This window comes from Dendrobates tinctorius, unplaced genomic scaffold (genome assembly GCF_039654945.1).
Source record: "Dendrobates tinctorius isolate UK_male_01 unplaced genomic scaffold, ASM3965494v1 ptg000157l, whole genome shotgun sequence".
Classification (NCBI taxonomy): domain Eukaryota; kingdom Metazoa; phylum Chordata; class Amphibia; order Anura; family Dendrobatidae; genus Dendrobates; species Dendrobates tinctorius.
In genome coordinates, this window is record NW_027361824.1 from 1,776,890 (window position 1) to 1,911,778 (window position 134,889).

General features: G+C 47.3%; 2 protein-coding genes and 2 long non-coding RNA genes across 5 annotated transcripts; 2 read left to right on the forward strand and 2 right to left on the reverse strand.

Moving 5' to 3' along the window:
* Positions 1–12,231: 12,231 nt before the first annotated feature.
* LOC141051425 (uncharacterized) lies at positions 12,232–107,501 on the reverse strand. The gene is made up of 22 exons (XM_073548360.1): positions 107,486–107,501; positions 94,328–94,475; positions 94,063–94,230; positions 93,858–93,981; positions 93,644–93,741; positions 92,613–92,673; positions 91,102–91,975; positions 50,791–50,941; positions 50,516–50,683; positions 50,312–50,432; positions 50,098–50,195; positions 49,583–49,643; positions 46,829–48,280; positions 46,203–46,253; positions 45,707–45,990; positions 45,162–45,467; positions 20,732–20,827; positions 20,461–20,628; positions 20,254–20,377; positions 19,466–19,563; positions 19,034–19,088; positions 12,232–13,890 (listed from the first exon to the last, which is right to left on the reverse strand). The coding sequence occupies exons 2-22, from the start codon at positions 94,403–94,405 to the stop codon at positions 12,776–12,778; spliced, it is 5,751 nt and encodes a 1,916-aa protein (XP_073404461.1). The 5' UTR covers positions 94,406–94,475; positions 107,486–107,501; the 3' UTR covers positions 12,232–12,775.
* LOC141051391 (E3 ubiquitin/ISG15 ligase TRIM25-like) lies at positions 70,849–72,420 on the forward strand. Its single transcript, XM_073548341.1, has one exon. The coding sequence runs from the start codon at positions 70,849–70,851 to the stop codon at positions 72,418–72,420; it is 1,572 nt and encodes a 523-aa protein (XP_073404442.1).
* Positions 79,590–84,952, forward strand: LOC141051400 (uncharacterized). Of its 2 annotated transcripts, XR_012220639.1 has the most exons (3): positions 79,590–79,919; positions 83,376–83,532; positions 84,398–84,952. It is a non-coding gene; the product is annotated as an uncharacterized lncRNA (long non-coding RNA). The 2 variants fall into 2 exon arrangements; XR_012220640.1 differs by lacking the exon at positions 84,398–84,952 and having other exon boundaries at positions 83,376–83,882.
* A 7,535-nt stretch (positions 107,502–115,036) lies between the features above and the next one.
* On the reverse strand, positions 115,037–126,447 carry LOC141051399 (uncharacterized). Its single transcript, XR_012220638.1, has 2 exons — positions 126,193–126,447; positions 115,037–115,400 (listed from the first exon to the last, which is right to left on the reverse strand). It is a non-coding gene; the product is annotated as an uncharacterized lncRNA (long non-coding RNA).
* Between the last annotated feature and the right edge of the window lie 8,442 nt (positions 126,448–134,889).

A 134,889-nucleotide genomic window follows, 5' to 3' on the forward strand; every position in this document is an offset into this window, starting at 1 on the left:
CACACCTTTCCTGGCCACCCTTGTCTCTATAGTTGTTCCTGGTATTCCTCCCTGCTTCCTCATGTCAGCCCCCGTGTTGTCCTGCTCTCCTGGTTCTCTCTCCTCCAGCATACCGCCACCCTTTCCTCCTCCTGAGTTTCCCCACGTCTGCATTCCTCCTGTTCCCTTAGCTATTTCTGCTTTCCCTACTAGCATCCGCTGCCTGGCTGCCCCCCCGTTTCCTATAACCCTGCTCGAGTACTCCTATCTCCGACCTGTGACCTAGCCGTCTTCTGGTTCCTTGTCCTTGAGCTGTCCCTCCTGGTACCAGCTGTCGCGTTTCTGTCCTCTGCAGCTTTGCCCCTAACGATCCCTTTATAGGGGTCGGACATCACCTGGCGCTCTCAACCCAGGGGCTCCAGATCCGCGACCCAGAGGGTCCGCTCTCGGACGTAGCTCTTCCTCGGAACGTCACAGTATCCTCAGGCCATGGACCCCGCCGTTGCCGCGGCCGCCACGCAGAAGGAACTGCTGTTCCTGCGTGAAAATCAGACCCGGATAATGTCCTTCATGAAGTCCATGGACACCCGGTTATCCGCACTGCAGACCTCCGACCCAGGGCACTCTCCCCTCCTAGTAAGTCTTCAGCAGGAGCTCGCGTAGCAGCGAGATGCCGAGTCTCACATTATGGGTTACATGGCGTCCGTTGACGATCGACTGCTTGCCTTGCAGTCAGCTGCAGCCGCCTCTACCCCCACCCCAGGTCTCGTCTCCGCCACCTCACCTGGGAAAGCCTCCCCGGTATGGCGGAGGTCCTAAGCTATGCCGGGGTTTCCTAAACCAGTGCAGACTGCACTTTGAGCTTTCGCCCCAACAATATCCAACAGATCGCGCCAAAGTGGCGTTCATAGTATCCCATCTTGAGGGAGAAGCCCTGGCCTGGGTGAATCCTTGATGGGAGAGGGATGATCCAGTCGTGTCTAGTATCCAGACCTTTCTGGAGACCTTCCGTAGAGTGTTCGATGAACCCGGACACTTAGCGTCTACTACAGAGGCCCTCTTTAACCTCCGCCAGGGTTCCCTTACTGTGGGACAGTACGCCATCCGCTTTCGGACATTGTCGTCGGAACTTGGATGGAATAATGAGGCATTTGTAGGGGCCTTCTGGAGAGGCCTCTCGGGTAAAATTAAGGACGAGCTTGCCGGACGAGATACCCCGACCTCTCTGGAGGATCTCATATCCCTGGCCACTCGCATAGACCTGCGGTTTTTGAAGCGCGCTCGGGAGTCGGTTAGGGAGCGTAGACCCTTCAGGCTGTATCAAGCGCCCATTCCGCGCTCCTCGGCTTCCGCTACTAGCGTCGCTCCTGAGCCCATGCAGGTAGATCAGATCAGGTTGACCGAGCAGCGACGCAGGGAGAGGATGACAAACGGGCTCTGCCTGTACTGCGGTGGAGCCAATCACTTTGTATGCACCTGTCCTGAGAGACCGGGAAACGCCTCCACCTAGGTCTAGTAAGAGAGGCCTCCCTAGGTGATCGTAATTCCTCTCGGCCCCTTACCATTTCAGCTTTAATTATTACAGGTCGGGAGCGCAGATCTGTGGAGGCGTATGTGGACTCGGGTGCGGCTGGGAATTTCATCCGGCAAGAAGAGGTGGATAAACTCCGAATTCCGGTGGTCATCTTAGCACGCGGGTCTTTTATCACCTCCGTTGATGGAGAGCCTCTTCCCGAGCTCGTCACCATGGTTACGGCAGAAGTTGACCTACAAATTGGAGCGCTTCATCGTGAAAAAATAGCCTTCTACGTCCTGCCTAAATTGTCCCACGCGGTCCTCCTAGGATTACCCTGGCTTAGGCTGCACGAGCCAGTTGTCGACTGGCGCTCGAGGGAGATCCTACGCTGGGGCCATTCCTGCCACGCACGTTGTCTGCAGTCCATCCTCCATCCCCGTTCCCTGCCTATGCCGGTCAATCTTCCGGGCCTTTCCGCACCGTACTACGCCGACGTCTTTAGCAAGAAAGCGGATTCTCTGCCTCCACATCGGGCCTACGACTGTCCTGTCGACTTAATTCCCGGAGCCACCCCTCCCAGAGGGAGAACGTACCCCTTGTCCACATCAGAGACCGTGGCCATGACTGAATACATACAGGAGAACTTGTCCAAGGGTTTCATTCGGAAATCCTCGTCCCCAGCAGGCGCCGGCTTTTTCTTCGTTCGGAAAAAAGACGGATCACTTCGACCATGTATCGACTACCGGGGCCTGAACAATATCACGGTTAAGAATCGATACCCGCTCCCGCTTATTCCGGAACTCTTCGATCGGCTGAGAGGGGCTCGGATCTTCAAGAAGCTGGACCTACGGGGAGCCTACAATTTGATCCAGATCTGCGCAGGGGACGAGTGGAAGACGGCCTTCAACACCCGTGACGGTCATTATGAGTATTTAGTCATGCCGTTTGGTCTCTGCAATGCTCCAGCTGTATTCCAGGAATTTGTGAACGAGGTGTTTCGGGATCTTCTGTACTCGTGCGTAGTAGTGTACTTAGATGATATTCTCATCTTTTCGCCTGACCTATCCTCTCATTGGAGAAGCGTACGCATGGTCCTGCATCGCCTTCGGGAGAATCGCCTCTACGCCAAGATTGAGAAGTGTCTTTTTGAGCAGACCTCGCTACCCTTCTTGGGTTATATAATCACAGATTCCGGCCTGAAGATGGATCCCGAGAAACTCTCTGCAGTACTCAAGTGGCCCCGTCCTGTTGGTATAAAAGCCATCCAGTGTTTTCTCGGATTCGCGAACTACTACCGACAGTTTGTGCCGCATTTTTCCACGGTGACCAAGCCCATCACGGCCCTGACCCGTAAAGGAACTAAGCCTAACAGCTGGTCCCCCGAGGCTGAGGACACCTTTTTGGCACTGAAGCACGCCTTTGCATCTGCACCAGTCCTACATCGGCCGGTTCTCAGTAGGCCTTTTGTTCTAGAAGTAGACGCCTCTTCCACCGAAGCTGGGGCAGTTCTTTCCCAGCAGGTCCCCTCTGGACAACTGGTTCCCTGCGGGTTCTTTTCCAAGTCCTTTTTTTGCCTGCAGAGTGCAATTACTCCATCGGAGACCGAGAGCTGCTGGCCATTAAGATGGCTCTAGAGGAATGGCGGTACTTGCTCGAAGGGGCTGTGCATCCCTTTACTATCTTCACGGATCACAAGAATCTGGCCTATCTGCAGTCCGCTCAGAGACTCAATTCCAGACAGGCCAGGTGGGCCTTGTATTTTTCTCGGTTTGATTTCAAGATTCACTTCCAGCCCGGTGATAAGAACATCAAAGCGGATGCATTCTCCAGGTCTTTACAGTCGCCTGAGGACGAGGCTCCATCATATATTATTGAACCCACCAAAGTGATCTCCGTGGCTCCTGTAAACTTTTCTACTCCCCCACCAGGCAAGACATTCGTTCCTCAAGACAAACGTCCAGAGGTGTTGCACTGGGGGCACTCCTCCAAGGTTGCTGGGCACGTTGGGACCAAGAAGACCCTCTCGCTTCTCTCCCGTTATTACTGGTGGGCCACTCTTCACCAAGACGTGGTGGATTTTGTCGCTTCTTGCACAACCTGTGCTCAAAACAAAATCCCAAGGACCCTGCCCTCCGGCCTTCTCCATCCGTTACCTGTTCCGGAGGTTCCGTGGCAGCAAATTGCGATGGATTTCGTAACCGACTTGCCCCGCTCAGCTGGTTGCACCACCATCCTAGTCGTAGCGGATCGCTTCTCTAAGATGGCTCATTTTATCCCCTTGCCCGGACTGCCGTCAGCCCCGAAGTTGGCCGAGATCTTCATTCACCAGATCTTCAAGCTACATGGTCTCCCGCTGTGTATTGTGTCTGATCGAGGGGTCCAATTTACTTCTCGCTTTTGGAGGGCCCTCTGTCGGCTTATGGGTACATCTCTCGACTTCTCCTCCGCGTATCATCCACAGACTAACGGACAAGTGGAGCGGATTAATCAGGGCCTGACAACCTACCTGCGTCACTTTTCCAACGCCCATCAGGATAATTGGGTCTCGCTTCTACCCTGGGCAGAGTTCGCCCATAATAACCATCCCAACGAATCAACCACCAAATCGCTGTTCTTTGTGGTCTTTGGTCAGAATCCAGGTGTTCCGCTACCCTTTACTGCATCATCAGGAGTTCCCGTAGCAGATGCTCTCGCCGTAGAATTTTTGGAAATTTGGAAGGAAACCAGACAGGTGCTCGAGAATGCCAGTGCCCGAATCAAGAAGCATGCGGACAAGAGACGGAGGGACCTTCCTCCATATCATCCCGGCAACAAGGTCTGGCTCTCGACCAAGCGCATCCGCTTGAAAGTTCCGTCCTATAAGTTGAGTCCTCGTTTCATCGGTCCCTTCGAAGTACTGAGACGCGTCAACAAGGTGGCTTATAAACTGAGATTGCCGGCTTCACTTCGGGTCCCTAACGCCTTCCATGTCTCGCTCCTGAAACCTGTAGTTCTGAATCGGTTCCAACCTGTCCCTCCTTTACCTATTGGGTCGGGAGACATCTTTGAAATAAAGGATATTTTGGCCATGAAAAGAGTCAGGGGGAGGACTCTCTTTCTTATTGATTGGAAGGGATTTGGTCCCGAAGAGAGGTCCTGGGAGCCTCGAGAGAATATTAAAGCCCCCCTAATGTTGAAAAGATTTTTGGCCAACCTCAGAAAGGGGGGATGTAAGGAGGGGGGTTCTGTAACATCGGCGGCTGTGCCCTGGGCCGCATCTTCTGCAGCGGCTCCTCCGCCGCAGCACGTACTCTCGTTCTGCCTCCAGCGCTGCGGCGTCCCTGCGCCCCTCCCTTAGGGGGCGGGCCAGCGCTTCCTCTTCTGCTGGCGGTGGGCGGCGCGTGTCCTCCCACTTCCGGACCCTAAGGTATTTCAGGCGTCCTCTCTGTAGAGAGGACGCCTGAGGATTTTGTGCTAAACCCACGCCTTTCCTGGCCGCCCTTGTCTCTATAGTTGTTCCAGGTATTCCTCCCTACTTCTTCCTGTCAGCCCCCGTGTTGTCCTGCTCTCCTGGTTCTCTCTCCTCCAGCATACCGCCACCCTTTCCTCCTCCTGAGTTTCCCCACGTCTGCATTCCTCCTGTTCCCTTGGCTATTCCTGCTTTCCCTACTAGCATCCGCTGCCTGGCTGCCCCCCGTTTCCTATAACCCTGTTCGAGTACTGCTATCTCCGACCTGTGACCTAGCCGTCTTCTGGTTCCTTGTCCTTGAGCCGTCCCTCCTGGTACCGGCTGTCGTGGTTCTGTCCTCTGCGGTTTTGCCCCTAACGATCCCTGTATAGGGGTCGGTCATCACCTGGCGCGCTCAACCCAGGGGCTCCAGATCCGCGACCCAGAGGGTCCACTCTCGGACGTAGCTCTTCCTCGGAACGTCACATTGGTTCCAGCTCATCCTGTCTGAACAGGTTCCTACCGATTCCCATATACCATTCATTCCACTCCGTGTCTCTGTCCTTCCCAAGTCAGTTCCTGCCCCTTCTGATCCAACCGTGCCCGCTTACTCACCAGAGTACCAGCCATACTCAACTGCCTGTCTGCCAGTCGAGCCCGTTCCTGTCCTAGCGTTCCGTCCCCCAGTGGGATCAGCAGCCTCCACCCAGACACCGCCATAGAGTGGCACCTGGCAGCTTCCTGCTACATAAGCCTGACCTTACCATCAGAGGCTCCAGTGAACACCAAGGCAGCTGCTTAGTCACGCCCCTCCCAGGGTAGTCTGGTTTCTGGCACAGTGGGGTCACATCCCCACGCTCGCACCAATCAGTCAGGGTGCGAGCGTTACACTTATGGTAAGGACCAACTACAAATTTGCATTGCCAAAGTAAGTGTAGAGTAGGGAATATTGATATGGACTGTAGGAACAATGGATGGTGCACATCCAGGTTGGCACAGTGCCTTGCAAAAATATTCGGCCCCCTGGAACTTTTCTACCTTTTCCCACATATCATGCATCAGACAAAGATACCAAATGTAAATTTTTGGTGGTGAATCAACAACAAGTGGGACACAATTGTGAAGTTGAACAAAATGTATTAGTTATTTTACATTTTTGTGAAAATTCAAAAACTGAAAAGTGGGGCGTGCAATATTATTCGGCCCCTTTACCTTAATACTTTGCTGCGCCACCTCTTGCTGCGATTACAGCTGCAGTCTCTTGGGGTATGTCTCTCTCAGTTTTGTACATCGAGAGACTGAAATTCTCGCCCATTCTTCCGTGGCAAACAGCTCGAGCTCAGTGAGGTTGGATGGAGTTCGTTTGTGAACAGCAGTTTTCAGCTCTTTCCACAGATTCTCGATTGGATTCAGGTCTGGACTTTGACTTGGCCATACTAAGGGTGTGTGCACACGCTGCGGATTCTGCTGCAGATCCGCAGCGGATTTGGTCCTGCGGATCCGCAGCAGTTTCTGCTGCGGTGTACAGTACCATTATAATCAATGGAAAATGAAATCCGCAGTGCACATGGTGCAGAATTTTCCGCGTGGATTTGCTGCGGTTTCAAATCCGCAGCATGTCAATTCTTTGTGTGGATTCCACTGCGGTTTGGCACCTGCTCCATGGCAGGTGTCAAACCGCAGGGGAAACCCGCAGGCTAAACCGCAGAAAATCTGCAGATAAACCGCAGGTCAAAAGACCTTACACAAATCCGCGCGGAAAATTCCGCAGCACAATCCGCAGCGTGTGCACACACCCTAACACCTGGATACGTTTATTTGTGAACCATTCCATTGTAGATTCGACTATGTTTAGGATCATTGTCTTGTTAGAAGACAAATCTCCGTCCCAGTCTCAGGTCTTTTGCAGACTCCAACAGGTTTTCTTCAAGAATGGTCCTGTATTTGGCTTCATCCATCTTCCCATCAATTTTAACCATCTTCCCTGTCCCTGCTGAAGAAAAGCAGGCCCAAACCATGATGCTGCCACCACGTTTGACAGTGGGGATGGTGTGCTCAGGGTGATGAGCTGTGTTGCCTTTACGCCAAACATATCGTTTGGCATTGTTACCAAAAAGTTCGATTTTGGTTTCTTCTGACCAGAGCACCTTCTTCCATGTTTGGTATGTCTCCCAGGTGGCTTGTTGCAAACTTTAAACAACCATTTTTATAGATATCTTTGAAAAATGGCTTTCTTCTTGCCACTCTTCCATAAAGGCCAGATTTGTGCAATGTACGACTGATTGTTGTCCTATGGACAGACTGTCCCACCTCAGCTGTAGACCTCTGCAGTTCATCCAGAGTGATCATGGGCCTCTTGGCTGCATCTCTGATCAGTCTTCTCCTTGTTTGAGATGAAAGTTTAGAGGGACAGCCCGGTCTTGGTAGATTTGCAGTGGTATGATACTCCTTCCATTTCAAGTTTTGGAAATTATTTTGTATCCAAATCCGGCTTTAAACTTCTCCACAACAGTATCACGGACCTGCCTGTTGTGTTCCTTGGTCTTCATGATGCTCTCTGTGCATCAAACAGAACCCTGAGACTATCACAGAGCAGGTGCATTTATACGGAGACTTGATTACACACAGGTGGGTTATATTTATCATCATTAGTCATTTAGGACAACATTGGATCATTCAGAGATCCACAATGAACTTCTGGAGTGAGTTTGCTGCACTGAAAGTAAAGGGGCTGAATAATATTACACGCCCCACTTTCCAGTTTTTGTATTTCCACAAAAATTTAAAATAACCAATAAATTACCATCAACTTCACAATTGTGTCCCACTTGTTGTTGATTCTTCACCAAAAATTTACCTTTGGTATCTTTATGTTTGAAGCATGAAATGTTGGAAAAGGTTGAAAAGTTCCAGGGGGCCAAATACTTTTGCAAGGCACTGTAGGTATAAAAGTCCATGGCATAACATATTTCTCTTTGTCTCAGCCTATGACACGTCTTCACATACTATGCTGCTATCTCCATCGTGCTCTTGTCTTCCACCTTCAGAATATACAGGGGTTGGACAAAATAATGGAAACACCGAACGTTTTGGCATCATAATCTTCAAACATGTTATAAACATGCAAACCGTGACATGTGGTAATGTTTTGTAGTTGATTATTTGTGTTATGTGATATGTGTATGTAAATTAACCGTTTGTTTTGCAGAACTGTAAGAACATTGATGAGAACCTGATACCAATGGCAGACCTCTCGGATTTTCAAAGAGGCCAAATTGTTGTTGCTGGTATGGCAGGCGCTAGTGTAACAGAAAGTGCCCGAATGCTTGGCGTGTCAAGAGGTGCTGTCTCCAAAGTAATGACTGCGTTTGACAGAGAAGGAAAAACGTCCGCAGCAAAGCACAGGTCCGGCCGAAAGTCGAAGTTGACTCAGAGAGACCGTCGGACTCTAAAGAGAATTGTGAGAGAGGATCGCAAGACCACGGCTCCGAAAATCACTGCTGAGCTCAATGAACACCTACAGAACCCAGTTTCCACGAAAACTGTCCGTCGGGAGCTGCACAAATCTGGATTCCACGGAAGAGCTGCAATTTGAAAACCGATAATGATAATGCACCAATTCATACAGCTAGAATCGTTAAAGCATGGCACGAGGAACATTGTAATGAAGTTGAGCATCTCATCTGGCCCCGACAATCCCCAGACCTCAACATTATTGAGCATTTATGGTCGATTTTAGAGATTCAAGTTAGACGTCGATTTCCGCCGCCATCGTCGCTCAAAGAACTGGAGGGTGTTTTACCTGAAGAATGGGCTACAATTCCTTTGGAAACAATTCACACCTTGTATGAATCCATTCCTCGGAGAACTGAGGCTGTAATTACCGCAAAAGGTGGACCTACACCATATTAAACTAACTTTTGTTGATGTTTCCAGGTGTTTCCATTATTTTGTCCAACCCCTGTATATTTTCTCTTATCTCTCTGTGGAGTTGAAGTCCAGGAAGAGATCAGAGAGTTTCCTGATGAACCTTGAGAAGTGACTTGCAGAATTCCAGTCAGAATAGGTCGGAGAAATGGGCCGACACGTTAATGTGAATGCAATATGTGGAAATTAAGTAGATAGATAGTAATAGTACATGTAAATAACACAGGGGACATAGTGGACATTATTTTGATACAAAAAAGGTAAAAGCCGTCCCACCATGACAAGTTGTACCCAATCAGGATGGTCCCTAACTCTGAGGCCGTGTGTCCACGTTGCGTTTAAGCATTTCCGCCGCTGCGGAAACGCTAATAAAACGCACCCCCATGCAATCCTATTGGATTCCGCAGTTGCTGTGTCCATGCTGCGGATTTTACCGCTGTAGATTTTACCTCTGTGGAATCGCATAGCAGTAAAATCCGCAGCATGTCCATTAATTCTGCGGAATCGAGGTGACTCCAACACCATAGGATTGCATTGAAACGCTCACTTTACGCATGTGGCTATGCCCACCATGCGTAAAGTGAGCGTTTCATGTGCGGATGGTACGCAGGGTCTGGAGGAGAGACTGTCCTCCAGGCCCTGGGTACCATAATCCTGTAAAAAATTGAATTAAAAGAAAAAAATAGGGATATACCTACCCTCTGTTGGCCCCGGAATCCTTCCGGCTCTCAGCGGTGCATACGGCAACTTCCGTTCCCAGGGACGTATTGCGAGAATGACCTCTGATGACATAGCGGTCACGTGAGACCGCTACGTCAATTCCGCAGCATTTCCGCAATGTGGGCACAGAGCCTAATAGTTCACCTCACTACGTGTCAGCAAACCCAAAATAGATGGGGGCAGAACAGGACCCAGACCTGACGGTTTCATGCACTTTTGATTATAATAGTCATCTAAGTCCCCTGTGTTCTGTACGATTACTGTTTTATTAACTTACTGAAGGATTTCCTCACTCGTTTTTATCCTGGGTTTTGTCCGCTAATGGCCACAGTGAGACTGCGCACCTACTCCTTGCGCTTAGGCCAACATGTTTGTCGCTCTCTTTCTTCGATTCCCGCGCCTCTACTTATAGTAATTGTATTTGCATTTCTCGCCAATGATAAGCCCGTCAGGCTGCTGCATCAGGACTTACATCCGAACGCCCACCCCCGCACCAATCAGGATTCGTGCGTATGTGTCGCCAGGGCCATAGACTATCATGGTTCCGACAGAGTGAACGTGCGCTCTGTCAGACATAATTTATGGGCCTATAACTGGAGACGGACACCCAGACATGGTCTACTACATCTGAGTGTCCGTCTCCAATAGGCTCCCCCCCCACTCCCGTGAAAACGATGCACATCAGAGCGCACATTCAATCTGTCAGCACCAATATAATCTAAGGCCCCATAGGCGCTTACGTATGCTTTACGTGGAGGAGCTGAATAGATATGCAATTTATTAATCTCATATATAATAACCCCGTCACGACATGCGCCATACTAGTACCGCGCACGTTGTGTCTCTCCCTTAGCGCCGGAGCCCACATCCTTCCCGGCACATGTCAGCTGTTTTGAACAGCTGGCATGTGCCCGGAACAGCCGCAGGTCGACTCGCAATCCACCCGCGGCTATTACCCCGTTAAATGCCGCTGTCAAATTCTGACAGCGGCATTTAACATGCGATTCCAGCAATGACGCCGGAAATCCGCCCATCAGTGACCCCCATCACATGATCGCAGATCACCGATTGGTTGGCGAGACAACCAGAGGTCTCCTGCAAACCTCTATGGTTGTGAATGCCGGATTGCTATGAGCACCGCCCGGTGGTCGGCGCTCCTAGAATGTGAGTAATTTTGCTACCTATAGGTGATCTGATCACCGCCTGTATGTAGCAGAGGCGATCGGGTTATGGAAAATTCTATCCTCCCATGGAGACTATTGAAGCATGCCAAAAGGAAATAAAGTTTATAAAAATATTTAAAAAAAATGAAAATATATAAAAGTTTTCCTTTCACCCCATTCAAAATAAAAAAAAAAAAAAAAAAAAAAAAAAAATCAAGCATACACATATTTGGTATCGGCGCGTTCAGAATCGCCCGGTCTATCAATATAAAAAAAGAATTAATCCAATCGCTAAACGGCGTAACAAGAAAAAAGTCAAAACGCCAGAAGAACGTTTTTTGGTCGCTGCAATATTGCATTAAAATGCAATAAAGGGCGAAGTTGTGGAGTTGTACTTTTTTTTGCAATTTCACCGCACTTGGAATTTTTTCCCGTTTTTGAGTAAATGATATGGTAAAACCAATGGTGTCGTTCAAAAGTACAACTCGTCTCGCAAAAAACAAGTCCTCACCTGGCCATATTGATTGGAAAAATAAAAAAAAAGTTATGGCTCTGGGAAGAAGGGGAGCAAAAAACAGAAACGCAAAAACAAAAAAGGGCTCCAGCATGAAGAGGTTAATCTCATCTATACAGTGACATGGAAAAGTTTTGGCACCCCTGGACAAAATTACTCTTATTGTGAACAGTGAAGCAAGTTGAAGGTGAAATGATCCAAAAGGCCTAAAGTTACAGAGGACACATTTACTTTATTTTAGGCAAAAAAAAAAAAAAAAATATTGTCTTTTTTACATTGTAAAAATTATAAAACAGAAAATGGGCCTATGCAATAGTTTGGGCACCCTTGGAGATTTGTGTGCTCAGATAAGGTCCGAAACCTTGGTCAACGTTAATTAGCCTGTTAGGGTTACGGCTTGGTCACTATCATCATTAGGAAAGGCCAAGTGATGCAAATTTCCCAGCTTTACAAAAACCCAGCCTCCTCTAACCTTGTGCCTGTACGGGGCACTATGTGGGGGCCATTATACTGTCTGGAGGGCTATGTGGGGATTACAGTTGGGGAATCACTGTGTTGGGGTCACCACCCTTTGCTGGGGAGTGTGGTACAATAGGGTCATCACACCGTGCATGTGGACAGTTGTTCGTGGGACAACCCCTTTAAGTCTATTTCCACATTTCACTCATTTTATGATGAGCAAAAACTCTCTCGATTATAGACTTTTTAATAAATATCAAGAAGAAGGAGATAGATTATACTCCCCGGTTTGCGGTCCGTTCTTGGTCCGATGGGTATCGCAGTCCGACGCCTCTCATCTTCATACGATGCAGTCCTTTTCTTCCCTTCCTGTCGTGGCTCCGGCGCACCCTCTGCCCTGTTGAGGGCAGAGCAGAGTCCTGCAGTGCGCAGGCACCGGACCTCTCCCGACACCTGCGCACTGCAAGACTCTGCTCTGCCCTCAGCAGGGCAGAGGGTGCGCCTGCGCCGGAGCCACGACAGGAAGGGAAGACGAGGACGGCATCGTATGAAGATGGGAGGCGCCACACCGGACCTCGACGCCCATCGGACCGGACCGCCCCCCGGTCAGTATAATCTAACTCTTTTTTCTTATCTTTCAGGTTACATCGGGGGCTTATCTACAGCATTACAGAATGCATTACAGAATGTTGTAGATAAGCCCCTGATGTCAATACCGGCAGCTCATAGGCCAAAAAAATGGGGTGACAGATTCCCTTTAATTCTATTTTTGACACGTCATGCCCTTGTGGGAAAATGCACTAAGACATCTTTCCATGTGAGTCTTACTTTACTTTGATGGTGTCAGAGTCATGGCAAAACAATTGTGTTAAAGTTTTGAAGATTTCTGTTTCTTGTGTCTTCACTATATCGGAGTTGCACTGAATGTACAAAAAAAACAAGAATGTGTCGGACATAAAGCAATATCTTCACTATGAAGTGCTTGCAGTAACATCTGAGCAGTGATGGTTTTCTGACAGTCATCCTGAAACAACAGCTCCTATAACGGAGCCATACATTTGCCAAATTTCCTACAATGTCAACATTAATACATCTTCTCCTTTGTGTGACTTCTGATGTTTAACAAGATATGCTTTACGTTGAAAACATTTCCCACATTCTGAGCATGAAAACGGCTTCTCCCCTGTGTGCGTTCTCAGATGTTGAAGAAGAATGGTTTTATGGGTAAAACATTTCCCACATTCTGAGCACGAATACGGCTTCTCCCCTGTGTGACTTCTTAGATGTTCATTAAAATGGGATTTCTGACTAAAACACTTTTGACATTTAGGACATGAGTATGGCTTCTCCCCTGTGTGAACTCTCTGATGTATCTCAAGAGCTTCCTTACGCATATAGCATTTTCCACATGTCGCACATGAAAACTGTTTCTCCCCAGCGTGGCTTGTCTGATGTCTCTCAAGATGGTCTTTTGCCAAAAAGCATTTCCCACATATAAAGCAAGAAAATGGCTTCTCTCCAGTGTGACTTTTCTGATGTCGTTCAAGGTGACCTTTTGCCAAAAAGCATTTCCCACATTCGGAGCAAGAAAATGGCTTCTCCCCTGTGTGAATTCCTAGATGGTTTATAAGATTTGACTTTTGTACAAATCCTTTTCCACATTCAGGGCATGAATATGGCCTCTCCCCTGTGTGACATCTCTGATGTTTTGCAAGATGTGATTTACTGATGAAACTTTTGTCACATTCTGAACATGAAAACGGCTTCTCCCCTGTATGAATTCTCAAATGTTCTATAATATTTGATCTGTGAGCATAACGCTTCCCACATTTAGTACATGAATACGGCTTCTCCCCTGTGTGAATTCTCTGATGTCCAACAAGATCTGATTTCTGTGTGAAACATTTCCCACACTCTGAACATGAAAATGGCTTTTTCCCTGTGTGAATTCTCCGATGTGCAACGAGACTTGATTTCAGGGTAAAACACCTCCCACATTCTGAACAAGTATACGGCCTTTCATCTTTGTGATGATTTGATTTCTTTTTTCCACATTCAGAAGACGATAACATTTTTTCAAGTCTATGTCCAGTGCTACTTTTTCCAATCTGTGAATGATTATCTGCTACTTCATAATAAGGAGATGAAGTGAGATTTGTGTGGAAATTTCTCATCCAGGCTTCACCTGAAAAAATGCCATAATAATAAATATTTTAAAATTTTTTAAAGAGATTTCTCAGTATACAGTCAGTCTTCATATACACTCTGATAGCTGTTAATAGGTCACAGCCACCATGTAAGTACAAAATTCAAGCTTGTAGGCAAAAGTTAAGCTACAAGTCACTACGTTAATACTACCAAGTCAGCTCTACTTTTTCTGGTGCTCTCTGCACCCTCCATCCTGCTGTCTAAAGGTACCTGTCAACCTACTTGTCTCAGCTACTCCTGGTGCAGTAATCACCACTGTGAAGAAACCAGAGTATATCTTAATTATCTTAATTACCCAGACGACTATGTTTTTGCAAACCAAGAAGAATTGACTTTTTATTTGTATATTGGCTTGTGGATTTCAGTGGTTATGTCTGGTGGGTCAAGAAGACAGACTTGCATAACATTTAACATAGTGTGTAAGTCTGTAATAGTGACTTGTACATAGTATGCGTTTATCTTTGTTTATGGATGTGTGCTGATATGCTAATTGTGTAATTGTGTATTCTGGAACCAGTGTGTTGACTTTGAAAGTAAAGAGGTGTAAAGAATATGAGGGTGGACTGAAAGACACTGATTAATTCTAAATATAGCTTATACATGCCTCGGATATAAAAAGACTCAGAGATCTCATGCTGAAGTAACACAGAGCTACCAGCTGGACATTTTGCACAACACTCAAGGGACGAGAGACAGGACTGCAGCCAATTCATCATGGCACCATCACGAGGGACACAAATCTATGATTCTATAGGAGACAACCTAGGGGTTTTCGGCTCTGGTTGGAAGGACACAAATCTGATCCAGTGACCATCTCTGAACCATGGATATGTTTGGAGAAAACCAGGTTTTGCGACCAGCTGATCACCTTGTTCCATGGAGATGATCGGATAAGCCAAGTGGTGACTTTCGTGTCAACTGGCTTTGGACCTTGTACGAACTCTATGAACTGGTCTCGGTCATCTCTCTATGCCTGTCCTTACCTCCTCACTGCGTGCGTATCTCAGGTGGCGTAGCGACCCTGGGACCTCTGACATAACATCTACCATTATCCTAGTGAGTCGGCGGAAGGGAAGGGTGAGACCCTGTAATGTGCACCATCTTGGGGTAATTGCTGAGATTGTTCTGTTTGCTATTGGGTGTTGTGGTTCAATAAAGCATTGTCACACTGTGTTACCCTAACCCTGTGTGGTCTGTGTAGTGTATTGCCCACCAGGAGATAGAGCGGGTGTTCCGTGGTATGAGCCCTGGTCCATGCAGTCTTGCTAAAGGCCACTGGGCCAGAGAACGAGAGCACCCACTGACCCCCGTTCTCCACAACCATCAACTCTGCTGCATCTGTATTTACCTGCAAGCTTACACGTATCTGCTATTCCAAGGTGCTGTCTGCACCCTCATCTTTCGAGAATCAATTCGCCTTATTGCCTACTCAGCTCTGTTGTTCCTGTGTACTATATATGCAGTCCTGCAGCAAAGTGCCAGATTGTCTTCTCAACTCTGCTGTTCCTCTAAGAATTCTTGCCACATAAATGTTGATGTTCTCCATTAAGCCATTGATCATTGACAATACGGTAAATCCGTTCAGTTGAGAGCAGTCCTTATGCATGTTAGGAGATTGTAAAATGTTGGGATTCTTGTGAGTTTCTATATTAACAATTAAAAATCCCCCATACTGAAGTCCTTTTGTTTTGGCCTCTGTCAATATTTCAATATATCAGTTCCTCTCTAATGTCCTGTAGGGGATTGTATCTCAACTTCCTGTAACAGTCTTCACCTTTCAAAATATATAAGCATATCTCCCTCCATCAGTCAGTGTCCAATATTACCAGCTTCCCCTTGAAGGTCAATGTGCAGAGAACCAGGGAAAGATTTAGTGAGGACTTGTCCTGCTATTGTATTCCACCAGAAAGTCTCTCGAGATCATCTAAGTGCTAATTCGTCACACAAGTAAAATTTACAGCGTCTCGCATTGGAGGCATTTCTACACTTTTCTGCTAAGGTTTGTAAATGGACCCTTTCCTTCCACCTTTCTTAAATAGCTCCACAAGTCAGAGGAATTCTAGGCAGTCATTTTCTTGTATGACCAAATCCCTATAATACTGATTGTGAGGGACAAAGTAAAAGGCTCTCCCCTCCTGAAATGTGCCCCACCCTTGGGATTCCACAGAATCATTGTTTTATTTTAAGTAAAAAGAGCCAGGAAGAAACTCTTTGAAGCTCTTAACACAAGGGTGTGAACTTTTCTGCAGCTGCAGCCAGCTGGCTCACTTTTATCTGACTGAAGTACGTGAAGACCACGTGGTACAACAAGTCACTGCAGGCTCTAAGGTATTGAATCTGGAAAATGACCTATAATAACAGAATGCAATAGCTCTGAGACTAGCCGAGCACATAATCGGAATCGGCATTCCTTTCCCCACGTGCCCATATTATTTAGCTACCTCTAGAACCCTGCATTATGGAGTTATAAAGCATAGCTAACAGGAATTGCATATGGTAGGCACATTTGGTTTCTATGCGCAGATAAAATCCAGCGGAACCCAGTGGCGGCACAACCAACCCATTCAGAGCTTTGGACGCAATGTTATGGGCCATCCATGATTCTGGACAGAAAATCTTATTCTCAGATATGGGAAGAGGGAGGCAGCTCAGCCCAGGGGTGGCAGCAGAGTGTGGAAGGGAACAGCCTAGGAGATATAAGGCAGTCCCTCAGTTTTCTACTGGCAGGAGGACCAGTTATCAGACGCGGTCAAGGGAACTACGTAACTAAGATTTGGACCTGTGATCCATCAGCGCCTCCCTGTGGTCACATGCTACATAACATGGTAATTGGAACCTAACTATACTCTATCCTTGTGTAAGAGGATGGTCAGCTATAATATACTGAGCTGCCATGATGAACCAGGCAGCCATCTTGTGAAAGTTAGGAATCAACAGATTCAACTTTTAGAATAGAGCTAAAAAGATGTACTTTGGAAAAGCAGAGGGAGGATGTAAAATGAGATCATGCCCATTAGCAAACTTAGCAGATGTGCATACAGATAAATTGGATCAGCCTCAGGGCAATGAGGGAATAGAATCAACGAATATATGGTGGTCAATATGTGTATTTATGATAGTGTTAGTAGGAAACAGACTTCTACAATTGTCAAATGTAAGAATTTATGGGTTTAGTCTAAGAGCAGTAATAAGATTAATGACAGTAGTTAGAGAGAATATTGAATTTATGGGTTTTTGATGTGGTTTCGTGAAAAGTTAATTAATGATGTAATATTGTGTTACTTCTTCCTTTGTCCAAAAAGATATGAGGAAACCATATACGCCCTTTGGCTATAATATGTATACAGCTTACTTTGTTCGCATTATGTATAAAAAGTCACCTATGATCTAGCTCGGGGCCATTCCATCGCCATTATGCCACACCAGGGCCTTTTCACCGCCAGATTTCTCAGCGACTCTTCGCCCGTCTGGACCCCTGTTTTGTGTAATAAAAACATAACCTGTCCTCTCCAACCCTCATGTTTCTGGTCCTTCTCCTGTAGCAATATTCTCCAATGTTTATAAGACAAATACCATCTACCCTTCAACATGACGTGAATGTACCACCGTTCTGTAACACATGGTGTCAGCGCCAGGGAATACGATAGAATAGCACTAGATGAAAAAGGAACAAAAATACTAATAAAGAAAGATCAGCAAGATCACATTTTCTGTAAGTCATATAAAACATTACAGAATAATGAGATAAGTATGTGCCCCCTTCAGATCCAGACTAAAGAACCTCCCATTCACCATCCGTAGGCTTTGATATGGCATTGGTGCCCCATGTGCAGGTGTGTAAAACATCTCTCGCTTTTCTGGAAAGACTTCTAAAAGGATTTTGAAGGCGTCTGTTCCTTCATCCTCAACAGCTTTTGTGAGGTGAGACCCTGATGTCGTGGAGAGGCCGGGCTCACAATCTCCATTCTAGTTCATCCCAATGGTGCTGGGTTCTGGACTCTCCAGCCATGTTCTGCCAGCAAATCTCCTCCACCTTTGTCCTTATGCACCGGGCAGTTATGAGGAACAGAAAAGAGTCTTCCCCAAACTGTTCCCACCACAAAGTTGGAAGCTTCAATTGTTCATAGTGTCTTCTGCTGAAGCATTAATATTTCCCGTCACTGGAATTAAGGGGCTGAGGCTGATCCATAAAAAACCATCCCCTAGCCTAGCACTAAGGGGCTGGAACTAAGGGGCTGTGGGTGATCCCTGAAAACGACGACTATAGCCTCACCCCTCCTCCACCAACTGTACAGCGGGCAGTCAGGTAGGTAACAAAAAATGTCTCCTCCAGAGTCCAATGGCGGTGGCGTTACACCACTCCATCTGACATGTGATATTGTGTTTGGTGATGTAAGGAAAGTCTCAGGAGGAAGAAATGTAATAAATGGACTTGTGACATTGGTGGCGCCTATTACAGGACGTCGCTATTGAGCTCTTTACCACCGAGCCATTCTGTCACATTAGTAAAAGCAGATGGCATGACAAGGGGCCAGATGTTATACACCAGGAGAGCAATGGAGGTTATGGCGACAGGCAGGAAGGCATACACGGGGGGGCTGAAAAAATCCCTAAATTCAATTAAGACGTGTGTACTTATCTCTATACAGTCTACATCCCCAGCCTGAAAGATCAGATATTTCTCTGAGCTTTGTAGGAAAAGCATGTGTTAATACTTTGGACTGAGGAAAGATAAATCTCTTTGTACCGTGTTAGCCAGTAGCTAGAAGAATATTCAGAATTGAGAGTCTTCAGTGGTTGATACCTTTTAATGGCTAAGTGAAAGATGGTAACAGATTGCACCCTTTCCAGACTACTCCGGTCAGGCACAGACTGATGAAGAGATCCGAGTAGTCTCGAAAGCTTTGTTACCATCTTTTCACTTAGCCATTAAAAGGTATCAGCCACTGAGGACTCTCAATCCTGAATATTTTTCACCTTTGGACTAGGAATTCATAAAGATCAGCAGGTTTTATTTTCAAGTACATCTCCTCCACTGAACATTATAAAGGATGTTTTAGATAAACTCGGTCTGTAAATTATACAGAAGGAACAAAACAGAGTTTATGAAAGGCTCTTACCATTCACCGACGAGGATAAGGGCTTTTCGGGTCCACTCATCGTACAACGACTTTCCTGCAATGATCCCACATAATTTATGAAAAAAAACTAACAGCAGCTTCTCATTAGTGGACAGTATAACCCACTAGATGTCATGAGCCAACTAAAAGTACAATCTCCTACAGTGACGATCAGACAGTCAACACTCACCCACGGCATTGTGCCGTTATTTCCATCTACACGGCAGGACTGTACATTCATCCTCACTGAATATTATTGGCCAAGTGAGTCGACATTTTTGGAAACTTCGCCTTTTATGAAACCAGAAACCATTTATTGCTGCTATCAGCCCCAGTGAACATGACGCCTACAGTCCTCTGCTGCTGGAGGTTACTAGAAAGCTCCATTACATCAGTCTATGGAGGATCTACATAATTCTCAGCTCCATCTACCTGATGATCCAGGAGGACATTCTGCTTCTCCTCTGGATGATCCTGGGAATACAGAGGACTGGGACTTCTCTCTGGTGGATTTCTCAGGCTGGATCCATCTATAGAAAATATACACAGTGACTGCATACATCGTCTACAGGTGATGATCAGATGATGGGGAGTCCAGGTGACTTAAGCAATGGGTAGAGCTGTGAAGATTCACCATTTAGTAAACTTTAAGCAAAGGAGCAATAACTTGCATTCATTAAAATATAACTTTTTATATACTTTAAAATTCTGAAACATATAAGTATAAAAACCCTATGGACATAAATTTACAAACAAGGAAACCTAGATAACAACAATACCCGAGACAATAAATGTACTAAGCCCCACCAGGCATCACCCAGTCTTATCAAACAGCCATAAGTACAATGCAGTATATCAGACAGTCAATATATCCGGAATAGATACCTTCAAAAGGCAAATCATCATTCAGTATACAGACATTATGTAGGGGCAACATGACATGTGGTACTTGGTAACGATCAGAAGTTCCTATTGGAACGATCTCACCAAGTGTAGTTCAAGCGATCTGGGGCCCCTTCGTCCCAGTGGTATGGAAGGTCTATCTTAGGTAACACTCCTGTCCATGTCCAAGTCCAAACCTCCCGACGCGTTTCCTCTCATTAGATTCTTCAGGGGAGACTGTGAGGGTTTATGCAGATTCACACCATCATGCTCATCCTATCTTTTGCCTGTTAAAAAGACCCGGCCTCTCCTCTATAATCAGTACGGTCTCCTCTTACCCGGAGATGTGAGGGGCTGGTGATCCTCCATCATGACGTCCTTGTACAGATCCTTGTGTCCTTCTAAATACTCCCACTCCTCCATGGAGAAATAGACGGTGACGTCCTGACACCTTATAGGAACCTGACACACACAATGATCCGCCATTAGCAGACCCCTCCCCCGGCGTTATTATATACTGTCCCAGCATTCCCGGCAGCGCTCACCTCTCCGCTCAGCAGCTCAGTGATCCTGTGGGTCAGTTCTAGGATCTTCTGCTCATGTATCAGTGAATGAGGTGGAGGCTCGGTGAGGTCACTCGGGGTCCTGCTCCGTCCTCCGGACACACGGGGGGTCACACACTCCCCAGACGACGTCTTCACTACTGTGTGATCCTGTGTATGGGGAGACGCCGATCACTACATCTATTCTAAGGATCCTTCACCTTTCCTGTCATTTCCCTGCTTTATTCCTAGTGATGTGATGTGAAGCTCTCACCTCTCCAGTGATCCAGTAGATCATCTCCAGGGTGAGATCTAATATCCGAGCAGCCATGTGGCTTCTGTCCTGCTCCATCTTCGGAAGGTCCATCAATGGAAAAGTTCAAAGGAACTGAAGGAATGACAATGAGGACTGAGTGCAAAAAGCCAGAAGGACATCTTAGATGTTATGTAAAGGGCTTCAGAACTTGGGAAAATATTTAGATTTGAGAGACATCAGTGGCTGATAGCCATTAAAAAGGTATCAACCACTGAGGACTCTCAAACCTAAATATTTTTCTATCTACTGGCTAACATGGTACAAAGATATACAGGGTGGGCCATTAAAATGGATACACCTAAATAAAATGGGAATGGTTGGTGATATCAACTTCCTGCTTGTGACACATTAGTATATGGGAGGGGGGAAACTTTTCAAGATGGGTGGTGACCATGGCGGCCATTTTGAAGTCGGCCATTTTGGATCCAACTTTATAAGTGGCCCACCCAGGTGTAACCATATAAATGGCCTACCCTGTATATCTTTGCTTTATCAGAACTTGGGAAAATGCTGCAGAACATTTCTTAATGTTTCTCCTGTCCTCTACCTTTGACACAGTCAAGTACTTTATCCTATTACACACTTCCCATTTCTTATTATCACAGACTCGGATGCCTCCTGGGTCTCCTCAAGAGATAGTAAATGAACATTTTTGTGCCTCCCATTCAAACTCCATCTCCATGTTTTGCCCTCTTTCTTTTGGGACCCCCTTCTCTTTTCCATCTTTACCTTTGTCCTGGGACTTTTGTCCTGAAATTTCTTGGGTTTCATTACCACGTTTTAAGCTGATGACACTGAGAATCATCTCTCCGGCCTGGATATTACCCCTCTACAATCCCATCATTTACCAGGAAGAAAATTAAACCCTTTATTTGTCCATCATCTCACTCAACTCCACCTTCCCATCAGATTTATTGACCATTGTTAGTAGCGCAACACTTCTCAGATTCAAAATTCCACAGTGTTTGTTACAACACACTTACTGACCGGGCATTACTTTATTTTTATTTTTTTGCCTTTCTGCATTTTAACAGTCTTGAAGTTATTTTTTTTACTGATGCGGCTGCATACGGATTATTTTTTTAATTAAAAAAAAAAAATTGATGACTTTTTTACATTATTTAGTAGTTCATACAAATTACTGTGTAATCGACCAAAATGTAGTTTATCAAAGTTTCATCAGTTTTTTTTTAAAGAAAAAAAAACAACTTACGATCGTCTGTAGAAGCTTTATAGATGTCTGTGCAGCTTCTTTTTCGCTTTGAATAATAAAGTCTCATGCATACTACTATGGATAAGACTTCTTCACTCAGGCATCGGCTAGTATGTAAATCAGGTGGCTGATGTCCTGTAAATGGTCTCACCACAAGAGGTTAAAGGGATCCTGTCAGCTGTTTTGGCCGCTGTCTTTCAGGGCTATCTACAGCATTCTAGTTTTATTTTGCAAATTTAACAGATAACGTGTGTTGGGTCATTCTTTTACACTCTCAAAAAAAAAAAAAAGCCCAGGCTAGGAAACTCTTGCTGCCCCTGCAAACTGTACACTCGTGACCTGTGCTGGCCACAGCCAGAGTTGGGGCTGAGGATGAAGTGGTTGCATCACTTCGTGTCTGTGTGGGAAACTGCAACATGACTTCCTCATCATCTTCCTCCTCCTCTGCTGAGCTACTCAGCTGCATACCTCTGGGTTCATACCAAGTGACATCTACAACCTCATCGTCATCCTCTCTGCTGTCATAAGATAAGATAATCCTTTAATCGTCCCACCATGGGGAAATTCAGAGCATTACAGCAGCAAGGCAGGAACAAGTACAGATGCATAAAGGCATTACATTGACAGTAGGTAGGTACATACATATAGGAAAAAAAAAAAAAAAAAGATATAACCGGACTATCACAACTTTGGATCTATCAGTTCTCTGTTTGGGTCGTTCTCCGTTTTGGACAGTGCTGGTTATACAGCCTAACTGCAGCAGGAAGGAAGGACTTTCGATAGCGCTCCCTCTCACATTTAGGATGAAGTAGCCGGTCACTGACAGTACTGCACATCTTTGTCACGGTCTCATGCATGGGATGGGAATCATTCTGCACCATGTACTGTAGCTCACCTTGGCCAGTATCCTCCTGTCGCTTACTTCCTGAACTGGACCAAGGGGGCATCCCAGGACAGAGCTGGCCCTTCTAATCAGTTTGTCCAGCCTATTCCTGTCCCTGGTTGATATGCCACTACCCCAGCACACCACACCAAAGAAGATGACTGATGCCACAACAGAGTTGAAGAAGGATGCAAGGAGTGCCCCCCTAACTCCGAAGGCTCTCAGCCTTCTGAGCAGATAAAGCCTATTGTGGCCCTTCCTGTACACTGCATCCAAGTGATGGGCCCAGTCAAGCTTATTATTGAGGATCACACCAAGGTACTTATAGGTGTCGACTATCTCAATGTCATTTCCCTGAATGTTCACCACTACTGCTGTCATAAGATAAGATAATCCTTTAATCGTCCCATCATGGGGAAATTCAGAGCATTACAGCAGCAAGGCAGGAACAAGTACAGATGCATAAAGGCATTACATTGACAGTAGGTAGGTACATATACGAAAAAAAAAAAAAGATATAACCGGACTATCACAACTTTGGATCTATCAGGGTACTTATAGGTGTCGACTATCTCAATGTCATTTCCCTGAAAGTTCACCACTACTGGTGGATTTTTTCCCTTGCGAAAGTCCACCACCAATTCCTTGGTCTTCCCAGAATTAATCCTAAGGTGGTTCCTCTGACACCACTCCACAAAAGCTTGGTTAGTATCTCTGTACTCTTTTTCATCTCCTCCTGTGATGAGGCCTACTATTGCAGAGTCATCAGAATACCTATGCAAGTAGCAGCTAGATGAGTTGCACTTAAAATCCGCAGTGTACAGTGTGAGGAGAAAAGTGGCAATAACTGTACCTTGAGGTGCCCCTGTATTGCAGATCACCATGTCTAACACACTGTCCCGAACCTTTACAAACTGAGGTCGGTTCGTGAGGTAGTTAAGGATCCAGGTGGAGAGTTGGAGGTCCACGCCAACAAGGCCCAGCTTGTTTCTCAGTAGACCTGGCTGTATGGTATTAAAAGCACTAGAGAAATCGAAGAACATTATTCTCACAGTGTTCCCAGGTTTCTCCAGGTGAGAGAGAGTCCTATCTAGAAGGTGGATAATGGCATCATCCACACCAATGCCTGGCCTGTAGGCATACTCCTCACCCTGAGATTCACCCTTCTTCTCTTCCTGCCCTGACACCACAGTACAGTCTGCATGCACCTCTGGTATCTGAGCGTCATCACGATCACTTCCACCCTTGGTGGTTAACATCTGGTGACGAGGGTCTGGATTCTGCTTGGACCCTACTTTGTCCGGTCCCGAATCCAACATGAAAAAATTTTGGGCATCGGTGCAGATGCGTTCCTCCTCTGGGTTCTGTGATTCTTCGGAGCAGACCTCTGATGCCCATGGAATAGAATGTGTGAGCAGCTCTTCAGAATGGCCCATCTGTGGTTCCCCACAGTCAGTTGGTCGTTTGGAAATTATTGACACGGAGGAAACAAGGGTGATTAGGGTGCCACATCTGAAGATTGTACTGTGTGTGATGTTAAGGTGGAGCAAAAGGAGGAGAGGCAATTTGCAGCGCTTGCCAACCACTGGGGAACATGCTCTTTCTAACTCTCATCTACAAGACCTACCGCTGGCTGTGCGGCTGCCAAAGAAGGGGAGTTGAGTAGGCCGGCCAGTAACAGATGCTGTCAGTGGTCTTTGGATGTGACGAGATGGTGTCTGCTCAGTTGAGATTTCATTCACATTAACACCTAACCCATGTACATGTCGAACACCAAGCCTATTCCTCCTTCCACCACGACCTCGCTTTTTCCCCCACTCATGTTGTGTGTACCCTTCCCCTCTTGTACCCTGCTGTTTCACAACCTTAGGCCACAGCTGTCAGTCACCTGTCACTAAATGAACAATGACTGTTTAATTTCTTAGATAGTGTGGCTGAACAACAACGTTATACCTAACGATTTTTATGTGGAAACGTGGCCATCTGATTTGCCACTGCAACCCAGTTTTAGCTCAAACGATTTGGAGTAGCTACTGGGGCCTCCGGAGACTGCCACACAGTTCTTGCACAATCTACTTCGATGCTGGAAGATCGATTTCACACAGGACGTGTTCACTTTCAGCAGCAACAACACTAGCGCAGGAGCGACCTCTCTGCTCTGTGACACAAGAGGAAATGGAGCCAGCAAAACAAGATGTCCGCTTCTTATATGGCCAGGAAATGGGACTGCAGCAACCAATCACAAAAGGCCTTGTGTCCTGATGTTGTAGATGGTTTCTGTGACCAGACTGGATGCAGGAATCAACATGCATAAAGTTAAGGAAAAAAAAAAAAAAAAAAAAAAAGGGGTGCGCCGCTCTTGTAATCTCTTCAGACGCTCCTGTAACGTCTCCCCAACTCCCTCCCCTCAAACACGTCCGCCTCCGCTCATCATACAGCACCACTATCCAAGCCAAAGTCGTACAAAAGCATAAGTGGAAAGGCGATGATTTATCGAACTGTGACTGACTATTGCCGACTGAGTAAAAATTCTCGTGAAAGAGAACATGAATCCGAATGTGCTGGGTTCATGCCGAGTTTGAGATTGGTGAACATTTTCCGAAGAAGCTCGGATCTCTACTCTTCACACACAGCGGTGGCAGCATCATGAGTGGGGAGGCAAGATAAGAAGATGATGGAGCCAAATACAAGGCATCCTTGGGAGGGGGGGAACCTATTAAGAGGATGCAAAAGGCTTGAGACTAGGAGCTACTATGGATTCAGATTCTAGCAGGACAACAACCCTCAACAGCCTGCCAGAAACACATTGGAGGGTTTAGGTCAAAGCATATTCCTGTGTGTAAGCGGCGCAGTCACCATCCAGACCCAAATCCCAGAGAATCTGTGACAAGACGTGAAAATCACTGATCACAGATGAATCCACCCAATGTCACTGAGCGAGAGCGAGGGGGCAAAGAAGAAGGAGCAAAATGTCACCTGTAGATGTGCAAAGCTGGAGAGACAGACCCCAAAAAGACTGCAGAGAAAGGTGGGAGAGACAGACCCCAAAAAGACTGCAGAGAAAGGTGGGAGAGACAGACCCCAAAAAGACTGCAGAGAAAGGTGGGAGAGACAGACCCCAAAAAGGCTGCAGAGAAAGGTGGGAGAGACAGACCCCAAAAAGGCTGCAGAGAAAGGTGGGAGAGACAGACCCCAAAAAGGCTGCAGAGAAAGGTGGGAGAGACAGACCCCAAAAAGGCTGCAGAGAAAGGTGGGAGAGACAGACCCCAAAAAGGCTGCAGAGAAAGGTGGGAGAGACAGACCCCAAAAAGGCTGCAGAGAAAGGTGGGAGAGACAGACCCCAAAAAGGCTGCAGAGAAAGGTGGGAGAGACAGACCCCAAAAAGGCTGCAGAGAAAGGTGGGAGAGACAGACCCCAAAAAGGCTGCAGAGAAAGGTGGGAGAGACAGACCCCAAAAGACTGCAGAGAAAGGTGGGAGAGACAGACCTCAAAAGACTTGCAGCAGTAAGTGCACTGAAATGTGGTCCTGCAAAGTATTGACTAAGGGGTGTTGATCAAAGAAAGATGAGTGAAAGCAGCACTGCTCACTGATGATGATTAATTTCAGGATAGAAATGGAAGTTGTGCGGCAACGCTGTTATCACTCACCCTGCTTCTATCTCTGCCCTCTGATGACATCCTGTTCCAGGAGGGGGGTAGACAATGCAAAGAAGTGAGTGCAGCCCCGGCCTCCTGGGATTTCCTCTCTGAGGCTCCTCTCAAACAAAACATCACAGGAAGTAAAGTAAAAAAAAACCATAAGGACTAGCTATAAAGGGAGAAATATCTATATCTATATATAGATATATATGGAGAGTGAGTGTGTGTGTGTGTGTGTGTGTCACCAACCAATCACAAAGCTTCTTTCACTTCATCAGAGCTGTTTAAAAGAAGCTGAGCTGTCATTGGTTGCTATGAGCAACAGTTTTCCCACTCCACAACACCTCAGCAGACACTGACTGGGTGGGAGAAATCTAGCATCCCCGGGAACATAAGCTCCCAGCCATTGTCTGCCCCCCAGAAACGAGCAGAGAGCACATGTCAGAAATGAATCACCCCGTCCCGTGCCCATATCCCCATCACACATCCTCCATTCCATAGGCACATCTTCCCTCTTAAAGGGATCATTGGTATGGAAGTCAGGGCAAATCCATCCAGTGCTTTGGTTTTGACCCCATGCCTCTCTTAAAGGGATCCCCAGTATAGAAGTTAGGACCGTTCCACTCAGCGCTCTGGTTCTGACTCCAGGCTGACGGGATGATGTGGGATATTAGGGGTAGTAGTCCGGTGGCTCTAGCTGATGGGATGATGTGGGATATTAGGTGTAGTAGTCCGGTGGCTCTGGCTGACGGGATGATGTAGGATATTAGGGGTAGTAGTCCGGTGTCTCTGGCTGACAGGATGATGTGGGATATTAGTGGTAGTAGTCCGGTGGCTCTGGCTGACAGGATGATGTGGGATATTAGGGGTAGTAGTCCGGTGGCTCTAGCTGATGGGATGATGAGGGATATTAGGGGTAGTAGTCCGGTGGCTCTGGCTGACGGGATGATGTGGGATATTAGGGGTAGTAGTCCGGTGGCTCTGGCTGACGGGATGATGTGGGATATTAGGGGTAGTAGTCCGGTGGCTCTGGCTGACGGGATGATGTGGGATATTAGGGGTAGTAGTCCGGTGGCTCTGGCTGACGGGATGATGTTGGATATTAGGGGTAGTAGTCCGGTGGCTCTGGCTGACGGGATGATGTGGGATATTAGGGGTAGTAGTCCGGTGGCTCTGGCTGACGGGATGATGTGGGATATTAGGGGCAGTAGTCCGGTGGCTCTGGCTGACGGGATGATGTGGGATATTAGGGGCAGTAGTCCGGTGGCTCTGGCTGACGGGATGATGTGGGATATTAGGGGCAGTAGTCCGGTGGCTCTGGCTGACGGGATGATGTGGGATATTAGGGGTAGTAGTCCGGTGGCTCAGGCTGACGGGATGATGTGGGATATTAGGGGTAGTAGTCCGGTGGCTCTGGCTGACGGGATGATGTGGGATATTAGGGGTAGTAGTCCGGTGGCTCTGGCTGACGGGATGATGTGGGATATTAGTGGTAGTAGTCCGGTGGCTCTGGCTGACGGGATGATGTGGGATATTAGGGGTAGTAGTCCGGTGGCTCTGGCTGATGGGATGATGTGGGATATTAGTGGTAGTAGTCCGGTAGCTCTGGCTGACGGGATGATGTGGGATATTAGGGGTAGTAGTCCGGTGGCTCTGGCTGACGGGATGATGTGGGATATTAGGGGTAGTAGTCCGGTGGCTCTGACTGACGGGATGATGTGGGATATTAGGTGTAGTAGTCCGGTGGCTCTGGCTGATGGGATGATGTGGGATATTAGGGGTAGTAGTCCGGTGGCTCTGGCTGATGGGATGATGTGGGATATTAGGGGTAGTAGTCCGGTGGCTCTGGCTGATGGGATGATGTGGGATATTAGGGGTAGTAGTCCGGTGGCTCTGGCTGACGGGATGATGTGGGATATTAGGTGTAGTAGTCCGGTGGCTCTGGCTGACGGGATGATGTGGGATATTAGGGGTAGTAGTCCGGTGGCTCTGACTGACGGGATGATGTGGGATATTAGGGGTAGTAGTCCGGTGGCTCTGGCTGACGGGATGATGTGGGATATTAGGGGTAGTAGTCCGGTGGCTCTGGCTGACGGGATGATGTGGGATATTAGTGGTAGTAGTCCGGTGGCTCTGGCTGACGGGATGATGTGGGATATTAGGGGTAGTAGTCCGGTGGCTCTGGCTGACGGGATGATGTGGGATATTAGGGGTAGTAGTCCGGTGGCTCTGACTGACGGGATGATGTGGGATATTGGGGGTAGTAGTCCGGTGGCTCTGGCTGACGGGATGATGTGGGATATTAGTGGTAGTAGTCCGGTGGCTCTGGCTGACGGGATGATGTGGGATATTGGGGGTAGTAGTCCGGTGGCTCTGGCTGACGGGATGATGAGGGATATTAGGGGTAGTAGTCCGGTGGCTCTGGCTGACGGGATGATGTGGGATATTAGGGGTAGTAGTCCGGTGGCTCTGGCTGACGGGATGATGTGGGATATTAGGGGTAGTAGTCCGGTGGCTCTGGCTGACGGGATGATGAGGGATATTAGGGGTAGTAGTCCGGTGGCTCTGGCTGACGGGATGATGTGGGATATTAGGGGTAGTAGTCCGGTGGCTCTGGCTGACGGGATGATGAGGGATATTAGGGGTAGTAGTCCGGTGGCTCTGGCTGACGTCATAAAGGATTTTAGGTACTGTACCATTCCTTTAAGAAATTAAATAACGTCAGAAATTAATTTTTTACAATATTTCCCTGCAGTTGGGACAGTTATCCTGATCATTAGCCGGTAAGTGCGAGGGGGTCATTGGACACAACCCAAAAAGAGAAGAACTTGTGATGGAGTCAGAGAAATAAGAAGCCACAGATAAAAAAAGCAAAAAGTGTCCAGGAGGGGTGAAAAGAACTAAGAATAACAAACCCATACATCCCCGCTATACTCCGCCCATTACACAGGATCCCCCGGGGATCGGCCGCTTCATCCCATCCTCTCCGGACTGTGAATGGACAGGAGGGCGAGGAAAAAACACAAATATACCGGAGCTGCGGTCATTGCGTCTCCTCCGAGCTCCGGGAGAGGTTTCCTGGTTCTCTGCTCTGCAGCATGTGAGGCAGGAAGTGTAGCAGGAGGGGGCGGGGTTTAGGCTGCAGACTTCCTGTCCCTGCAGTGAGCGCGGCCATCTTGTTGGTGGGAGTCTCCTAGTTACCAGGACTCGCAGTATTAGGGTGTGTGCACAAGTTGCAGATTGTAAGCGTTTTTCGCTGCGAAAACGCTTACACAACGCAACCCATTGAGTTCAATGGCATTCTGCACATGCTGTGCTAGTGCTGCGCATTTTTCTGCGGCGGAATCGCATTGTGGAAAAATCAGAAACATGTTCATTCTTTATGCGGAATCGCTGGACAATCCGCCCACACAGGAAAGCATTGTTCTGCTTAGTTTCCGTATGTGACTCGGCTCGCCATGCACAAAGTAAGCGGAAAATGTGCGGATGGTTCCCACGGTCCGGAGGAGAGGAGACTGTCCCCCAGGCCCTGGGTACGATATCGCTGTAACAAAATAAAAAATGGTGATATCCTCACCTTCCGGCGTCCCCAGGCCTCCGCTCCCGGCGAGTCCCGCTCCCAGCGATGCCTTGTGACAATGACCTGTGGTGACGCAGCGGTCTCGCGTGAGATGCTACATCATCTGGGGTCATTGTCACAAGGTATCGCTGGGAGCGGGACTCGCCGGGAGCGGAGGCCTGGGGACGCTGGAAGGTGAGGATATCACCATTTTTTGTTTTTTTAATTATTTTTAACATTCTATCTTTTACTATTGATGCCGCATAGGCCGCCTCAATAGTAAAAAGTTGGTCACACAAGTCAAACACTATGTGACCAACCCGTCAATCAGTTCTCCAAGCGATGCTACAGATCATTAGGGAAACGCTAGCATTCTGCTAATTACACTTGCAAAACGCTAGTGTTTAACGGGAATTCTGCATGCGTATTTCCCACGGCAGGGAGTTGCGGAAATTTCCATGGCAATTCCAAACGTGTGCACATAGCCGTAGCGTTCTTTTACACTTGCCATGTTTTTGTGGCCCCGATAGATTTCTATGGGGCTGCAAAAACGGGTTGTAGAAATTAGTCGGAGCGCCGTACGCCGTATGGCCGTATTTACAGCCATGAAAAAATATGGAGCCTGCTCAATATTTTTCACAGCTTACAGACATGGCCCCCACTGAAATCAATGGAGCCGCATAAACAATGGAAGCTTGCCCAGTGTGTTGATTTTGCATTACACCATGAAGACCGTATCCATACCTCCCAACTTTGGAAGAAGGGAAAGAGGGACAAAGGTTGCGGCGCGGCAAATTTTAGGCCACGCCCCCCGACTACACCCATTTCACAACTAGTCACACCCATGTCCATGCCCCAACCACACCCAGAGAAAGAAAGAGGGGAGAGAAAGAAAGAAAGGAGAGAGAAAGCGAAAGAAAGAACAGAGAGAGAAAGAGGGCAAAGAAAGAAAGAACAGAGCGAGAAAGAAAGCGGGGAAAGAAAGAGAACAGTGATAAAGAAAGAAACAGTGAAAGAAAGAACAGAGTGAGAAAAAAAGAAAGAGGGGAAAGAAAGAACAAACAGAGGGAGAGAGAAAGAAAGAGTGGAAAGAACAGAGAGAAAGAAAGGGGAAAGAAAGAACAGAGAGAGAAAGAAAGAAAGAAAAACAGAAAGAACAGAGAGATAGAGAGAAAGAAAGAGAAAACAGAGATAGAGAGAAAGAAAGAACAGATAGAGAAAGAAAGAAAGAAAGAAAGGGGAAAGAAATAAAGAACAGAGAGAAAGAAAGAGGGGAAAGAAAGGGGAAAGAAAGAAAGAACAGAGTTAGAGAGAAAGAAAGATGGGAAAGAAACAACAGAGAGAGAGAAAGAAAGAACAGAGAAAGAAAGATTAGAAAGCGAAAGAAAGAAAGAACAGAGTAAAAGAAAGAGCAGAGCGAAAGAAAGGAGAGAGAAAGAAAGAGGGGAAAGAAAGAACAGAGAGAAAGAAAGAGGGGAAAGAACAGAGAGCGAAAGAAAGCAAGAAAGAAAGAGAAAGAAAGAAAGAAAGAACAGAGAGATAGAGAGAAAGAACGAGAGAACAGAGTGATAGAGATAAAGAAAGAAAGAAAGAAAGGGGAAAGAAATAAAGAACAGAGAGAAAGAAAGAGGGGAAAGAAAAAGAAAAGGGAAAGAAAGAGAGGGGAAAGAAAGAACAGAGATAGAGAGAAATAAAGATGGGAAAGAAAGAACAGAGAGAGAAAGAAAGGGGAAAGAAAGAGAACAGAGAGAAAGAAAGAGGGGAAAGAAAGAGAACAGAGATAAAGAAAGATTAGAAAGAGAAAGAAAGAAAGAACAGAGCAGAGAGAAAGAAAGGAGAGAAAGAAAGAAAGAGGGGAAAGAAAGAACAGAGAGAAATAAAAGAAAGGGGAAAGAAATAAAGAACAGAGAGATAAAGAAAGAAAGAGTGGAAAGAAAGAACAGAGAGAAAGAATGAACAGAAAAAAAGAACAGAGAGAAAAAAACAAAGAGGAGCAACAAAGAACAGAGAGGGAGAGAGAAAGAAAGAGGGGAAAGAAATAAAGAACAGAGAGAGAAAGAAAGAAAGAAAGAGGTGAAAGAAAGAACAGTGAGAGAAAGAAAGAAAAAAAAGAAAGGGGAAACAAAGAACAGAGAGAGAAAGAAAGATGGGAAGGAAAGAAAGAGAGAAAGAAAGAACAGAGAGAGAAAGAAAGATTGGGAGAGAAAGAAAGAGGGGAAAGAAAAAAAGAACAGAGCGAAAGAAAGAACAGAGAGAGAGGAAGAGGGGAAAGAAAGAAAGAAGAGAGAGAAAGAAAGATAGGAAAGAAAGAACAGAGAGAGAGAAAAAAAGATTAGAGAGCGAGAGAAAGAAAGAACAGAGAGAAAAAGAAACAAAGAGAGAAAGAAAGATTCTATAAAGATACTATAGCAGTCTGGCTCCCATTGTAATGCCCACCTGAGCCTCCCGATGCAAGACATATCATGATCCGCTCACATGGTCAGCATCCCCGATTCCAAGGCAATCCCGCTGTCTGCGCTGTCGGAGGAGGACACTGTGATGGATCTGAAGCATTCCCTGAAGTGCCTCCATGGTTCTGTCACAACCTCATTTCCGGTCAGCTTCTAGCACGTCACTTCCAGTGGAACGTCACGTGCGAATTTTAAAGTGCTCCTTGGGGCTCCACCGTGTACTCCTGTGTCCGCAGGAAAAGTATGCTCCCGGCCGGGACAGACTATCAAAATCGGGACTGTCCCGCTGGATCTGGGACGGTTGAGAGGTATGAATGCTCGCCACCAAACACCTTGTACACGCATGCTCCGCACACCTCATACACACACGGTTCCGCTTTGTATGCCTCGTACACACACGGCTCTGCTCCGTACACCTCGCACACACACGGCTACACTCAGTACACACATAGCTCCACTCCGTAAATCTCGTACACATGCGGCCACACTCTGTACACTTTGTACACAAATGGCTCCACTCCATAAACCTTGTACACATGCGGCTTTGCTCCATACACCTCGTACACACGTGGCTCCACTCCGTACACCCGTACACACATGGCTCTGCTCCGCTCCGTAAACACAAGGCTCAGCTCCATACACTTTGTACACACAGGGCTCCGTTCCATACACCTTGTACAAGCACACGGCTCAGCTCCATACACCTCGTACACGCACACGGTTCAGCTCCATACACCTCGTACACGCACACGGCTCAGCTCCATACACCTCGTACACGCACACGGCTCCGCTCCATACACCTCGTACACGCACACGGCTCCGCTCCATACACCTCATACACGCACACGGCTCAGCTCCATACACCTCGTACACGCACACGGTTCAGCTCCATACACCTCGTACACGCACACGGCTCAGCTCCATACACCTCGTACACGCACACGGCTCCGCTCCATACACCTCGTACACGCACACGGCTCAGCTCCATACACCTCGTACACGCACACGGCCCCGCTCCATACACCTCATACACGCACACGGTTCAGCTCCATACACCTCATACACGCACACGGTTCAGCTCTATACACCTCGTACACGCACACTGCTCAGCTCCATACACCTCGTACACGCACACTGCTCAGCTCCATACACCTCGTACACGCACACGGCTCCGCTCCATACACCTCGTACACGCACACGGCTCCGCTCCATACACCTCGTACACGCACACTGCTCAGCTCCATACACCTCGTACACGCACACTGCTCAGCTCCATACACCTCGTACACGCACACTGCTCAGCTCCATACACCTCGTACACGCACACTGCTCAGCTCCATACACCTCGTACACGCACACTGCTCAGCTCCATACACCTCGTACACGCACACTGCTCAGCTCCATACACCTCGTACACGCACACTGCTCAGCTCCATACACCTCGTACACGCACACTGCTCAGCTCCATACACCTCGTACACGCACACTGCTCAGCTCCATACACCTCGTACACGCACACTGCTCAGCTCCATACACCTCGTACACGCACACTGCTCAGCTCCATACACCTCGTACACGCACACGGCTCCGCTCCATACACCTCGTACACGCACACTGCTCAGCTCCATACACCTCGTACACGCACACGGTTCAGCTCCATACACCTCGTACACGCACACGGTTCAGCTCCATACACCTCGTACACGCACACGGTTCAGCTCCATACACCTCGTACACGCACACGGTTCAGCTCCATACACCTCGTACACGCACACGGTTCAGCTCCATACACCTCGTACACGCACACGGCTCCGCTCCATACACCTCGTACACGCACACGGCTCCGCTCCATACACCTCGTACACGCACACGGCTCCGCTCCATACACCTCGTACACGCACACGGCTCCGCTCCATACACCTCGTACACGCACACTGCTCAGCTCCATACACCTCGTACACGCACACTGCTCAGCTCCATACACCTCGTACACGCACACTGCTCAGCTCCATACACCTCGTACACGCACACGGTTCAGTTCCATACACCTCGTACACGCACACAGTTCCGCTCCATACACCTCGTACATGCACACGGCTCCGCTCCATACACACGCGGCTTTGCTCCGTACAACTCCTACACACACAGCTCCACTCTGTGCACCTCACACACACGCGGCTCCGCTCCATACACCTCATACACACACACGGCTCCGCTCCATACACCTCATACACACACATGGCTCTGCTCCTTACACCTCATACACACGTGGCTCCGCTCCGTACACATCGTACACACACACGGCTCCACTCCATACACACGTGGCTGTGCACCGTACACCTCGTATACACACGGCTCCGCTCTGTACACCTTGTACACACGGCTCTGCTCCATACACCTCATACACACACGGCTCCGCTCCGTACACCTCGTACACACACGGCTCTGCGCCGTACACCTCATACACAGACGGCTCCGCTCCGTACACCTCGTACACACACGGCTCTGCGCCGTACACCTCGTACACAGACGGCTCCGCTCCGTACACCTCGTACACACACATGGCTCCACTCCGTACACCTCGTACACACACGGCTCCGCTCTGTACACCTTGTACACACACGGCTCTGCTCCATATACCTCATATACACGCGGCTCCGCTCCGTACACCTCGTACACACACATGGCTCCACTCCGTACACCTCGTACACACACGGCTCCGCTCTGTACACCTTGTACACACACGGCTCTGCTCCATATACCTCATACACACGCGGCTCCGCTCCGTACACCTCGTACACACACACGGCTCCGCTCCGTACACCTTGTACACACACACGGCTCCACTCCATACACACGCGGCTCCGCTCCGTACACCTTGTACACATGCAGCTCTGCTCCATACACCTCATACACACGGCTCCGCTCCGTACACCTCGTACACACATGGCTCTGCTACATCCACCCTGTAAACCCCTCCTGAGCCCACACATAAACTTGAACCCTGACTCCTCCCCTCCTCTGACCTCATCACAGGTCCTGTGCCGCATAGAAGCAACTAGCAAGTCATCGCAGGCTGTGGGGCGCACTGCGGGGGGTTCTCTGAGCGTGAGGATGGGGTCAGTGCATGGGGGGGCGTGGCGGCTCAGTGCAGTGCGGGGTGGGAAAGAGTCTCGCTCGGGACAGCGGGACAGGCAGTCAAAAACAGGACAGTCCCGCCATATCCGGGACGCTTGGGAGCTATGCGTATCTGCGGGACGCCGTATTTTTACTAGGACACTCCCATGTGATTCCTGTTTATCACTTCGAAGGCCTGCAGAAATCCGAGATTTTTGCGGCAGACCATGAAAATTACGGCACTATGGCCGGCAAAAAAACCATGCAAAGTGTAAAAGCCTTACACATGGCGGCAGCAGGCGGCTGCTCCTCCTGAGCTCAGGGGCAGAGTAGATGGCGGATTAGTGGCAGGCGCCATCGTACTGACGGCTGGCACAATATACCGCTATCCCAGTGCTATATACACACGTCTCATCAGAGTGGCGGTTACACAGCACATGGTGGCACCCAGCTTTCCAGAGACCCTGAGAGGTAGTAGAGTATGACATGAGGAGTTGCGCAGCTTCTCCCGGACTCTGATCTGGTGCCGGTGTCCGCACCACAGGATGCAATAACACTCTGCTCTGATTATTGGATTTTTCTGCTTTTCCCCCCATATCTGATGCGTTTTTGGTGCAGATGTGAAGCAGCGTTATTAAAGCTTTATAATAGCACAGAAAGCTTTGATTCTGCACTGAAAGATACAGTGTTTTTACTTGGGGTTTTTCCACAGTCCCAATCTCACCCCCCATCCCCAAAAATAGTAACTGTAATAAGGGACATGGCTCCAGTAGAAATGCTGCCGGCCCCGCACATTAAAGGGTCAGGGGCCTGAGAAGATGCATCTGGGGGCACGGCTATATATATATATATATATATATATATATACGGTATATATTGGGGGCCTCATGGTCGGTAAACCACTGGTCATTGGGGCAGAGCTGATCATCATCTGTTTAGTAATCAGGACATATAATAGATGTCCGCCGCTTCTCCTCTCTGGAGGGGATGTATTGGCGACTCGGGCGCACCATAGCCCCCTCATTATGATTTTTAATTACGCGTCATTTTCTCAGGCCCCATCCCCCTATAATGTACGGGGCTACTGTGATTCTACAGGGGCTCGGTCCCCTATATCACTGTATAACTAGATTAAAATACATGTTGGGGGTGATCGACTCCCTTTAAGTCATTCTGGAATACGTAGATATTGAACCATTTGGGACATTTTTGGCGTTGAAAAGACATGTCATAAAGCGGAATGTCTGATAAATGCAGGTCCCAATGCTGAATGGAAAGAATGAAGATCCAGTGGTGGCTGTTATGACTGGGTCACCGAGGAGGATAAAGCAAAACAAGCTAAGTCACAGGAAACCAGAGAGGTTGGTAACTATGCAGATTGCAGATCCCTGATCTTACCACACAACTAGTAGCAGCCGTGGAGCGTACCTACGATGATCCTAGGCGCCTCGTCACGGCCAGAGGACTAAATAAGCCTAAAGCAAGAAAAGGGGAAAACTAACTGCCCCAGAGCAGACCCCAAAGGAATAGACAGCCCCCACACATGTATTGACGGTGAAACAAGATGAAAGCACAAACACAGGCAGGAAAATGGGCTGAGCAAACGATGGGGCCCAAAGTGACTAGAAAGGAAAGGAAAGACACTGTCTGCAACCTGCAAAAAACCCTACAAAAATAATGTCCAACACTTCTGATAGCAAAATTAACCCTGAAGTCACTAGACTTCTCCCACTATATCAGCACTCTGAAATATTCTGAGACAAAGCAAAAAGAGGCCAAACTAGTAAGGGACAAAAAGCAAATTGGCAAATACAGATAAATAAGAGCGGAAATTCAGCACAGTCCCCAGCCGGGTGCTGGCTGACCACACAAGAAACTGAATAGACCAACAAAATCAAGTGTGAACATTAGCAGAAAAACTTAGCTTTAGATGATTGGAACAGAGCGGAAAACCAAGAGCTGACAAGCCAGAAGGAATCACCAGCAACAGAATAGGGCGTCGCTGTCTTAAATCCAATCTGAGACTCCTGAGGTCCAATCGTCATCCTCATTCTCAGGTGGCAGATCTCCACCGATCAAATCAGCCTCACTACCTCCTGTTACCACCAGAGGGAGTCTGGAAGGAGAATTCACAACTGATGAACCAGAGAATGAACTCACAACAGGTGGCCTCTATAGTCCTTTCTATAGGAACTCCAAAAATATCAGAATGACCCTGGTGGGACCTGTATGTCCTGGACACAGAGGATAGATGTCATTAATGTGCCATAAATGTCCCCGATGGGACAAACTACTTACAAGGACAGATTTACACTTGTCAATAGACGACACCGGGGGGGGGGGGGTCACACAGATCCCACCGCTGCCACCAGTTTGGCAGGGGACGCAACTTCACTGCCTCCAATCAGGACAACTGCAAAATTACTGCTCTACTGCTCCCACTACTAGGGAACTCACAGTGAGCGTATGGTATATACACCTCCAATCCCAATACATGGAATATATACACTCACTGGCCACTTTATTAGGTACACCATGCTAGTAACGGGTTGGACCCCCTTTTGCCTTCAGAACTGCCTCAATTCTTCGTGGCAGAGATTCAACAAGGTGCTGGAAGCATTCCTCAGAGATTTTGGACCATATTGACATGATGGCATCACACAGTTGGCGCAGATTTGTCGGCTGCACATCCCTGATGCGAATCTCCCGTTCCACCACATCCCAAAGATGCTCTATTGGATTGAGATCTGGTGACTGAGGAGGCCATTTGAGTACAGTGAACTCATTGTCATGTTCAAGAAACCAATCTGAGATGATTCGAGCTTTATGACATGGCGCATTATCCTGCTGAAAGTAGCCATCAGATGCCTGTTCTTAGCTCAGAGGAGTGGTACCCAGTGTGGTCTTCTGCTGCTGTAGCCCATCTGCCTCAAAGTTCGACGCACTGTGCGTTCAGAGATGCTCTTCTGCCTACCTTGGTTGTAACGGGTGGCAATTTGAGTCACTGTTGCCTTTCTATCAGCTCGAACCAGTATGCCCATTCTCCTCTGACCTCTGGCATCAACAAGGCATTTCCGGCCACAGAACTGCCGCTCACTGGATTTTTTTTCTTTTTCGGACCATTCTCTGTAAACCCTAGAGATGGTTGTGCGTGAAAATCCCAGTAGATCAGCAGTTTCTGAAATACTCAGACCAGCCCTTCTGGCACCAACAATCATGCCACGTTCAAAGGCACTCAAATCACCTTTCTTCCCCATACTGATGCTCGGTTTGAACTGCAGGAGATTGTCTTGACCATGTCTACATGCCTAAATGCACTGAGTTGCCGCCATGTGATTGGCTGATTAGAAATTAAGTCTTAACACACAGTTGGACAGGTGTACCTAATAAAGTGGCCAGTGAGTGTATATATACCCCAGATACGATCACTGCCAGCTCCACAATTACAAAAAAGGAACCACTACTAGCTGTCACCACCAATCATTTATACTGTGGAGCACTATATGGGACCATTATACTGTGGAGCACTATATGGGGCACATTATACTGTGGAGCACTATATGGGGCACATTATACTGTGGAGCAGTGTATGAGGCCATTATACTGTGGAGCATTAATAATAATAACAATAATAATCTTTATTTATATAGCGCCAACATATTCCGCAGCGCTTTACAGTTTAACAGTTTCAAAACACAAGTCATAAGTAACAACGTTAACAATACAATAATTAAAGCACAATAAGACGACCCTGCTGGTGAGAGCTTACAATCTACAATGAGGTGGGGGAGACACAGAGGACAGGGGTGTATTTACAATGATGGTCCAGCCATCCTGAGGGAGTGAGGGATGGATGCAGACAGTGAACGGGCTACACACGCACCCTTACACATAGAATGGCTGATTAGTGAACGTGATAGGCCGCTCTGAACAAATGTGTTTTGAGGGAGCGCCTGAACCTATGCAAACTGTGGATAGTCCCGATTTCTTGGCAGCAGGAGAGACAGTGTCAGAATCCAGGTTTCAGTGAGGGCCAACAGATTAAGAGAGTTGTTTAGAAAGTAGTTGTGCAGGAAAGGAAGCTTGTTACAAACAGACCATGGATTCCAGAGGGAACAATTAAAAGATGGAGATGAGGGAGTGCAAGTAATATTAATAAGATTATTATGGTTTCGATATGAGGTTGGGTAGTGGTTGAGGTTGTGGGAAGGTGGACAAGGGTTGGGGGAGATGTCACCTGAAATCAGTAGGAGTAAGAAGATAAAGAGCAAATAGTAGTTGGAATTGTAAATAGTTTTTTTCTGTGCTGTGTTTGGATTACATGGGCTGAGGTTTCTCAGGAAGGTGAGGAGTGTATGGGAGCTGTACATGGGAGAGAGAAGTATAGAGGGGCTGATGTGTATGAGTCGTGATGGAGGGGGGATGGGGTGGTGAATATGGATAGCAAGGGAGCACAGGAGGATAGAAATAAAGCACATGGTTAAAGGGGAGAGCAAAGTGTGGGTTACCTGATTCCTGCCCTGATTAACTGCCATGGATAACTGCCGTTTTATTGATGCTTTGCTTATGGGATGCTTGCGTGCTGCACCCCACACTGCGTGCTTCCCCTTAGGAGCTACTACATATATAGGCCACACTACAGGGGAGCTGGTTGGGGATAATTTGGCAGCTGGGACCAGCACACCAGGGGGTGGTTAGATGATCAAAGGCACTTGACCAGGCTGCATCAATATGCTATAGCACCTTACACCTGATAAGATCTAGAGAGGCCCCAGTCACGGATCTAAAGCAGTATTACATACAGTGCAACAAATGAGTTATACCAAAGCTTTGGCAGGCACATTATTCTGCCACCGATATACATGGATGAGATGTGTCTGAGGGATGTGATCACGAATCTCTATATAAACAATGGCGGATAGCGTTGCTCGCCAGCCGGTGCTCCCAATCCCTATCAGCGGCGCGTGGTGGTCCGGAAGGATGATGCAGTGATGAATTCAACAGGCTTTATTTTCAGTACCTTGATGAGATGAGATGTCAAGGAAGATGAAGGAGTGGAGATGAGGTAGGAGTGAGGACAGTAGGTAGAGCTGTTATAGAAGCACCAGATTAGAGATGATAGTAGCTCCAGGTTGGAGGTAACAAGAGAATCCTTTCTCCAGCCCTGCAGCGCATGTGTGTTACAAGATGGCCCGGAGTACAAGAACAGGAAACAGAACAAAAAGATAGGAGGAGCTTAAGGCAGAGAGGTATTATGGGAAAGTACCACAACAAAATATTACAGTGTAATACAGCAATGGCCAGTAGATGGCAGCAAACTATAACAAATACAATAGATGATAAATTAAGTATATACCATTACATGAATGTCCATGTATGGCCAAAATAGTAAAGCAGCAGAAGACAGACAGCAAGCAGAAGTATGGCGTTGTACCATTCAGGCTGCTTGCTAACAGTGAATGGAGAGAATACATGCAGGTTGGATCAGTTGATTACAATTTGGATATATTGCAGCAGAAATGACAGCCAGTAGAGGTGGTGAGTTGTACCATTCAGGCTGCTTGCTAGCTTATATGGGGTGCATTATACTGTGATGCACTATATGTGGCGCATTATACTGTGGAGCACTATATGGGGTGCATTATACTGTGATGCACTATATGTGGCGCATTATACTGTGGAGCACTATATGGGGTGCATTATACTGTGGAGCACTATATGGGGCACATTATACTGTGGAGCACTATATGGGGCACATTATACTGTGGAGCACTATATGAGGCGCATTATACTGTGGAGCACTATATGGGGTGCATTATACTGTGGAGCACTATATGGGGCGCATTATACTGTGGAGCACTATATGGGGCACATTATAATGTGGAGCACTATATGGGGTGCATTATACTGTGGAGCACTATATGGGGCGCATTATACTGTGGAGCACTATATGAGGCGCATTATACTGTGGAGCACTATATGGGGCCATTATACTGTGGAGCACTATATGAGGCGCATTATACTGTGGAGCACTATATGAGGCGCATTATACTGTGGAGCACTATATGGGGCCATTATACAGGGTGGGCCATTTATATGGATAGACCTGGGTGGGCCATTTATAAAATAATAATATTGGGGCAGGCAAAAGAAATAAAAATAAAAAAGGGATACATAAACAAGGGTTAAAATAACAATATTGGGGCAGGCAAAAAAATCAATAAATAAATATAGGGGAAAAAATATTTTTAAAAAATATAGGGGCAAATATAAAAAAATATATAGACAAACAATATATATGCCAAAAAATAAAAAAAAAATATGGGACAATATAGTCTTCCTGGATTATGGGATGCTCATGGGATGGCAGGAACACCTCCCACGATGTCACTTCCCATTTGCTATGGTTTTGATTTACAAAACCGCAGCAAATGCGCTTGAAATCCGAAAACATTTTTCATATTTGCGGATTTTAAGCGTTCCAATGCAAGTCTATGGCGGCGGAATCGCCACGATTCCACAAAACTGATGAACATGCTGCATATTTTACCTCAATGCGATTCCACTGTAGAAAAATACGCAGCATGGGCACAGCAATTGCAGAATGTAGTTAAAATGAAAGGGATGCGTTTTGCAAGTGTTTCTGGAGCGGCAAGGCCGCTGCAGAAACGCTTAAGAAATGCAACGTGGGCACACAGCCTTAAGGGGTTTTCCAAACTATCCCTATCCTCCAAACTAAGCTGTAACAGGCCCACCCCCTCCAGAAAGCATAACGTTTCTTCACTAGAAGCCGAAAGCTTAAACTGAACAGATAATAATAATAATCTTTATTTATATAGCGCCAACATATTCCGCAGCGCTTTACAGTTTAACAGTTCCAAACACAAGTCATAAGTAACAACGTTAACAATACAATAATTAAAACACAATCAGCCGCCCCTGCTGGTGAGAGCTTACACTCTACAATGAGGAGGGGGAGACACAGAGTACAGGTGTGTATTTACAATGGTGTATTCACAATGATGGTCCAGCCATCTTGAGGGAGTGAGGGATGGATGGAGATAGTGAATGGGCTACACACTCACACTTACACATAGAATGACTGGGATTAGTGAACGTGATAAGCCGCTCTGAACAAATGTGTTTTGAGGGAGCGCCTGAAACTATGCAAATTGTGGAGAGTCCTAATTTCTTGGGGTAGAGCATTCCAGAGGATTGACGCAGCATGGGAGAAGTCTTGGATCTCCATAGAACCTCCCAAATACCTCCAATATATCCCTTGTCTCCACCACCAGCCTGTCTTCCTCATCGTACAGACTATAGACATAAGACGACTCCCTTTGAGCAGAAGCTATCAACGACGAGAGATGACCCACTTTCTCCCCGTCTTCATAAAATGAAATCTTGTGAAACTCCTGCCTCTTTTTTGCGTTTTTAAATGAATCTTGTCCAGTGTCTCTTGTGCTCCCTTTAGGCGCCCCTGCATCTCTGGGGTGGGCCAACTCACCGCCTCACTCTCTGCACTCCTCAAGTCCTCCAACGCCTGCCGCTCCTCCCGCCTAGATTCGTTCTTACATCTGGAAATGTCCCTAATGAACATGCCTCTAAAAAAGGCCTTCATGGCGTCCCATAGTTCCCTCAGGCTCGCTCCCTTCATTATCCTGGAAAAACAATTCCACCTGCCCCCTAATTTTCTCCACATCGGCAGACTTTATCCAGGCCAGATGCCCTTTCCACTCCCCACTTGGTCCCACTCTTCCCAACCCAATCTGTATTACCACCTCCACCGGTTTATGATCTGACGCCACTCTAGGTAAATTGTCCACCTTCCTAACCCACACATCTAAAAGTCCATCTCCAAACGCCTTATCTATTCTAAACATATTGTTATGCGAAGCCGAAAGGCACAAGAAACATTTCACATTTACATTCCTAACCCTCCACAAATCCACCAATCTAACTTCTTTTATATGTTTTGCAAAGGATTCTTCAACGTCCCCTCCCGTGCCTCTCATGCCGCCCCCATGACTATCCAGCTCCCAGTTCAAAATATTATTCATATCTCCAACTATCAACAATGGTCTCCCCACTCTGTGTCCAGGGCCGGCCCAAGAGATTACGGCGCCCTAGGCGAAACTATTTTGTTGCGCCCCTACTATTCTTGGCAGTAGATGAAAACTTGGGATATAAATTTAGGAGCAAAATAAACCACAACAACAATGATTAATTAACTCTCTCCTAACTCTTGAATCTTCTGAGAAGTTGTATAGGACAAATATATACAAAGTAATCAATAACACAAAACAAAAACGACAATAGGTAATTAAAATTTTTGTTTCCTTGCCTTTTTTTTTTTTTAAAAGGATGACACTAAGTCACCAAGATTAATTTGTTTAGCAACTTCAGATTCTATCGAAATTGTTGCCAACCCAACCAACCTCTCTTGCGTCATATTTGCCCTTAAATATGTACACTTTTCTTTCCATCCCTAAAACTTTTTGCCTTTTGAAAAGATTTTTTATAATTTTTTCTATTTTTTCTCTGGCGCCCCCTTTGCGTCGGCGCCCTAGGCGGCTGCCTAGTTCGCCTATATGTTCGGGCCGGCCCTGTCTGTGTCTCGTGAGTTCCGGAATCTCATGCAATTTCATGTTCATGTATGGTGGCGGGAAATACACTGCAGCCAGACACAACATGTACCCATACACATGACACACTATATACGCATACTGTCCATCTTTATCCACTCGCACTTCCACCTCCTCATACGGCACCGAAGTATGAACCAAGACCGAGAACTCCCCTTACAAAATTAGAGTACGTAGAGTGATGGCCAAAACCCCAATCCTGTCTCTGACCAGGTGTGTTTCCATCAGACACAAAATAGACGGTTTAAACGAAAGAGCGGGTCTCAGTACAGCCGCTCTCTTACTCCTGTCAGCAAGGCCCCGAATGTTCCAGCCAATCACCCTTACTGGTCTAGCCATATCACATTGAAAATATTCATCTCCAGCATTAGTACCCAAAAGAGCTCCAATTCTCGCAATCTACCCTCCCACCCCAATTTAATTATTTGATCCTCTGCAGAACCCACTCCACCTCTCCAGTCCTGGCATCAGCTTTTTTTAATCTCCACCCCCCTTTCCCTCACCTGCCCCCCACCTCCCCGCCAAACAATCCCCCATACCAGCTTATACTACCAACTCCCAACCCTTTTCACCCTTCAAAGATTAGTTTCTCTGTATCTGAGAGTGGGTAAAAGCGCCCAACCCAACAAACCGCTCCCTTATATAGACTATAAAATAACAGTGAATTTGCCCCTCCTCCTCCTCCTCCCCCTTTAGGAAATGATTAAAAAACACAACAATTCTCATTGTAAGCTATAGTAGCACGCCGCAACGTCACAGCTCAACTGGAGACCATCCAGGATGCCAGACCAAAAAGAGTCTTCCTCTTGAAATGACCAGAAACATGAAAACAAAAATCTCATTTCAACCTGCCATCACTCAGCCGGCACCCAAGTCTCTCACCCGTTCGATCCATTCAATGACTTCCTCTGGGGACTGAAAAAAATGAATCTTTTCAAACGCCACCACTCTCAGCTTTGCAGGATATAGTATAGAGTATGCGATGCCGAAACCTCTCAGTCTCTTTTTCACTTCAGCGTCAGCGCCAATTTTTGGTAATAACCATTTCTCTATGAATTCAGTGGGATTTGGGCCTTCAGCTTTTTCTGGGACTCCCACTATCCGAATATTGTTCCGCCGCGAGTGATTCTCCAGATCGTCGTTTTTGACAATAACCTCAGCCAATTGTTTGCCACATTGTTTATGAGCCTTTTGCAATATAATTATTTAATCCCCTGCAGAACCCACTCCACCTCTCCAGTCCTGGCATCAGCTTTTTGCATAGCAGCCCGCATATTTAACATCTCAGCTTGAATGCCATGAACCTGCTGAGTAAGAGTTGTAAGGGTCTCTTTACAAAAATTCACTACAGCAAAGACATCCTTTGTAGTAGGCTCAGTGACAGTAGAGGCAGCCATATCTCCTGAACCATCAGCTCCTCCACTCACACATGGGCTTCCAGACACAGTTCCTTCCGCCACCATGGGCTCTTCCCTGCCCTGCTCCTGATCTTCATCCTCCTCTTCAACCCCTGCCTCCAACTCCCCCTTCTCATCCACTGACCGCTCCTCCACCTCCACTCTAGCAAGCCTGGTAGCCGCCGCCATCCTCCTGGCACATGCCACGTTCTCCCTTGCCGCGTCCTCCAGCGCATCGGCGCCATCTTGGATTTTTCCTCCCTCAGCTCTGCCGGCATCCCGCTTCCTCCTGCGGGACATAATGGCCTCCCACTCTGCAGCGGATGCACCCTCAAGGTCCAGGGTTACTCCACACGCTGGCTCCGGTACTTAACAGGCCCCGCGATGCGGCAATCTCAGCTCTCAAGCCTAGTTACAGGCGGGAAAGCTCCGAGTATGCGTCCGCTCACATCGCAGGTTAGGCCACGCCCCCTAATGATAACTTTATTTATTGCATAAATTCTGTGATAAATTATTCCTGATCTACTCAAGTAAACCTCAGATATTCCCGAAACAGGAATTTTCTGTTCCACTTCAGCTGTAGATGAGGATTTAGGTGAATATCACACACCAGCCATCACTGAGCTCAAGCTAAACATTGCTGAGTTAGCAGTAATAGTTTTCTACATAGTAGTTACATTACACACTAGGAGGCCTCCCGAGGTAACAAGTCCTACATTAATAACATTAAATGTATTCTCTTTTGTGTGACTTCAGATATCAAAGAAACAATTTTCGGATTTAAACGTGCGCTGCTAGACAAAACGACTCCTTTCCAGATTGTGTACTTGTATACTTTTATTTTCCCAACGCGTTTCGAAGTCTCAAACTTCTTCCTCAGGGGATGACTTCGAAACGCGTTGGGAAAATAAAAGTATACAAGTACACAATCTGGAAAGGAGTCGTTTTGTCTAGCAGCGCACGTTTAAATCCGAAAATTGTTTCTTTGATATCTGATGATCTATGGTCACGGCGGGGCCATTTGGATGTGCAGCAGCTTTGACCTCTATTCCTTTATGCCTCTAACTCTCCTGCTATTGGTGAGTATAATAGCTTGAACTGTATCTCTTTTACCTGGGTAAGACCCTATTGCGCTCTTTCTCTTTTAGTTTTAACCACTTTTGTGTGACTTATGATGTTTAACAAGAACGGATTTACGGTTGAAAGATTTCCCACATTCTGAGCATGAAAATGGCTTCTCCCCTGTGTGCGTTCTCTGATGTTCAAGAAGACTGATTTTATGGTTGAAACATTTTCCACATTCTGAGCACAAAAACGGCTTCTCCCCTGTGTGACTTTTTAAATGCTCCATAAGATTTGATCTGTGACTAAAACATTTCTCACATTCAGGGCATGAAAATGGCTTCTCCCCTGTGTGAATTCTTCGATGTCCAACAAGATCTGACTTCTGGGTAAAACATTTCCCACATTCTGAACAAGAAAATGGCTTCTCCCCTGTGTGAGTTTTTAGATGCTCCATAAGATGTGATTTTTGACTAAAACTTTTTTCACATTCTGAACATGAAAATGGCTTCTCTCCTGTGTGACTTCTCTGATGTCTCCCAAGATGACTTTTAACTCTAAAACATTTGCCACATTCTGAACATGAGTATGGTTTCTCCCCTGTGTGGATTCTCTCATGTGTAACAAGACTTGATTTTTGAGTAAAACATTTTCCACATTCATGACATGGAAATGGTTTTTCTCCTGAGTGAGTGCTCAAATATTCAACAAGAACTGATTTAATGGTAAGGCATTTCCCACAATCAAGACGTGGAAATAGCTTCTCCCGTGAGTCAGTTTTCTGATGCCTCTCAAGATGCTCTTTAACTATAAAACATTTCCCACATTCAGAACATGATAACGGCTTCTCCCCTGTGTGAGTTCTTAGATGTTTTATAAGATTTGACTTTTGAATAAAAGATTTCCCACACTCTGGACATGAAAATGGCTTCGTTCTTGTATGAATTAGTTGATGTTTATTTACATCTGATTTATGAATGAAGCATTTTCCACATTCTGAGCACAAAAACGGCTTTTCTCCTGTGTGAGTTCTCAGATGTTCCATAAGATTTGATCTGTTCCTAAAACATTTCCCACATTTTGAACATAAAAATGGCTTCTCCCCTGTGTGAATTTTCTGATGTCCAACAAGATTTGATTTCTGGGTAAAACATTTTTCACATTCTGAACATGAATACGGCTTTTCCCCTGTGTGAGTTTTTATATGTTCCAAAACATGTGATTTTTGACAAAAACATTTATCAGATTCAGAACATGGATATGGTTTCTCTCCTGTGTGACTTCTCTGATGTGCAACAAAAATTGATTTCCTATTAAAACGCTTCCCACATTCAGAACATGAAAATGGCCTTTCATCCTTGTGAATCCTCTTGTGCATGGTAAGATTCGATTTCTTTTTAAAATGTTTTCCACAATCTGAACATGTCAAACCATTATCAAGTTTATGACCAGTGCTACTTTTGCCAGTCTGTAATTGATTGTCATCATCTTCATTATAGGGAGGTAAGAGTAGATGTCCACGGGAGCTACTCATCCAGTCTTCTGTAAAAAAAAACAAAAAAAAAACAATTCTATTAGAATCATAGAATCGTAGAGTTGGAAGGGACCTCCTGGGCCATCTGGTCCAACCCCCTGCTCAAAGCAGGATTCGCTATTACCGTTGGATGATATTTTATAATATTTATGTGAAAAATCTAAACAAGCAAGAAATATATCAAAATATAATGAACAGATCAGAATAGGACATAGTACATTTACATTATATTTACTGCGAGGATACAAGTCATGTTTGATATTGGTGCTGGACAGAGGCGTAGCTAAGGGTTCAGCTCGGAGAAGGGGGGTTGGTGCGAAACATCTGAGGGTTATTTTTGTAATTATGGGTATGTGGCCCTTTTTAATGTACATGATTTTGTTAATAAAAATAATTTTTTTATATAACTTTGTGGATCGCTTCTTCGTGGTGAGCTCATTTTGTGGCCATCATAGTGTGTTTTCTGATTTATTTTGAAGTGCCATTCTTGTATAATTGGACAAAGTGTTGAACTATTGCATCTTATGGAGCAGCATATGGGGCATAATATATGGAGCATCTTATGGGGCCTGTTCTATGGCGCATCTTAGGGGACAGCATATGGGGCATAATCTATGGAGCATCTTATGGGGTATATTCTATTTACCAGTAGCTGCTGCATTTTCCACCCTAGGCTTATACGCGAGTCAATAAGTTTTCCCAGTTTTTTGTGGCAAAATTGGGGGGGTTGGCTTATACTCGAGAATATACGGTATATTATTTTCTGGTTAGCCAATAAAGGCATCACGCCGAGAATACTTTAGTCATCATTGAGCAGAAAAGTATTCACATTGATTTTTCTGGCTAACACGGTACCACAATGTAATTAGTTACTGTAAATCAAGATACAAATATTAACATTCTGCAACTCTTCTACAAGGTCATTAATAAACATAGAAAACTTTGGAGACACAATACAGCCCGTGAATAACCACCTTCTGTTTTCTATTATTCTCACTTTTTTTTTTAACTTAATTCCACATATTTTCCACCAGATCCATCATTCTGAATCCTTTATTGTTGCATAGTATCTAACACCTTTCATAAAGCATATCTACAATACCAACACTGTCCTTATAGCTGTGCTCAAGTCCTCTGGCTGATATTATCCCGCTAATAAGTGGAACCCCCAATACTGACCCCAAGTTACCCCACTGATCACTGTGACCACATCTAAGGGTGTTCAAGTTAATATTCACCCCCATTGTCCATTAAGAAAAATACAGACAACATACCAATGGAACAAAAATCAAGATTTGAAAGATTCTTACCATTCACCAACTCGGATAAGGTGAAGTCAAGCCCCCTTGTTGTGTCACCATGATCTTCCTGCTAAGATCCCACATTACACATAAGAAAAAAAGACAAACAGCAGATTATCGTATATCAGGTGAAGCCGAAAAACCAATATGACATAAAAGAATGACCCCTTCATGTGGTGATCAGACCGGATCAACAATCCACCAAGAGTCTTACACATCAACGTAAATTTTTCTCTAATTTTCCTGGATGAAATGATCTGGAGTATAGAGCTGTGTTCATAGACGGAATTAGAAGCAGCTGACTGGCATAGTGCAGATATTTCCATCTACACGGCAGACTGTACATTTATCCTCACTGAATATCAATGGCCAAGAGGATTTTCAAACTGGTGGAAATGAAGATCAGCATTTATGAAACCAAAACCATCTGTAGCCGGTACCGACCCCAGATGACCTGGCGCCTACACTCTGGAGGTCAGTAGAAAGCTTAATTACATCAGTCTAGAAACCTCAGCTCTGTCTACCTGATGATCCAGGAGGACATTCTGCTTCTCCTCTGGACGATCCTTTGAATACAGAGGACTGGGACTTCTCTCTGGTGGATTTCTCGGGCTGGATCCATCTATAGGAAATATACAGTGACTGAGTACATCGTCTACAGGTGATGATCAGATGATGGGGAGTCCAGGTGACCTCAGACCCGGCCTCTCCTCTATGATCAGTACGGTCTCCTCTTACCTGGAGATGTGAGGGGCCGGTGATCCTCCATGACGTCCTTGTACAGATCCTTGTGTCCTTCTAAATACTCCCACTCCTCCATGGAGAAATAGACGGTGACGTCCTGACACCTTATAGGAACCTGACACACACAATGATCCGCCATTAGCAGACCCCTCCCCCGGCGTTATTATATAATGTCCCAGCATTCCCGGCAGCGCTCACCTCTCCGCTCAGCAGCTCAGTGATCCTGTGGGTCAGTTCTAGGATCTTCTGCTCATGTATCAGTGAATGAGTTGGAGGCTCGGTGAGGTCACTCGGGGTCCTGCTCCGTCCTCCTGACACACGGGGGGTCATACACTCCCCAGACGACGTCTTCACTACTGTGTGATCCTGTGTATGAGGAGACGTCGATCACTACATCTATTCTAAGGATCTTTCACCTTTCCCGTCATTTCCCTGCTTTATTCCTAGAGATCAGAGTGATGTGAAGCTCTCACCTCTCCAGTGATCCAGTAGATCATCTCCAGGGTGAGGTCTAATATCCGAGCAGCCATGTGGCTTCTGTCCTGCTCCATCTTCAGGGGGTCGTTGATGGAAAAGCTCATCTTGTATAAAGAAAACTTTAGCTGCTCTTCACCCTGAAGGGAACTTGAAAAGAAAGAGGATTGAGAATTAATGGAAGAATATCTTTTGGGATCCTTAGACCTTTCCTCTCCATTTCACACAGTTGACCATTCCCGCCAGACACAGCCCTTCATCCATGGATATCACCGGAGTCGGTCGCCTCCTGGATCTCCTCATTCTTTATCAACTGAACAATTTGTGTCTCCAGTTTAGGACAACTCATATGTCTTTAACCCCTTCACAACCTGTGACGTACATTTACGTCAAAGGTCTTGTCAGCATCTTTCTTCGGACATGACAGCTGATTTAATCAGCCATCATGTAACTTAAATAGCCACTGGTGGAGCGGTGCTCTGTCCATGGCTGTAAACCAGTTAAATCCTGCTGTCAATTACTGACAATGGGAATTAACATGAGTCGGCTGGAAGAGCTTCATTCAGGAGATTGTGATTTCTGCTATACATAGCAGTGCTGAGGCCTCGCTGTGTACAGCACAAGCGATTATACGAGCACAGCCCCAAGTCCCCAAGCAGAACTATTATAGACAGGAAAAGGTAAGAAAAAAGTTTTAAAAAATATGAAAAAATAAAACAAAAAAGTTCAATCCACCTCCTTTTTCCTCATTAACCCCTTTCTGACATATGACGTACTATACCGTCCATGTGCCCTGGGCCTTAATGCCCATGGACGGTATAGTATGTCATACTGTGATTATCACAGCTGACACCTGGCACTATGTGCCAGGTGTCTTGGGGGGTCTAGTTTCCAAAATGGGGTCACTTGTGGGGATTTCCACTGTTTAGGCACATCAGGGGCTCTCCAAACGCGACATGACGCCCGCAGACCATTCCATCAAAGTCTGCAACCCAAACGTCACTACTTCCCTTCCGAGCCCCAACATGTGCCCATACAGTGAGCTGATATTAATAGCCTGGGAAGCTCCATGGGTATTACCTCTTCCCAGGCTATAAACATCGGTCCCCAGCAGTCGGCTTTCCCTCTGCTGGTTACGAAAATTGCACTCATACATGTACAGTAAGCTGCATGCACACTGTACGAACTGTATTTGTCACTGACATGTACAGTGGGGCAAAAAAGTATTTAGTCAGTCAGCAATAGTGCAAGTTCCACCACTTAAAAAGATGAGAGGCGTCTGTAATTTACATCATAGGTCGACCTCAACTATGGGAGACAAACTGAGAAAAAAAAATCCAGAAAATCACATTGTCTGTTTTTTTTTCATTTTATTTGCATATTATGGTGGAAAATAAGTATTTGGTCAGAAACAAAATTTCATCTCAATACTTTGTGATATATCCTTTTTTGGCAATGACAGAGGTCAAACGTTTTCTGTAAGTCTTCACAAGGTTGCCACACACTGTTGTTGGTATGTTGGCCCATTCCTCCATGCAGATCTCCTCTAGAGCAGTGATGTTTTTGGCTTTTCGCTTGGCAAAACGGACTTTCAACTCCCTCCAAAGGTTTTCTATAGGGTTGAGATCTGGAGACTGGCTAGGCCACTCCAGGACCTTGAAATGTTTCTTACGAAGCCACTCCTTCGTTGCCCTGGCGGTGTGCTTTGGATCATTGTCATGTTGAAAGACCCAGCCACGTTTCATCATCAATGCCCTTGCTGATGGAAGGAGGTTTGCACTCAAAATCTCACGATACATGGCCCCATTCATTCTTTCATGTACCCGGATCAGTCGTCCTGGCCCCTTTGCAGAGAAACAGCCCCAAAGCATGATGTTTCCACCACCATGCTTTACAGTAGGTATGGTGTTTGATGGATGCAACTCAGTATTCTTTTTCCTCCAAACACGACAAGTTGTGTTTCTACCAAACAGTTCCAGTTTGGTTTCATCAGACCATAGGACATTCTCCCAAAACACCTCTGGATCATCCAAATGCTCTCTAGCAAACTTCAGACGGGCCCGGACATGTACAGGCTTAAGCAGTGGGACACGTCTGGCACTGCAGGATATGAGTCCATGGTGGCGTAGTGTGTTACTTATGGTAGGCCTTGTTACATTGGTCCCAGCTCTCTGCAGTTCATTCACTAGGTCCCCCCGCGTGGTTCTGGGATTTTTGCTCACCGTTCTTGTGATCATTCTGACCCCACGGGGTGGGATTTTGCGTAGAGCACCAGATCGAGGGAGATTATCAGTGGTCTTGTATGTCTTCCATTTTCTAATTATTGCTCCCACAGTTGATTTCTTCACTCCAAGCTGGTTGGCTATTGCAGATTCAGTCTTCCCAGCCTGGTGCAGGGCTACAATTTTGTTTCTGGTGTCCTTTGACAGCTCTTTGGTCTTCACCATAGTGGAGTTTGGAGTCAGACTGTTTGAGGGTGTGCACAGGTGTCTTTTTATACTGATAACAAGTTTAAACAGGTGCCATTACTACAGGTAATGAGTGGAGGAAAGAGGAGACTCTTAAAGAAGAAGTTACAGGTCTGTGAGAGCCAGAAATCTTGATTGCTTGTTTCTGACCAAATACTTATTTTCCACCATAATATGCAAATAAAATGAAAAAAAAACAGACAATGTGATTTTCTGGATTTTTTTTTCTCAGTTTGTCTCCCATAGTTGAGGTCTACCTATGATGTAAATTACAGACGCCTCTCATCTTTTTAAGTGGTGGAACTTGCACTATTGCTGACTGACTAAATACTTTTTTTTGCCCCACTGTATATACCTATTCTACGTGTATTTACTGTATGTAATCCATCTCTTCTATCCTGTTAGCTTCTGCTGTGATTTTACACTACCACGGCAACAAATTCCTGGCTATTCTTCTATGTAATATATACATATACACACTACCGTGTAAAGTTTAGGGTCACTTAGAAATTTCCTTATTTTTGAAAGAGTTGAGAATCTGGAGCATTACATTTGTTGGTTCCATTAAACTCTCAAAATGGCCAGAAAAAAAGAACTTTCATGCGAAACTCGACAGTCTACTCTTGTTCTTAGAAATGAAGGCTATTCCATGTGAGAAATTGCCAAGAAACTGAAGATTTCCTACAACGGTGTGTACTACTCCCTTCAGAGGAGAGCACAAACAGGCTCTAACCAGAGTAGAAAGAGAAGTGGGAGGCCCCGCTGCACAACTGAGCAACAAGACAAGTACATTAGAGTCTGTAGTTTGAGAAATCGACGCCTCACAGGTCCTCAACTGGCAGCTTCATTAAATAGTACACACAAACGCCAGTGTCATAGTCTACAGTGAAGAGGCGACTCCGGGATGCTGGCCTTCAGGGCAGAGTGGCAAAGAAAAAGCCATCTGAGACTGGCTAATAAAAGGAAATGATTAATATGGGCAAAAGAACAGACATTGGACAGAGGAAGATTGGAAAAAAGTGTTATGGACAGACGAATCCAAGTTTGAGGTGTTTGGATCACACAGAAGAACATTTGTGAGACACAGAACAACTGAAAAGATGCTGGAAGAGTGCCTGATGCCATCTGTCAAGCATGGTGGAGGTAATGTGATGGTCTGGGGTTGCTTTGGTGCTGGTAAAGTGGGAGATTTGTACAAGGTAAATGGGATTTTGAATAAGGAAGGCTATCACTCCATTTTTGCATCGCCATGCCATACCCTGTGGACAGCGCTTGATTGGAGCCAATTTCATCCTACAACAGGACAATAACCCAAAAGCACACCTCCAAATTATGCAGGAGCTATTTAGGGAAGAAGCCGGCAGCTGGAATTCTATCTGTAATGGAGTGGCCAGCGCAGTCACCAGATCTCAACCCCATTGAGCTGTAGTGGGAGCAGCTTGACAGTATGGTGCGCAAAAAGTGCCACCAAGCCAAACCGACTTGTGGGAGGGGTTTCTGGAAGCATGGGGTGAAATGTCTCCATATCACCGCAGCAAATTAACTGCTAGAATGCCAAAGGTCTGCAATGCTGGAATTGCTGCAATGGAGCATTCTGTGCCGAAAGCAAAGTCTGAAGGAGAAAATTACTATTTCAAATAATCTTTTTTTCGAACCTTGTCAATGTCTGGACGAGATTTTACATTCATTTGGCAACTCATTGGATTAATAAAAGTATGAGTTCATGGAAAACACAAAATTGTCTGGGTGACCCCAAACTTTGGAACGGTAGTGTATGTGAGCGTGTCACTGACATCTATCTCTTCTATTGTAACCTGTGTGATTTTATGGACCCGCACATGAATTGCTGACTTTTCACATGCGATCGGTGTGTAAAGTTCAGACAGCGCGGGCATGGTGCGAGTGCTGAGTGATTTTTTTCTCCATTGACTTCTATTGCGGGATGGGATCAGATTTCTGATTACAATCACATCATGCTGCGACTTTTTTCCAGTCCGATCGTGATCCAATCCAAGCTGGAAAAATAGACGCAGATGGGCACACAATGATAGAATAACTTTGGTCCGAATTCAATCCAATTTTTTATCGGATTGCGCATTCATCCGATTTCATTGCCCTAACCGTCATACACCGCCCATTACACAGGAGCCCCCGGGGGATCGGCCGCTTCTTCCCGTCCTCTCCGGACTGTGAGCGGACAGGAGGGCGAGGAAAAAACACAAATATACCGGAGCTGCGGTCACTGCGTCTTCTCCGAGCTCCGGGAGAGGTTTTCTGTGATGTTTCCTGGGGTTGTGATGAGATTTGTCGCCTCCATTCTCCTCAGTCCTGGAGCAGCATTTCCTGATCCTTGCAAAGTACAACTCCCATGGAAGAGGCAGGATTAGGCTGCAGATTTCCTGTCCCTGCAGTGAGCGCGGCCATCTTGTTGGTGGGAGTCTCCTAGTTCCCAGGCCTCCTCGCAGTATTACACATGGCGGCAGCAGGCGGCTGCTCCTCCTGAGCTCAGGGGCAGAGTAGATGGGGGATTAGTGGCAGGCGCCATCGTTCTGACGGCTCGCGCAATATACCGCTATCCCAGGAGCGGAGTCACACATTACACTGCTGCTCCCATAGAAGTTGTTATGGTAAATATTTATACTTCGCTTTATTATTTTGGACAATTAAATCTCCCTATATATCTCTGATAATTCTGTATTTTAGTATTAGCTTTATAAGTGTTATTCGTAAAAGCAATAACACAAGGCGTTCTCTCCGATATAGAGATGTCTGTGTGTTAAACATTTCTTGGTCTCTGAAAGTCGAGTAATCTGCATAGAACTGGTTTGAATTTTGTTTTTCCCAAATTAAATAACTTCTGTCTTAGGTAATGTAAGAAGCCATTCCCACGGTCTTACCTCTGTGTCTGAGATCAGACACCGGCTGTGTTATTTTCTTGCCTCCGATGCACCGTATTTATTTTATTTCATTTTAATTTGACCCGACAATGGCAGATCTGGAGATAGTTTATATCTCAGCTGAAATTAGCTCTCATTGGAAGGGGCGACCTCAATGTTACATGGTGCCAAAAACCAGGATGGGTAACTGGGCCTCTCTGGGACCCGACTACACGGACCTTTCCATAAATCACTGAAAATAAAAACCCGCAGTGAGTAGTGCTTGATGTTGCAAAGTGCTTTCTGGTGGTCCAAGACGGGTACGTAGTGGTCCTACAAGACCATTCTTATCAAACCTCTGCCACTGTTTGGATTTTGAGTGTATGATTGAACTTATAGCGTTATAAGATCACTAGATCGAGGAGGGCGGTAATGTCACGATGGCGGCAGGCTTTGCAGCGTTGAGAATCTCTCCCCATGTGCTCATCCACCTAGCCACTCTCTCTTTCCCCATGTGCTGACTTCTCCCGTCTGTGCTCTCTTCTTCGACCTGTCTACCCCATGTTCTCTCCCCCTTGTCTGCTGTCTCTCTCCTCATGTGCTGTGCTCTCCCCTCATGTGCTGTCCCGTTTGAGCTGTCTCCCCCTGTGCTCTCCCCCTTGTCTGCTGTCTCTCTCCTTCCTGTGCTGTGTTCTCCCCTCATGTGCTGTCTCCCCCTGTGCTCTCCCCCTTGTCTGCTGTCTCTCTCCTTCCTGTGCTGTGTTCTCCCCTCATGTGCTGTCTCCCCCTGTGTTCTCCCCCTTGTCTGCTGTCTCTCTCCTTCCTGTGCTGTGTTCTCCCCTCATGTGCTGTCTTCCCCTGTGTTCTCCCCCTTGTCTGCTGTCTCTCTCCTTCCTGTGCTGTGTTCTCCCCTCATGTGCTGTCCCGTTTGAGCTGTCTCCCCCCTGTGCTCTGTCTCTCTCACCCCTGTGTCTGACCGTGTACAGAACATACCACAGCTCCTGGGCAGGGGAGGAAGCAAAATACAATACTGACATTACAGCAGGAGATCACAGAGGATACATTTTGTGAGGTAAAATATTGTTTAAAAACAGTCAGTGAAATATTTTACCTCACAAAATGAATCTCCTGTGACGCCCTGCTGTAATGTCAGTATTGTCTTTTGCTTCCTCCCCTGCCCAGGAGATGTGATATGCTCTGTACACGGTCAGACACAGACAATTTTTAAAATGAACTTTGGGGAAAAACCCCTTTACTGTGAATGGCTTCTTCAGCCTGTAGACACGCCGCGCATCTGCCACCGGGATCAGCTGGATGATTCACTGCGCCTGCACAGAATTCACGCAGGCGCAGTGCGGTGGTACCACGCAAGAGGCTGCATGAGTGTGTGAGTATGAGTGTGACTGTGAGAATGTGAATGTGTGAGTGCGTGTGAGTGGTACATTCGGCGTATAGATTCTGTGTGTGGTGCGACGGTGTTCCGCTGGTGATACCGCGCAATACGTTGGTACCAGCAGCAGTTTCCATAATGAGACACCCATCACTTCGGTGTCCCAATATAGCAGTCAGTGAACTTCCTCCGCTTGGAATTCTGGGATACGGTGACATCTGGACAGAACAGGAAATGAAAACATCACAAGGCAATTATATACATAGATACTAGCTGAAGAACCCGGCGTTGCCCGGGAATAGTATCTATCAGTGTAGAGGGGATAACCTTTATCCAGCAGTGGGTGCACCAAATACCACTCAATTTTCCCACTCACTCCCAGGACAGGAAAACACTCAGGGGGTTCAATACTGGTGTCCTTTCATTCGTAAACTCTAAACTTGTGGGTGTACCCTGAGGTACTCTCACAGAGTTTGTATAGTTTAATTCCGTACCTGGCCCTCTTGCTGGGCAGGTACTGACGGAATTTGAGCCTTCCCTTAATATGAACTAAGGACTCATCCATGCAGATGTCCCTTTGGGACACATACACTTCAGCAAACTTTTTGTTGAAGTGTTCGATGACCGGCCGAACTTTGACCAGACGGTCAAAGTTGGGGTCATCCTGTGTGGCACATTGTGCATTAGTGGTATAATGCAGGAATTTGTGGATGGCCTCAAAATGGTTCTGGGTCATGACCATTCGGAACACTGGAGTGTTATATAAAATATCAACACTCCAATTTTGCCGAAGCTCGGGCTTCTTCAGGATCCCCATGTGAAGGACCAGGCCCCAAAACTGCATCATTTCAACTGCGTCTCCAAGAGACCAGTTAGAAAATGATGAACGGGGGTTTTGTTCCAAAAATTGATGAGCGTACAAATTAGTTTGCTCCACCATGAGGTTAATAAAATCCTCATGGAAAAAGACTTTGAATAAGTCTATTTCTGTGAGGCCGGTGGTGTCAAACTTGATTCATGATTCTACCACAAAATCAGTAATCAGTGGCTCGTAATTTTCGGGGGTGAGGTCCATAATGGGTCTGCAGCGGGGTGCGCTGGTTCATCTTCGGGAATGGTGGGTGCTGCCTCATTTTCTGTCCTGGGACGTCTGCGTGGCTGTTCCGCAGGACCCAAGAAGGAAGATGAGGATGAAGAACTGGAAAAGTATAGAAAAGTGGGATCCTCTTCCTCGCTATCAGTGTCGGAGGGAAGGAAAGAAAATGCCTCCTCCAATGAATAGCGCTGTTGGGACGAACGTGACAGGCGGGACATTTTTTTTGAGTATGATGCTTGGGTGTATTTTATTGATAACTATGTGTATGTGTGTGGGGGGGATAGTGATTGGTGCAAACTATTCTGAAAAGAAAAAGCTAAAAGAAAAAAACCAAGTAGGGAGAAAAAAATGCCTGTGAAAAGAAAAGTCAAAAACAGCAGGCACGTGCTCTGATAAGTGAACTGCATCACTTATCAAAGTTCGGCGGCTGCTGGATGTGCGCAAGGGGGTGGTGAAAATAAAAGTGGTTAAAATAGCAGGCCCTAGCTCTGATAAGTGAACTGTGTCACTTACCAAAGTTTGGCTGCTGCGGGGCGTGCGTACGGAGTCAGAGCGAAGGGGGCTGAAAAAAAATGGAGCACAGCTGCGCAAAGGGGGTTGGAGGGGGGTAAGCGGTAAGCAGAGGGGGAAGGGGGGATGAAGAGAGATCGGGCAGGGATCAGGGATCAACACGTACGTAGTCAGGTGGCGCAAAGGGGGGTGAAAAAATGAAACGGCAGGCACAAGCTCTGATAAGTGAACTGTGTCACTTATCAAAGTTTGGCGGCTGCGGATTGTGTGTATGGAGTTGGCATAAAGGGGGCTGAAAAAAAAGCGAGCATAAATGTTGATCGGTGAACTGCGTCACCAATCGACGCTCGGCGGCTGCTAAATGTGCACATGGAGGCGGCACAAAGGGGGGTGGAGGGGGTAAAAAGAGGGGGAGGGGGAGATTGGGGGGATGAAGAGAGAACGGGCAGGGATCAGGGATCAACACTTATGGTTGTAGTCTCTATACTTTTTTCTTTCTTCTGTCTTCTTTGTTCAGCAGGCCCAGCACAGGAGAAGCTCTGGCAGTGTGACCACTCTGCAGGAATCCTCAGCTAGTGTGGGGACCCCTGCAGTGTGGTCGCACAGGTCAGAGACAGGTGACAGACAGGTCACAGAGTGGTGCTATTGTAGTGATGGACACACTCAAGCAGATATTTTGGGTCAATTGTCAGTATTTCAGGTGTATGAGAAATTATCGTATAATCCTAATCAGAGGTTCTGAGTGGGATTATTGATCAAAAACTGGCTGATCATTTAGTGGTTGAATATCCCATTGTTCCAATCCTGTACACCCTTCCAAAGATTCATAAAGATCTTTATAACCCACCCGGACGCCCGATTGTTTCGGGTAGAGGTTCCTTGTTCCTCAGGGTGGCAATTTTTTTTGATCGGCTGTTATATCAATTTGCGATGGCATCTCCGTCATATACTAAGGATACTTGTGACTTTATTAGATCTTTGGAGGGTGTACTGGTTGGTGAATCAATTTTTTTGGTGTAGTTCGATGTTGGGTCCTTGTACACCTCGATCGAACATAAAAGAGGTCTCTCTGCCGTTGATGTAACACTGGCCGGTTCGGACATTGCGACGGAATGTACACGGTTCGCCTTGGTGCTGTTGGAGTTCATCTTGAGGAGGAATTATTTTCTCTTCGGTGATGCTTACTACCTCCACCGCCGCCGGATAGCAATGGGGTCCAATGTGGCCCCTACGTATGCTAACATCTATATGGCTGTCCTGGAAGGCGAACATGAGTACAAGTCACCTTTTTGGCGCTTTGTGAGGAACTGGCGGTGCTACATAGATGATTTTTTTTGTGTGGGATGGGAGCAAGGAAGATTTGATGGCTTTCCATTAATCGCCGAATGGGGTTTTTCATGAATTTAAGTTTACTATGGATTGCTCACTTGGGAAGATGCAATTTTTGGATACGTTGGTTTATAAGGATAGTGGTAAACTGCAAACAGATTTATTTGTGAAAGTAACGGATAGAAACAATATGCGGCATTTCTCCAGTGAACATCCTAGAAATATGGTTCATTCACTGCCATGGAGTCAATTATTGAGAGTAAGGAGAATTGTCTCCAGTGAAACACATGTGAATCAAAGATTGGATGAAATGTGTGAAAAATTTCTGGCTAGGGGTTATCCTACAGAGAATTTAATTGAATTTTAACAGCGGACTTTAGATACTACAAGAAATGAGCTTTTAGTTTTCAGGATACGGGGTGAGGTTAACAGGAGGATACCTCTTGTAATGACCTATAATAACTTCAGTAGGAGAATTACGGGGATTATTGAGAGACATTGGCCGTTACTGAGTAAAGGTCACACGAATGTTATTATTATTATTATTTATTATTATAGCGCCATATATTCCATGGCGCTTTACATGTGAGGAGGGGTATACATAATACATACAAGTACAGTAATCTTAAACAGTACAAGTCACGACTGGTACAGGAGGAGAGAGGACCCTGCCTGCGAGGGCTCACAATCTACAGCGGGATGGGTGAGGATACAGTAGGCGAGGGTAGAGCTGGTCGTGCAGTGGTTTGGTCGATCGGTGGTTACTGCAGGTTGTAGGCTTGTCGGAAGAGGTAGGTCTTCAGGTTCTTTTTGAAGGTTTCCATGGTAGGTGAGAGTCTGATATGTTGTGGTAGAGAGTTCCAGAGTAGGGGGGATGCGCGGGAGAAATCTTGTATGCGATTGTGGGAAGAGGAGATAAGAGGGGAGTAGAGAAGGAGATCTTGTGAGGATCGGAGGTTTCGTGCAGGTAAGTACCAGGAGACTAGGTCACAGATGTACGGAGGACTTAGGTTGTGGATGGCTTTGTATGTCATGGTTAGGGTTTTGAACTGGAGTCTTTGGGTAATGTGGAGCCAGTGCAGGGATTGACAGAGGGGAGAGGATGGGGAATAGCGGGGGGACAGGTGGATTAGTCGGGCAGCAGAGTTAAGAATAGATTGGAGGGGTGCGAGAGTGTTAGAAGGGAGGCCACAGAGCAGGAGGTTGCAGTAGTCAAGGCGGGAGATGATGGATGTTGAAGAATTCAAGTTACCACCATTATTTTCCTTTAGGAGAGGTCGAAATTTAAAAGATGAGTTAGTTAAATCAGATATTGGAAGTTTAAAGAGAGATATACAATTGACCCCGAGTCGCCCTAGTCTGGGGAATTTCCCCTGTCTCGGGTGTGCCTGTTGTGGTAATGTGCTTAAAGGGAATCATTTTTTTCATCCTCAGTCCGGGAAACGATATACTATTCATAAACATTATACCTCTATGAGTAGTTATGTTGTTTATATTGTTTGCTGTCCATGTGATCTCTGCTATGTGGGGGAGACCACTATGGAAATAAGAGCATGATAAGGACTGGGTTTGATTGATCTCCCTATACCAAAACATTTCAAAGAGAAAGGTCATTTGGTGAATCAATTACTATTCATAGTGATGGATGATGTTCCCATGATGAGACGAGGGGGCGAGTATCTGAATACGGAAGCCCTTGTTTTCCCTCGGATGTCTGAAACAATCATGTGATAAGAAGGAAATATGAATGCTATATCTGCTCTGTTGTCACATGGATATCTTAACCTGTTCATGTTCATTATTTTTTTTTGTAGTGACCTAGTCCAGAGTGTGTCTGTCCCATTAATACTGAATGGTGAGTGGCTTCTGTACACTACTGCTCACTCTCTATCTGGCCCTCTACATTATTTGTGAGCTGTAATTCTCCATTTCTAGTCACCTCTATTTTAGATGCAATGCATTTCTCGTTTGCTGTGTTCTGTCGCCATCTAATGGTGAAAGTGTACAATGACTCAATTATTGTTTTGTAAGGATCTGAGATGTGAATTCGGTCTCCTATTGGCCAGCTCCTAGTCACATGGTCAATAGGAGGAGCTGTTTTCCAGGCAAGTCTGGAATGTTTTTTAGTCTGAGGGATGCCATCAGGGAGAGCAGAACACACGTGGAGATATCCTGCAGGCGTAAAAGTCTGAGTTCCCTCTAACCTGTACAGAAATCATTCTAAAGTCTTTCTAACAAGATTCACCAGTTTCTACATTCACCTATAAGTATTTGTGCACGTGGCGTGACACACTGTGGAGCTAACCCCAAGTACAGGTCTGTAACCTCTAATTGCTGCGTCTACCTCCTTCTGTAAAATACCAAAAGACACTGTCCAGTGCTCTTAAAGCTGCAGACCCCGATCACATCTCAGCATCTAAGTGTGAACTGTAACTGCTGTGTAATACCCATGAGGGACTGCTCCTTATTTGTTCCAAATTATAATTCCCGTTCCTGCTAAAGTAAAAGCAACTGTTGTCCCCGAGACCGGTGTGTGTCATAATTCCTTCGGCTGCGGACACCGTGTGCCAGTGGCGTATCTAGGGGGGGGCAGCCGGGGCAGTTGCCCCGGGCGCAGCCAGCAGGGGGGCGCAGTCGGGCCGCCTAATGCAGCGGTCCGCAGTGTCCTCCCTGGCGGCTGCGTTCTGCCGCCCCCCCGGCCTGGGAGTCGGTGGTTCTCTTTGTCAGCTGTCAAGCTGACAGCCGGCGCAGAGAAGGAGCGCGTGCCGGCTCCCAGGGAGCAACTGTACTGGCGTCTATACAGACGCCAGTACAAATGAAGCTCTGACCGCCGGGCCAGAGCGACGTCAGCAGCGTGATCAGGTCATGTGATCACGCTGCTGACGTCACTCCCCGGCGCCCAAAGCAAACGCCGGTGGTAAGTGTGCTCCTCTGTGGAGCTGAAGAACCACCGAAGATGGGAGATGAGGGGGAGTTAATGAGTGGAGATGGGGGGGATTTTTTAGAGGGGATGGAGGTTAAAGTGTGGGGGTATTTAGGGTGGGGATGGGGGTTAATGAGTGGGGATGCCATGGGGTTAAAGTGTGGGGGGATTTGGAGTGGAGATGGGGGTTATTTAATGTGATGGGAGTTAATGAGTGGGGATTGGGTTAATGTGTGCGGGGGTTAATGGATGGGGGTTAATGTGTGGGGGCGTTAATGAGTGGGGATGGGGGTTAATAAGTGGGGATGGGGGTTAATGAGTGGGGATGGGGGTTAATGTGTGTGGGGGTTAATGAGTGGGGATGCCATGGGGTTAATGTGTGGGGGGATTTGGAGTGGAGATGGGGGTTATTTAATGTGATGGGGGTTAATGAGTGGGGATTGGGTTAATGTGTGCGGGGGTTAATGAATGGGGATGGGGGTTAATGTGTGGGGGCGTTAATGAGTGGGGATGGGGGTTAATGAGTGGGGATGGGGGTTAATGTGTGTGGGGGTTAATGGATGGGGGTTAATGTGTGGGGGTATTTGGAGTGGAGATGGTTATTTAATGTGTGGGGGGATTTGGAGTGGTGATGGGGTTAATGAGTGGGGATGGGGGTTAATGTGTGGGGGCGTTAATGAGTGGGGTTGGGGTTAATGTGTGGGGGTATTTGGAGTGGGGGTTAATGAGTGGGGATTGGGTTAATGCGTGGGGGGATTTGGAGTGGGGATGGGAGGTTATTTAATGTGTTCGGTGATTTGGAGTGGGGATGGGGGGTTATTTAATGTGTGGGGGGGATTGGGGGTGGGGGGATTTAATGTGTGGGGAGATTTGAGGACACAAAATAAAGAGTATGTATGAGGAAACAGTATGGGGGATTGGTGCAGACAGTATGGGGAGCGAATGGGTTAATGTAAGTGGACACAGTATGGGGAGTCAGGGGTATGTGTGAGCAGACAGTATAGAGAGTGAGGGGGTAAATATATGAGGAGACAGTATGGTGAACAGGTGGGATGCTAGAGGGGAATAGTGTGATTCCACAGTATATTGCAGATATTTTTATTTAGGAGCATTATAATGACACTTCTATCTTTAAGGGCACGGTGGAGCACGGTGGCTCCTGAGTCCTGGGTTCGAATCCCACCAAGGACAACATCTGCAAGGAGTTTGTATGTTCTCCCCGTGTTTGCGTGGGTTTCCTCCGGGTACTCCAGTTTCCTCCCACACTCCAAAGACATACTGATAGGGAATATAGATTGTGAGCCCCACCGGGGACAGTGATGAAAATGTGTGCAAATTGTAAAGCGCTGCGGAATATGTTAGCGCTATATAAAAATAAAGATTATTATTATTATTATTATTATTATCGTGTGGAGATTTGCTGCAGGAGACCGGAGAAGATGGAAGTCTGCAGAGACGAGATGTGGATGAGAAAACTCATCATGGGGTCTAGAAGAAAAGGTGACTGACTGCAGAGACGACGTCATCTATAAGGTACCTGGATGTAAATGTTATTTGTGATACTGACTTATTCTCATGTTTTTATTTGTTAGGAACATTAAAGGGGTTGTCCAGGTTTGTGCTGAGTCTACAGACATTCTATGTGACTGCAGACTTCTGAATTCTCACAGTGCTCACTGATCGCTGTCAGGATTCTCTTGTGCCGGTAATTTACATACATACGGTCACATGCTGACTAGACATGTGTGGCTTCACTCAATGAAAATGAACGGAGCGAGGCCGGGCACGTCTAGTCGGAATGTGGCCAGAAGTATATAAATCACATACTTGTGCTGACATGACTGTACATCGGCAAGGGAGAATCCTAAATGTTTGCAGTGCATTCGTTGTGAGAATTCAGAAGCTGCAATGTCAGGATTCAGCTCTGCAGGTTCCAGTGTCATCACACGGACACTTCACTCATATGCGATTTTCATAGTTAAGGTCTTGTGACATCGAGCTTCTCTTCCTGCTTCTCTCAGTTTTTTACTGAACATTGAGAGCATTAGGAAGAGCGGCTCGTGGGTACATGGCTAAGTGTGCAAGTCGCATATGTACTTGGCGGGGGGGGGGGCGCCGAACCGAATTCTTGCCCCGGGCGCCAGAAAGCCTAGATACGCCTCTGCCGTGTGCGGGTCGATAGCAGTGAACCTTCAGCCTGGTCATTACACTACTACACCCAATGTCAGAAAGGGGTTAAAGTATGGAAGCAAAGCAGGCTAAATGTTAAAATTAGGTTATTTCAACTTGTAAATGGTCTCTCCAGAGAGGAAGAGAACTAGAACGCTAGTGCCACATATTGCAAGTAGCAATCCTAAAAGTCAATGTCACATGACTTATTTCAACTTGAATCAAAAATGCCTAAATGCTGCCAACTTTTCCTGCTGGTTGTGCACAGCACTACAATTCCCAGCAAGTCACACAGAATCTGGCTGCAGCACTGGTTACATCCTAACTCTAGTTACAGTGAAGTGATAGTAATGATCATTGATGTCGTATTGCATGTAACGGGTTTAGAGGTGTCCACGACTTTAGCGCTGATAGCCTTAGGCCGCGATCACACACACGAGAAACTTGGACGAGTCTCGCATCTTAATACCCGGCACTGCCGCCGGCACTCAGATCGGAGCATGCGGCTGCATAGAAATACATGCAGCTGAACGCTTCGCTCCCGAGTATCAGTGGCAGCAGGGTTGGACTGGCCCACCAGAGAACTGGAGAATCCTCCGGTGGGCCCTGGCTTCTTCTTTAGGAGAGTTCACAGTGCAAACCTTGCAGCTGCCATGGGACTCTTGGGTGGAGGAGAAAGGTGGGCCCTCAGAATCAAATCCTCTGGTGGGCCCAATGTTCTTCAGTCTGACACTGAGTGGCAGTGCCGGGTATTAAGATGCGAGACTTGTCCGAGTTTCTTGCGTGTGTGATCCCGGCCTTAGGATCAATGTCTGTTCTGTGGTGATGCGGCGATCAGATGTTCTGTTTTGGCGGTGCCCAGAACTGACCAGTTACAGAGCTTCTCTGTCTACTGCATAATGACCGTGGCCAGGAAGAACACATCCGCCTTCTATTCACATCAATAGGAGATAGCCGATATGCAATACCCCATCGTTCACATAGAAAAAAAAAATTAGTGCCAGAATTATGGGGTTTTGGTCACAATGCAACAAAAAAAGTACATTAAGAAGCAATCAAAGCATCATCACTGGAGCCTCTGATGGTGAGGTCAGGCTTGTGCGGCAGGTAGCTGTCGGGTGCCACTCCAGGGTGGTGTCTGGCTGTGGCTGCTGATCCCACTCGGGGACAAGTCACTTGGACAGGTGTGACTAACAGGCAGGCTGAGACACTGGGTAAGCAGGCACGGATGAGACACTGGGCAAGCAGGCACGGCTTGGTACACTGGGCAAGCAGGCACGGCTTGGAGACACAGGGCAAGCAGGCACGGCTTGGAGACACAGGGCAAGCAGGCACGGCTTGGAGACACAGGGCAAGCAGGTGTGGTGTATGAAGGAACAGGTTGGGACCTGTTCACACAGGAGGTGCAGGTATGGATACAGGCAGGAAGGAGTGGAATATGTTGGAACAGGTTAGGAACTGAGCCGCAGGAGTGCGGAGTAGGTGGAGCCGCAGGAGTGCGGAGTAAGCAGAGCCGCAGGAGTGCAGAGTAGGCAGAGCTGCAAGGGAGCCGGGCAGGCAGAGCGGCAAGGGAGCCGAGCAGGCAGAGCGGCAAGGGAGCCAGGCAGGCAGAGTGGCAAGGGAGCCGGGCAGGCAGAGCAGCAAGGGAACTGGGCAGGCAGAGCGGCTAGGGAGCCGAGCAGGCAGAGCGGCTAGGGAGCCGAGCGGCTAGGGAGCCGAGCAGGCAGAGCGGCTAGGGAGCCGAGTAGGCAGAGCTGCTAGGGAGACGAGTAGGCAGAGCTGCTAGGGAGCCGAGTAGGCAGAGCTGCAAGGGTGCAGATGCACAGACAGAGCTGCAAGGGTGCAGGTGTACAGACAAGGAGGACGCAAGGAAAGACACAGCAGGGAAGGAAGCCACAGACAAGGAGAAAGGGAGACTAAGGTAGGACAGAGTACAGACAAGGTACTGGGACCAAGACTCAACGGCCAGGATATTCAGCCTCCTGGAAGGCAGACAAGGTACAAAGCAAAATAAGAAGTATTCCTCCAGAGAAGGAGGAAATACAGAGGACAGGGCTTGGCTTCCTCAGCAGCAAGATACTGAGTATAGACATTGCACAGGCCATGTTTCAGTGGGTGTGGCGGAACTAAATAGTCAAGGGCTCTAGGTGATTGGTCAGGGACAGATTAGACCGGTGCACCCTGACTGCATAAGAACCAGAGAGTTCTGGCGCCGCCCCCCCTATACACACACATAGCCAGAAAACATAAAGAGCAGAGGCACAGAGCACAGGACTGGCAATAGACAGAATTCACAGCATGACCCGGAGCAGTGAGTAAGTTGATATGCGGGGAATTGGAGGCCATGCAGTGACGCCAGCAGGGTTGTTACAATGTTCCATGATTGCCCACTTAAGGGGTTATAGAGGCCGTGTGTGTGAGTTAGTGCTGCTGACTTCTTATACTATTATTTTACATATACCTGGATTTGTAGTGGTGTTCTATCCCATTACCTTACAGTCAATTCCAGTCCAATTCTAGTCTAATTCAAAGTAATGTACTTAGAAACTTGTACTTTGAAAGATGTGTGGATCAGACTAGTCTGGATCAGACTATGGCTATGAATATATCTGGAGCAAGGGGCAAACAGGTGTGAGTACCCTGCACAGATTCTAGACACCCTGTGCCAGATGCAGTAAAGCAACCAAAGAACATAACAGAGCTTCCTCCATGTTTCACAGTAGGGACAGTGTTCTTTTCTTGATATGCTTCATTTTTCCATCTGTGAACATGGAGCTGATGTGCCTTGCCACAAAGTTCCATTTTTGTCTCATCTATCCATAGGACATTCTCCCAGAAGCTTTATGGCTTGTCAACATGTAGTTTGGCCAAATTCCAGTCTGGCTTTTTTAAGATTTTTTTTCAACAATGGTGTCCTCCTTGGTTGTCACCCATGAACTTTGGCTCATAGAATGACGGATGGTGCGATCTGACACGGATGTTCCTTAAGCTTGAAGTTCACCTTTAATCTGTTTAGAAGTTTTTCTGGGCTCTTTTGTTACCATTCGTATTATCCGTCTCTTTGATTTGTCATCAGTTTTCCTCCTGTGGCCACTTCCAGGGAGGTCGGCTACAGTCCCATGGTGCTTACATTTCTGAATAATATGTGCAGCTGTAGTCACAGGAACATCCAGCTGCTTGGAAATTGTCTTATAACTTTTACCTGTAACATGTTTGTCTATAATTTTCTTTCTAATCTCCTGAGACAACTCTTTCCTTCGCTTCCTCTGGTCCATGTTGAGTGTGATACACACCATGTCACCAAACAGCACAGTGAGCATCTGTATCCTGTATATAGGCCACTCGCTGATTGTAGACACCTGTGATGCTAATTGTCACATCACCTGTCTCGTCGCTCCCACCTGGGGGCGGGGCCTCGGGCCCGACGTCACCTCTTCCGGTGCCGCGGCCTCTCCGGGGGTCCCGTCGGGTGCGCATGCGCACTTCTCGTACTTAGTTCCATGTCTGCACAAGGTTCTTTGCGCGTACGCGCGCTCTCCTCTGCTCTTCCTCTGGTCATGTCCTCTCTATGGTATTGGAGGACCTGGGCCGGAAGTCCTAGTGCTCAAGTGCTATATCAGGCTACCTCTTCCTATGGGAGGTGCCTGATTATTGTGGTTCCTGGCTTGGTCTGCCTTATCCTTGCCTGGCTGTGCGCTGTGTTCGGGTCCTCTGCCTTATGCTCTGTCGTGCCTCCTGGCACATGCTACGTTCCTGTCATCTGCTTGGTGCTCTGTTCCTATACTGGTCCTAGTGCTCTGCTCCTGCACTGTGTTCAATCGTGCCTCTGGGCAAATGCTTTGCTCTATGCTCTGTTGTCCCTCCTGGCACACCTCCTGCCTAGCCTTGCGCTCTGGTGCGCTTCTCTGCGCACGCTCTATCTAACTCTGTACTCTGGCGTGCTCCTTAGCATGCGCCCTGCTTTGCTCGCTCCCGGGTGTGCTTGTCTGTGCACGCCATACGTGCTCTCATGGGCCCGCCTTACACTATCCTGTATCTAGCGCACTCCCGTGTACTCGTCCTGTACCCGGCGTGTCCCTGTGTCCACGCTTTGCACGTTCCTGCAGACACACTCACTCGTGTCTCCTGTGAGCCGGCCGCCTGGTGCCAGCAGTCGCGGTGCCTCACCCCCTTGGGTTTGCCCCTGACACTCCCTGTATAGGGGGTGGTCCTCACTAGGTCAGCTCGCCCTGGGAGGGTTGGTGCCACGACCCAGAGGGTCCACTCCAGGAGTCGTCACACTAATTACTGGATACACCGTGATATAACATGTCCCTTTTGCCACATTATTTTCAGGGGGACCATTATTTCTGTCCAGGCCTATTTCATGTGTTATTTTTTTAAAAATTCCGTGGAATCATGGCTGAAAAGCAATGTCTGACTTTCATTTATTAATTTTCATAGATTTTTGATTTATTCTTACTTTTGTCAGATTAAAGTTATTTCTGTGACCATTGTGGGTTTTTCTGACAGTAAACGAGGGGCGCCAACAATTTTGACCACGTGTGTACCTGGATCTGTCCGCAGTAGTTGTCCACCTCAGATTTATATTACTTTCCCACTGTAGAGCAGCAGGAACTACAGGAATTAATGAGAGGCAGAAATCCTCCTGTTATTAACCTGAGATGGCTGCCGGTGCCGGACCTCGGCGCCTCTGCTCATCCTGCAGCTGCCGGACATCCACCACTGCCCGGTCTCTGTGACTGCAGATTGTGATAGCACAGATCATGTGTGCACTCACTACACTACACGGAAAATCACAGGAAATGTAGGAGTACACTCGGGAGGAGCCCAGTCACAACTAAGCCTTGCCAATCATTCCCCACTTGTACAATGGCCCAAGTCTCCTCCTCGCCTCCTCCCAGCCCGAAGCTAAGGCCTGTTTCACACTTCCGTTTTTGTGTCCGCCAAACGGATCCGTTTCCGTTTTTTTGACGGAAACTGATGCAAACGGATCCGTTTTAAAAAACGGATCCGTTTTTTTGACGGATCCGCGGTAACCACTAATGGAAGTCTATGGGACAAAAAAAACGGATCCTGCAAAAAAATGGCGGATCCGTTTTTTTACGGAAACCAACGGATTTTGACGGATTTGAAAAAACGGAAGTGTGAAACAGGCCTAAGCAAACAGCAGGAGGAAAATGAGTTTTGGCAGTGAGCACAACCATGGAGCTGAAGGGGTTAATTATTCCCAGGATCCTCCTTCCTTCTACTGGGAGGAAACTTTCACTTTCAGTTCCCGCTCTTTCCCACTACAATGGCGTCTGCGGAGCTGAGGGACGAGCTGGACTGCTCCATCTGCCTGAGCCTCTATACAGATCCCGTATCCCTGAGATGTGGACACAACTTCTGCCGCTCGTGTATTGTGAGTGTGCTGGATGCCCAGGAGGCGGCTGGAGGGTATTCCTGTCCTGACTGCAGAGCCGAATATCCGGAGCGTCCGGCCCCGGAGAAGAACCGGAAGCTGGAGAACATAGTGGAGCGTTTCTCATCTACTCAGCCTGATATGGAGGAGACCAGGATCTTCTGTACTTACTGTACAAAGTCTCCTGTCCCGGCCGTAAGGACATGTCTGCAGTGTGAAAGCTCCCTATGTGAGGACCACCTGACAGCCCACAACAAGGCATTAGATCATATATTAATAGATCCCACAAGATCTTTTGGTTACAAAAAATGTTCCCATCACAAGAAGGCTCTGGAGTATTACTGCCCGCAGGACGCGGCTTGTCTGTGTGTGTCTTGCTGTCTGGTTGGCAATCACCAAGGACATCAGGTGGAACTTCTAGATGAGACTTCTGAGAAGAAGAAAAAGGAACTGAGGAAATGTCTGGATGAACTAAACCCTCAGAAAGCAGATATTCAGACAAGAGTCCAGAATCTGCAGGATCATAAGTGGAATATCCAGGAGAAAGCCTCCGATAAGAGGAAGAACGTCAGGACTATATTCAAGACCATTAGGAAGCAACTGAAAATGGCAGAAAAGAAAACACTGAGCGAGGTCTCCAGGCAAGAGGAGAAGATTGTGTCCCAGATATCTGATCTGATCAAGAAGCTGGAAATACAGGAGGACGAGCTGTCCAGGAAGATGCATCATGTGGAGGAGATGTGTCGTGTCACTGACCCAATAAGACTCTTACAGGAAAGTGACATTACAGTAAGTAGTCATGGAGGTGATGAGGACACAGGGGGAGATGGTGGAGAGGTCAGTTCTGAGGAGGATCTGGATGAGGTTCTGATCTCACTGACCTTACACCGATCTATGAGGGATATTGTCACCAATGTAACATCAGAGCTCGGGGTCCATGTCCCGGACATATTGCTGGATGTGGACACTGCTCATAGAAGGGTGAAGATATCAGAAGACCTGAAAACAGCAACAGATTCAGAAGAAAAACAACAGGAAAGACTAGAATCACCAGGGAGATTTCTTACTTATGCTCAGGTGTTAAGCAGATGTGGCCTCTCCTCTGGACGACATTACTGGGAGGTAGAGTGGGACCAGATAGGACGATGTATGATCGGGTTGTCCTATCCCAGTATAGAGAAGAAAGGACGTCAGTCTGGTATTGCATATAATGATAAATCTTGGTGTCTGGGTATGTGTGATGGAGAATATAAAGTATGGCACAACTCAGGTAATTTAACCCTCAGTGTAAAGCCAACATGTCCGACACTTGGGGTCTTCTTAGACTATGAGGCCGGGCGTCTGTCCTTCTATGAGCTGTGTGACCCCATCAGACACTTACACACCTTCACCGCCTCCTTCACTGATCCCCTACATGTTGTCTTCTATGTGTATAATGGAGCCTCTATTACAATAAGAAGCTGAGATTAAATGTTAATGTGTGCTTTGTCCCCATCGTTGGTGGTTTATTATTAACGGGTTACTTCCATCACATTAACTGGTGGTATATGGAAAGGACATGTCATAACGTTATTGACTGCTGGGATTTGTAATCCCGAGAATGAAGGAACCACAGCCTCCCCTTAAGGGTACGTGCACGCGTTGCGGATCCGCAGCAGTTTTCTATGCGGTGTGCAGTACCATGTAAACCTATGGAAAACCAAAACCCCTGTGGACATGCTGCGGAAAATTCAGCGCAGAAACGCAGCAGTTTATTTTCCGCAGCCTGTCAATTCTTTGTGCGGATTCTGCAGCGTTTTTACACCCATATCATTATAGGAATCCGCAGGTGTAAAAACGCAGGGGAAAGCCGCAGACAACCTGCGGGTCATTTTACCTGCAGATTCTGTAGAATCCGCGCGGAAAAATCCACAACGTGTGCACATACCCTAAGGCTCTGTGCCTACATTGCAGAAATGCTGCGGGATTGTTCAGAGCACTTCCAAAACTCCCCGCCGCGGGTAAATCGCATGCGGATTCCCACTAAACAAGCGTTTTTATCTTGCAGAATGCTTGCACTTTTCCAAGCGATTTGAAGCGTTGCCTGGAAAAGTGATTGACAGGTGTGACCAACTTTTTACTATTGATGCCGCCTCTATGCAGCGTCAGTAGTAAAGATAGAATGTAAAAAATAACATAAAAAATAGGGATATACTCACCCTCTGTCAGTCCCTGATCTCCTCAGCGGTTGTCATCAGCGCTGCCGGCAAGTTCCGTTCCCAGGGATGCATTGCGCTAATGACCTCTGATGACGCAGCGTCACGCGAGACCGCTACATCAGAGGTGATTCGCACAATGCATCCCTGGGAACGGACGTTGCTGGCAGCGCCGCTGATGACTCCGGGGGCTGACAGAAGGTGAGTATATCACTATTTTTTATTCTATTTTTTTTACAGGGATATGGTCCCCAGGGCATGGAGTCTCCTCTCCTCCAGACCCTACGTACCATCCGCACATGAAGCGCTCACTTTACGCATGGTGGGCATAGCCACATGAAGTGAGCGTATCAGTGCAATCCTATGGCGGCGCAATCGCCGCGATTCCACAGAATTAATAGACATGCTGTGGATTTTACTGCTATGTGATTCCGCAGTGGAAAAATCCGCAGCATTGGCACAGCGACTGCGGAATCCCATAGGATTGCATGGGGATGCGTTTTAATAGCGTATTTTAAGCGTTTCCACAGTGGCAAAAAAAGCAGCGGAAACGCTTAAAAAAACCGCACCGTGTGCACACAGCCTCAGGCTTCTCACGATGAGTGTTTGTCGCATTTTTGACGCTGTGTGTATTCTTGCACAAAAAGCCGATGACCATCAAACTCCATGGGATTTCTCTACATCTCACGCCCATTCTGCTTCTTTTTATGCTGCGGAAACTGGCGCAAAGTTGAAATCCACAACATGTCAGTCCCTCTTGTATTAAATATACGTTTTGATTGCTGATTTTTTTCCATAGATTTCAACAAGATGAGGAAATTCTATGGAAAATTGACCAAACAGTCCTTGTGGGGCGATCGGTAACTTCCGCGAGAGTTCCGCTACGTGTGAACGCAGCCTAAGAGGCAGCAGAAATACACAGCGTCAAAAACAAATCTGCCCAATATGTGATACGAACAGGCGGAGATTTCAGAGGAAAATAGAAAAAGGCTGAGGAGTGAATGAGAAACCACCTGAATGTCGGCTCCTGTTCACTTCTATGGTGGAGCCTCTTTGCTGCTCAGGTGTTCGGACTTTTGAGCGTTTTTTAGAAAACACCTGGTGGGAGATCAGTCAGCGCCGTCCGGTCCGTGCCGCGGATCCTGATGGAAAACGCTCCAAACTCCACAAGAACGAGGGAGACGGCGCCAGAGAAGCCGCTGATCCCGGGGCAAATACTACTGGAAACCGGTCATTATCCACCACATAATAATACCTGTGCCGTCCTCTCAGGACTACATGTCCCATCATGCCTCAGTGTCAGTCAGGTGAGAGCAACGGAAACTTTATTAGACCCTGAGGCTTCTACTGACGGGAAAGACTGATGAAATCCCTGCAGGTAAGTGCTGAGCGGTGTATCTAATCCTATCCTGTGTGATACTGAGTGCTGAGCGGTGTATCTAATCCTATCCTGTGTGATACTGAGTGCTGAGCGGTGTATCTAATCCTATCCTGTGTGATACTGAGTGCTGAGCGGTGTATCTAATCCTCTCCTGTGTGATACTGACTGCTGAGCCGTGTATCTAATTCTATCCTGTGTGATACTGACTGCTGAGCCGTGTATCTAATCCTCTCCTGTGTGATACTGACTGCTGAGCCGTGTAGCTAATCCTATCCTGTGTGATACTGACTGCTGAGCCGTGTATCTAATCCTCTCCTGTGTGATATTGACTGCTGAGCCGTGTATCTAATCCTCTCCTGTGTGATACTGACTGCTGAGCTGTGTATCTAATCCTATCCTGTGTGATACTGACTGTTGAGCTGTGTATCTAATCCTATCCTGTGTGATACTGTCTGCTGAGCCGTGTATCTAATCCTCTCGTGTGTGATACTGACTGCTGAGCCGTGTAGCTAATCCTATCCTGTGTGATACTGACTGCTGAGCCGTGTATCTAATCCTCTCCTGTGTGATACTGACTGCTGAGCCGTGTATCTAATCCTCTCCTGTGTGATACTGACTGCTGAGCCGTGTATCTAATCCTCCCCTGTGTGATACTGTCTGCTGAGCCGTGTATCTAATCCTCCCCTGTGTGATACTGACTGCTGAGCCGTGTATCTAATCCTATCCTGTGTGATACTGACTGCTGAGCTGTGTATCTAATCCTATCCTGTGTGATACTGACTGCTGAGCCGTGTATCTAATCCTATCCTGTGTGATACTGACTGCTGAGCCGTGTATCTAATTCTATCCTGTGTGATACTGACTGCTGAGCTGTGTATCTAATCCTCTCCTATGTGATACTGACTGCTGAGCCGTGTATCTAATTCTATCCTGTGTGATACTGACTGCTGAGCCGTGTATCTAATTCTATCCTGTGTGATACTGACTGCTGAGCTGTGTATCTAATCCTATCCTGTGTGATACTGACTGCTGAGCCGTGTATCTTATCCTATCCAGTGTGATACTGACTGCTGAGCTGTGTATCTAATCCCATCCTGTGTGATACTGACTGCTGAGCCGTGTATCTAATTCTATCCTGTGTGATACTGACTGCTGAGCTGTGTATCTAATCCTATCCTGTGTGATACTGACTGCTGAGCCGTGTATCTTATCCTATCCAGTGTGATACTGACTGCTGAGCCGTGTATCTTATCCTATCCAGTGTGATACTGACTGCTGAGCTGTGTATCTAATCCCATCCTGTGTGATACTGACTGCTGAGCCGTGTATCTTATCCTATCCAGTGTGATACTGACTGCTGAGCTGTGTATCTAATCCCATCCTGTGTGATACTGACTGCTGAGCTGTGTATCTAATCCCATCCTGTGTGATACTGACTGCTGAGCCGTGTATCTTATCCTATCCAGTGTGATACTGACTGCTGAGCTGTGTATCTAATCCCATCCTGTGTGATACTGACTGCTGAGCTGTGTATCTAATCCCATCCTGTGTGATACACGGCTCAGCAGTCAGTATCTAATTCTATCCTGTGTGATACTGACTGCTGAGCTGTGTATCTAATCTTATCCTGTGTGATACTGACTGATGTGCCATGTATCTAATCCTATCCTGTGTGATACTGACTGCTGAGCTGTGTATCTAATCCTCTCCTATGTGATACTGTCTGCTGAGCCGTGTATCTAATCCTCTCCTGTGTGACACTGACTGCTGAGCCGTGTAGCTAATCCTATCCTGTGTGATACTGACTGCTGAGCCGTGTATCTAATCCTATCCTGTGTGATACTGACTGCTGAGCCATGTATCTAATTCTATCCTGTGTGATACTGACTGCTGAGCCGTGTATCTAATTCTATCCTGTGTGATACTGACTGCTGAGCTGTGTATCTAATCCTATCCTGTGTGATACTGACTGCTGAGCCGTGTATCTAATCCTCTCCTGTGTGATACTGACTGCTGAGCCGTGTATCTAATCCTATCCTGTGTGATACTGACTGTTGAGCCGTGTATCTAATTCTATCCTGTGTGATACTGACTGCTGAGCTGTGTATCTAATCCTATCCTGTGTGATACTGACTGCTGAGCCGTGTATCTAATCCTCTCCTGTGTGATACTGACTGCTGAGCTGTGTATCTAATTCTATCCTGTGTGATACTGACTGCTGAGCTGTGTATCTAATTCTATCCTGTGTGATACTGACTGCTGAGCCGTGTATCTAATCCTATCCTGTGTGATACTGACTGCTGAGCCGTGTATCTAATTCTATCCTGTGTGATACTGACTGCTGAGCTGTGTATCTAATCCTCTCCTATGTGATACTGACTGCTGAGCCGTGTATCTAATTCTATCCTGTGTGATACTGACTGCTGAGCTGTGTATCTAATCCTATCCTGTGTGATACTGACTGCTGAGCCGTGTATCTTATCCTATCCAGTGTGATACTGACTGCTGAGCTGTGTATCTAATCCCATCCTGTGTGATACTGACTGCTGAGCCGTGTATCTAATTCTATCCTGTGTGATACTGACTGCTGAGCTGTGTATCTAATCCTATCCTGTGTGATACTGACTGCTGAGCCATGTATCTAATCCCATCCTGTGTGATACTGACTGCTGAGCTGTGTATCTAATCCCATCCTGTGTGATACTGACTGCTGAGCCGTGTATCTAATTCTATCCTGTGTGATACTGACTGCTGAGCTGTGTATCTAATCCTATCCTGTGTGATACTGACTGATGTGCCATGTATCTAATCCTATCCTGTGTGATACTGACTGCTGAGCTGTGTATCTAATCCTCTCCTATGTGATACTGACTGCTGAGCCGTGTATCTAATCCTATCCTGTGTGATACTGTCTGCTGAGCCGTGTATCTAATCCTATACTGTGTGATACTGACTGCTGAGCCGTGTATCTAATCCTCTCCTGTGTGATACTGACTTCTGAGCCGTGTATCTAATCCTCTCCTGTGTGATACTGACTGCTGGGCCGTATATCTAATCCTCTCCTGTGTGATACTGACTGCTGAGCTGTGTATCTAATCCTCTCCTGTGTGATACTGACTGCTGGGCCGTGTATCTAATCCTCTCCTGTGTGATACTGACTGCTGAGCCGTATATCTAATCCTATCCTGTGTCATACTGACTGCTGAGCCGTGTATCTAATCCTATCCTGTGTGATACTGACTGCTGAGCCGTGTATCTAATCCTCCCCTGTGTGATACTGACTGCTGAGCCGTGTATCTAATCCTCCCCTGTGTGATACTGACTGCTGAGCCGTGTATCTAATCCTATCCTGTGTGATACTGACTGTTGAGCTGTGTATCTAATCCTCTCCTGTGTGACACTGACTGCTGAGCCGTGTAGCTAATCCTATCCTGTGTGATACTGACTGCTGAGCCGTGTAGCTAATCCTATCCTGTGTGATACTGTCTGCTGAGCCGTGTAGCTAATCCTATCCTGTGTGATACTGTCTGCTGAGCCGTGTATCTAATCCTCTCCTGTGTGATACTGACTGTTCAGCCGTGTATCTAATCCTATCCTGTGTGATACTAACTGCTGAGCCGTGTATCTAATCCTATCCTGTGTGATACTGACTGCTGAGCCGTGTATCTAATCCTATCCTGTGTGATACTGACTGCTGAGCCGTGTATCTAATCCTATGCTGTGTCATACTGACTGCTGAGCCGTGTATCTAATCCTCCCCTGTGTGATACTGACTGCTGAGCCGTGTATCTAATCCTATCCTGTGTGATACTGACTGTTGAGCTGTGTATCTAATCCTATCCTGTGTGATACTGTCTGCTGAGCCGTGTATCTAATCCTCTCGTGTGTGATACTGACTGCTGAGCCGTGTAGCTAATCCTATCCTGTGTGATACTGACTGCTGAGCCGTGTATCTAATCCTCTCCTGTGTGATACTGACTGCTGAGCCGTGTATCTAATCCTCTCCTGTGTGATACTGACTGCTGAGCTGTGTATCTAATCCTATCCTGTGTGATACTGTCTGCTGAGCCGTGTATGTAATCCTCTCGTGTGTGATACTGACTGCTGAGCCGTGTAGCTAATCCTATCCTGTGTGATACTGACTGCTGAGCCGTGTATCTAATCCTCTCCTGTGTGATACTGACTGCTGAGCCGTGTATCTAATCCTCTCCTGTGTGATACTGACTGTTGAGCCGTGTATCTAATCCTCCCCTGTGTGATACTGTCTGCTGAGCCGTGTATCTAATCCTATCCTGTGTGATACTGACTGCTGAGCCGTGTATCTAATCCTCTCCTGTGTGATACTGACTGCTGAACCGTGTATCTAATCCTCTCCTGTGTGATACTGACTGCTGAGCCATGTATCTAATCCTCCTGTGTGATACTGACTGCTGAGCCGTGTATCTAATCCTATCCAGTGTGATACTGACTGCTGAGCCATGTATCTAATCCTATCCTGTGTGATACTGTCTGCTGAGCCGTGTATCTAATCCTCTCCTGTGTGATACTGACTGCTGAGCCATGTATCTAATCCTCCTGTGTGATACTGACTGCTGAGCCGTGTATCTAATCCTATCCAGTGTGATACTGACTGCTGAGCCGTGTATCTAATCCTATCCAGTGTGATACTGACTGCTGAGCCGTGTATCTAATCCTATCCAGTGTGATACTGACTGCTGAGCCATGTATCTAATCCTCTCCTCTTTGTATGATGAGGTTTTTTGTAATATTTCAGTGGTAATATAATAATCAGAAGTTTGGAATGTTTTTTTTCCCGCGGTTTCTTGGGACCTTTTCACTCTTGGGTGGACGGAGCTGATTCTCTGGTGACGGGTGGAGTTACCGGTGTGTAGGACCGCCATCAGGAATGTCAAGACCCCATAATAACACCGTGCCCGCCACCAATCCATCCCGATTTTGGTAGCTAACTGCATTTGGGCGGCTTTATCGCATATTTTCATTTTTATGTTTGTTTTTTTTTTGTTTTTTTTATTGGGGTAAACGGAGTGATAGGAAATATTTTTATTTACTGATCACTGGATACACTGGAGCATTGCTGTGTATGTAGTAATGGAGTCGCCCGCGGTCTCCACGGTTCCGGAACAGCTGCACATCCAGTAGGGAGCCCCGCGTCTGGTTGTCACCTCTGATCGCTGTCCAGTGCTCCGAGAGCTCCAGCCCCCGATCCCAGCAGCGGAGTGTGAGCTGTGATGGCCGTGGACGACCCAGGAGAGGCTGCGACTTGTCTGCTCCAACTTACAATTCCCGTTCCTGCTGAAGTAAAAGCAGCTGTTCTCCCCGAGACCGGGGTGTGTCGTCACTCCTCCGGCTGCGGACACCGTGTGCGGGTGGGTAGCAGGGAACCTTCCGCCTGGTCGTTACACTTTTATATATGGATACTCGTGTTTATGAACGGATGGATTTCAATGACCCCAGAACGCGGACTGAGGGCTGTCACCTACGGATTGTGTATGTCCATGTTGATGAGATGGAGCGGCGAGAGCCTTATGGGACATCTCTGAGGCTTTATATGATGGAGTTCTCCTTTTTTAACATATCTTTTTTCAATTTTTGGGATAGGTGCCTGGAGAGGCTTGTGATTACATTGTGTCCCTTTTCTTCTTTTTTTGTTTTTTATGATTACCCATCATGCTCTGACCTGGGGGGGGGGGGGTCGCATTGTAATTGAATTTGATCCTGGATGAGACTATTAAATTATTCATCCATGTGCTGCATGTATCCTGCTTTATCAATTCATTGCTTGATAGTAATGATCAGTGTTATAGTTGATTTAGGGTAATGATTAATTCTTTATGTAGGTTACAGAAGGGTTAATATATTAAACTAGCTGAAGAGCCCGGCGCTGCCCGGGCATAGTAACTGACTGTGGTTAGTTATAACAAATTATAATTAACCTCCATCCCATAGTCCCGTGCCCATATACCCATCATACATATTCTCCATCCCATAGTCCAATGCCTATATACCCATCATACATATCCTCCATCCCATAGTCCCGTGCCCATATACCCATCATACATATCCTCCATCCCATAGTCCCGTGCCCATATACCCACCACACATCCTCCATCCCATAGTCCCGTGCCCATATACCCATCATACATATCCTCCATCTCATAGTCTCGTGCCCATATACCCATCATACATATCCTCCATCCCATAGTCCCGTGCCCATATACCCACCACACATCCTCCATCCCATAGTCCCGTGCCCATATACCCATCATACATATCCTCCATCCCATAGTCCCGTGCCCATATACCCATCATACATATCCTCCATCCCATAGTCTCGTGCCCATATACCCATCATACATATCCTCCATCCCATAGTCCCGTGCCCATATACCCACCACACATCCTCCATCCCATAGTCCCGTGCCCATATACCCATCATACATATCCTCCATCACATAGTCCCGTGCCCATATACCCATCATACATATCCTCCATCCCATAGTCCCGTTCCCATATACCCGTCATACATATCCTCCATCACATAGTCCCGTGCCCATATACCCATCATACATATCCTCCATCACATAGTCCCGTGCCCATATACCCATCATACATATCCTCCATCCCATAGTCCCGTTCCCATATACCCGTCATACACATCCTCCATCCCATAGTCCCGTTCCCATATACCCATCACACATCCGCCATCCCATAGTCTTGTGCCCATATACCCGTCATCCATATCCTCCATCTCATAGTCTCGTGCCCATATACCCATCATACATATTCTCCATCCCATAGTCCCGTGCCCATATACCCATCATACATATCCTCCATCCCATAGTCCAGTGCCCATATACCCATCATACATATCCTCCATCCCATAGTCTCGTGCCCATATACCCATCATACATATTCTCCATCCCATAGTCTCGTGTCCATATACCCATCATACATATCCTCCATCCCATAGTCCAGTGCCCATATACCCATCATACATATCCTCCATCCCATAGTCCAGTGCCCATATACCCATCATACATATCCTCCATCCCATAGTCCAGTGCCCATATACCCATCATACATATTCTCCATCCCATAGTCCAGTGCCCATATACCCATCATACATATTCTCCATCCCATAGTCCAGTGCCCATATACCCGTCATCCATATCCTCCATCTCATAGTCTCGTGCCCATATACCCATCATACATATTCTCCATCCCATAGTCCCGTGCCCATATACCCATCATACATATCCTCCATCCCATAGTCCCGTGCCCATATACCCATCATACATATCCTCCATCCCATAGTCTCGTGCCCATATACCCATCATACATATTCTCCATCCCATAGTCTCGTGTCCATATACCCATCATACATATCCTCCATCCCATAGTCCAGTGCCCATATACCCATCATACATATCCTCCATCCCATAGTCCAGTGCCCATATACCCATCATACATATCCTCCATCCCATAGTCCAGTGCCCATATACCCATCATACATATTCTCCATCCCATAGTCCAGTGCCCATATACCCATCATACATATCCTCCATCCCATAGTCTCGTGCCCATATACCCATCATACATATTCTCCATCCCATAGTCCAGTGCCCATATACCCATCATACATATCCTCCATCCCATAGTCTCGTGCCCATATACCCATCATACACATCCTCCATCCCATAGTCCCGTGCCCATATACCCATCATACATATCCTCCATCCCATAGTCCAGTGCCCATATACCCATCATACATATCCTCCATCCCATAGTCCCGTGCCCATATACCATCATACATATTCTCCATCCCATAGTCCCGTGCCCATATACCCATCATACACATCCTCCATCCCATAGTCCAGTGCCCATATACCCATCATACACATCCTCCATCCCATAGTCTCGTGCCCATATTCCCATCATACATATCCGCCATCCCATAGTCCTGTGCCCATATACCCATTGTGACACACACACACACACTGAGCTTTATATATTAGATTGTTGGATATTGGATTGTTATTAATGATTCATTGAGAAATAGTCTATTCGTTATGCTATTATCGATCTATTCTATCTCTAAACACTGTTTTTCGGTGATTCCTTTGTATCCCCGCTCATACTGCACCCACACACACGATACACAATTTGAAAGGTAAACTTGCCCCCTTCAGCAAGAAAACAGCCAAACAAACCACACATCCACGATCTGATCACAAAATACAGTTTAAACATTAATTTTCATAAACCTGCAGTAAGGAAAAATAACCTGCAGGTGGCACCACAGTACCCCAAAGCATACTACCAACACATTTGTAGACATGCACTGCTTTTTCGGTGATTACTTCGCCCCACACACATGATACACCATTTGAAAGGTAAACTTGCCCCCTTCAGAAAGAAAAGAGCCAAACAAACCACACACTCATGATCTTATCACAAAATACAGTTTAAACATTAATTTTCATAAACCTGCAGAAAGACACAATGACCTGCAGGTGGCACCTCAACCGGAAGACATTTTTTGGCCTCTACGTATCAAACCAATTTATTGTATTACCAATCTACATATATAAATACCTGTCTGTGTTCATCAGCTCATGAAATACATTTACATTTCACCAGCTTGTTTTGTCTGAAATTGCCTGCGCCCCCCGACGGCCAATGTGCAAAAATTTTGCACGGGCCAAGCTAGTATAATATGAATGACGGGTTAGGGTTAATTTTGTGAGTTTGACTTAAGTTATATCTGAATTCTCACTGATGAAGGACCTTTTGAATATTGTGTCTGCCCCATGTGACACTAGTGACTATGCAGGAATCGATGAAGGACCTTCTGTGACGTGAGAGCATGCGCAGAGTCTATTATTGAGAGGGAAGGATGCCGAGACATGCGCGGATCGCACATCCTTCTTATTGGACAAGGTGAACAGGAGGCGGGCTCTACAACGGATGATCACCATGGTAACGAAAAGGCTACAGATTGATTGGTGGAGTGACACTAGCCTCTTTATGTGATGTGTGTGCATTTGGGGCATAAATATTAATGTAAAGGAGTTTGATGAACGATCAGGGGGCCGCTTCTGATGCTGCATTGATGCGCTTATGATCCCTGATGTGTTGGGATGTTTTGTGTATTGTTAAGTAATTGCTGTTGTTTGTTGGTGATTGGTTATTGCTAATTGAGGGGTGGTTTTGGTTTTGGAGACTATTTAATTGGGGTTATTGTGACATGTGCTGTGCTTGAAAAAGATCATGTAAGATCGAAACGTCGCCACAGAGTGCAGAATAAAGAAACAGAAATTTTTCACCCACTTTTGAGGCGCTGTCTTCATTTTCTATTTGGCTGTCATTGGTGGGATCGATGATCACATCAATCCCACCAATCAGAGCCTTCCCTGGTGACCCTTGCATCGCTGCTGTGCCCTGCGATTGGCGCGATCGATTTAATCGTCGATCGCACCAGTCCAAAGGGTACTCGATCCTAGCCTGGGACCTCACTGTTTCAGCCAATAAGGCTGCGAATGGCTGTTCAGAATTGAACAGCCAATCAAAGCGATCGGGAGGCCGGACTGGGTAGGACGCAGCCCGGGATGCTGACACATCGTCTCTAAGGTCAGATGGCGTCAGAATTTTAATGCTATCATCGTGACTTAAGATGCAGTGTCGCATCCCCCCCCCCCTTCCCAAGCAAAAAAAAAAGTATTAAAGTCCGGAAAACATTGTAAGGGATGTGACACTGTGATGGTGTGATATGCTATGTGGATGTCAATTTTGTCTGTATTTCTGTTTCACTTGTTTTCATAGTGTTTTTCTTGATGCCCTATAGGTCCTCAGCCTGACTGTGTCTGTCTCTTGATGACCCCCTGTAGTGCATTAATCCCCAAGGCTCCTTTGTTCTCCTCTGGGAGGCCTGGCAACCGCCCCAACCTTTTTGACTACCCCTGGACACAAGGAAGGGGGTGGGGAGGACAGGAGCTGGGTAAGTCAGTTCCTGTTTGGAGAGGATCGTGTATAGACTGCACTTCAGAGAGAAGGGCCCATTTTATCCTCTAGTGCTAGAGTTTTGGAATCTCGTCTCCCTGAACATTTTATCCTGTTACTGGACTACATTCTTGTTCTGGACTATTGTATCCTCAGTGTGGTGGATTGTTTATGGACCTTCTAATTTTGCCTGTAATAAAGGTCTTGGGATTGTTCACCCTTTCCTCGCTCTGTTGATTGTGTGGTATCGGAGAAGGACCCCGTGACAACTGGTGGCAGCGGTGGGATCAACAGAGCGTAACCCAATGGAGAACCACCCACAGAGTGAGTACAGAAATTGGACTATATCCAGTTTACAGGAGAGAGCCAGAGACCTGGGCCTGAACTACCAGGGACTGACTAAAGAGGCCTTAATCGATAAGAAAACGCCTTTACTGTGGAAGATGTTATACAGGCGTTCCTTATAGAACAATTTCTTGCCAAGTGCCCTGCAGAGGTACAGGAATGGGTCCGGGAGCGCACGCCGTGTACCGTGGATAGAGCTGCAGCCCTGGCCGATGAAGCCCTTACTATCCGGCCGCAATGGAGGAGGCTTCTGGAGAATGAACCACGGCATGCTCCCGCGCCCCGTCCCCCTCCAATTATATCTGCCCTTCCACCTAGTCGCAAGCCGATGACAATCACGCCTCACAATCCTAGACCCCAACAGTTCCGACCACGACCTGGGGGTATCGCAGAGATGAAGTGTTATGGGTGTGGGCAACCTGGACATTTGCAGTCTGGCTGTCCCTCCAGGATTCGGAGGGAGCCCCACCTCGTCCAGTGCATCTTGTACATTCCACCACGCCTGAGGAAGAGCTACCACCACCCCCACCAGAGTGGACCAACGCCCACGACACCATAGATACTCCTGGAGTGTATGGACTCCGGCCTCTGTCCTTTAGCTACTCAGAGCAATGGCAACGCCACCTGCAGGACGTCTTAATTGATGGATACAAAATGTCAGGATTTAGAGACACGGGGGCATTCTTGACTATCGCTGACCCCCGTGTGGTTCGACCCGAGGCAATTTACCAGGGTCCGGGAATTCCCATTGTCCTGGCGGGCGGTGCCCGCAAATATATACAGCGTGCTTCTGTGCGTTTGGATTATGGTTGTGGAGAAAAACTGTGTTGGATTGGAGTTATGGGAGGACTTCCTGCAGATATCCTCCTTGGGAACGACATTGGGGAGTTGCAGTGCCAATTTGTGGGAGCAGTCACCCGACTACAGGCCCTACATCATCCGGACCTCACCGGGGAGCAACCACCATGAACCGCATCAGAGGTGGTAAGCAATACGGTCGCTGCTACTAAACTGTGTTCCAAATTATTATGCAAAAAGAGTTTAGGAGTGATAAGGTTAGAATTTTTTTGTTTGTCATTTACACTCATTGATGGTGATGTGTGTCAGGGCTCTTTATATCACTGAAAGCAATTGCAGATACCTGTGCACATTAGTTTGGCAGGTGTGTCCAAATAAAGGCAAGACTACTTAAGAAGGCTGTTCCACATTATTAAGCAGCCTACATTTTTTTGCTGAGAAGCAACAAACTGTGGAGTATTTAGGTCAAGGCATGACTACAATCAACATTGCCAAGACACTTCAGCGTGATCATCGCTGGTGCCTCCAACGTCCCCCGAACAACAAGACGCAGGGTCCTTCAGAGGTTTGCAGCTGTGCGTAAGCCATCCTGTCGACCACCTCTATCCACTGCACACAAGCAGAAACGGCTCCAGTGGCCAAACGATACATGAAGACTGACTTCCAAACTGTTCTGTTCACTGATGAGTGCTGTGCAACGCTCGATGGTCCAGATGGATGGAGTGGAGGATGGCTGGTTGAAGGACACCCCATGGAAACACGGCTAAGGCGCCAACAAGGAGGAGGTGGAGTAAAGTTTTGGGCTGGAATCATGGGGAGAGAGATTGTCGGCCCCTTTAGGATCCCTGAAGGGGTAAAGATGAACTCCATAATCTATGTGGAGTTTCTAAAACAGCACTTCCTGCCATGGTTCAAGAGGAAGAACCGTGCTTTCCGCAGCAAGATCATTTTCATGCCTGATAATGCACCGTCTCATGCTGCAAATAACACATCTGCATCTCTGGCTGCTATGGGCATAAAAGAGGACAAACTTATGGTGTGGCCACCATCTTCCCCTGACCTCAACCCCATTGAGAACCTCTGGAGCATCATCACAAGGAGTGTCTATGATGGCGGGAGGCAGCTCACATCTAAGCAGCAGCTCTGGGAGGGTATTCTGTCCACATGCAAAACAATTGAAGCACAAACCATCCAAAAACTGACAAAATCAATGGACGAGAGTTCAGAAGCTTCTTTCCAACAAGGGGTCCTATGTGCAAATGTAACATCACCTAGAATAAAGTTTTGACTTAAACTGTTTGATTTCATTTTGTAATAAGCTGATAATGCTTATAACTTCACAATTGACCATTTTTTTGTTAAAAATAAAAAGGTTGAAAACTCTGCTGTGCATAATAATTTGGAACATGCATTTTGAGTGTTTCTTATTTTTAAAAATATACTGTTTTCATAGGCAGTTTGTTCAAAAACATTGCAATTATACTAGAATAGTAGATGACTGGAAAATAACAATGACTGCAATTCATATAGGGAATTTAGAGAGAATATGAGGAGATATTTTTTGCATAATAATTTGGAACACAGTGTACATTGGGGAGAGTCTTGGGACAGAGAGGAGTTTAGGAGAGAAATAGAGGGTGACACTACCTTAGCAGCCCTTAGGCGAAAGGCAGAAACTGGGCACATGGGGATGGCTTCACTCGAGAAAACGGACTGTATTATCGTGTAACAAAGGGCAGTGACCAGGGCAACCCTGACGCAACGACCAGGCAACTCATTGTCCCGTAGAAGTACAGGGCACAGCTACTTCAACTGGCCCATGACATCCCCTTGGCTGGGCAGCAAGGGAGAAAAAGGACTGAAAAGAGACTCACCCAAAGTTATTACTGGCCGGGCGTCTCGCAGTCGGTAGCCCATTATTGCCGCACCTGCGATGTGTGCCAGCGAATGTGGCATCCAGGAGCTCGACATAAGGTACCTCTGCAATCCCTGCCCATAATTGAGGAACCATTTCAATGTGTAGCTGTCGACATCATAGGTCCTCTGGCCCACCCCAGCAGGTCGGGGAAAAAATATATCCTGACCGTGGTGGACTATGCCACTAGGTATCCTGAAGCTGTGGCCCTGTCCAGTATTACAGCAGTAAAGGTAGCCGAGGCCCTTGTTACCATCTTTACCCGGGTAGGGTTTCCTAGTGAAATATTATCGAATCAAGACACTCAGTTCATGTCAGATCTGGTCCAGTCCCTATGGCATATCTGTGGTGTTCGAGCCATTCGCACCACCCGCAGACCAACGGACTATGTGAACGCTTTAATGGAACCCTAAAAAATATGCTGAGGGCTTTTGTTGACGTTGAAAAAGACTGGGAAAAATACCTGCCACATCTCCTCTTCGCCTATCGGGAGGTTCCCCAAGAGTCCACAGGGTTCTCCCTTCGAACTACTGTTTAGCCGGAAGGTCCGTGGGCCTCTCAATCTTCTGAAAGAACATTTGGAGTGAGACATCTCAGATACCGGAATGCCGATCGTTCCCTATGTTCTAGAGCTCAGAGACCGTCTCGCCCAGCTAGCTACCTTCGCTAAAGAACATCAGCGAATGGCCCAGTCCAGACAAAAACCTGGCTTGACCGTAATGCCAGGAACCGGGAATTTATGGAAGGAGAGCAAGTGCTCATGATTACTGCTTCCCCTGCCAACAAGCTTCAAGCAGTGTGGGAAGGCCCTTATCAGGTTGTCAAGAAAATTAATGACACTAACTACGTTATTGCCCTGGATTCTAGTGATCGACGACAGAAAACCGTCCACATTAACATGCTGAAAGACTACCACGACCGATCTCTGCCTGTTCTAGCTGTCTGTCACCCCCCTAGTGATACCGCCGCCGAGTATCTCCCCGATCTCCTCCAGGTTGCCCAAGCGGGAGGATCACTGGAACAAGTGCCCCTGGGCTCACACTTATCGGATATACAAAAGGACGATATTGTTGCCGTACTAAGGCCGAGGGCTGCTGCTTTCTCCTCAAATACGGGGAAGACTACTCTCACCAGCCACCATGTGGAAACCCCCGGACAACGCCCCATCCAGCAGGCTGCCTACCGGGTTCCAGAGGCTGTTCAAGGCATGATAAAGAACAAACTGGAGGAGATGAAACGACTGGGAGTTATTCAGCCATCTCAGTTCTTGGGCCTCTCCTGTCGTCCTGGTCCCCAAGGATGGTACAACATGATTCTGCGTTGATTACAGATGATTAAATGATGCCACCAAGAGTGATGCTTATCCCATGCCCAGGATTGATGATCTATTAGATCGTCTGGCCAGTGCCCAATTTGTGACCACGTTAGACTTGAGCAAGGGGTACTGGCTGATGCCCCTAACGGAGGACGCTCAGGAGCGCTCGGCCTTCATTACTCCATTTGGGCTTTTTGAGTTCCTGGGAATGCCCTTTGGAATGAAAACTGCCCCTGCTACTTTCCAGAGACTGGTAGATCGACTGTTACAACAATGTCAGGACATTGCCATTTTTAGCACAACCTGGGAGGAACATCCTGAACACTTGGGCATAGTGCTAGACTGTATCCTTACTGCAGGACTGACCATTCGCCCTGATAAGTGCCAAACAGGGATGGCTGAGGTGCAGTACCTCGGGCATAGAGTAGGGGGTGGGACCCTAAGGCCTGAGCTTGCCAAGGTGGAAGCCATTAGCAACTGGTGTAGACCCCAGACTAAAAAGCAGGTACTTGCATTTTTAGGAACTGCTGGTTACTATCGCAAATTTGTTTCTAACTTCAGCACCTTGGCCAAGCCCCTAACCGACCTGACCCGCAAGAACATGCCTAGGAATGTGATGTGGACGCCTGCATGCGAGGATGCCTTTTCAGCGTTAAAGACTGCCCTCGTCACTGCTTCTGTCTTGGCTGCCCCTGATTATAAGCGCACGTTCCTTGTGCAGACGGATGCATCTACCTTTGGGATTGGGGCAGTACTTAGCCAAGTGAATGCCGCCGGAGAAGAACATCCTGTTGCTTTTGCCAGTTGGAAACTACTGGATCGGGAAGTTGCCTATGCCACTATTGAAAAGGAGTGCCTTGCCATCGTATGGGCGCTAAAAAAATTGCAGCCATACTTGTATGGCAGAGACTTTACAATTGTTACAGACCACAACCCCCTCATATGGCTGAACCGCGTATCAGGGGACAATGGAAGATTGCTGCGGTGGAGCTTGTCCTTACAACCCTACAGCTTCTCCATCCAATACAAGCTGGGAAGCCAACACCAGAACGCCGATGGTCTGTCTCGTCAAGAAGAACCATAGGCTCCCCAGGCCGACCTACCCCTGCTACTATAAAAGGAACTATAAATAACTGAGCAATGTGGACTAAAGTGAGCAGGCCAGAGGTCTGTGTAGACCTCATGGCGTGCTCACTTATTATGGGGGGGGGGGGGAGAGGTTGTGATGGTATGATATGCTATGTGGATGTCAATTTTGTGTATATTTCTATTTCACTTGTTTTCATAGTGTTTTTTTTCCCTTGATGCCCTGTGGGTCTACAGCCTGACTGTGTCTGTCTCTTGATGACCCCCTGTAGTGCATTAATCCCCAAGGCTCCTTTATTCTCCTCTGGGAGGCCTGGAAACCGCCCCTACCTGTTTGACTACCCCTGAACACAAGGAAGGGGGTCGGGGGAGAACAGGAGCTGGGCAAGTCAGTTCCTGTTTGGAGAGGATCGTGTATAGACTGCACTTCAGAGGGAAGGACCCATTTTATCCTCTAGTGCTAGAGCTTTGGAATCTCGTCTCCCTGGACATTTTATCCTGTTACTGGACTGCATTCTTGTTCTGGACTATTGTATCCTCAGTGTGGTGGATTGTTTATGGACCTTCTAATTTTGCCTGTAATAAAGGTCTTGGGATTGTTCACCCTTCCCTCGCTCTGTTGATTGTGTGGTATCGGAGAAGGACCCCGTGACACACTGATTGGATTTTCACGGTCCCTTCAATCAGTGGGGTATTAAGTGTTAGATGGCCCCAGTCAGCTTTCAGTTTTGTAGTCCAGTAGAATCGCTTTTAATTTAAAAAGATATGATCAAATGTCATTTGTCATTAAAGCCAAATGTATCCTATACATTACGCCACCACTGAGTCCCATAGTTAATGATAACTTTATTTATTGCATAAATTCTGGAACAAATTGTTCTTGATCTACTCAAGTAAATCTCAGATATTCCCGATCCAGGAACTTCCTGTTCCAGTTTAGCTATAGATGAGGATTTAGGTGAATATCACACACCAGCCATCCGTGAGATCAAGCTTAACATGGCTGAGTTAGCAGTAATGGTTTTCTACATAGTAGTTACGTTACACACTAGGAGGCATCCCGAGGTAACAAGTCCTACATTAATAACATTAAATGTCTTTTCCCTTGTGTGACTTCCGATGTTTAATAAGTGTTGATGGACGTTTGAAACATTTTCCACATTCTGAGCAAGAAAATGGCTTCTCCCCTGTGTGTGTTCTGAGATGGTCAATAAGATTGCATTTATTGATGAAACATTTTCCACATTGTAAGCACGAAAACGGCTTCTCCCCTGTGTGAGTTTTTAAATGTTCCAATAGTTGTGATTTCTGAATAAAACGCTTCCCACATTCAGTACATAAAAATGGCTTCTCCCCTGTGTGAATTCTTTGATGTACAACAAGATCTGACTTTGCGGTAAAACATTTCCCACATTCTGAACACGGATACGGCTTCTCTCCTGTGTGAATTCTCTGATGTGTAACAAAAAATGATTTCCTAGTAAAACCCTTCCCACATTCAGGACATGAAAATGGCTTCTCCCCTGTGTGAATCATCATATGATGCATAAAATTTGTTCTGTTACTAAAAGATCTCCCACATTTTGGACATAAAAATGGCTTCTCTCCTGTGTGAATTCTTTGATGTACAACAAGATCTGACTTTGTGGTAAAACATTTCCCACATTCTGAACACGGGTATGGCTTCTCTCCTGTGTGAAATCTTTGATGTATAACAAGATCTGACTTCTGGGTAAAACGCTTCCCACATTTACAACATGAAAATGGCCTTTCATCATTGTGACTCCTCTTGTGCATGGTAAGATTCGATTTCTTTTTAAAATGCTTCCCACAATCTGAACATATGAAACCATGATCAAGTTCATATCCAGTGCTACTTTTGCCAGTCTCTAACTGATTGTCATCAGCTTCATAATAGGGAGATAAGAGGAGATGTCCATGGGAGCTACTCATCCAATCTTCACCTGGGAAAAAAAAACTATTCCCATTAGATGTTGTTTTATCATTTTTATGTGAAAAATCTACACAAGCAAGAAATATATCAAAATACAATCAACAGATCAGAGTTGGACATTTTACATTATATGTCCTGTGAGGATACGAGTCATTTTTGTTATTGGTGCTGGAACAACCTCATCTAAGCACACACGTAAAATACAATAATGAGGATAATTAAGTTTCAGATGCAGAAAGTTAACATTCTGTAAGTCTGCCACAAGGTCATTAATAAACAGAAAAGTTTGGGGACACAATGCTGTCTAGGAATAACCACCTTCTGTTTTCTATTATTCAGTTTTGTTTTTTTACTTAATTCCACATATTTTCCACCAGATCCATCATTCTCCATCCTTCATTGTTGCATAGCATCTAATGCCTTTCATAAAGCATATCTACATAACCAACACTGTCCTTATAGCTGTGCTCAAGTCATGTGGCTGATATTACCCCGCTAATAAGTGGAACCCCCAATACTGACCCCGAGTTACCACACTGGTCACTGTGACCACATCTAAGGGTTAATATTCACCCCCATTGTCCATTAAGAAAAATACAGACAACAAACCAATGGAACAAAAATCAAGATTTCTGAAAGGCTCTTACCATTCAGCGACTCGGATAAGGTGAAGTCAAGTCCCCTTGTTGTGTCACCATGATCTTCCTGCTAAGATCCCACATCACACATAAGAAAAAAAGACACACAGCAGATTATCTTATATCAGGTGAAGACAAAAAACCAATAACACATAAAAGAATGACCCCTTCATGTGGTGATCAGACCGGATCAACATTCCACCACGTGTCTTACACATCAAAGTAAATCGTTCTCTAAATTTCCTGGATGAAATGAGCTGCAGTATAGAGCTGTGTTCATAGACAGAATTAGATGCAGCTGACTGGCATTGTGCAAATATTTCCATTGTGATGGTGTGATAGGCTATGTGGATGTCATTTTGTGCATATTTCTATTTCACTTATTTTCATAGAGTTTTTCTTGTTGCCTTGTATGTCTATAGCCTGACTGTATCTGTCTCTTGATGATGCCCTGTAGTTCCTCAATCCCCAAGGCTCCTTTGTTCTCCTCTGGGAGGCCTGCAAACCGCCCCAACCTGTTTGACTACCCCTGGACACAAGGAAGGGGGTGGGGAGGAGAGGAGCTGGTCAAGTCAGTTCCTGTGTCGAGAGGATCATGTAAAGACTGCACTTCAGAGAGAAGGACCCACTTTATCCTCTGGTGCAAGAGTTTTGGAATCTCATCTCACTGGACATTTTATCCTGTTACTGGACTACATTCTTGTTCTGGACTATTGTATCCTCAGTCTGGTGGATTGTTTATGGACCTTCTAATTTTGCCTGTAATGGAGGTCTTGGGATTGTTCACACTTCCCTGGCTCTGTTGATTGTGTGGTATCGGAGAAGGACCCCGTGACATCCATCTACACGGCAGACTGTACATTTATCCTCACTGAATATCAATGGCCAAGAGGATTTTCAAACTGGTGGAAATGAAGATCAGCATTTATGAAACCAACACCACCTGTAGCCGGTACCGACCCCAGATGACCTGGCGCCTACACTCTGGAGGTCAGTAGAAAGCTTAATTACATCAGTCCAGAAACCTCAGCTCTGTCTACCTGATGATCCAGGAGGACATTCTGCTTCTCCTCTGGATGATCCTGGGAATATAGTTGACTGGGACTTCTCTCTGGTGGATTTCTCGGGCTGGACCCATCTATAGGAAATATACACAGTGACTGAATACATCGTCTACATGATGATCAGATGATGGGGAGTCCAGGTGACCTCAGACCCGGCCTCTCCTCTATAATCAGTACAGTCTCCTCTTACCTGGAGATGTGAGGGGCCGGTGATCCTCCATCATGGCATCCTTGTACAAATCCTTGTGTCCATCTAAATACTCCCACTCCTCCATGGAGAAATAGACGGTAACGTCCTGACACCTTATAGGAACCTGACACACAATGATTCGCCATTAGCAGACCCCTCCCCCAGCATTATTATATAATGTTCCAGCATTCCCAGCAGCGCTCACCTCTCTGCTCAGCAGCTCAGTGATCCTGTGGGTCAGTTCTAGGATCTTCTGCTCATGTATCAGTGAATGAGGTGGAGGCTCAGTGAGGTCACTCGGGGTCCTGCTCCATCCTCCTGACACACGGGGGGTCACACACTCCCCAGACGACGTCTTCACTACTGTGTGATCCTGTGTATGAGGAGACGCCGATCACTACATCTATTCTAAGGATCCTTCACCTTTCCCTGCTTTATTCCTAGAGATCAAAGTGATGTGAAGCTCTCACCTCTCCAGTGATCCAGTAGATCATCTCCAGGGTGAGGTTTAATATCTGAGCAGCCATGTGGCTTCTGTCCTGCTCCATCTTTAGGGGGTCATTGATGGAAAGGCTCTTGTATAAAGAAAACTTTAGCTGCTCTTCACCCTAAAGGGAACTTGAAAAGAAGAGGATTGAGAATTAATGGAAGAATATCTTTTGGGGTCCTTAGACCTGTCCTCTCCATTTCACACAGTTGACCATTCCCTCCTGTCACAGACGTTCATCCATGGATACCACAGAGTTGGTCGCCTCCTGGATCTCCTCATGCTTTATCAACTGAACATTTTGTGTCTCCAGTTTAGAAACGACCTCTTGTCTTGCCCTCACTTTGTGTCCTTTAATGCTCTTATCTGGGACCCAAACTATTCTTTTACCAGGGACAACTCATGTATTTAACCTCTTCATGCACTGTGACGTATATTTAAAGGGAATCTGTCACTCCATTTTAGCGCTATCAGCTGCCAGCACCGCCATCAGGTGCTTATCTATAGCATTCTGTAATGCAGTAGATAAGCCCCCCCATGTAACCTGAATAATAAGAAAAACAAGTTGGATTACACTCACCGGGGGCGGTGGGTATCGCGGTCCGGCGCCTCCCATCTTCATATGATGCCATCCTTCTTCTTACTTCTGCCGCGGCTCCGGCGCAGGCGTACTTTCTCTGCCCCGTTGAGGGCAGAGTAAAGTACTGCAGTGCGCAGGCGCCGAGAAAGGTCAGAGAGGTCCGACGCCTGTGTACTGCAGTACTTTACTCTGCCCTCAACAGAGAAAGTACGCCTGCGCCGGAGCCGCGGCAAAAGTAAGAAGGAGGACGGCATCGTATGAAGATGGGAGGCGCCGGACCGGACCGCGCCCCCCGGTGAGTATAATCTAACTTGTTTTTCTTTTTCAGGTTACATCGGGGGCTTATCTACAGCATTACAGAATGCTCTAGATAAGCCCCTGATGGCGGTGCCGGCAGCTGATAGGGCTAAAATGAGGTGACAGACTCCCTTTAATCAGCCATCATGTACCTTTAACAGCCACGGGTGGAGCGGGGCTTTGTCCACGGCTGTTAACCAATTAAATCCCACTGTCAATCACTGACAATGAGCATTAACACGCGCCAGTTGGAAGCGCTTCATTCGTTCCGCCCAGCAGATTGTGATTTCTGCTATACATAGTGCTAATGCCTCCCTGTCTGTAGCACAAGTTATCATACGATCACAGCTTCAAGTCCCCTAAGAGAACTATTGAAGACAGTAAAAAGTTTGAAAAAAGTTTTTAAAGATATGAAAAAAAATAAAAAAAACTAAACTACAAAAGTTCAAATCACCCCCTTTATCCTTAACCAAGAAAACCATGGTCTTCTGGGCCAAAAGGGAGCCATCAGAATAATTCTTACCCTGGATTCCCTGATCTTCCTTATAACTAATGGGATTAGGGCTACTGGTGGAAAGGCGTACGCCAGGTCGCAATCCCACGAGGTCAGGAAGGTATCTACCACTTGGGGACTCTCCCTGGGATTCAGAGAACAGAATCTGATCACTTTTCTGTTCAGTCTGTTGGCAAATACATCTATGTCCGGGAGGCCCCACATCTGTTCTATTTGGCTGAAGACGGACTGATTTAGCTCCCACTCCCCTTGTTTTTGGGTGACTGCAGCTTAGGAAGTCCACCTTGATGTTTTCTTTTTCATTTATATGACGAGCAGTCAAAGAAAATAGATGACCCTCCGTTAGTTGAAATAAAAGATCTGTCACCTCTATCAAGGGTCTGGATCGGGTTCCCACCTGGTGATTTATATATGGAACTGACACCTGATTGTCCATAAAGATTCCGACCTGGTGACCATGTAGGGATACAAGGAGTTTCAGAGTTTCCTTACTGCAAGGTCTACTGCTAGCAATTCTTTTAAGCTTGATGAAACTACTCTCTGACTCACTGTCCAGATCCCCTGGACCATTATCTCCTCTAGATGAGCTCCCCAATCCCCTGGACCATTATCTCCTCTAGATGAGCTCCCCATCCAGTCGGGTTTGCATCTGTGGTGACTGCACACATTACTCGGTTCACCAGTGAACTCCCCGGGACAGATTCTTTACACTTAGCCACCAATGGAGGGACTGCATTGTTCTTAGAGATATTGTTAGATTCTCCTTCCCTTTGCCCTTTTAACGAGATCTCGTCTTCTAGGACATCACACTGCAAGACCCTGAAATGGAACTGGGCCCACAGGGCTATCGGAATGCACAAGGTTAAAGAAACCAGGAGGGACATTGTTCTCCGGAGGGACATAGTGTGGATCTCCAAAGCTTGCGATACCCAATTCTGAATTTTTTCTATTTTGTCCACTGGGAGGTGACACTGCTGAACCTCTAGGTCCAAAAAGAGCCTTAAATATTCTTGTACTTTTCGGGCTCAAAAAAAACATGTAGAAATGATAAGGTCTCTTTAGTAAATCAAACCCCAAAACCAAAATTAACCTCTAAAAAGTCGTTTTTTATTAATTCATTTAAAAGACCAAAAATTTGCTTAAAAGGGCGCAGCAAAACGTGCGGTACAGGGATAGTATAGTATGATGACTAGATCTAGGGCTAATCTCTCTCTCTCAGCCCTAGCACTACGCCTGTCAGCGGAGGTAGGCACCCTGGTTGTAGATGTGATGGCGCCCCCCCCCCCCCCCGTTCAATGTCGGCGTCTCTGGTACCCCTAGTTCACCTGAAACATACCACTAAATATACACAAAACACACATGCAAACAAAATAGTACCCAAAATAACTAAGTCAATATCTCGTAGTAAATACTAATTTCAGGGAAATAACAAGCCAGGATGTGGAATCCCATCATATAGACAAAACGGAAAAACTCAGAACGGACCCAAGCAAAATAGTCACAGTATTAATAGCTAGGTCCTAATAAGCTGCGATCTGGTCAGAAAAATCAATACTGAATCTATTGCACGATGCCCATTATAATAATAATATGCTTCGGGAACAGGAGGGAGCTAAATGGAGATAAGTACCATAATCATGTAAATAATGTCTTACCTTGTGACACAGCCGGAAGTTTGCATACACTGCAGTTCTTGCGATGAGCTGAGCTGACTGCGAGAACTGCAGTGCACGTGACCACCGGGGACCGCGTTGTGACGGGAGTATTCTCCAGAGCAAGGAGGGACAACAGGCCTGGGAACGATCCAACAGATTTATTGACCAGAACACAGGAACAACACGAAGGTAATTTGCAGAGTCCCAAAATAAGTCCACAGGAAACTGATTCGGGGGCACCTCCCGACAATCCTTGTGCCAGATCACAAAACCATAGTCCTTTTAGAGTCCCAGAAATCCGCCACGATCACACTAAGGCCGAGGCTTCCTCAGACAGCCTCGCCCTCCTCTTTCAGCATCCAACTCACATCTGATGGGTCACACACAAGTCCATTGTCTTGGGCTCCTGGGATCAGCCCAAGTGTAGGGGAGTAGAAGTTCCCACCTCCTAGTCAATGGTTTGGTCCATCGCATGGCTCCGAGGTGTCTACGAGGATGTGTATTATGAGTCCTCCCCCTGCTGAGGAGAACAATGGTGATTCCCCTAGCTGTGTTGACCCAAGCCTGAATTCAATTATGGTCTAGATACACAAGTCTTGTGGAAAGGAGACAGGTTACTTACATAATTACATTATAGTCCCAGAGACACAGGCAATGGGGAAAGGAAACATATTGTTACAGGTATACACAAGACATTGCAAAGTATTGGGGAAAAATACATATCATGACAATCCCTTCCCCTCCTAATTTGTGTACGTACTAGGGACCTCTACAGGTCACTGGTTAAGTACACACAGGCATGGCTGACTAGACTCAGGGCTCCTCCTGCCTGGACAGTCCATCTGCATTTTGGTGTTGGCTGCCTCTTCTATACTGTATGGTAAAGTTATAGGGCTGCAGAGCCAGGCTCCATCGTAGTAAGCGTCCATTGTCACCAGAGACTCTGTTCAGCCAGGTGAGGGGATTGTGATCAGTAACCACAGTGAATTCTCGTCCATACAGATACGGCCTTAGTTTCCTAAGGGCCCACACTACAGCCAGACATTCTTTTTCAACAGTTGCATAGGCCACTTCTCAGTCCAGCAGTTTCCTGCTAAGGTAGGCAATGGGGTGTTCGTCCCCAGCTGCATTCACCTGGCTGAGGACAGCCCCCAGTCCATAAGCAGAGGCGTCCGTCTGCACAATGAATCTCCTCTTGTAATCTGGAGCAGCCAGAACAGGGTCGCAGACCAGGGCGTCCTTCAGCCGGTTAAAAGCCTCATCACAGGCTGGAGTCCAGATCACCAGCCGGGGCATCGTTTTCTTGGTCAGGTCTGTAAGAGGCTTGGCCACAGTGCTGAAATGAGAAACAAATTTTCGGTAATAACTGGCAGTGCCCAAAAAAGCCATAACTTGTTTCTTAGTTTGGGGTACAGGCCAGTCTCTAATAGCCTGGATTTTGGCAGGTTCAGGATGGAGCTTCCCTCCTCCTACTCTATGCCCTAGGCACTGGACTTCACCCATCCCCAATTGGCATTTATCTGGTCGAATGGTTAGGCCTGCTGCAAGAAGCAGGTCAAGAATAACGGCTACTTGGTTCAGATGTTCCTCCCACGTCTGGCTGAAATGGCGATATCATCCAAGTAGGCACAAGCAAAGTCACCACATCCCCGGAGGATCTGGTCCACCATTCTCTGGAAGGTGGCCGGGGCATTCTTCATTCCAAAGGGCATATTTAGGAATTCATACAGACCAAAGGGGGTTATAAAAGCGGACCGTTCTCTCCCTTCCTCCGTGAGAGGGATTTGCCAGTATCCCTTACTGAGATCCAAGGTAGTGACATATCGGGATCCAGCCAGTCGGTCTAGAAGTTCGTCAATACGAGGCATTGGGTAAGGATCACTGACGGTATGGTCGTTTAGTCGTCGATAGTCCACACAAAATCGAGTACTCCCATCCTTTTTGGATACTAACACCACAGGAGAGGCCCAAGGGCTATGGGAGGCCTGGATTACCCCAAGCTGTAACATCTCCTCCAGTTCGTGCTGCATGGTGTTTCGAACTGATTCAGGTACCCGGTAAGGAGCCTGTTGTATGGGACGGATGCCCTGAGTGTCCACATGATGTTGGGTGACGGTGGTTCGACCTGGTTGGGATGAGAAAGCAGCACGTCTCTGTTGAAGCACTCCCAGAATCTGTTTTTTCTGTAAGGAATCCAGGTGATCTCCCAGAGGAACCTGTTCCACAGTGGATGGGGCTCTCGCTGCTTCCACGAGATCAGGTAGGGAGTCCTCATCCTCTTGACCGTCCTCTGAAGCTAGCCGACAGCTTGCTATCATTGGAAGGTTCCGGTCATGGTACTCCTTAATCATATTCACATGGACAGTCTTTTGTCTTAGCCCCTGATCATCTAAAGCAAGAAGGTAATTGGTGTCATTCAGTTTTCTGAGAACCCGGAAGGGACCCTCCCATGCTGTCTGCAGTTTATTCTGCCGATGGGGAACAATCATTAAGACCTGTTGTCCTTCTACAAACTCCCGGTAGCGTGCTTTACGGTCATACCATGTCTTCTGTCTGGTTTGAACCATCCGCACATGACTCTGGGCAAAACTAGCAAGTTGGGCCAGGGTTTCTCGCAGCTTTAGGACATAAGGGACAACAGGGGCCCCTGTATCTTCAACTTGCCCCTCCCAGTATTCCTTGAGCAGGGTTAAGGGTCCTCGGACCTTTCTTCCATAGAGTAGTTCAAAGGGGGAGAACCCAGTGGACTCCTGGGGAACTTCCCGATAGGCAAACAAGAGATGGGGTAGGTACTTCTCCCAGTTTGAATCTCTGTCAGTGAAGGCCCTCAGCATATTCTTCAGAGTGCCATTGAATCGTTCACAAAGTCCATTTGTTTGGGGATGATACGGGGTCGTGCGGATCGCTCGTACTTCACAGGTGCGCCACAGACACTGGACCAGCTCCGACATGAACTGGGAGCCTTGGTCCGACAAGATCTCACTGGGAAATCCTACTCTGGTGAAAATGGTAACCAGGGCCTCGGCCACCTTGGCTGCAGAAATACTTGACAAGGCCACCGCTTCTGGATATCGGGTGGCATAGTCCACAACAGTGAGAATGTACTGCTTTCCAGATTTACTTGGTTTAGCCAGAGGTCCAATGATATCAACAGCTACTCTTTGAAAGGGTTCTTCTATTATAGGGAGCGGTTGCAGGGGTGCCTTTGGGTGATCTCCGGGTCGCCCTCTGCGCTGACATATGTCGCAAGTTTGGCAGAAATGCGCCACTGCTTGGGAAATCCCAGGCCAATAGAAAGATTGAGTCAATCGTCTCTCGGTGCGGGTTTTGCCTTGATGGCCAGCAGTAGGAATATCATGAGCAAGGTGTAATAGGGGAATTCTGTATTTCTGAGGAACAATCAGCTGTTTGCTATAAGTCCAGGGCTTATCTAGGGAGTCAGCATTGGTAACCCGATACAGAAGTCCATTTTCTCTGATAATTCTTTCTCCATTCTCCCCTAGCTGCCCTATTTCAGCTCGAGCTCTAAAACTAGCTAGGGTGGGGTCAGTCTCCACTTCTTGTCTAAACTGAACTTTATCCCAGGTAACATTCATATTATCCCCACAAGAAGAATCACTCACCGGCTGTGACGGCGGTTCTGGTGGCCTCATTTCCATGGATGGGTTGTACACGTCCACATTTGCTGCTCTCTTGGCTTGACTTCGGGTTACCGCACCGACAAAGTGGCAATGAAGATTCCCCACATCATTTCCTAGAAGAACGTCTGCAGGGAGGCCGCTCATCACACCGACCACGCATTGTTTGGCCCCAAAGCCATAATCCAGGGTCACACTCGCTCTTGGAATATATCTCTGGGTACCTCCAGCCAATTCAATGGCAATTCCTGGTCCCTTTTGAATTGCTTCTGGTTGAATTACTCGGGGATCGGCTATGGTGAGAAAAGCCCCAGTGTCACGGAAGCCAACAACTTTTTGACCATCCAGCACGACCTCCTGTAGATGTTTGTGCTGAAGATCAGAAGAACAGGTGGCTGGGGCTCGCACCCCATAGACTCCTGGTAGGGAAGCCAGGATATCAGAGTCACTTGGCAAGTCATCAGGCACTGAATCCATCTCTTCTCCAGGTGAGGGGGTCTGTAGATAATGAACAGGCAAAGGCGGTCTGTAGGTGTTCTGCCTCCGTACACCTGGACATTGGAATTGCATATGCCCGGGCTGCCCACATCCATAGCATCTGCGCTCCGGGATTCTTCCTCCACGTCGTAGTCCCGAAGGTGGAGCAGGAGTAATGCGAGGCACAGTCACATGAAGGTCACCATGAGTTGATGGTCTAGTGGGATGGTGAATATTGGAGGCAGAAGGACCAGGGGCCGCCAGCGTTGGGGGGCTGGTAGTGTTTTTCTCCCTGAGTAGTAATTTTTTCCACTGAGGCTTGATGGTGAGAGCCTCATCAGCTAGAGCTGCAGCTTCCTCCACTGTTGCTGGTCTCCTTTCACGCACCCATTCCCGTATCTCAGCGGGGCACTTAAAATAAAACTGCTCTTTTAGGATGACCTGCAGGAACGTCTCCCAGGTTATGGCCTCCTCTGCCTCCAGCCAGCGATTACATATATGTTTGAGTTTGTAAGCATACATCTTGAAGGACACTTCCTCATCACAGGCTAAAGTACGGAACTGAGTCCTGTAAGTGTCTGGGGTCACAGCATAATGTTCTAGAATAGTCTGTTTAATCTCCGCATACTCACAGTTCCACCGAGGGTCCATAGCTCTATAGGCTGCGGCAGCTCCACCCTCTAAGAGCCCCACAAGATGTCGGACGCGCTCCCTTTCCGGGACTTCCATTAATCGACACTGATGCTCAAAGTCCAGGAAGAAGCCCTCAATGTCACCGGAAGCCTCATTAAACGGCTTGAAGTCTTTGCGGGACACTCTGGGGAGTTCCCTCATGGGGGATGCTGTGGGTACAGTCTGTCTGGAGCTTCTCGCTGCCTCCAAAGCGATCTCCCTCTCCAGCATTGCCCTCTCCTCCATCCTGCGCTGCCTCTCCTTGGCTGTGCGCATGACCTCCCTCTTATCTTCTATGGTAGCCTCTTCTCCCAGCAAGGCCATCTCCTCCTCGTACCACACAACCCACTGACTTTTTTGGGTATTCACCTCCGGCTGCCGTCTTTCCTCTCTTTGCTGTGAGGATCCTTCCTCAGCATCATCTTGCAGGCGAACTGCTTCCAAAGCCTCAATCAGCTGCTCCTTGGAGAGTCCCTTGTAGCTGACTCCCAGTTCACGGGCCTTTGTTTGTAGGTTCACCGCAGTCCAGTTCTTGTACTCTGCGGTGCTGGTTCCCGATGTTGATGGGCCGTTCTCCTCCATTCCTTCTGCTCCGATCCCACCGCTGCCAACCAGTTTGTGACGGGAGTATTCTCCAGAGCAAGGAGGGACAACAGGCCTGGGAACGATCCAACAGATTTATTGACCAGAACACAGGAACAACACGAAGGTAATTTGCAAAGTCCCAAAATAAGTCCACAGGAAACTGATTCGGGGGCACCTCCCGACAATCCTTGTGCCAGATCACAAAACCATAGTCCTTTTAGAGTCCCAGAAATCCGCCACGATCACACTAAGGCCGAGGCTTCCTCAGACAGCCTCGCCCTCCTCTTTCAGCATCCAACTCACATCTGATGGGTCACACATAAGTCCATTGTCTTGGGCTCCTGGGATCAGCCCAAGTGTAGGGGAGTAGAAGTTCCCACCTCCTAGTCAATGGTTTGGTCCATCGCATGGCTCCGAGGTGTCTACGAGGATGTGTATTGTGAGTCCTCCCCCTGCTGAGGAGAACAATGGTGATTCCCCTAGCTGTGTTGACCCAAGCCTGAATTCAATTATGGTCTAGATACACAAGTCTTGTGGAAAGGAGACAGGTTACTTACATAATTACATTATAGTCCCAGAGACACAGGCAATGGGGAAAGGAAACATATTGTTACAGGTATACACAAGACATTGCAAAGTATTGGGGAAAAATACATATCATGACACGCGTTATCTCCAGTCATCAGCTTAAAGCTCCGCTGTGTATGGATGTCAGGCCGAGTGGTGGCATAATGCCACCATTCAGCCTGACATCCAGATGTAACAGAGCTGGACTCATCGTGGGACATTATGGATTATCTTCTCTTCGGACAGGTATGGTATATTGTTGCTTTTTTATTTAATTTCTCTTACAGGAGAACGAGGGCATCGGTGGATTAAGCGTTCAGTAAGTATGGTTTACTTAAGATTACTAAAGCGGTCTGTGTCATTATTTCTAATAAAGGACTTTATTCTGGCTGTGTCTTTATTTACAATATAACTATAGGATTAGTAATGGAAAGATGTCTTACAGACGCTTCTCCATTACTAACCTGTGGGCTTGATGTCACCGAACAATACAAAGGTGACATCAACCACACAAATATTACCGCACTTGCCACCGCTATAGGGCAAGTGGGAAGTGCAGGGAAAAGTGCCACAATTGGCGTGGCTGCGGGTTGGTGAGGGCCAAAATCCATGGGCCTCACCAGCCTGAGAATACCAGGCTGCAGCTGTCTGCTTTGTCCTTGGCTACTTAACAAAATTAGGAGGACCCCACGCTATTTTTTTCTTTTTTTTGGGAGGGGATTCCTTCCACTATTTTTGCTAACCATCCAAGGTAAGCATACTTCTGAGGCCCGGTATTATCAGGTTGGTAAGGTTCATGGTTATTGGATCTTTACAAGCCTGAAATACCAGTCCCAGCTGTCTGCTTTACTCTGGCTGGTTAACAAATATGGGGGGTCCCCATGGTATTTTATTTTTTAATTATTAACTTATTAAAAAGGAGGGGACCTGTCTCTGTGCTTTCCTCCACTTCCTGTGTCGTGTATGTCCGGCTGTGTGAAAAGATTCACCATTATGTAAATTAGTACACAGTGTAGTAAGCTGTGTTCCTGCACTTAATACGCATGTGACTAGTGAATGGGTAATTTATGCAGCGGAGGAGCTTCTGCACTACATAAATAGACATGCTGCAGTCTGGAAAGACGAGCCTCATGTCTGTCTCCGCAGGTGCCGATGCACGCATAGTGGGGATTTCTTGATATCCCATCCACTCTGCTGTAGCATCTGGACGCTGCAGGTTGGACATTGCGGATGTATGGAGCATCCAACCTGCATCGTTTACTGACCGTGGGAACATACCCCAATATATCTGCAAACAGGAAATTGTTTTTTTTTCTTTCCCAGAAGCCAACTTTCAATTAGCTTTATTTCTTTTTAAATCAAATACTTTTTATTAAGGCATATATACAAAATGTAGTACAGTCTGACAACTCCAGACATATACCAAAATAACAAAGCAGATTATACATTTTCTTTTAACATAAACTAGCCCCTTTACCCAATAACCATCCCCACCTCCCCCCCAACCCCATATCCTTCATTATCAAGCTAATACATTGCCTCTTGATAAATTTAAACACAGTTTTACATAGGCTCAGCCGCACCAGTACGATTCCTACTGATGCAATTAACTGACTCCTAACCTACTCTGCAACAGCTCAACAGACGCCACACTCGGACAATCCAGCCATCCACCCCACACATTTTCAATTTTTGTATGTTGACCTCTCTTCATATTCCTTTCTATTAGAACAAATAAAGTTTGTGAATAAAATAAACTCTTTCCTCGTTGGTGGTTTTTCATCTAACCAATGCATCGCAATAAGCTTCCTAGCGGCATAAAGCAATCTTGCAATAGCCAATAGACTAAATATAGCTGTGACACCCTTCTAGCCTCACTTGGAGAAACCTTTGGAATATATTGTAATATGGACTCCCACTGAGACTCCGACAAAGGACCCAGGTCCGCCATCCATTTTCCCCTCACCGTTAACGGAAGTTTCAATAAAAAAGTGTCCAACCGGCCCCTATACATCAAGGTAATGAACCCCCTCGTATCTCTCCGAGGTCCTATGAGATTCAGCAAAACTACACGTGACACCTCGTTCTGCTTATTTAGGGCATGTCTCAGCTGTAGATACTGGAAAAACATCTTCTGGCTCAAAGGATACTCATTCCTGAGCGTTTCAGACATCTTAAGAAGACCACCATCAAGCAACTGAGACATGAACCAAATGCCAATACGCCTCCACTGACCAAACCCCGCAATCTAATGAGCTCCGTCATTCTAGGGTCAAACCAAATTGATGCATATCGAGTAAATTCTGTCACCCCCCCCCCTCCACTGTTTTAATTTTCTGCCAAATTTTCCCCATCATAACTATGGTTGGAAATTTTTCTGGGTTCAGTCTAAATCTACCCGCTTCCAGACTAGCTAACAATGGACCCTTCCCCACTATAAATTCAGTGACTTCCAGCTGTGTTTTGGCTAGATTCTCCCCAGCCCACCATGTGTTGACATTGAGACGCTATCTATAATAATAAATGCGCTAAGCAGCTTCCGGGTTGTAACAACTTCCGTCCAGTTGTAACCGGTGACGTCACCGCACACCTCTTGCCATGTTAACCCTCAACACACCACTCCTCAACACACACTCCTCTCACCATCTCCACTCACGTCCCCCCCCCCTCTTTCACTCCACATACGACCCTTTCTCTCACTCCGTCTCTCATACTCACGCCGTCATCGCCGCTGCTCCACGATCCCCGACAACTTCTTCCGCCGGCGCCATCCTGGATCCAGACGTTGTCCACGCCGGCGACATGTTCTTGCGGCGACGCCATCTTGAGTATCGTGAAATCCCGCGATACTCAAGATGGCGTCGCCGCAAGAACATGTTGCCGGCGTGGACGACGTCGGGATCCAAAATGGCGTCGGCGAAATCTCGGCAGATTTCGCCGACGCCATTTTGGATCCCGACATTGTCCTCGCGAGATTTCGCCGACACCATTTTGGATCCCGACATCGTCCACGCCGGCGACATGTTCTTGCAGCGACGCCATCTTGAGTATCGCGGGATTTCACGATACTCAAGATGGCATCGCCGGCGTGGACAACGTCTGGATCCAGGATGGCGCCGGCAGAAGATGATGTCGGGGATCGTGGAGCAGCGGAGATGACGGCGTGAGTATGAGAGACGGAGTGAGAGAAAGGGTCGTATGTGGAGTGAAAGAGGGGGGGCCGTGAGTGGAGATGGTGAAAGGTGAGAGGAGTGTGTGTTCAGGAGGTGTGTGTGTTGAGGGTTAACATGGCAAGAGGTGTGTCACTATCCTCCCGATGCGATAGCATGGGCCTTAACCTAGTATAGTATATCCATGGGTTAGGGACCGCCAAACCACCCTCATCCTTAGATCTCTGCAGATGTTCTAATTTGATGCGCGCCCGTCCACCCTTCCAAATGAAATCCCTAAACAGAGTATTAACTCTATAAAATTTTCTTTGGGCCTACCACACTGGAGCATTATGCAGTATATATAGAGGAGTTGAGGCATAAATATCATTTTGATCAGATTGACTCTACCTGCCACCGACAAAAATAGTTTCTTCCTGGCCCCGATCTTCTGTTGAAATTTTCCAAGCAAAGGAGTCAGGTTGAGCCGCACATAGTCCTCTATATTAGCCGAAACTACAATACCCAAATATTTGAACTCAGAACCCACCCGTAGGGTAATCGCCGGATTCACTATCAGAGGAGCCGCCACATCCAAGGGTAGCAACACAGACTTATCCTAGTTAATAGATAGTCCCGAGAGAGCCCCAAATTTAGTAATACTATGCATAGCCACCCTCAAAGACTCTGCGCATCCTCCAGAAAAAACAATACATCATCCGCATACAGGGCTATCTTCTCTTCATGCCTTCCATATCTATATCCCTTTATACCCCTATCCCCTCGTATCACCGCCGCCAGAGGCTCTATAGCAGTGGTTCCCAACCTTTTTTGCACCAGGGACCGGCTTCAAGCAAGACCATTCTTCCATGGGCCGGCAGGGTGGGGATGGAGGTGTGACAGAGGCGGGAATTTGGTCATAAGGGGGCGGGGCTATAGACACGGTTGTAGTTTAGCAGTGCATACTTATCATTTAATTATAACATTTATAATGTGACTCAACTCACCATAGGTTTTGAATGAGTGGGAGCACCTGGCTTGTTTCTCTGTTTCAGTGGGAGCACTGGGCTACTTCTGCGGATGACTGTCACTGCTAATGATGATTGGATGATTGGCCTCCCACTTTACAGAAAAAATAGATAATATCCGTCAGGAAATCTGCTCCCAACCACCAAGTGCTGTGACTCCCATCCCTTCCTGCATCTCCCCTGGCTCAGTTTCCACATTTGATCCCATCACAGAAGAAGAAGTCTCCAGACTCCTCTCTTCTTCTCGTCCGACTACATCCACTACCGACCCCATTCCCTCATATCTCCTCCAGTCTCTCTCTCCAGTCGTCACAACCCACCTAACTACAATCTTTAATCTCTCCCTCTCCTCGGGCATTTTCCCATCCTCCTTCAAACACTCCATCGTTACTCCATTACTAAAGAAACCCGCTCTCGACCCATCCTGCACAAACTACAGACCAGTCTCCAATCTCCCCTTCATCTCTAAACTTTTGGAGCACTTAGTTTACTCCCACCTTACCCGTTACCTCTCCACTCACTCCCTTTTAGACCCTTCACAGTCCGGCTTCCGCCCCCTACATTCGACTGAAACTGCACTCATCAAAGTGACCAATGACTTTCTGACAGCAAAACGTAATGGTGACCACTCTCTGCTCATTCTTCTCGACCTATCTGCAGCTTTCGATACTGTTGACCACCGTCTCCTACTCTCTAGGCTCCAGTCACTAGGCATTAAGGACACTGCACTCTCCTGGTTCTCTACCTATCTCTCTGACCGCTCCTTCAGTGTTTTGTTCTCTGGCTCCACGTCATCTCCTCTTCCTCTCGCTGTTGGGGTACCTCAGGGCCCAGTCCTTGGCCCCCTCCTCTTCTCTCTCTACACAGCCCCAATTGGACAGACCATCAGCAGATTTGGCTTTCAGTACCATCTTTATGCTGATGACACACAACTATACACGTCTTCCCCCGACCTTACCCCCTCTGTACTACAGAACGCCAGTGACTGTCTGTCTGCAGTCTCCAATATCATGTCTACTCTCTATCTGAAACTCAACCTCTCCAAAACTGAACTTCTTTTGTTTCCGCCGTCTACTAACCTCCCTAAATCGGACATTTCCCTCTCCATGGGTGGTACCACTATAACACCCCGGCAGCAGGCGCGCTGTCTGGGTGTTATGTTTGACACCAATCTGTCCTTCACATCCCATATACAATCTCTTGCCCGCTCTTGCCACTTACACCTAAAGAACATCTCTAGAATGCGCCCTTTTCTCACCATGGAAACAACAAAAACCCTCACTGTAGCACTGATCCACGCCCGCCTGGATTACTGCAACGCTCTATTAATTGGCCTCCCCGTCACTCGACTATCCCCTCTCCAGTCCATACTTAATGCAGCAGCCAGGGTTGTCCATCTGGCTAATCGGTACTCGGACGCGTCCTCTCTTCGTCAGTCATTACATTGGCTGCCCATTCATTATAGGATCCAATTCAAAGTACTTGTTCTCACCCACAAAGCTCTCCACAGTGCGGCACCCCCTACATCTCCTCCCTCATTTCTGTCAATCGGCCTAGCCGATCGCTGCGCTCTGCAAACGACTTTCGACTAACCTCTGCACTAATCTGTACCTCTCACTCTCCCTCCCTTGTATATATGGCTCCGCTCCCACTCTCCCTCCCTTGTATATATGGCTCTGCTTCCACTCTCCCTCCCTTGTATATATGGCTCCGCTCCCACTCTTCCTCCCTTGTATATATGGCTCTGCTCCCACTCTCCCTCCCTTGTATATATGGCTCTGCTCCCACTCTCCCTCCCTTGTATATATGGCTCTGCTTCCACTCTCCCTCCCTTGTATATATGGCTCCGCTTCCACTCTCCCTCCCTTGTATTTATGGCTCCGCTTCCACTCTCCCTCCCTTGTATATATGGCTCCGCTTCCACTCTCCCTCCCTTGTATATATGGCTCCGCTTCCACTCTCCCTCCCTTGTATATATGGCTCCTCTTCCACTCTCCCTCCCTTGTATATATGGCTCCTCTTCCACTCTCCATCCCTTGTATATATGACTCCGCTCGGCTCCCCCATCCTCCTTACCCTCACATCGCTGAACTTCCCTCCCTGCATCTCGTGGCGCTTCAGCTCCTGTGCGGAGCGGTCACATGCTACCGCTCATTAAGGTCTATGAATATGGACGCCATGCCTATGGGAGATGAGTGGCGTCCATATTCATGACCTTAAATGAGCGGTACACTAGACTGCTCAGCGCTGCATGAAGCTGCCGCGCCGACAGGGACTGCTAGGTGAGTATCAGCTGCTGCACCGCCGCCGGCTCCCCTTGTGTCCGCGGACCGGCAACGGCCCGGTGCTGGGCCGCGGACCGGTGGTTGGGGACCCCTGCTCTATAGCAATCGCAAACCGCAGAGGAGACAAAGGGCATCCTGGCCACGTTCCCCTATGCAAGAGAAAATCCCCAGACAGAACGCCTTTCACCCATACCCTAGCTCTCGGGGACGCGTATACTAGCTGCACCCAACTTATGAATTTCTCGCCAAAACCCATAACCGTCAAGACCGCCCACAAAAACCTCCACTCCACACTGTAAAACGCCTTAGCAGCGTCCAGAGACACCACTACCCTCTGACCCACATTACCCGCCTTTGCCTGCACACTGAGAAACAATCGCCTGAGGTTATGTGCAGTAGAACTATTGGGCATAAACCCGGATTGATCGCTATGTATTATTGCCGTTATTACTTTATTTAGGCGGTTAGCCAGCATCTTAGCCAAACTTTTAACATCTGTCGTCAGCAATGAAATTGGCCGATAAGACGCTGGATCCGCCGGATCCTTACCCTGTTTCGGCAGGACAACGATTATTGCCTTTTGCATGGACCGTGGCAACTCCCCCTCCACCAAACCGGCACCGTACATCTCCAGCAAAGCAGGAAGAAGCGTCTCTTTATATTTTTTGTACACCTCTCCCGGGATCCCGTCCACCCCTGGGGCCTTGTCATTAGGCATAGAGGCCAGTGCGGCATCAAGTTCCTCCAAATGAAATGGCTCCTCAAGAAGCCCCCGGTCAGTCGCTGTGAGTCTGAGGAGCTGCAACTCTGCCAAATAACTATCCATCTCCTCCTCTGTCGGCCACACCTTTGATTTATAAAGATCTGAATAATACTCCATCATCACCTCCAACACTGCCTCGCTACCAGAATGTTCACACCCATCCTTTCCCCTCAGGACAACTATATGTGTGGAATCTCTCTGTGCCGCCACTATCCTGGAAAGGACATGGCCCGCCCTGTCCCCCTCCTCAAAGTAGTTAATATTTTTAAACATTCTCTTGCGTTCTGCCGCTTTCATTGCCATCTGACCCACTCTATTCGGCGCCTCCTTCAACGTCCCCTGTGCCTCCGGGGACTGATCATTGATTAGTGCCTCCTCTGCTTCCTCCAATTCTCCAATCAGCGTCTGGTCTTTCCTGCCAGTTTCTGCCTTTACCCGGGATATCTCTTTACTACAAAGCCCTCTAAAATAAGCCTTCATAGCCTCCCAGACCACCAAAACCGATGCCGTACCAGCATTAACTTTAAAATATTCTCTAATATCGCCCTCTATATGTCCGTCCACGTCAATAAGTTGTAGCCAGAACGGGTTCAACCTCCACATGCATCTCCTAGCAGGCGCAGATCCCACTCCCTCAAGTGTCACGCTCATGGGGGAATGATCCGATATTGTTCTAACCATGTATGTACCGTATATACTCGAGTATAAGCCGATCCCCCCCCCCCCCCCCCTAATTTTGCCACAAAAAACTGGGAAAACTTATTGACTCGAGTATAAGCCTAGGGTGGAAAATGCAGCAGCTACTGGTGAATTTAAAAAATAAAATAGATACCAATAAAAGTAAAATTAATTGAGACATCAGTAGGTTAAATGTTTTTGAATATCCATATTGAATCAGGAGCCCTATAATGTTCCATACAGTTCATGATAGCCCCATAAGATGCCCCATATGCTGCTCCATAAAGGTAATGGCCCCATAAGATGTTCCATAGATTATGCTCCCATATGCTGCCCCATAAGATGCTCCATAGATTATGCCCCCATATGCTGCCCCATAAGATGCTCCATACATTATGCCCCCATATGCTGCCCCATAAGATGCTCCAGATTATGCCCCCATAAGATGCTCCATAGATTATGCCCCCATATGCTGCCCCCATAATATGCTCCATAGATTATTCCCCCATATGCTGCCCCCATAAGATGCTCCATAGATTATGCCACCATATGCTGCCCCCATAAGATGCTCCATAGATTATGCCACCATATGCTGCCCCCATAAGATGCTCCATAGATTATGCCACCATATGCTGCCCCCATAAGATGCTCCATAGATTATTCCCTCATATGCTGCCCCCATAAGATGCTCCATAGATTATGCCACCATATGCTGCCCCCATAAGATGCTCCATAGATTATTCCCCCATATGCTGCCCCCATAAGATGCTCCATAGATTATGGCCCCATCTGCTGCTGCTGCATTTAAAAATAAAAAAAATTACATACTCACCTCTCAATCACTGGGACCAGGTGCCGGTGTCACTGCTGGCATCTGAGATATTCACCTGTCCATCGCTGCTTGCTGCTGTCTGGCACGTCATCTGTCAGTGACGTTCAGACTGCAGGGGGTGCGGCGCGCACTAACCACGTCACCGCGCCCTCTGCTGTCTGAACATCACTGACAGATGACGTGCCAGACAGCAGCAAGCAGCCATAGTCGCAGGACAGGTGAGAATCGCTATACTTACCCGTCCTGGCGCTGTCTCATCAGCCCCCAGTTTCTCCGCGATCTCCCTTCCTGCCTTCAGTGGTCACGTGGTACCGCTCATTTAAAATCATGAATATGCGCATATTCATGAGTTTAATGAGCGGTACCATGTGACGGCTGAAGGAAGGGAGATCGCGGAGAAGCTGGGGGCTGAAGAGACAGCTCCAGGACGGGTAAGTATGACCTGACACCCCCTCCGACCCCCTGGTGTATATGACTCGAATATAAGCCGAGAGGGGGACCTTCAGCCCAACAAAATGGGCTGAAAATCTCGGGTTATATTCGAGTATATACGGTAACTTCCCCAACAAGGCCCAACATCTGAGTTTTGCCCGTCAGGTCAATCCTTGACAAAGATGCAAAGGAGGAGAAGCAGAAATACTGACACACACCAGGACGGGAAATCCTCCATAAATCATACCGAGCAGGTTCCTTCAGGTCCGCTCAGATGGTGTACAGTTACCCCCCCCCTCCCCGGTTTCAATGGCTCCCGTCTGCCCCAGTGTGTGCCTGGAACGTTATTGAAGTCGCTCATAATCAGAAATGGCACCCCCTGGGGTCTCCTCCACTATTTCTAGGACTCTGTAAAGCAGTTTCCCACAATATGGCGGTGGAATATATATTGGAACCATACACCTTACAAAGTAGGCACACCGATCTACCCGTCTGGGGTATAATCACTCTGTGATACTCAAAAGGTACCCAGCACACATGAGACCGCTGACCCCCCTGGAGTATGTAGCATACGTGGCATGATATCCCGCCTGCACCCATCTCTTGGCTACAAAGTGTGTTCTCTCTTTAACCATGTGAGTTTCCGGCAGGCAAATCACTGGCGGCTTCACGTCACACAAAAACTTACACACAGCTTCACCCCAGACGCCAAACCCCCGACATTCCAACTCGCCACGCTCACTCTTCCCGACAGTCTCTTTCCTCAGAACCTATTGCCCCACGTTTCCATCCAGGTGCAGCCGGAGCGATAACAAGTGATACGCGTGACAAACATTGTATAAGTGGTTTCCCCCTCCCCCCCAAACAGCAAAACATGTCTCCCAACAAACCCCCTCCCATCTCTCCATCTCCTCCTGACGTGGAGAAGAGAGCGCACGTTATCCAGAACAGTCCCGCCACTGATCCCAACCCATTGGGGCTTCATCACGACTTGTAGATCGCAGCCAGGTAAGTCACCACAGTTTCCAATTCTTCCACACAAGGGTCTCACGACCAACAGGGATCTATGAACACGATCCCAAAAACCTAAAAGTACCAAGAAGGAAAAGAGAGCCGTCTGATCACTGCAGAGAATGCAGCAGCAGGCAAGGGGAGCAGCCCCGTCCACCCGCCGACGCCTTGGATTTTACCTGGCGCAAGTTCTGCTCATTGCTGTCCAACCACCTAAGAGCCTCTTTATCCTCCGTGAAGCATTGTACTTTCCCCTCAGCAACCGGATACAACATGGAGTAGGTGACGCCCTTCTCCCTCAGCCTCCTCTTGATCTTCACATGTTCCGCCCGTTGTTTCTGCACTTCGATGGAAAAGTAGAGATCCTGGGGCCGTCTAGCTTGAGTTCCGGATGTTCTCTGGCGTGCCTAAGACTTGCGCCTCTGTCACGATGGTGCAGGACCTTGACCAACACTTGTCTGGGAGGGGACGTGTAGGAACACGATGGGCCCTTTCAGTTGCATACATGCGGGACAACTGGTCAGAGCCAATAATGTTCAATAGCCATTTTTCAAAAACCTCCGTCGGCGCCGCTCCTCCCGTGGTTCCTGGCTCTCCACTCAGCCGCACATTATTGCGCCTAGACCCGTTCTCGAGGTCGTCCGTTTTCGCTTGTACAGGAGAAGTTGCAGCACTCGCGCGTTCAGAGGCCTTGTCCGCTGTGGCTCTATCGTCCTCGGCACTCCTGATGCGCCTCTCCCATTCTCTCCTCAGTGACTTGCACTGAATGCGGCAGCGTAGACATGGCCACCTGCAGGACCCCCCCGAGCTGCGCAGCCACATTGCTGATAGAAGCAGGACTGTGAAGGAGCAGCTCAAACACATGGAGTGGGCTCCTCAGGGATCTGAAGACCGTCTATGCGTCGTACAGTGTCTCCAGCTCCCTCCTTGATGTCAGGACAGCTTTCCTCATCACTATCTGCTCCCTCCTCCTTACCCTTCAGTCCAGCTTTGTGTCTCACTAATCACCACCTCACTCCAGGTCACATCCTCCTGTCCTGCAAATTGCCGCGGACCCCGTCAGCTCCCTTGAGATTCTCCCCCCACCTCCTCCATCATTGCTGACAGTTTCCTCCAGGCCGGCGCCATCTTTGATCTTTCTCTCCTGCTCCCCCGCCGCCGTCTTTCTGCCTGTCACTTCTCCACAGGTATGAGCTTTCGCAGGCACCACACTGGTAAATGTGGGGATTTAACCCCGATTTTGAAGGCTGCAGTCTCGATAGTAGCTGCTATTGAGCTCCTACCTCAGCTGCCACTCACGTCCCGTTCAAGCTCTACGTCACCACCTACGTCAGATCCTGATCATGTGCACAGTTCATTTATTTATTGTCCTCATGTATATGGCGCCATTAATTCCACAGCGCTGTACAGACATTATCATCGCTGCCCCCGATGGGGCTCACAATCTACATTCCCTATCAGTATGTCTATGGAGAGTGGGAGGAAACCCACGAAACACAGGGAGAACATACACACCAGGCTGAAGTCGGTTTCTTATTCGGTAATTTCTTTTCTGGTTTTAATAGGGTTAACAACAAACAGTAATCATCAACAACTATAAAACTGGCATCACAGTGGGCAGGCGGGCAATGTAACTGAGGTCTGCCCACTGTGATGCCAGTTCCGATGCCCAGGCCCCATTTGGCCCCGGCTGGAGGGTCCTGGGTGTGATGTGGGGCTCCCTGCTCTATATGTCTGCAGTGTGAGATCAGTGGCCCAAAGTCATTTAACCCTTTCATTAACGCCCTTCGGTGCCCACTGTGATGCCAGTTTTATAGTTGTTGTAGCCGTTGTTCAGTGTCTCCCCATCCGGCTCCTCGCTGCAGGGTCTGTGATAATTGTTTGTTGTCAACCCTATAAAAAACAGAAAAGAAGAAATTGACACATAAGAAACCGACTTCAGCTTCGTAACATACAAACTCCATACAGATGATGTCCTTGGTGGGGTTTGAACCCAGGACACCAGAGCTGCAAGGCTGCACTGCCACCATGGAGTGCTAACCACTGAGCCACCATATATAGTACTAACCAGTGAGCCATCATGCAGTGCTAACCACTGAGCCACCATGGAGTACTTACCACTGAACCACCATGGAGTGCTAACCACTGAGCCACCATACAGTGCTAACCACGGAGCCACCATGGAGTGCTATCCACTGAGCCACCATGGAGTGCTAACTACTGAACCACCATATATAGTACTAACCACTGAGCCACCATGCAGTGCTAACCACTGAGAAACCATGGAGTACTAACCACTGAGCCACCATATATAGTACTAACCACTGAGCCACCATGGAGTGCTAACCACTGAACCACCATGGAGTGCTAACCACTGAGTCACCATACAGTGCTAACCACTGAACCACCATGCAGTGCTAACCACTGAACCACCATGCAGTGCTAACCACTGAGCCACAATGGAGTGCTAACTACTGAACCACCATACAGTGCTAACCACTGAGCCACCATATATAGTACTAACCACTGGGCCACCATGCAGTGCTAACCACTGAGAAACCATGGAGTACTAACCACTGAGCCACCATATATAGTACTAACCACTGAGCCACCATGAAGTGCTAACCACTGAGCCACCATACAGTGCTAACCACTGAGCCACCATAGAGTGCTAACCACTGAGTCACCATACAGTGCTAACCACTGAACCACCATGCAGTGCTAACCACTGAGCCACCATGGAGTGCTAACCACTGAACCACCATGGAGTGCTAACCACTGAGCCACCATGACTGAGTCACCATAGAGTGCTAACCATTGAACCACCATACAGTGCTAACCACGGAGCCACCATGGAGTGCTAACTACTGAACCACCATACAGTGCTAACCACTAAGCCACCTTATATAGTACTAACCACTGAGCCACCATGCAGTGCTAACCACTGAGAAACCATGGAGTACTAACCATTGAGCCACCATATATAGTACTAACCACTGAGCCACCATGGAGTGCTAACCACTGAGCCACCATACAGTGCTAACAACTGAACCACCATGCAGTGCTAACCACTGAGCCACCATGGAGTGCTAACCCCTGAGCCACCATGACTGAGCCACCATGTAGTGTTAACCACTGAACCACCAAGCAGTGCTAACCACTGACCCACCATGGAGTGCTAACCACTGAGCCACCATATATAGTACTAACCACTGAGCCACCATACAGTGCTAACCACTGAGCCACCATGGAGTGCTAACCACTGAGCCACCATACAGTGCTAACCACTGAGCCACCATACAGTGCTAACCACTGAGCCACCATACAGTGCTAACCACTGAACCACCATACAGAGCTAACCACAGAGCCACCATGGAGTGCTAACCACTGAGCCACCATACAGTGCTAACCACTGAGCCACCATGGAGTGCTAACCACTGAGTCACCATACAGTGCTAACCACTGAACCACCATGCAGTGCTAACCACTGAGCCACCATGGAGTGCTAACCACTGAGCCACCATGACTGAGCCACCATTTAGTGTTAACCACTGAACCACCAAGCAGTGCTAACCACTGACCCACCATGGAGTGCTAACCACTGAGCCACCATATATAGTACTAACCACTGAGCCACCATACAGTGCTAACCACTGAGCCACCATACAGTGCTAACCACTGAGCCACCATGGAGTGCTAACCACTGAGCCACCATACAGTGCTAACCACTGAGCCACCATACAGAGCTAACCACAGAGCCACCATGGAGTGCTAACCACTGAGCCACCATACAGTGCTAACCACTGAGCCACCATGGAGTGCTAACCACTGAGTCACCATACAGTGCTAACCACTGAACCACCATGCAGTGCTAACCACTGAGACACCATGGAGTGCTAACCACTGAACCACCATACAGTGCTAACCACTGAGCCACCATGGAGTGCTAACTACTGAACCACCATACAGTGCTAACCACTGAGCCACCATATATAGTACTAACCAATGAGCCACCATGCAGTGCTAACCACTGAGAAACCATGGAGTACTAACCACTGAGCCACCTTATAGTACTAACCACTGAGCCACCATGGGGTGCTAACCACTGAGCCACCATACAGTGCTAACCACTGAGCCACCATGGAGTGCTAACCACTGAGTCACAATACAGTGCTAACCACTGAGTCACCATACAGTGCTAACCACTGAACCACCATGCAGTGCTAACCACTGAACCACCATGCATTGCTAACCACTGAGCCACCATGACTGAGTCACCATGGAGTGCTAACCATTGAACCACCATACAGTGCTAACCACGGAGCCACCATGGAGTGCTATCCACTGAGCCACCATGGAGTGCTAACTACTGAACCACCATACAGTGCTAACCACTAAGCCACCTTATATAGTACTAACCACTGAGCCACCATGCAATGCTAACCACTGAGAAACAATGGAGTACTAACCATTGAGCCACCATATATAGTACTAACCACTGAGCCACCATGGAGTGCTAACCACTGAGACACCATACAGTGCTAACCACTGAACCACCATGCAGTGCTAACCACTGAGCCACCATGGAGTGCTAACCACTGAGCCACCATGACTGAGCCACCATGGAGTGTTAACCACTGAACCACCAAGCAGTGCTAACCACTGACCCACCATGGAGTGCTAACCACTGAGCCACCATATATAGTACTAACCACTGAGCCACCATACAGTGCTAACCACTGAGCCACCATACAGTGCTAACCACTGAGCCATCATGGAGTGCTAACCACTGAACCACCATGGAGTGCTAACCACTGAACCACCATGCAGTGCTAACCACAACCACCATGCAGTGCTAAGCACTGAGCCACCATATATAGTACTAACCACTGAGCCACCATGGAGTGCTAAACACTGAGCCACCAGACAGTGCTAACCACTGAGCCACCATGCAGTGCTAAGCACTGAGCCACCATATATAGTACTAACCACTGAGCCACCATGGAGTGCTAACCACTGAGCCACCATATATAGTACTAACCACTGAGCCACCATGGAGTGCTAACCACTGAGCCACCATGACTGAGCCACCATTTAGTGTTAACCACTGAACCACCAAGCAGTGCTAACCACTGACCCACCATGGAGTGCTAACCACTGAGCCACCATATATAGTACTAACCACTGAGCCACCATACAGCCACCATACAGTGCTAACCACTGAGCCACCATACAGTGCTAACCACTGAGCCACCATGGAGTGCTAACCACTGAGCCACCATACAGTGCTAACCACTGAGCCACCATACAGAGCTAACCACAGAGCCACCATGGAGTGCTAACCACTGAGCCACCATACAGTGCTAACCACTGAGCCACCATGGAGTGCTAACCACTGAGTCACCATACAGTGCTAACCACTGAACCACCATGCAGTGCTAACCACTGAGCCACCATGGAGTGCTAACTACTGAACCACCATACAGTGCTAACCACTGAGCCACCATGGAGTGCTAACTACTGAACCACCATACAGTGCTAACCACTGAGCCACCATATATAGTACTAACCAATGAGCCACCATGCAGTGCTAACCACTGAGAAACCATGGAGTACTAACCACTGAGCCACCTTATAGTACTAACCACTGAGCCACCATGGAGTGCTAACCACTGAGCCACCATACAGTGCTAACCACTGAGCCACCATGGAGTGCTAACCACTGAGTCACAATACAGTGCTAACCACTGAGTCACCATACAGTGCTAACCACTGAACCACCATGCATTGCTAACCACTGAGCCACCATGACTGAGTCACCATGGAGTGCTAACCATTGAACCACCATACAGTGCTAACCACGGAGCCACCATGGAGTGCTATCCACTGAGCCACCATGGAGTGCTAACTACTGAACCACCATACAGTGCTAACCACTAAGCCACCTTATATAGTACTAACCACTGAGCCACCATGCAATGCTAACCACTGAGAAACAATGGAGTACTAACCATTGAGCCACCATATATAGTACTAACCACTGAGCCACCATGGAGTGCTAACCACTGAGACACCATACAGTGCTAACCACTGAACCACCATGCAGTGCTAACCACTGAGCCACCATGGAGTGCTAACCACTGAGCCACCATGACTGAGCCACCATGGAGTGTTAACCACTGAACCACCAAGCAGTGCTAACCACTGACCCACCATGGAGTGCTAACCACTGAGCCACCATATATAGTACTAACCACTGAGCCACCATACAGTGCTAACCACTGAGCCACCATACAGTGCTAACCACTGAGCCATCATGGAGTGCTAACCACTGAACCACCATGGAGTGCTAACCACTGAACCACCATGCAGTGCTAACCACAACCACCATGCAGTGCTAAGCACTGAGCCACCATATATAGTACTAACCACTGAGCCACCATGGAGTGCTAAACACTGAGCCACCATACAGTGCTAACCACTGAGCCACCATGCAGTGCTAAGCACTGAGCCACCATATATAGTACTAACCACTGAGCCACCATGGAGTGCTAACCACTGAGCCACCATATATAGTACTAACCACTGAGCCACCATGCAGTGCTAAACACAGCCACCATGGAGTGCTATCCACTGAGCCACCATGGAGTGCTAACTACTGAACCACCATACAGTGCTAACCACTGAGACACCATGGAGAGCTAACCACTGAGCCACCATGGAGTGCTAACCACTGATCCAGTGGTTAGCACTCCATGGTGGCTCAGTGGTTAGTACTATATATGGCGGTTCAGTGGTTAACACTGTATGGTGGATCAGTGGTTAGCACTCCATGGTGGCTCAGTGGTTAGTACAATATATGTTGGCTCAGTGGTTAGTAATCCATGGTGGCTCAGTGGTTAGCACTGCATGAGTGCTAACCACTGAGCCACCATACAGTGCTAACCACTGAGCCACCATGGAGGGGTAACCACTGAAACACCATGCAGTGCTAACCACTGACCCACCATATATAGTGCTAACCACTGAGCCATCAGAGTGCTAACCACTAAGCCACCATGGAGTGATATCCACTGAGCCACCACGCCGTGCTAACCACTGAGCCACCATGGCGTACTAACCACTGAGCCACCATGGAGTGCTAACTACTGAACCACCATACAGTGCTAACCACTGAACCACCATATATAGTACTATCCACTGAGCCACCATGGAGTGCTAACCAATGAGCCACCATGGAGTGCTAGCCACTGACCCACCGTAAGTGCTAACCACTGACCTACCATGGAGTGCTAACCACTGAGCCACCATATATAGTACTAACCACTGAGCCACCATGCAGTGCTAACCACTGAGCCACCAAGGAGTGCTAACCACTGAGCCACCACACAGTGCTAACCACTGAACCACCTTGGAGTGCTAACCACTGATCCACCATATATAGTACTAACCACTGAGCCACCATGGAGTGCTAACCACTGATCCACCATACAGTGCTAACCACTGAACCACCACATATAGTACTAACCACTGAGCCACCATGGAGTGCTAACCACTGAGCCACCATATATAGTACTAGCTACTGAGCCACCATGCAGTGCAAACCACTGAGCCACCATGGAGTGCTAACCACTGAACCACCATACAGTGCTAACCACTGACCCACCATGGAGTGCTAACCACTGAGCCACCACACAGTGCTAACCACTGAACCACCATATATAGTACTAACCACTGAGCCACCATATATAGTACTAACCACTGAGCCACCATATATAGTAGAATCATAGAATCATAGAGTTGGAAGGGACCTCCTGGGCCATCTGGTCCAACCCCCTGCTCAAAGCAGGATTCGCTAAATCATCCCAGTCAGATGTCTGTCCAGCCTCTGTTTGAAGACTTCCATTGAAGGAGAACTCACCACTTCGCGTGGCAGCCTGTTCCACTCATTGATCACTCTAACTGTCAAAAAGTTTTTTCTATTATCTAATCTGTGTCTCCTCCCATTCAGTTTCATCCCATTGCTTCTAGTCTTTCCTTGTGCAAATGAGAATAAAGTTGATCCTTCTACAATGTGACAGCCCTTTAGATATTTGTAGACAGCTATTAAGTCTCCTCTCAGTCTTCTCTTTTGCAAACTAAACATTCCCAAATCCTGCAACCTTTCCTCATAAGACAGGGTTTGCAGACCGGTCACCATTCTGGTCGCTCTTTTCTGAACTTGCTCCAGTTTGTTGATGTCTTTTTTAAAATGTGGTGCCCAAAACTGGACACAATATTCCAGATGAGGTCTGACCAAAGAGGAGTAGAGGGCAATAATGACTTCACGTGATCTAGACTGTATGCTTCTGTTAATACATCCTAGAATTGCATTTGCCTTTTTTGCTGCTGCATCACACTGTTGACTCATATTCAGTCTGTGATCTATTAGTATACCCAAGTCTTTTTCACATGTGCTGTTGCTTAGCCCTATTCCTCCCATTCTATATATGCTTTTTTCATTTTTATTGCCCAGATGTAGTACTTTGCATTTCTCCGTGTTAAAAACCATTCTGTTAGTTGCTGCCCACTTCTCCAGTTTATTTAAATCTTTTTGAATCCTCTCTCTCTCTTCTCTAGTATTAGCTATCCCTCCTAGCTTTGTGTCATCAGCAAATTTAATCAGTTTACCCTCAATTCCTTCATCTAAATCGTTGATAAAGATGTTGAACAATACAGGGCCCAGGACAGAGCCCTGTGGTACCCCACTTGAGACATTCTTCCAACTGGATGTGCAGCCATTTACGACCACTCTTTGGGTCCGATCACTAAGCCAGTTATGAATCCACCTAACAGTTGCCTTGTCCATTCCATACTTAGTCATTTTTTCAATAAGGATTGTATGAGAGACTTTGTCAAATGCTTTGCTGAAGTCAAGATATACTATATCTACAGCATTTCCTTGATCCACCCAATCAGTGATACCGTCATAGAAGGAAATTAAGTTAGTCTGACATGACTTATTAGTTACAACCCATGCTGACTCTGTTTAATCACTTCATTCTTATCCAGGTACTGACATACATGTTGTTTAATAATTTGTTCAAAGATCTTTCCTGGTATAGAAGTCAGACTCACCGGCCTATAGTTGCCTGGGTCCACCTTCTTCCCCTTTTTGAAGATAGGAACAACATTTGCTCTTCTCCAGTCTTCTGGGACTTCTCCTGTTCTCCAAGAATTTTCAAAGATTATGGAGAGGGGTTCAAAAATTTCTTCTGCTATCTCCTTCAGTACTCTGGGGTGTAATTCATCTGGACCTGGAGACTTGAATTCATTTAGGTTAGCTAAGTGTTTCCTCACTGTCTTTCTGTTTATAGATATCCTGGATTCTTCTATTCCCTTAATAGGACAGTGAATAACAGTTGATGTTACATTTCCTTTCTGAGAGAAAACAGATGCAAAATAGGAATTTAAAAGTTCAGCCTTCTCAACATCCTGTCTTACCATTTCATCATTTTCATCCTGTAAAAATCCTATAGCATCTTTGACTTTTCTTTTACTTTTGACATATCCCCAAAATCCTTTATTATTGCTTTTGACATCTCTTGCAAGCCTCAATTCATTTTCAGCTTTAGATAATCTGATTTGTGCCCTGCAGGTTCTGCAGACAGCATTATATTCTTCTTTAGATATGCCTCCCGCTTTCCATTTTATAAACTTTTTTTCTTCCTTTTTAGCATGTGCTTAAGTTCTGTGTTCATCCATCCTGGTTTCCTTAAATGCTTCCTATTCTTCCCTCTTTTTGGAATTGTTAACAACTGTGCTTTGAGAATTTCATTTTTCAAGATTTCCCATCCTTCCTGGACATTTTTGTCTTTAAGGATATCCAGCCATTGGATCCCTCCAATTCTCTTTCTGAATCCCTTAAAATCTGCCTTTCTGAAATCTAACCTTGACGTCTGAGTCTTCACAGGTCTTCCTCCTCTAGTTATCCAAAATTCTAAAATAGCATGGTCGCTACCTCCTAGGGTCCCAGCCACTTTTACCTCCTCAACCATTTCCTCCCTGTTTATAAGGATTAGATCCAAGGTAGCAGTTCCCCTTGTTTTCTCCCCTACCTTTTGGAAGATAAAGTTGTCAGCAAGAGAGGATAAGAATTTCCTTGACCTGTTAGTTTTGCCTGAGAGAGATTCCCAACAAATGTCTGGATAGTTGAAATCTCCCATGACAACTATGTCATATTTTTTGGAGAACTTGGCCATTTGATGCATAAAGAGTTCATCCATATCTTCAGCTTGCACAGGCGGCCTGTAGTAAATGCCTACAATGGTGTCCTTTCCATTGTTCTGTCCTTGTATTCTTACCCAAACAGTTTCCACAGAACTCCCAGTCTCTGAAGCTTCAATCTCTGTGCAGATATACGCGTTTCTAACATACAATGCAACACCCCCTCCTCGTTTATCAAGTCTGTTTCTTGCAAATAAGTTGTATCCTTCTAGTCTTGTATTCCAATCATGTGTATCGTCCCACCAAGTTTCAGTGATTCCAATGACATCATATTTCTTTTCCTGTGTTAGTAGTTCCAATTCTCCTTGTTTGTTGCCCATGCTTTGTGCATTAGTATAGAAACATTTTAGTTTGTGATTGGTTTCTCTTTCTCCAATATTTTTATTAATTAGATTCTTTTGTCTTTGTTCTTCCTTTCCACTTCTAATACTACTAACCACTGAGCCACCATATATAGTACTAACCACTGAGCCACCATGGAGTGCTAACCACTTAACCACCATATATAGTACTAACCACCATACAGTGCTAACCACTGAGCCGCCATATATAGTACTAACCACTGAGCCACCATGGAGTGCTAACCACTGAGCCACCATATATAGTACTAACCACTGAGCCACCATATATAGTACTAACCACTGAGCCACCATATATAGTGCTAACCACTGAGCCACCATATATAGTACTAACCACTGAGCCACCATATATAGTACTAACCACTGAGCCACCATGGAGTGCTAACCACTGAGCCACCATATATAGTACTAACCACTTAGCCACCATACAGTGCTAACCACTGAGCCACAATATATAGTACTAACCACTGAGCCACCATGGAGTCCTAACCACTGAGCCACCATATATAGTACTAACCACTGAGCCACCATATATAGTACTAACCACTGAACCACCATGGAGTGCTAACCACTGAGCCACCTTATATAGTACTAACCACTGAGCCACCATACAGTGCTAACCAATGAGCCACCATATATAGTACTAACCACTGAGCCACCATGGAGTGCTAACCATTGAGCCACCATATATAGTACTAACCACTGAGCCACCATGGAGTGCTAACCACTGAGCCACCATACATAGTACTAACCACTGAGCCACCATATATAGTACTAACCACTGAGCCTCCATATATAGTACTAACCACTGAGCCACCATGGAGTGCTAACCACTGAGCCACCATACATAGTACTAACCACTGAGCCATCATACAGTGCTAACCACTGAGCCACCATATATATAGTACTAACCACAATATATAGTGCTAACCACTGAGCCACCATATATAGTGCTAACCACTGAGCCACCATATATAGTGCTAACCACTGAGCCACCATATATAGTGCTAACCACTGAGCCACCATATATAGTACTAACCCCTGAGCCACCATGGAGTGCTAACCACTGAGCCACCATACATAGTACTAACCACTGAGCCACCATATATAGTACTAACCACAATATATAGTGCTAACCACTGAGCCACCATATATAGTGCTAACCACTGAGCCACCATATATAGTGCTAACCACTGAGCCACCATATATAGTGCTAACCACTGAGCCACCATATATAGTACTAACCACTGAGTCACCATGGAGTGCTAACCACTGAGCCACCATACATAGTACTAACCACTGAGCCACCATATATAGTACTAACCACAATATATAGTGGTAACCACTGAGCCACCATATATAGTACTAACCACTGAGCCACCATATATAGTACTAACCACTGAGCCACCATATATAGTGCTAACCACTGAGCCACCATATATAGTGCTAACCACTGAGCCACCATATATAGTACTAACCACTTTGCCACCATGGAGTGCTAACCACTGAGCCACCATACATAGTACTAACCACTGAGCCACCATATATAGTGCTAACCACTGAGCCACCATATATAGTGCTAACCACTGAGCCACCATATATAGTGCTAACCACTGAGCCACCATATATAGTACTAACCACTGAGCCACCATGGAGTGCTAACCACTGAGCCATCATACATAGTACAAACCACTGAGCCACCATATATAGTGCTAACCACTGAGCCACCATATATAGTACTAACCACTGAGCCACCATGGAGTGCTAACCACTGAGCCACCATATATAGTACTAACCACTGAGCCACCATGGAGTACTAACCACTGAGCCACCATATATAGTACTAACCACTGAGCCACCATATATAGTGCTAACCACTGAGCCACCATATATAGTACTAACCACTGAGCCACCATATATAGTGCTAACCACTGAGCCACCATGGAGTGCTAACCACTGAGCCACCATATATAGTACTAACCACTGAGCCACCATACATAGTACTAACCACTGAGCCACCATACATAGTGCTAACCACTGAGCCACCGTGATGCACATACCATAGCAGTCATACACCGCCCATTACACAGGAGCCGCAGCCCCCGGGGGATACAGACTGTGAGCGGAGGAAACACACATATACCGGCGCTGCGGTCACCGCGTCTCCTCCGAGCTCCGGGGGAAGGTTCCGGCTGTTGTGAGGAGATCTGTCGCCTCCATTCTCCTCAGTCCTGGAGCGGCATCTCCTGTCCCCTGTGAGTTACAGCCATCAACATCCTTTGTGGTTCCTCCCTCCCGGAGTGTATAGTGTTAATCCTCCCTCACTGCACGTGAGGCAGGAAGTGTAGCAGGAGGGGGCGGGGTTTAGGCTGCAGCAGACTTCCTGTCCCTGCAGTGAGCGCGGCCATCTTGTTGGTGGGAGTCTCCTTAGTTCTCAGGCCTCCTCGCAGTATTACACATGGCGGCAGCAGGCGGCTGCTCCTCCTGAGCTCAGGGGCAGAGTAGATGGGGGATTAGTGGCAGGCGCCATCGTACTGACAGCTCGCACAATATATACATGTCTCATGTGGTTACACAGCACATGGCGGCACCCAGCTTTCCGGAGACCCTGAGAGGTAGTAGAGTATGACATGAGGAGTGCCTCTTTCACACATCAGTTTTTTGCCTTCAGGCGCGATCCGGCTTTTTTTTGTAAAACCGGATCCGGCAAAATGCAATGCCGGATCCGGTTTTTCCCCATTGACTTGCATTAGCGCCGGATCGTGCCGGATGGCATTGCGTTTCATCTGTTTTTTGCCGGATCCGGCAACTTGTCTCATTCCGGCGTCTGGAAAAAACGGCTACTGTAACTTTTTTGTCTCCGGCGAAAAAGCCGGAAGCGCCGGATCCGGCGCTTTCAGCTTTTTGCTACAATGAAAGTCTATGGGCGCCGGATCCAGAAAAAGACGGATCCAGCCACCGGATCCGGTTTTTTTAAGTCTGCGCATGCTCAGATCCAATTGGCCAGCCGCCAGGAACAGAGACAGATCCAGCAAAAAAACGGATCCGTTTCTACAGTTCTCCAAAATTTATGCCGGATCCGTTTTTTCTAAAAAAAGCCGGATCCTGCCTGACGGCAAAAAACTGATGTGTGAAAGTAGCCTTAGGCTACTTTCACACATCAGGTTTTCGGCGTCAGGCGCGATCCGGCGTCGTGCCGGAACGCCGGATCCGGCAAATGTTTTGTAAAACCTGATGTGCCGGATCCGGTTTTCTGCCGGATCCGTCTTGTTCTTGACAGACAAAACCGGATCCGTCTCATCCGGTTCATCCGTTTTTCTATCCGTTTTTCGACTGATTACGCCGGATCTGGTTTTTAAAATTGACCCTTGTGGCCTTCTGAACGGGATTGGCTACTGGAAAACTAGATATAGCGTGTTCCTACAGCCCTTCTTTGACAGGTTGTAGAGGAGAAAGTGCAGGTTGGAGAGAAGAGCAAGTTACTGGCGAAGATGGATGTTGTGATTGGAAATATTACCACTAGAAGTTCTGTGACGGTTTCAGGGACAATTTTCCACTATACTTTATGTCACCTCAAGGCAGAGTACACTGGCAGGATGACAGAGTGTGAAAGATTTGTGCCCTAAACTTGTGTACCTTCTGGACCAACAGTATATACCTTTGCCAACCAAAGTTGGCTATCTTGTCATGGTCTTACTATTTTTAGCTTTAGGCCACAGGTGTGTACCTGGTTGTGTTTTATGCAAAGTATTTCACCTTTTAACAAAAGTTGTGTACATTGGTAGGAAATCACCAACAATAAACACAACTTTTTCGGTGAAATACTTTGCTTCAAACACAACCAGGAACACAACTGTGGCAAAAAGCTAAAATTTACCCACAGTTATACCTGGTTTTGAATACCTTTTTACCTTTGAAATACCCTGTATTTAACCTTTTTTTTAAACATATTTCGCCGCAGAAAGAAATGACAGACAACCATTGTGAAACGATAATTTAACTTTTATTTAAAAATTTTTTTTTTTTTGTAAAATGTTTTTAAAGTGCAAAAAACTTTTTTAATAAAGGTTTTAAACCCAATGGGCATTTTTATTAAAAAACACACATTACAACTCTGTGTAGTGTGGGGTGGAAATACTGCTGGAGGGGCTGCGGAACACTTCGACACTGGGAGTGTGGAGAGAGGACTGGGATCGTGGTGGGGAAGGAACAGTTAGAGGTGATGGTGTGGAAAAAGCTACAGAATGGGTGGACATGTGGGAGGCAGAAGAGGTGGTGGGCGGTGGAGTGGTGGGTTGGGCAGGGACTGTAGGAGCAGATGATGTTGATGGAAAGTTGTATGGGGAAGGAGTTTGGTACGGGGAAGGAGTTTGGTACGGGGCAGGTTGCTGGAAGTGGGGAGATGACTGGTACTGGGAAGGTTGCTGGTACTGGGAAGGTTGCTGGTACTGGGAAGGTTGCTGGTACTGGTGAGGTTGCTGGTATGTAATAGGAGGGGGAGGATGGAAAGTGGCTGGAGGGGGTGCAGATGTAATAGGAGGGGGAGGATGGAAAGTGGCTGGAGGGGGTGCAGGTGGAGGAACTACAGTGGTGGGAGGTGGAGGTTGGGAGGTAACCTGCTGTAGAGCACCGTGGCACGAATGCATTACATGCATCTGCTGGGTAGGAGATAGTGTTGCCATGCGCTCCACAACAGACCTGAAAAAGGTGTGGTTTGGCGAAGATCTTGCTTCTGAATGCATGGTTTGCAGAAGTGTCTTCACCTCCAGAATGCTGGAGTTGATCTGCTGAAAGCCTGCGGAGATTTGCTCTGACAAGACTTTGAGACAGTTCTGGAAAGATGCATTCAGATGCAAGAACTCTGGCGCATAACTCTTTTCCTGACCCCTCTGCCGCTGTCGCCCAGTACCCGCAGGTGTACTAGAGGTGGCAGGGGCAGAAGGGTGAGGTAAAGGGAAAGCGATCTCCTCACCAGCAGCTTCATGTAATGTAGGCGGCCACGATGCTCCTGTGCTGGTGGATGGGACAGATGGGTCGAATGTGTGGGAAGGCTGGGAAGGTGCAGATGTACCGGGGCGGTCGAAGTGTCCCTCGGTGCCGGTCTCCTCAGGGATCGCCTCAGAAGGGTCCAATCGTGCAGGCTCCCGAGTGCTGCTCACCGTGCTGTGGAATAAAGAGAAAAAAAAACAATTAAAATACTGACATGGTATGGCCCTGGCTGAAAAAAAAAAGTTACATCTAACATTTTTTTCACATGTGGTGTGTAATATTTACCTTCTGGTGAGCATTGTTTCCCGGAGGAACGACAGGGCTTGTGCGTACTTGTACTTGCTCCTGCGTCCTCCAGATCCACTCGGGGCCCGCATCTCTTTATTGAACTCCTTCTTGAAACGATCCCTCACAGACCGCCACCGATTCACAATTCTGTTCCCTGAAACGAGAAAGGAGTGGTTAGTATACAACATCAGTGTTTCCCAAACTCCAGTCCTCATGGTCCCCAGGGGTCATGTTTTCAGGATTTCCATAGTAAATAGAAATCCTGAACACATGATCTGTGGGGACCATGAGGACTGGAGTTCGGGAAACACTGGTTTACATCAAGCAACCGGTACTGTATATACTTACGCTTTGTAATCTGGGCCCGAACATCGAGGTCCTCCCAGCGGCCCACAAGGAGCGAACAGATTTCCTCCCAGAGTCGTCGGGTAACGATAAGGTCAGCGTGGCGGCGGTCAGCCATATTCCAGAGCGGCTCCCTTTCTCTGACGAGATCGATGAGGCGGTCCACATCAATCCCTCCATCCTCACCGTCAGAGTCGGGAGCACGCTGTGAAGGCTGTTAAAGAAAAAGACAAAAATAACATAATTAGCCTCCACAAAAGAAATGAAATAAAAAGTGCAAAAAAACAAAGCAAAAATATTTATACTTACACGCTGGTGACCGCCGCGTTGCTGTCGCCGACGACCCTGGGAGGCACTGCGAGGACCTCTTGGCCGAGCACCAGATTGGGAAGACTAGAGAAGAAAACAAAAAATGTTATGTCTTTGGATGTAGGCATTTGTTTGCTGTGTGTGGTCTGCAGAACATTGTTTTCTATGTGTTGTGTGTAGTGTGATGTTGTGTTTCTGCGTTTGATGCAAAAAACTTACAAATTGTGAGCCCACTCCAGGTGTCTGTCCACCCCTTCCTTCTTCTTCTGGGAGCTCCTCTTCATCTTGTGAATCCTGTTTTGAAATAAAAGGCAATGAATAGACATATATTACAGAGATGATGGATTTTGGAAATAAAAACTTACCGTCAAACGCTGACGATGCGAGGGAGGGCTCCCAGAAGAAGATGTGCTGTCCTGTTGATGGCCAGACTCCATGGCTGTGGGTATTGCTGCTGCTGTTGCTGCTGCCAGTGATGCCATTTCTGCTGCTGCTGCTGCTGCTGCTGCATCTCTTGGGCGGCTGTTGAATAAAGAGAAACAAAGGGCCAATGAATATCTTGATATTCCATGGCCCTAGTTTGGAGGAATGGGGGATTTGATAATTACCGTCTCTCATCTGCTGCTGGCCTCCCCTCCTCAGCATGTTCCATTTGCTGCTCCATTTGGGGTGGTGGTGGTGCGGATGGTGTTGCAGTGGTCTCCTGCCTTCTCCTGCGCCTGGTTGCTGTCTTGGGTGGCATGTTGGGTGTGGCTGTGGGTCCCACTGTCTTGCTTTTATATATGTCTTGTGGGCAGAGCTACTGAGCATGCTCAGACCAAAAAAACCGGATCCGGCCACCGGATCCGGCTTTCGCCGGATCAGGCGCATTGCGGCGCTCATAGGCTTTCATTGTGTGAAAAAGCCGGACGCGCCGGATCCGGCGGGTCCGGCTTTTTCGCCGGAGACAAAAAACGTTACAGTAGCCGTTTTTTCCAGACGCCGGATCGCGACACATTGCCGGATCCGGCGAAAACCGGATGAAACGCATGGCCATCCGGCGCGATCCGGCGCAAATGCAAGTCAATGGGGGGGAAACCGGATCCGGCATTGCATTTCGCCGGATCCGGTTTCTGTCAAAAGCGCCGGATCACGCCTGACGGCGAAAACCTGATGTGTGAAAGAGGCCTTACGCAGCTTCTCCCGGACTCTGATCTGGTGCCGGCGTCCGCACCACAGGATGCAATAACACTCTGCTCTGATTATTGGATTTTTCTGCTTTTCCCCCCTCATCTGATGCGTTTTTGGTGCAGATGTGAAGCCACATTATTAACCCCTTCACGACATGCGCCGTATATATACAGCTCTGGCAAGAATTGAGAGACCACCACATCAAACCTTAACTCCCAACTTTTGAGGAAGGGAAAGAGGGACAAAGGTTGCGGCACCTGCAGCGCGTCACGGCAAATTTTAGGCCATGCCCAACCACACACCTGTCACAACTAATCACACCCATGTCCATGCCCCAACCACACCCATTTAGCACTGCTGATCACACTGACTGGTACTGAGGGCACAGTGGCTGGTACTGAGGAAAAGAAAGAACAGAGAGAAAAAAAGAAAGGGAAAAGAAATAACAGAGAAAGAAAGAGGGGAAAGAAACAAAGAACAGAGAGAAAGAAACAGAAAGAAAGAGGGGACAGAAAAAAAGAACAGGGAGAGAAAGAAAGAACAGAGAGATAGAAAGATTAGAGAGAGAAAGAAAGGGAAAAGAAAGAAAGAACAGAGAGAAAAGGAAAAGAAAGAAAAAGAACAGGGAGAGAAAGAAAGAGGGGAAAGAAAGAACAGAGCAAAAAAGGGGAAAGAAAGATTAGAGAGAGAAAGAAACAGAGAAAGAAAGATTCTATAAAGATACTATAGCAGCCCGGCTCACATTGTAGTGCCCACCTGAGCCTCCTGGTGCAGGACATATCATGATCTACTCACATGGCCGGCATCCCCGAGTCCAAGGCGATCCCGCTGTCTGCGCTGTCGGAGGACAGTGATGGATCTGAAGCATTCCCTGAAGTGCCTCCATGGTTCCGTCACAATCTCCTCCGGTCAGCCTCTACCACGTAACTTCCGGTGGAACATCACATGCAAATTTTAAAGTGCTCCTCGGGGCTCCGCCGTGTACTCCTGTGTCCACGGGAAATGTAAGCTCCTGGCCGGGGCACTGGGGCTGACTCTCAAAATCGGGACTGTCCCGCTGGATCCAGGACGGCTGGGAGTTATGAATGCTCCCCACTATCCACCTCGCACACACACGGCTCCACTCCATAAGTCATCTTACACATGCGGCTCTGCTCTGTACACCTTGTACACACATGGCTCCACTCTGTACAACCCGTACACACATGGCTCCGCTCTGTACACCCCGTACATGCGCGGCTCCGCTCCATACACCTCATACACGCGCAGCTCCGTTCCGTAGATCTCGTACACACACGGCTCCACTCCGTATATCTCGTACACACACACCGCTCCGTACACCTCGTACACACACGGCTCCGCTCCGTACACGATGTACACACACGGCTCGTTCCACACACCTTGTACATGCTCAGCTCTGTTCCCTACACCTCACACACTTGCAGCTCCGCTCTGTACACCTTGTACACACACAGCTCTGCTACATCCACCCTGTAAACCCCCACGACCCCACACATGAACTTCCCTCATCCAGCACAATGGCAACCTGCACAGCAGAGTCCTGCATACACCGAGGGCTGTGGGCAGAGGACCTGTGATGAGGTCACAGGAGGGGAGGAGTCAGGGGTCAAATGATCAGGGGCCTCCAACCAAGGCCCCTGATCATGTGACCCCTGACTCCTCCCCTCATGTGACCTTATCACAGGTCCTGTGCACACAGAGCAGCCAAGCTATGTCATTGCTGGGATTTATCCGTGAGGGGCTGCGGTGGCCGGTGGGTCTCTGGGAGGGCAAGGATGGGGTCGGTGCATGGGGGGCATGATGGCTCAGTGCAATGCGGGAAAAAAAAGCTCTCGGGCACGACAGCGGGAGGAGGGTCAAAATCGGGACTGTCCCGCCAGATCCGGGATGGTTGGGAGGTATGATCAAACCCCTGTCATGGCCAGCCCAATCTCCAGACCTGAACCCCATTGAAAACCTCTCCTCTGTAATGTAATCAAGAGGACGATGGATAGTCACAAGCCATCAAACAAATAACTGCTTTAATTTTTGCATCGGAAGCAGTGTGGAAGACTGGTGGAAAGCATACCAAAACACATGAAATCTGTAATTAAAAATCATGGCTATTCCACAAAATATTGATTTCTGAACTTTTCCTAAGTTAAAACTTTAGTATTGTTGTTTCTAAATGATAATTGTGAGTCACGAGGGAGAATCCATTTTGGATCATAGGTTCAGGACTTCTCCGTCCACTCGTGGAATGTGCCCCACCCTTGGGTTCCCCCAGGCTATAAAAGGCAATGCAATGTTTTTCCTTAATTAAAAATCCAGGGACAAGCTCTCTGAAGCTTGGTCCCCACCAATTGGCACAGGGGTGTAAACTCGTACAGCTGCAGCCAAACTGGATTCTTTGTCTGACTCAAGCACATGGAAACATCGTGGCACAACAAGTCACAGCAAGGCTCTGAGGTATTGAATCTGGAAGCGGTTTATACCTTGTGGGAATAAAAGGACAAGAAATAGGAAAAACCCAAAATGTTCAACTATATCAATAGTCAGACTGGCCTATCGCCTCAACACATTAACCTAACCTATCCCTGTGTGGCAGAGCCAAAAGTTTTACCATAACCAGGTTCCCAGCATCCTGTTCCCACATGCTTTATGCATCCATTAGCCCTCTGTGTCTGTACTGTTACACACTTAACATTATGGCTGGTCCATACAATCAGGGCAACTGTTACCACCCACCTTTCGTGTCTCCCTCTTTCCTCATAGACTGTAAGCTTGCGAGCAGGGCCCTCATTCCTCTTGTTATTTGTTATAATCTACTGTATGTGATTATTGTTATGCTGTAATGTCTATTGTCTGTACAAATCCCCTCTGAAATGTAAAGTGCTGCGGAATATGTCGGCGCTATAAAAATAAAATTTATTATTATTATTATTATAGTAAAAGAATCATAAGTGAAAGTGTAGGCCTCTTAAAAAATTGTGAGGAAAGAATGTGTAACGCTCGCACCCTGACTGATTGGCGCGAGCGTGGGGATGTGACCCCACTGTGCCACAAACCACACTACCCTGGAAGGGGCGTGACTAAGCAGCAGCCTTGGTGTTCACTGGAGCCTCTGATGGTGAGGTCAGGCTTGGGCGGCAGGCAGCTGCCAGCTGCCAGGTACCACTCCAGGGTGGAGTCTGGCTGTGGATGCTGACCCCAATGGGGACGGAACACTATGTGTAGTGCTGGCAAGTACAGACAGGCACGACTGATACAATGGCGGGCACAGCTAGTACTCTTGGCAGACAGCGGGCACGGCTGAGACACAGGCAGGCGGGCACGGCTGGCACTCTTGGCAGACAGGCAGGCACGGCTGAGACACTGGCAGGCAGGCAGAAACGGCACTCTGGCGGGCACAGCTGAGACACTGACAGGTTAGGAGCTGTTCACACTGGAGGTGCAGGAACTGGTTCGGGAAGGACGGGAACATGGGTATGAAGGGTATGAGGAGACAGGTTGGGACCTGTTCACACTGGAGAAGCCGGTACTGACTAGGAACCAGTACAGACAGGTAGGACAAGGATCCGCAAGATATGGAACGGAAGCAAAGCAGAACCGCAGGGTTGCGGGGCAGCGAAGAACCGCAAGAAGCGGAGCAGGGT

Excerpts from the sequence above, each read along its gene's own strand:
- LOC141051391 (XM_073548341.1), top strand. The coding sequence starts at position 70,849 with ATGGCGTCTGCGGAGCTGAGGGACGAGCTGGACTGCTCCATCTGCCTG.
- LOC141051425 (XM_073548360.1), bottom strand. The coding sequence starts at position 94,405 with ATGGAGCAGGACAGAAGCCACATGGCTGCTCAGATATTAAACCTCACC. Across the intron at positions 50,196-50,311 it reads CCGGCCCCTCACATCTCCAG|ATGGATCCAGCCCGAGAAAT; the intron begins GTAAGAGGAGAC and ends TATTTCCTATAG. Across the intron at positions 45,991-46,202 it reads AATATCTGAGGTTTACTTGA|AGTGGGAGGCCATTATGTCC; the intron begins GTAGATCAGGAA and ends CATCCGCTGCAG.